General features: G+C 42.4%; 1 protein-coding gene across 2 annotated transcripts; it reads left to right on the forward strand.

The window, feature by feature from the left end:
• The first annotated feature begins 11,114 nt into the window (after positions 1 to 11,114).
• LOC137353428 (kinesin-like protein KIF18B) lies at positions 11,115 to 108,594 on the forward strand. 2 transcript variants are annotated; one of them, XM_068019704.1, is made up of 17 exons: positions 11,115 to 11,228; positions 19,612 to 19,980; positions 33,962 to 34,119; positions 40,472 to 40,576; positions 45,440 to 45,550; positions 46,175 to 46,372; positions 49,504 to 49,680; positions 50,933 to 51,007; positions 55,170 to 55,273; positions 66,509 to 66,671; positions 69,620 to 69,784; positions 70,366 to 70,487; positions 77,953 to 78,200; positions 93,268 to 93,865; positions 95,168 to 95,281; positions 99,698 to 99,771; positions 104,443 to 108,594. In XM_068019704.1, exons 2-17 carry the CDS (start codon positions 19,653 to 19,655, stop codon positions 104,583 to 104,585), a joined length of 2,883 nt encoding a protein of 960 aa, XP_067875805.1. In that variant the 5' UTR covers positions 11,115 to 11,228; positions 19,612 to 19,652; the 3' UTR covers positions 104,586 to 108,594. The 2 variants fall into 2 exon arrangements, with proteins under 2 accessions (XP_067875805.1, XP_067875806.1); XM_068019705.1 differs by lacking the exons at positions 11,115 to 11,228; positions 19,612 to 19,980 and adding an exon at positions 32,566 to 32,641.
• The last annotated feature ends 35,585 nt before the right edge of the window (positions 108,595 to 144,179 follow it).

The raw sequence follows: 144,179 nt of genomic DNA on the forward strand, positions 1-144,179 counted from the left end.
CAGTAACCTGTCTCTCGATGCAGAAATCAACAAGTGCATGGAAAAGGCTTCCACTGCTATGTCCAGACTGGCCAAGAGAGTGTGGGAAAATGGCACACTGACACGGAACACAAAAGTCCGAGTGTATCAAGCCTGTGTCCTCAGTACCTTGCTCTATGGCAGCGAGGCCTGGACAACGTATGTCAGCCAAGAGCGACGTCTCAATTCATTCCATCTTCACTGCCTCCGGAGAATCCTTGGCATCAGGTGGCAGGACCGTATCTCCAACACAGAAGTCCTCGAGGCAGCCAACATCCCCAGCTTATACATCCTACTGAGTCAGCAGCGCTTCAGATGGCTTGGCCACGTGAGCCGCATGGAAGATGGCAGGATCCCCAAAGACACATTGTACAGCGAGCTCGCCACTGGTATCAGACCCATCGGCCGTCCATGTCTCCGCTTTAAAGACGTCTGCAAACGCAACATGAAATCCTGTGACATTGATCACAAGTCGTGGGAGTCAGTTGCCAGCGTTCGCCAGAACTGGCGGACAGCCATAAAGGCGGGGCTAAAGTGTGGCGAGTCGAAGAGACTTAGCAGTTGGCAGGAAAAAAGACAGAGGCGCAAGGGAAGAGCCAACTGTGTAACAGCCCCAACAATCAAATTTTTCTGCAGCACCTGTGGAGGAGCCTGTCACTCTAGAATTGGCCTTTATAGCCACTCCAGGCACTGCTCCACACACCACTGACCACCTCCAGGCGCTTACCCATTGTCTCTCGAGATAAGGAGGCCAAAGAAGAAGATTGTCATACAGTAACCCCTAATGCTGGGTTCACGTATAGACACTGAGGGCTGGAGAAAGCAGCCTCGAATGTGATGCCCCTCACAAAAACTCTGCTGACAATGTCCAGAGGAGTGTTACTCACAACCTGGTTTGGTTGGCGGGATGGGAGCCCTTGTAGCCCAGCTCCCACTCAACGGTGGCCTTCAGAGCAGACTTATTACTCCAGGTGTCTTTGTGGCTTCCTTTGTGGAAAATTGAAACAACTGAGATTCAGTGGCATTCTTTCCCTTTCTCCTGCTCACAAACAAAGGAAGGCTATGCCATTATCTGGAGAACAAGTGAAAGGACTCAATTAAAACAAAAGGCACTATAGTTTTTAAAAGCATTATTAATTGTATGATTCCTTCAGCAAAAAACCTAACCTCCACTAAGCAACTACCCATAAGTGCCTTGGGATGTTCTGCTATATTAAAAGGAGCTATTTATGTGCATGTTGTTTTTGGGAAATTAGTTCCTCTTGTGGGCAACAGCGGGCAAAAATAGATGTCCCATTATTCAGATGCAGTATTTGGAGTGCCCCTGAAGGTGTCCCACAAATAGTTTGTAACATTTGTTTAAGTTAATGGAAAAGAATCTCCAATTGGTTGAGGTACTAAAGTGCTGCTGTTACATGTGGATTCAAACCACATGTATGAAATACAAAGGAATGCTGAGGAAAGGTGCTGAAAGCAAGCCAACAATGTAGTGAAGACCAGCTATTTAACTGGATGTTCCATTATCTTTAGAATCAGTAAATTAATTAGGAGTTGTTGAAAATGCTTTAATTAAAAACCTTCACTAAGTACACACAGATTAGGGCCAGCAGCAAGTTAACATTTAATTATCTCCTGTCGATCTCAGAATACCATTACACAAACTCAAGTTGTATTTCCTAGAATTTAGAAAGTTAAGGGGTGATTTGATTGAAGTTTTCAAGATTTTAAAGGGGAGCAGATAGGTTAGAGGGAGAAAAAGTATTTCCACTGGTTGGGTAGTCCTAAGACCTGAGGCGATAGTCTAAAAATTAGAGCCAGACCCATCAGGAATTAAATTAGGCACCACATCTACACACAAAGAGTGGAATAATTTTGGAGCTCTATTCCACAAATGGCACTTGTTAATGCTAGATCAATTGTTAATTTTAAATCTGTGATTGATCGATTTTTGTTAACCATAGGCATTAAAGGACATGGGACAAAGGTGGGTATATGGAGTTAGGTCACAAATCAGCCATGAACTTATTGAATGGCAGAATAGGTCCGAGGGGCTAAATAGCCTACTCTTGATCCGATGTAATGTAAGTAAATAAGTTACGCCTGATATTGGAAAAGACAGTGATGGCACAGAAGCCCTCTTTGGTCCTAATTGCTGCTAAAAGATATTAACTGTTTGGCATGGCAGCTGTGGCTCAATTGGTAGCACATTTGCCTCTGAGTCAGAAAATTGTGGGATCAAGTCTCACTTCAGGACTTGAACAAAAAAATCAAGGCTAACACTCCAATGCACGAGGGAGTGCTGCTGTCTTTCGGATGAGATGTTAAACTGAGGCCCCATCTGCCCTCTCAGCTGGATATAAAAGAACACCTGGTATTATTTCAAAGAAGAGCAGGGAAGTGACTCCAGTGCCTTGGACCATATTTATCCCTCAATCAACATCAAAAAAACAGCTTAGATGGTCATTATCATACTGTTGTTGTGGTAGCTTGCTGTGCACAAGTTGGCTGCTGCATTTCCGACATTACAACAGTGACTATACTTAAAAAAGTACTTCATTGTCTGTAAAGCACTTTGGGACATCCAGTGGTTGTGAAAGGTGCGATATAAATGCAAGTCCTTCCTTCTTGATAATATGTAAAGATAGTGAGTGCCCAGCAAGCAGCAGTGACATCAGGAGTAATTCTAGATGTTGCTAACTGATGGTTGCTCTGTAAGGGTTAATTGGTGTTAGAAAAACAGATGGTGAACACAGCTGTTTCTGTCAACAACAGTGACGAGGCTCAAAACCCACATAACCACCACCCTCCTACTATCCATGCCACCACTTCCCACCCCGCTTCCCCTCCCCCACCTACCAGTACACGTAGTATTTGTGCAGCAATCCAATATCTCCTAAGTCAGGCCAAACATATTTTCCATGGCCTAATCATGCTGGGAACACAAGAAGCCAACTGTCAACCTTGTATAATCTGGCACAGCAGAGAGACTGGCATCATCTGGCACTAAATGGTCTCTGCAAATCATCACACTGCAAGATCTCAATCCCAGTTGTGCTACCTGGAGTGGCATCAAGTGAAAGTCCCACACTAAGAGGCCCGGGAACAGATTGCCTGTGATAGGCTTCTTAAGAGAGAAGTTTGATGTACAATGAACAAGAAAGGAAAACAAAGTGCAAAAACCAGAGGCACAGAACAAAATTTAAATTGCACGGATACAAAATCAAAAAGGGGCAATTCACAGCAATTATATAGAAATTAAAATTTTATTTGTCCTTACTTGTATGCCGTGGAAAGGTAGAATAACATGTATTGTGCCCGAAGCAGAACAATAATTTCTGAAAGGATGGCTTATAATGATCAAACTCAAGAAGAAAACAAGCGCGTAGGAGATCCCAGGGTTTTACGCCTGGTTGGTGCAGCATTGTGCTGCAAGCTAAATGATTTCAGGCGGTCGGCTGCAAACCTTCAGGTACTAATAATATTACAGGGTCCTTCTCATGTTCCTTGAACCATCTTAAGTTTCCTGTTTCCCTGTTTAAGGGAGATTATGAATATTAATTGGCTCCTAATACATTGTCCGGGTAAGTGATATCTTTGCCGACACTGTTCAAAGTACCACATAATAACGTAACAAGAGATCCTCAAATTCAAATTTTGCCACAGTTCCATTGTCCCCGCAAGCCTTTGAAGTTGAAATATTTGAAATTAATCGATCACAGCGATACTTTTGAACACCTGGATGGTGTTGGGACAGCATTTTAAAAGAAGGTATCCATTTTCTAACCATGAATAGGCTGGATTTACAAATATTTTTTGTTTGGCCACAACACTGAAGTGACGAATGAAGGCGCCGAGAACAGAACTTTTCTTTCTCTCATTCTCCATTTCAGACCCAGTGACATTGGCCAGATGTGATGCAACGCAACACGCCTGGTGTATAGCCCATTTGATCACGTGTTTCAAATGGAGACTCAGAGAAATGCAGTCCCTCGTAGGGAGAGACCCACATTTCCATTTTGGGCATCCTTGGTCCTGGAAACTCTCACAACAACTTGCTTTTATATAGCACCTTCATCTTAGTCCCTAGGCATTATGCAGGAGAATTATCAAACAAAATTTGACACCAAGCCTCAGAGAGATATGAGGAAGGTGACCAAAAGCTTGGTCAAAGAGGTATGTTTAAGGAATTACTTAAAAGAAAGAAGCGGAGAGATTTATGGAGGGAATTCTAGAACTTTTGGCCTAGGCAGCTGAAGGCATGGCTGTCAATCATGCAGTGACGAAAATAGGGGATGTGCATGAAGCCAGAATTGGAGGAGTGCAGAGTTATGTTGAAGCCTTAATTCTACAGCTGCAAACACCAGCTCAGCATATATATTCAGCTGATGTCTTCAAAATTCACATACAGTGCCAACTGTAGAAATGGGTACACTGTGCAAGGCTTCTCAAGCTAGGCTGATTCTGAGCTGGTTCAATACTCACTGTTAGAACATAAGAACTAGGAGGAGTAATAGATCATATGGTATCTTGAACCTGCTCTACCATTCAATAAGATCGGCAACTCTAATCATCACCTTCTATTAGTCATGACATTATGGGCTTGAATCCATTGGACAGCAACTGCCATCAAGTTTGGGAGAGGTGGTCACAATGCACTTTGCAAGTCATATGGCAGTATGTAAACATGTTTCAATCTAATGAGCTATGTTGACTTTAGGCCTTCCAGAACCACATTTGGCCAAGGCATAAAGGCTTTCATTGTAATCTCATTCAGAGAAGACAAGATAACCCAGCTGGGATCCTGGGTTTTATAAATAAGGGCATAAAGTACAAAAAACAAGGAAGTTATGATAAACCTGTATAAAACACTAGTTCAGCCTCAGCTGGAGTATTGTGTCCTGTTCTGGCAGACTTTTGGAAGGATGTTAAGGCATTAGAGAGGGTGCAGAAAAGATTCACGAGAATGGTTCCAGGGATGGGGAACTTCAGTAACATGGAAAGGTTGAAGGAGCTGGGACTGTTCTCCTTGCAGAAGAGAAGATTGAGGAGATTTGATAGATGTGTTCAAAATCATGAGGGGTCAGGACAGAGTAGATAGGGAGTAACTACTCCCATTGATCAAAGGATCCAGAACCAGAGGACTCCGATTTAAGTTCATTGGCAAAAGAAGCAACAGCGACATAAGGAAAAGCTTTTTTTTTTTTACACAGCGAGTGGTTAGGATCTGGAATGCACTGCCTGAAAATGTGGTGGAGGCAGGTTCAATCAAGACCTTCAAAAGAAAACTGGATAATTATTAGATGAGAAAAAATTTGCAGCGCTACAGGGAAAAGGCAGGGATGTGGGATTAGGTGAGTTGCTCTTGCAGAGAGGCGGCATAGACACAATTGGCCAAACGACCACCTTCTGTGCTGTAACCATTCTATGATTCTATCATTTTATAAACCAAGTAGTGCCTAAGTAATGTCATGAGAAATGTAATAAATCAGAACAGGTATAGGCCATGAAACCCTTCAAGCCTGATCCACCATTCAAAAAAGATCTTCTAGTACAACTCCACTTTCCTACCCTATCCCCACATCCCTTGATTTCCTTAGTGTCCAAACATCTATTGATCCCAGTATTAAATATACTCAATGACTGAGCATTCACAGCCCTCTGGAGTAGACAATTGCAAAGATTCACAACCCACTGAGTGAAGAAATTTCTCCTCATCCCAGTCCTAAATGGCTGATCTCCTGTCCTGAGACTATGACCCCTGGTCCCAGACTTCCCAGTCAAGGAAACAGCGTCTCAAAATTCACGCTATAAAGCCCTCTTAAGAATTTTATACCTAAAGCTTGTCAAAACTTAACTTTAAAAGTCAGCTGATTACAGGAGAGAGGGAGAACAGAAGGTGTATGCGTTTGGGTGGGACGTTGACTAGCCTTTGACCCACAAGGTACAGAGTCTAATATTCTTAAATCAAGAAAGAGAGTTTATTAAGCACAGCAAGCATGTACAAGCAATATTTAACCAACAGCAGTAGTTATACAGCAGAGTGCAGAATGAACTCAGTTCTTGCTTCCTGAGCTGCAGCGGCGCAGTCTTCTCTCAAGGTGTTCTGTTTTCTGTAGGAGGGCCTCTCCTTCGAATCGGTGCGTCCTGATGTCTCTCAGTACCTTTCATTTATGTCGTGCACTCCCCCCTCCACCTGCCAAGGGTTCCTTCATTCCATATTAGGTTACATTCTACCTTAACCCTTACGATTGGTCAGCTATGATCTCACCTTCTATACATTGTCTCTCCGTGATTAGTTTATAACAGATAGATTGACCAGATATGATCTCACCTTCTATACATAGGCCATCAAGCTATCTGCAGGGACAGTCATTGTCACACAATGAGAATGTTTGCTATCCCCATCAACATTCCAGTCATGAATGGTCTCCGAATACCTTTACTTGTGTTTCCATCCTCATGGAGGCCTGCATGTCTATCACTTATGGTGTCTCTTAGTCTGTCTTAATACAGAAAGGTAGTTATCAAGACATCCTGCCTCATTGCAAAGCCATTTCTGCTACAGAAACATAGATACATAGAAAATAGAACAGTACAGCACAGGAACAGGCCATTCGGCCCTCCAAGCCTGCACCGATCTTGATGCCTGCCTAAACTAAAACCTTCTGCACTTCCGGGGTCCGTATCCCTCTATTCCCATCCTATTCATGCATTTGTCAAGATGCCTCTTAAACGTCTCTGTGGTACCTGCTTCCACCACCTCCCTCGGCAACAAGTTCCATGCACTCACCACCTTCTGTGTAAAGAACTTGCCTCGCACATCCCCTCTAAAAACTTTGCCCCTCTCACCTTAAACCTATGTCCCCTAGTAACTGACTCTTCCACCCTGGGAAAAAGCTTCTGACTATCCACTCTGTCCATGCCACTCATAACTTTGTAAACCTCTATCATGTCGCCCCTCCACCTCCGTCGTTCCAGTGAAAACAATCCGAGTTTTTCCAACCTCTCCTCATAGCTAGTGCCTCCAGACCAGGCAACATCCTGGTAAACCTCTTCTGTACCCTCTCCAAAGCCTCCATGTCCTTCTGGTAGTGTGGCGACCAGAATCGCACGCAATATTCTAAGTGTGGCCTAACTAAGGTTCTGTACAGCTGCAGCATGACTTGCCTATTTTTATACTCTATGCCCCGACCGATGAAGGCAAGCATGCCGTATTCCTTCTTGACTACCTTATCCACCTGCGTTGCCACTTTCAGTGACCTGTGGACCTGTACGCCCAGATCTCTCTGCCTGTCAATACTCCTAAGGGTTCTGCCATTTACTGTATACTTCCCACCTGCATTAGACCTTCCAAAATGCATTACCTCACATTTGTCCAAATTAAACTCCATCTGCCATTTCTCCGCCCAAGTCTCCAACCGATCTATATCCTGCTGTATCCTCTGACAATCCTCATCACTGTCCACAACTCCACCAACCTTTGTGTCGTCCGCAAACTTACTAATCAGACCAGCTACATTTTCCTCCAAATCATTTATATAAACTACAAAGAGCAAAGGTCCCAGCACTGATTCCTGCGGAACACCACTAGTCACATCCCTCCATTCAGAAAAACACCCATCCACTGATACCCTCTGTCTTCTATGACCGAGCCAGTTCTGTATCCATCTTGCCAGCTCACCTCTGATCCTGTGTGACTTCACCTTTTGTATCAGTCTGCCATGAGGGACCTTGTCAAAGGCTTTACTGAAGTCCATATAGATAACATCCACTGCCCTTCCTTCATCAATCATCTTTGTCACTTCCTCAAAAAACTCAATCAAATTTGTGAGGCACGATCTCCCCTTCACAAAACCATGCTGCTTCTCGCTAATAAGTCCATTTGTTTCCAAATGGGAGTATATCCTGTCCTGAAGAATCCTCTCTAATAGTTTCCCTACCACTGACGTAAGGCTCACCGGCCTATAATTTCCTGGATTATCCTTGCTACCCTTCTTAAACAAAGCATCCTTCCTCAGATAAGGAGACCAAAACTGCACACAATACTCCAGATGTGGTCTCACCAAGGCTCTGTATAACTGCAGTAAACATCCTTGTTCCCGTACTCAAATCCTCTTGCAATGAAGGCCGACATACCATTCGCCCTCCTAACTGCTTGCTGCATCTGAATGCTTGCTTTCAGCGACTGGCGTACAAAGACACCCAGGTCTCGTTGCACCTCCCCCTTTTCCAATCTATCACCATTCAGATAATAATCTGCCTTTCTATTCTTACAAACAAAGTGGATAATCTCACATTTATCCACATTTTCTTGCATCGGCCATGCATTTGCCCACTCACCCAACTTGTCCAAATCACATTGGAGCCTCTTTACATGCTCCTCACAGCTCACATTCTGCACCCGCCCCACCCCCGCCTCCGGCTTTGTGTCGTCTGCAAGCATCATAGAGCAAACACCGTCTTCCACCACCTCTCCAATACAGCATACAAATATACATTTCACATAACACAGTTCCAACACATTGATCTTTCTTTTGGGCCTCCTTATCTCGAGAGACAATGGATACGCGCCTGGAGGTGGTCAGTGGTTTGTGAAGCAGCGCCTGGAGTGGCTATAAAGGCCAATTCTGGAGTGACAGGCTCTTCCACAGGTGCTGCAGAGAAATTTGTTTGTTGGGGCTGTTGCACAGTTGGCTCTCCCCTTGCGCCTCTGTCTTTTTTCCTGCCAACTACTAAGTCTCTTCGACTCGCCACAATTTAGCCCTGTCTTTATGGCTGCCCGCCAGCTCTGGCGAATGCTGGCAACTGACTCCCACGACTTGTGATCAATGTCACACGATTTCATGTCACGTTTGCAGACGTCTTTATAACGGAGACATGGACGGCCGGTGGGTCTGATACCAGTGGCGAGCTCGCTGTACAATGTGTCTTTGGGGATCCTGCCATCTTCCATGCGGCTCACATGGCCAAGCCATCTCAAGCGCCGCTGACTCAGTAGTGTGTATAAGCTGGGGGTGTTGGCCGCTTCAAGGACTTCTGTGTTGGAGATATAGTCCTGCCACCTGATGCCAAGTATTCTCCGAAGGCAGCGAAGATGGAATGAATTGAGACGTCGCTCTTGGCTGGCATACGTTGTCCAGGCCTCGCTGCCGTAGAGCAAGGTACTGAGGACACAGGCCTGATACACTCGGACTTTTGTGTTCCGTGTCAGTGCGCCATTTTCCCACACTCTCTTGGCCAGTCTGGACATAGCTGTGGAAGCCTTACCCATGCGCTTGTTGATTTCTGCATCTAGAGACAGGTTACTGGTGATAGTTGAGCCTAGGTAGGTGAACTCTTGAACCACTTCCAGAGCGTGGTCGCCAATATTGATGGATGGAGCATTTCTGACATCCTGCCCCATGATGTTCGTTTTCTTGAGGCTGATGGTTAGGCCAAATTCATTGCAGGCAGACGCAAACCTGTCGATGAGACTCTGCAGGCATTCTTCAGTGTGAGATGTTAAAGCAGCATCGTCAGCAAAGAGGAGTTCTCTGATGAGGACTTTCCGTACTTTGGACTTCGCTCTTAGACGGGCAAGGTTGAACAACCTGCCCCCTGATCTTGTGTGGAGGAAAATTCCTTCTTCAGAGGATTTGAACGCATGTGAAAGCAGCAGGGAGAAGAAAATCCCAAAAAGTGTGGGTGCGAGAACACAGCCCTGTTTCACACCACTCAGGATAGGATACATATACAAAATATAACTATTCCTGAGTACAACCACATCACTTAAAATCATTCTACTTGATCATACGAATTAGGAGTAGGCTCCTCCAGCCTGCTCCGCCATTCAATAAGTTCATGGCTGAACTGATTACTCCACATTTCCACCCACCCCGATAACCTTCCACCCCCTTGCTTATCAAGAATCTATCTACCTCTGCCTTAAAAATATTTAAAGACTGCTTCCACTGCCTTTTGAGGAAGAGAATTCCAAAGACAAAGGTTGTAGATTCCCTCAGAGAAAAAATTTCTCCTCATCTCTGTCTTAAATGGGCGACCCCTTATTTTTAAACAGTGACCCCTAGTTCTAGATTCTCCCACAAGGGGAAACATCCTTTCCACATCCACCCTGTCAAGACCCCTCAGGATCATATATGTTTAAGCATAGCACCTCATGTGAATTGTATCAGGCCATAACTTGCAAAGATTCAACCAACAGATTAAATATGGTAGTTGTTAACCCCTTGGTTCCTACAACAGTTAAAGAGTTGCACACATTTGAGGTCCTAAGACTGGGTCAGTGTACAACAATTTTGACAACATAAGAGGGTGCAGGCTTGAGGGAGAATGTGTATGACAGCATATTTTGAACTTAACATGACAAAAACTGCTTTTTGTAGTACATAAAGGAAATAGAAAGTCAAAAAGGATGCAAAGGAGAAAGACGATTGCTTATAATGAGGTCTTGTAGCGTAAGAGGGTGTTCGAAGATTCTGTCCATCTAGGAGGGGCAGTATCCAAGTATTATACAAGCTGGAACTTCATAGAGAGTTGAAAGCTGCCTTGGGGAAAGAAGAAATCAAGCCCATTTCACTGCTACAGCTGCACCAAATGTGGTAGTCACATTTAAGATCAGAGAGATCAAAAGTAGCCATTATCCAAGGAGAAAGAAGAGAACGGTTTTGGAGAAGATGATAACTTCTACCTACTTCAACCTTATTGACTTCAGAACTTGCACTTAAATAGCACCTTTCACAACCCCAGGTCATCCCAAAGCGTTTCACAGCCAATGAAGCACATTTTAAGTGTAGTCACTGTTACATAAGTGTACAGGTTATGAAGATAACCTTTTATTAAACCTGGTAGCATTTTGCTCTCTTATAGAATAATTAATATTCGTAGGTTGCCCACAAAGCCAAGTGCACCTTTTTCTTAACAGCCCACCACTTACCTACAACCTCTCACAATCAACTGCCAGACTGGATGTACCAAGCACATGCGCAGTTGTTAAAGCGGGCGACGGCCGTTACACGCACGCGCAGTCTCCCGCCGTCACGGGCAGCCGGACCAGCGCATGTGCGGCCTGTCGGCCGAGGGCGCATGCGCGGAGCGAGCCCGCGGAATTTTAAACCGTCCAGAGGGCGAAACATAAAACCGGCGCCTGGAATTGAAAATTGAGCGGGAGGCCTCTGTTTAGTTAGGTGTGGCCGTGCAGTGAGCGGCACTCGGTAGGTACACAGACCGGGTTTGCCTGCCGCCGGATTCCGTTGTGGCTGTTTTGTTTTGAGGTGCTTCATTGTCCCATTCAGGCCTAGGGCAGGGCGTTGGGCCTTCGGTTGTGGCTGGGCACTGGCCGTTGAACGATGTATGGGAGGCCGCACTTCATTTTTCTCCTTGCCTTCGCCCCCCTCCAAAAATATCCGTGTTTATTCAGTCTTTTCGGATCAGAAGGTTGTAGATTCAAGCCCCCAAATCTAGACTCTTTGAGTATAAAAATCCGGGTTGACGCTCCCAGTGCAGCTACTGAGGGAGTGCTACATTGTTCGAGGCGCTGTCTTTCGGGTGAGACGTTAAACTGAGCCCCCTGTCTGCTTTAATAAAAGCAAAATACTGCGGATGCTGGAAATCTGTAATAAAAACAAGAAATGCTGGAATCACTCAGCAGGTCTGGCAGCATCTGTGGAAAGAGAAGCAGAGTTAACGTTTCGGGTCAGTGAAACGTTAACTCTGCTTCTCTTTCCACAGATGCTGCCAGACCTGCTGAGTGATTCCAGCATTTCTTGTTTTTATTACCCCTGTCTGCTTTGTTAGCTGGATGCAAAAGGTCCATGGCACTATTGTGAAAAAGAGCAGGAGAGTTTTCCCCGGTGTCCTGGCCAATATTTATCTCTCAATTGACATCACTAAAATAGATTATCTGGTCATTATCACATTACTGCTTGTGGGAATTTGCTGTCTGCAAATTGGCTGCTGTGTTTCCCTTTGTTATAACAGCGACTGTGTTTCCCTTTGTTATAACAGCGACTATACTTCAAAAGTACTCCATTGGCTGTAAAAGGCTTTGGGATATCTGGTGCTGAAAGATGCTATATAAATGCAAGTCTTTTCTTTTTGGAACATAAAGTTCTGCCCCCCCTCCCCCACCGTCACTGCATGTGTGAGGCTCGCTGTCGCTGCTTTGCCGAACTCCCAGTATTGGGTAGTGTTGCTGTGAACTGTGAAACTGGGTCGGCACAGGTAGGAGGAGGGAACTTATTTCTTAACTGGATTTGCCAGTACTTTCCTAGTTATTTGACAATTGTAACCTGGATGGGTTGAAGTTTCATACTTTCAAACTAAAACAAGATCCACACCAGATCCATCAGCATCTTTGCGAAACAGATTGATAAAACCCTATAATCAGGAGCAGTCTTGCACCTTTTTCTGAAAGGTTGATGTGTATGTTTTAATTTGGGTTTCTGGTATTTGAAGCTTTTTTACTTTGGGTATTCAAATGATGGGCTAAAGCATAAATGTGTTAATGTAGAATGGTAGCTGATCAAGTGAAATTGTCCCATTTTATGTATGCATCAGTTGACCATTTGAGGCATGAGTGTGTCTCGTTTTAAGAAAAGAACAACAGTTTTGGACTCCTCAAGAGGTCAATACCCTGTATCATCCAGTAGCCGCCTCTTTCATACCTTGTAGCAACCAGATCAAAAGAGCAATATTCGTTGACGCTTGGCAACAAATCTCCCTCTCGACTGAAATTATTGTATGATCTGAATAAGAGGAGGAACAAAATAACCTGAATGAAGAAGAACATGTACCTTGATTGAGAAAATGTGGAGGATGAAAAGAGAGACTTATATTTCAAATTAGAATTGACCACTGATTAAAATAGTCCCTGGCCTTGTGTATAAAAAGAAAAAGAATATTCTAAGTTTATTGCACTTGGGAAGAAAGTTTTATTTTCTTGTTTTTGTCATCAACATTCTATTCCTTACCAAATCTGCTATTTCAAAATCTCTGTTCCCTAGCCACTGACTCAATTTTCTCTCCTTGGCTACTTTCTGAGGCTAAGGTTTGCAAGCTTAGAGTCCAATTTGACTTGAGCTAACCATCTAACCCTCTATCCCCTTCATCACCAGGACTGCCTACTTCCACTTTTGTAACATCTCCATCCCAGCCTCAGCTTATCTGCAGCAGAAACCCTAACCTATCCCTTTGTGGCGTCCAGACTCAACTATTCCAATGCTCCCCAAGCCAGCCTTTCGCTTTCCGTTCTGAAAACTTGAGCTCATCCAAAGCTCTGCTAATCGTATCCTAACTCTCATCAAGTCCCATAAACCCATCACCCTTGTGCTTGCCAACCTACATTATCTCCAACTCCAACAACACCTCCAGTTTAAAATTTTCATCCTTGTTGTCAAATCCCTGCATAGCCTTGCCTCTCTATCTGTAACCTACAACCTTCTGAGATCTCTGCACATCTCCCTTTCTGGCCTCTTGCACAGCCCTGATTTTCGCTGCTGTGCCATTGGCGCCTGTGCCTTCAGCTGCCTGGGCCCTCAGCTCTAGAATGCATTCCGTTTTCTCTCTCGCTCTCTGATCAAGCTTTTGTCATTGGACCTGCTATCTCACTAAAACAACAAAAACAGAAAATGCTGGAAATACTCAGATCAGGCAGCATCTGTGGGGAAAGAGTCGTTCACTCTGTTTCGCTGTCTCTCCACAGATGCTGTCTGACCTGCTGAGTGTTTCCAGAATTTTCTGTTTTTGTTTCAGATTTCCATCATCTGCAATATTTTGCTTTTGTGCTGATATCTCACTATGTGGCTTTGAATCAAATTGCCCTGTGAAGTGGGGTGTTTAACGACGTTTAAAGGTTTTAAAAAAAATTTGTTTCATGGGATGTGGGTGTCACTGGCAAGGTCTCCTTCTCAAGGGCAATTAGGGGATTCAAGATGTGGGTTACTTGCCATAGAGGTCCAAGTCTCTGACCTGCTGTTGTAGCCACAGTATTTACATGACTGCTCCAGTTCAGTTTCTGGTCAATGGTAACTGCACCACCCACTCCCCCCGCCCCCCCCCACCCCCATCCAGGATGTTGATAGTGGGGGATTCAGCGATGGTAATGCCATTAAATGTCATGGGTAGATAATTAGATTCTCACTCCTGTTGGAAGTTGTAATTGCCTGGCACTTGTGTGGCACAAATGTTACTTGCCACATGTCAGCCCAAGCCTGAATGTTGTCCAGGTTTTCTGCATATGGATGCAAACTGCTTCAGTATCTGAGAAATTGCTAATGGTACTGAACATCATACAATCATCCACATCCCAATTTCTGACCTTATGATGGAGGGAAGGTCATTGATGGAGATGATTAGGTCCAGGACACTACCCTGAGGAACTCCTGTAGTGATGTCCTGGGACTGAGATGATCGTCCTCCAACAACCACAATCATCTTCCGTTGTGTTCGGTATGACTGCAACTCGTGGAGACTTTTCCCCCAATTTCCATTTGGCTAGGGCTCCTTGATGACACACTTGGTCAAATGCTGCCTTTGGACCAAGGTGTTTTATAAATGCAATTTGTTGCGTGCAACTCAATTAGCTGGGTTATTTTGGCTAATTAAACAACAATAAGTTGAAATTCTGGGAAGTGATTCCTTGCAGGATGTGATTGCCAAATCCACAGTGAGTTGATCCGATTAAATAAAAGTACAGCATGTGGCAAGGACAGTGAGTGATGTTTCTGTATGTGTACCATTTTTATATTCTATCACAATTAACCTTTTCCAGATCTAGTATAAGCATGGGTTAGGTGTCGGATAAAGCTCTCTCAACTGTAGCCCATATTCAAACTTTTTTTCCTACTGTAGTCAGCCTTGTAGTTTGTCTAAGTGAGACTTAAAATTAATTTAGGACTAATTCTATGCTGTCAAGGTAACACTCACAACAAACCAGGATGCATTTTTTCATGTTTGAAAGAACTTAAAAACATACCTTAATAAAAGCAAAATACTGCAGATGCTGGAAATTTATAATAAAAACAAGAAATGCTGGAAATACTCAGCAGGTCTGGCAGCATCTGTGTGGAGAGAAGCAGAGTTAACGTTTCAGGTCAGTGACCCTTCATCAGAACATAGTAACATATTAAAAACATACCTTTTTGGAAGCCAGTCTAAACTATCTTGCCTCATTTGTTCCTTGATTAGATTATTTCTTCCATATTTCTCCAAAGAGGGGGACCACAACAGTCTGGGTAAATGAAACTTACTATCCAATTAAGTTATATTGAAAGCATGATCTTTCAGAGGTGGACTGGTTTTGGTACCTAGACGTGCCAGGCCAACAATCCAGAAAAAAAAACACACATTAAGGGCATGATTGCCATTCTTAATCGAATAAGGATTTACGGTTGGGCCCTCCAATTGAGAATCCAGGGAGAAGTACCATAAAAGCCAGCCTTTCCCAGATGCTGAACTGGAAGGCTAAAGTCATTAAAAATTGCAGTGTAAAACATTCAGATTAATATGGCGTGGTAAATCTTGCATTCCCTCTTGGACATCCCTTTTGGATGTATTCTTGTGGGTGAAGTGATGTACAATAGTAAGTAATCAGGACAATCTGTAAAGTATGTATGTTATGAGACATACTTGTTTTGTAAAATATGTTTTAAAAACTTATAGTTGAATTAAGGACATTGATTCATCTGGAAGCTTGAAGAGATGTTGAACTCTGTGGGTTTTTTTTTAAAAGGCCACTAGAAGGCTTCTTGGACTTAGCTTGTAAACAAGCCCTTACTGGAAGGCACCTGTTTTCAGGGAGCTTGTTGTTTTGCCTTGGAGAAGATGTTTACAGAGAAGTGACAGGTCATGATTTATAGAGGTCAGGAGGCTTGACTTCTGGAATGTTTTTGGTTTCACTTTGAATTGTTAAAAAAAGACAGTTAGTGTTTTGCCTGCCAAGAAAACGCAGCTCATCTCTTTCTCTTGGAAAGAAACCCTGCATATCCAGTGTATCAGTCTCCTTGTATCGCATGTGTGGGAACTGAAAAACAGCAAAGAATGACTAAAAGATTGATAAGGAAGGTAAAATTAGAGTGAGAGAAAGCTAGCTAGAAATATAAAGACATAGTAAGAGTTTCTATAGATATTTAAAAAAGAAAAGAGTTAACAAAGTGAGCACTATAGAAAGTGAGACTGGGGAATTAATAATGGATAATAAGGAGATGGCAGATGAATTGAACAGATATTTTGCATCGGTCTTCGCTACTGAAGATACAAGTAACATTCCAGTATTAGCTGTAAGTCAGGAAATGGAATGGAGGGAGGAACTCAAGAAAATTACAATCACCAGGGAAGTGGTACTGAACAAATTGTTGGATCTGCAGGCTGACAAGTCCCTGGGTCCTGATGGACTTCATCCTAGAGTGTTAAAAGAAGTGGCTGGTGAGATAGTTGATGCGTTAGTTTTAATTTTCCAAAATTCCCTAGATTCGGGGAAGGTTCCGTTAGATTGGAAAATAATGAATGTAACTCCTTTATTCAAAAAGGGAGAGACACAGAAAGCAGGAAACTACAGGTCAGTTAGCTTAACATCTGTCTTAGGGAAAATGTTAGAAGCTATTATTAAAGACGTATAGCAGGGCATTTAGAAAAATTCAAGGTAATCAGGCAGAGTCAACATGTTTTTGTGAATGGGAAATCATGTTTAACCAATTTATTGGAATTCTTTGAGGGAGTTACATGTGCTGTGGATAAAGGGGAACTGGTGGATGCATTGTACTTATATTTCCAGAAGGCATTTGATAAGGTGCCACATCAAAGGTTATTGCAGAAAATAAAATCTCATGGTGTAGGGGATAACATATTGGCATGGATAGAAGATTGGCTAGTTAACAGGAAACAGAGAATAGGCATAAATGGGTCATTTTATGGTTGGCAAGATGTAACGAGTGGTGTGCCACAGGGATCTGTGCTGGGGCCTCCCAACATTTTATAATTTATATAAATGACTTAGATGAAGGGACCGAAGATGTGGTTGCTAAATTTGCTGATGACACAAAGATATGTAGGAAAGTAACTTGTGAAGAGGACATAAGGGGACTATAAAGGGATGTAGATTGATTAAATGAGTGGGCAAAGACCTGGCAAATGAAGTATAATGTGGGAAATTGTCCACTTTGGCAGGAAGAATAAAAAAGAAGCATATTATCTAAATGGTGAGAGATTGCAGAGCTCTGAGATGCAGAGGGATCTGGGTATCCAAGTGCATGAATTGCAAAAGGTTAGTATGCAGGTCCAGCACATAATTAGGAAAGCTAATAGAATGTTATTGTTTATCACGAGGGGAATTGAATACAAAAGTAGGGAGGTTATGCTTTAGCTATACGGGGCATTGCTGAGATCATATCTGGAGCACTATGCACAGTTCTGGTCTCCTTATTTAAGGAAGGATGTAAATGCGTTGGAGACAGTACAGAGAAGGTTTACTAGACTAATACCTGGAATGGGCAGGCTGTCTTACGACGAACGATTGGACAGGCTAGGCTTGTATCCGCTGGAATTTAGAAGAGTAAAAGACGACTTGATTGAAACATATAAGATTCTGAGGGGTCTTGACAGGGTGGATGTGGAAAGAACCTTGTGGGAGAATCTCGAACTAGGCCGTCACTAGGGCGGCAGTGGTTAGCAGCCTCACAGCTCCAGGGACCTGGGTTCAATTCTGGGTACTGCGTGTGCGGAGTTTGCAAGTTCTCCCTGTGACCGTGTGGGTTTTCGCCGGGTGCTCTGGTTTCCTCCCACAGCCAAAGACTTGCAGGTGATGGGTAAATTGGTCATTGTAAATTGCCCCTAGTGTAGGTAGGTGGTAGGGAATATGGGATTACTGTAGTTTTCGTGTAAATGGGTGGTAGTTGGTCAGCACAGACTCGGTGGGCCAAAGGGCCTGTTTCAGTGCTGTATCTCTAAATAAATAAATAAAAATAAAAGGGCCGCCCATTTAAGACAGAGATGAGGAGAAATCTTTTCTCTCAGATGGTCGTGAGTCTTTGGAATTCTCTACCTCAAAAGGCGGTGGAAGCAGAGACTTTGAATATTTTTAAGGCAGAGGTAGCTAGATTCTTGATAAGCAAGGGGGTGGATGATTATAGAGGGTAGGTGGAAATGTGGAGTAATCAGTTCAGCCATGATCTTATTGAATGGCGCAGCAGGCTCGAAGGGCCGTGTGGCCTACTCCTGCTCCTAATTCGTATGATTGTATGAAAACCCTGTTGCCGCATTTCTGCTGTAAGGCCTATCTGAAGCCTCTGTAGCTGCCTTTCATGGACAGTCTACCCAAACTGACTTTCAACATCACCTGGAAAGAACTGTTCTGTGAAGATCTCAGTGACAGTCGTCTGTACGCATTTGGAACGCCAAATCATATCATCTTTTTTCTTCAAGAATGAGCAAGTATTCAGTCTAAGTGGTTTTATTTTTGCCTTTTGTTTAGAACTCTATTCAAAAAAAAAAAATCCTTTTATATTTTTCCAGTTAACCGGTGTATGTGTGTGAGAGTGTGAGGGGCTAAGGTAAAAATGGAACTGTTATATTAAATCTGTGTGTTTATGCTTTCCTTCATTCCTGGTTAAGACTTGTTTTATAATCTGATAATTTTGTTGTTTGTTAAAGAAACCTGGTTGGTGTGTTTTATTCTGGGAAAAATAGAGTATATGATTAACCGTATTGGTAAGTGGGAACATTTAAATATATGTTGTGACCTGTGGGGAAGTGGGACTAGAATAAACAGTGCACTCCTCCTGCTTCAGTCGTAACATGTGTTATCAAGAGAGACCTGTCTGAAGAATGTATGCATTATGAAGACAGGCTGTAGATTTGCAACTGTTTAATGAGAATAGTCAGCCATTGTGGCAGAATGAAAATGGCCTGTTGGTTTGGCGTACGTTTGATCAGGATAATGAGAGTCTGGAGTATAGAACCATATGATGAGAATTGCTGCTGCTTGTGCAGTGCGAGTATATAAAGAGGATAATGTTATCGTAGAAAGATGGTAAATAAGTCAGTTTGGTTTTGCTGCTTAAGTACAAATTGCCCTACCATCTTTCTTGGGAGCATAAGTGACATTGCAACATTTAAAGTAGTCTCTTTTTGAAGGAAGGTTTGCCAATCTTAAATGATGGAGGGAAAAACTAACAAGGAAGCTTTTACTGTATTATTGAACACTTGCCAGGAAAGTCAGAGTGGCAATGGCCTGTTTGCTGTTACCCTCCTGATTGAAAAGGATAACATGGAAGGAAAGACATCTGAATGCCATATTCGAAGTATTTTCTGGGATACATCAATTAAAGAATAAAATTATGTTGAAATATTTACTTTGACTTAACAAAAGATCTACTTTGGGCATTTGAACAGCATCTCTTACTGATCCTGTTACATGCACCATACTTAGACTGAAGCTTTGAAATATACAGCCCACCTGATTACTTGGTGAGGTTTGAATCTGGGAAGTCAGAGACACAATCTCAGATTTGCTGGTTGGTAAATGCAGATGCTGTCCAATCTGCTCGCCTTCTGAATACTCTTTTTCAAGTCCTTATTTGACTTTATTTTCTTGAATTACAGGTACATGAGGAGGCAGGGTCGGTGAGCATTATAATCCATGTATGGGAATCATGGCACTGGAGGAAGAAGGAAATGTTACTGTTGTTGTCCGAATACGGCCACAGACTGAGCGAGAACAGGAGAGCAATAACTGTGCAGTTGTGCAAGTAGTGGATGAAAATGTTCTGGTCTTTGACCCAAAGGAAGACATGAGCGATGATGTGTTTTCTGAAGCTAAGTTTAGAGAGCGAGAAAAGCCATGTCGGAAAAGCAAGGATCTGAAGTTTGTATTTGACAGAGTTTTTAATGAAAACTCTACACAGCAAGAGGTGTTTGAGTTCACAACGAAACATATTTTGGAAGGTGTTTTGAATGGATACAATTGCTCAGGTAAGAGTTAAAGCTACATTACAGGTTGAAAACATGAAGTCAATGTAGCTCAAGTGCAGATCTAAATGTGCATTTGTACTTGGAATGGATCAATACAGCTCTCTTGAGGTGGTCTTTTGGAATTCATTTCAATCACTGTGCTGAAGCCCACATGTACAGTGCTGATTTTAAAATTTCCAAATTTGCTGATGACACAAAACTAGGTGGGAATGTAAGTTGTGAGGGAGGATGCAAGGAGGCTTCAAGGGGACTTGGACAGGCTAAGTGAATGGGCAAGAGCATGGCAGATGGAATATAATGTGAATAGAAACACAGAAAATAGGAGCAGGAGTAGGCCCTTCAGGCCTGCTCCGCCATTCAAAAAACATCACGGCTGATCGTCTAATTCAGTACCCTGTTCCCGCTTTCTCCCCATATCCCTTGATTCCTGTGACATTAAGAAATATATCTATCTCCTTCTTGAATATATTGAATGACTTGGCCTCCACTGCCTTCTGCGGCAGAGAATTCCACAGGTTCACCACCCTCTGAGTGAAGAAATCTCTCCTCATCTCGGTTCTAAATGGCATACCCTGTATCCTGAGACTGTGACCCCTCGTGCTGGACTCCCCAGCCATCGGGAACATCCTCCCTGCATCTAGCCTGTCTAGTCCTGTTAGAATTTTTTAGGTTTCTATGAAATCCCCTCTCATTAAACTCTAGTGAATATGGGCCTAGTCGACCCAATCTCTCCTCGTACGTCAATCCTGCCATTCCAGGCATCAGTCTAGTAAATCTTCTTTGCACTCCATCCATGGCAGGAACATCCTTCCTCAGATAAGGAGACCAAAATTGCCCACAATACTCCAGATGTGGTCTCACCAAGGCCCTGTATAACTGCAGTAAGACATCCTTGCTCCTGTACTCGAATCCTCTTGTAATGAAGGCCAGCATACCATTCGCCTTCCTAACTGCTTGCTGCACCTGAATGCTTGTTTAGTTTAGTTTAGAGATACAGCACTGAAACAGGCCCTTCGGCCCACCGAGTCCGTGCCGACCATCAACCACTCATTTATACTAATCCTACACTAATTCCATATTCCTACCACATCCCCACCTGTCCCTATATTTCCCTACCACCTACCTATACTAGGGGCAATTGCTAACGGCCAATTTACCTATCAACCTGCAAGTCTTTGGCATGTGGGAGGAAACCGGAGCACCTGGAGGAAACCCACGCAGACACAGGGAGAACTTGCAAACTCCACACAGGCAGTACCCAGAATTGAACCTGGGTCGCTGGAGCTGTGAGGCTGCAGTGCTAACCACTGTGCCGCTTGCTTTCAGCGACTGGTGTACAAGAACGCCCAGGTCTCGTTGCACCTCCCCCTTTCCCAGTCTATCACCAGTCAGATAATCTGCCTTTCTGTTTTTACAACCAAAGTGGATAACCTCACTTTTATCCATGTTATACTGCATTTGCCATGCATTTGCCCACTCGCCCACCTTGTCCCAGTCACATTGGAGCCTCTTTGCATCCTCCTCAGAGCTCACATTCCCCCCCCCCCCCCCCACCCCCAGCTTTGTGTCATCTGCAAACCTGGAAATGTTACATTTAGTTCCCCTCACCCAAGTCATTAATGTATATCGTGAATAGCTGGGGTCCAAGCACTGATCCCTGCAGTACCCCATTAGTCACTGCCTGCCACCCTGAAGAAGACCCATTTATTCCTACTCTCTGTTTCCTGTCTGTCAACCAATTCTCAATCCATGCCAGTCTATTACCCCTAATCCCATGTACTTTAATTTTGCACACTAGCCTCTTATGTGAGACCTTATTAAAACCCTTCTGAAAATCCAAAACACCACATCCACTGGTTCGCCCTTATCTATTCCACTGGTTACATCCTCAAAAAACTCCAGTAGATTTGTTAAGCATGATTTCCCTTCGTAAACCCATGCTGACTTTGTCCAATCCCGTTTATGCTTTCCAGGTGTTCTGCTATCACATCCTTTATAATAGACTCTAGCATTTTCCCCACTACTGATGTAAGGCTAACTGGTCTGTAATCCCCTGTTGTTCCCTCCTCCTTTTTTTAAATAGTGGGGTTACATTTGCCACCCTCCAATCTGTAGGAACTGCTCCAGAGTCTGTAGAATTTTGGAAGATGACCACCAATGCATCCACTATTTCCAGGGCCACTTCCTTTAGTACTCTGGGATGCAGATCATCAGGCCCTGAGGATTTGTCAGCCTTTAACCCCATTAACTTCCCTAGCACTTTTTTTTTTTGCTATTACTGATTTCCTTCAGTTCCTCCCTCTCATTAGACCCTTGGTTCCCCAATCATTCTGGGAGGTTATTTGTGTCCTCCTTTGTAAAGATGCAACCAGAGTAGGTGTTTAATTGTTCTGCCATTTCTTTGTTCCCCAATCTAATTTCCCCCGTTTCTGACTGCAAGGGACCTACATTTGTCTTCACTAATCTCTTTCTCTTCACATATTTATAGAAGCTTTGACAGTCAGTTTTTATGTTCCCCGCAAGTTTGCTCTCATACTTTATTTCCCCCCATGTAATTAACCTGTTTATCCTCCTTTGCTAAATTCTAAACTGCTCCCAATTCCCAGACTTGCTGCTTTTTCTGGCAATTTTATATGTTTCCTCTTTGGATCTAATACTATCCCTAATTTCTTTTGTAAGCCATGGTTGAGCCACCTTTCTGGTTTTATTTTTGCACCAGACAGGAATGAATAACTGTTGTAATTCATGCACACATTCTTTAAATATTATCCATTGCCTATCCACTGTTAACCTTTTTAGTAAAGTTCCCCAATCTACCGTAGCCAACTCGCACCTCATACCTTCGTGGTTTCCGTTGTTTAGATTCATGACCCTAGTTTCGGATTCAACTGCTTCACTCTCCATCTTAATCAAGAATTCTATCATGTTATGGTCGCTCCTCCCCAAGAGACCCCGCTCAACAAGATTGTTAATTAATCCTTGCTTATCGCACAATACCCAGTCACGGATAGCCCGTTCTCTAGTCGGTTCCTCAACATATTGGTCTAAAAAATCATCACGCACACGCTCCAGGAAATCCTCCTCCCCAGTATTATTGCTAATTTGGTTTGACCAATCTATATGTAGATTAAAGTCACCCATGATTACAAAAGAACAGCAGAGGAACAGGCCATTCAGCCCTCCAAGCCTGCGCCGATCTTGATGTCTGCGTAAACTTAACACCTTCTGCATTTCCGGGGCCCATATCCCTCTATTCCCTTCCTATTCATGTATTTGTCAAGATGTCTTAAACGTCGCTATCGTATCTGCTTCCACCACCTCCCCTGGCAGCAAGTTACAGGCACTCACCACCCTCTGTGTAAAAAAACTTGCCTCGCACATCCCCTGTAAACTTTGCCCCTCGCACCGTAAACCTATGTCCCCTAGTCTCTGACTCTTCCACCCTGGGAAAAAGCTTCTCGCTATCCACTCTGTCCATGCCGCTCATAACTTTGTAAACCTCTATCATGTCGCCCCTCCACCTCCGTCGTTCCAGTGAAAACAATCCGAGTTTTTCCAACCTCTCCTCAGAGCTAATGCCCTCCAGACCAGGCAACATCCTGGTAAACCTCCTCTGTACCCTCCAAAGCCTCCACGTCCTTCTGGTAGTGTGGCGACCAGAATTGCACGCAATATTCTAAGTGTGGCCTAACTGAGGTTCTGTACAGCTGCAACATGACTTGCCAATTTTTATACCCTATGCCCCGACCGATGAAGGCAAGCATGCCATATGCCTTCTTGACTACCTTATCCACCTGCGTTGCCACTTTCAGTGACCTGTGGACCTGTGCGCCCAAATCTCTCTGCCTGTCAATACTCCTAAGGGTTCTGCCATTTACTGTATACCTCCCACCTGCATTAGACCTTCCAAAATGCATTACCTCACATTTGTCCGGATTAAATTCCATCTGCCATTTCTCCGCCCAAGTCTCCAACCGATCTATATCCTGCTGTATCCTCTGACCATCCTCATCATTATCCGCAACTCCACCAACCTTTGTGTCGTCCGCAAACTTACTAATCAGACCAGCTATATTTTCCTCCAAATCATTTATATATACTACAAACAGCAAAGGTCCCAGCACTGATCCCTGCGGAACACTACTAGTCACATCTCTCCATTCAGAAAAGCACCCTTCCACTGCTACCCTCTGTCTTCTATGACCGAGCCAGTTCTGTATCCATCTTGCCAACTCACCTCTGATCCCGTGTGACTTCACCTTTTGTACCAATCTGCCATGAGGGACCTTGTCAAAGGCTTTACTGAAGTCCATATAGATAACATCCACTGCCCTTCCTTCATCAATCATCTTTGTCACTTACTCAAAAAACTCAATCATATTAGTGAGACACGACCTCCCCTTCACAAAACCATGCTGCCTCTCGCTAATAAGTTAGTTTGTTTCCAAATGGGAGTAAATCCTGTCCCGAAAAATTCTCTCTAATAATTTCCCTACCACTGACGTAAGGCTCCCCGGCCTATAATTTCCTGGATTATCCTTGCTACCCTTCTTAAACAAAGGCACAACATTGGCTATTCTCCAGTCCTCTGGGACCTCACCTGTAGCCAATGAGGATGCAAAGATTTCTGTCAAGGCCCCAGCAATTTCTTCCCTTGCCTCCCTCAGTATTCTGGGGTAGACCCCATCAGGCCCTGGGGACTTATCTCCCTTAATGCTTTGCAAGACACCCAACACCGCCTCCTTTTTGATAATGAGATGATTGAGACTATCTGCACTCCCTTCCCTAGGCTCATCATCCACCAAGTCCTTCTCTTTGGTGAATACTGATGCAAAGTACTCATTTAGTACCTCGCCCATTTCCTCTGGCTCCACATATAGATTCCCATCTCTGTCCTTGAGTGGGCCAACCCTTTCCCTGGTTACCCTCTTGCTCTTTATATATGTATAAAAAGCCTTGGGATTTTCCTTAATCCTGTTTGCCAATGACTTTTCATGACCCCTTTTAGCCCTCCTAACACCTTGCTTAAGTTCCTTCCTACTGTCTTTCTATTCCTCAAGTGCTTCATCTGTTCCTAGCCTTCCAGCCCTTACAAATGCTTCCTTTTTCTTTTTGACGAGGCTCACAATATCCCGTGTTATCCAAGCTTCCCGAAACTTGCCAAACTTGTCGTTCTTCCTCACAGGAACATGCTGGTCCTGTATTCTAATCAGCTGACGTTTGAAAGACTCCCACATGTCAGATGTTGATTTACCCTCAAACAGCCACCCCCAATCTCAATTCTTCAGTTCCTGCCTAATATTGTTATAATTAGTCTTCCCCCAATTTAGCACCTTCACCCGAGGACTACTCTTATCCTTATCCACAAGTACCTTAAAACTTATGGAATTATGGTCACTGTTCCCGAAATGCTCCCCTACTGAAACTTCGACCACCTGGCCGGGCTCATTCCCCAATACCTGGTCCAGTACGGCCCCATCCCTAGTTGGACTATCTACATATTGTTTCAAGAAGCCCTCCTGGATGCTCCTTACAAATTCTGCCCCATCCAAGCCCCTCGCACTAAGTGAGTCCCAGTCAATATCGGGGAAGTTAAAATCACCCACCACCACATCCCTGTCACTTTACATCTGTCCAAAATCTGTCTACATATTAGAATTAGAATATCTGCTCCTCTACCTCCCGCTGGCTGTTGGGAGGCCTGTAGTAAACCCCCAACATCGTGACTGCACCCTTCCTATTCCTGAGCTCCACCCATATTGCCTCGCTGCATGACCTCTCCGAGGTGTCCTCCCGCAGTACAGCTGTGATATTCTCCTTAACCAGTAATGCAACTCCCCCCCCCCCCCACTTTTACATCCCCCTCTATCCCGCCTGAAGCTTCTAAAGCCTGGAACATTTAGCTGCCAATCCTGCCCTTCCCTCAACCAAGTCTCTGTAATAGCAACAACATCATATTTCCAAGTACTAATCCAAGCTCTATGTTCATCTGCCTTGCCTGTTATACTTCTCGCATTGAAACAAATGCACTTCAGACCACCGGTCCCGCTGTGCTCAGCAACAATTCCCTACCTGCTCTTCCTCTTAGTCCTACTGGCCTTATTTACTATGTCCTCCTCATTTATTTCACTAGCTGTCCTGCTCTGGTTCCCACCCCCCTGCCACACTAGTTTAAACCCTCCCGAGTGACGCTAGCAAACCTTGCAGCCAGGATATTAGTGCCCCTCCAGTTTAGATGCAACCCGTCCTTCTTGTACAGGTCCCATCTGTCCCTGAAGAGATCCCAATGGTCCAGATATCTGAAACCCTCCCTTCTACACCAGCTGCTCAGCCACGTGTTTAGCTGCACTATCTTCCTATTTCTAGCCTCACTGGCACGTGGCACTAGAGGTCCTGTTTTTTAACTTACTACTTAACTCCCTAAACTCCCCCTGCAGGACCTCGTCACTCTTCCTGCCTATGTCGTTGGTACCTATGTGTACCACAACGTCTGGCTGTTCACCCTCCCCCATCAGAATGCCCCCTGTCCGTTCAGAGACATCCTCGACCCTGGCACCAGGGAGGCAACATACCATCCTGGAGTCTCTTTCACGTCCACAGAAGCGCCTATCTGTGCCCCTGACTATAGAGTCTCATATAACTATTGCTCTTCTGCGCTTTATCCCTCCCTGCTGAACAACAGTGCCAGCCGTGGTGCCACTGCTCTGGCTGCTGCTGTTTTCCCCTGACAGGCCATCCCCCCCCCCCCCCTCCAACAGTATCCAAAACGGTATACTTGTTAGAGAGGGGGATAGCCACAGGGGATTCCTGCACTGACTGCCTGCCCCTTCTAGCGGTCACCCATCTATCTGCCTGCACCTTGGGTGTAACCACTTCTCTAAAACTCCTGTCTATAACGCTTTCCGCCACCTGCATGCTCCTAAGTGCATCCAGTTGCCGCTCCAACTGATCTATGCGGTCTGTGAGGAGCTGCAACTGGGTACACTTCCTGCAGATGTAGTCGCCTGGAATGCTGGAAGGGTCACGGACCTCCCACATCTCACAGGTGAAGCACTTCACCCCTCTAACTGTCATTTCTAGCACTAATTAGTTAATTAATATAAAATAAACAAATACTTATTAAATCCTTACTAAATTATGATACACTTAACTATATGGTCCCTTGTGCTAGATTTCTATTATAAATATTAAATGCTAACTAAATACAGTAATCTCCTCCCTCTGGTTTAGTTACTCGACTTATTAATTAGTTAATTAGTGTTTTAATCAATTTTTATCAGTTTTATTTTCAAATTCGGTAGATTCCCTACCAGCCAGTCAGGTCACAGCTTTCCTGTGACGACACTTTTTCAGTTTTTTTTCCCCCACCCGAAGTAATTTATCGGTCTGGAACTCCGCCCTCCGAGTCTGCTCCGAGAATCCCCGAGGTAAGTTTTTTATACTTACCACTCCGGAACTCCGCCCTCCGAGTCTTCTCCGAGAATCCCCGAGGTAAGTTTTTTTTATACTTACTGCTCCGGAACTTCGCCCTCCGAGTCTTCTCCGAGAATCCCCGAGGTAAGTTTTTTATACTTACCGCTCCGGAACTCCGCCCTCAGAGTTGTACCCTTATTGCATGCGTCTCTAATTTTCTGTTTTAATGCCATCCCTTACATCTCCACTACTGTTTGGGGGCCTATAGTCAACCCCCACCAACGATTTCTGCCTCTTGGTGTTTCTTAGCTCCACCCATACAGATTCCACATCATGATTTTCTGAGTCAATATCCTTCCTCACGATTGCATTGTTTTCCTCCTTTACTAACAACGCTATCCCACCTCCTTTCCTTTTTTGCCTTTCCTTCCTAAATGTTGAATACCCCTGCATGTTCAGTTCCCATCCTTGGTCACCCTGCAGCCATGTTTCCATAAACGCAAATATATCATAACCATTTATATCTATTTGCACACTTAATTCATCTACCTTATTGCGAATGCTCCGCGCATTAAGACACAATGCCTTTAGACTTGTCTTTTTAACATTGTTAGTCATCTTAGCTTTATTTTGCACTATGGCCCCATTTGTTTCTCACCTTTGTTTTCTCTGCCTTCCACTTTTGCTTCTTACCTTTCTGTCTTTCATTTCTTTCTTTGTTTCTCCCTCCTCTGCCTCCCTGCTCAGATTCCCATCCCCTTGCCATTGTAGTTTAAACCCACCCCCACAGCACTAGCAAACAGCCTCCCGCACCACCCCCCCCCCCCCCCCCCCCGAGGAAATTGGTCCCAGTCCTGTCCAGATGCAACCCATCCAGCTTGTACTGGTCCCACCTTCCCCAGAACCAGTCCCAATGTCCCAGGAATCTGAATCCCTGCCCCCTACACCATTTCTGTATAGCCATGCATTCATCTGATATAACCTGCTATTTCTGCTCTTGCTAGCACCCATAATCCTGAGATTACTACCTTTTGAGGTCCTACTTTTTATTTTACGTCCTAACTCCCTATCTTCAGCTTGTCGGACCTCATCCATTTTTTTTACCTATGTCGTTGGTACTGATGTGTACCACAACAACTGGCTGCTCGCACTCTTTTTCCCCCCCCCCCCCCCCCCCCCTCCCAGAGAATGCCCTGCAGCTGCTCAGAGACATCCTTGACCCTAGCACCAGGGAGGCAACATACCATCCTGGAGTCTCTTTCGCAGCTGCTGAAACACCTGTCTGCTCCCCTTACGAATGAATCTCCTATCACTATAGCCCTCTTCTTCCTCCCCTCCTGTGCAGCAGGGCCACCCATGGTGCCATGAACTTGGCTCTTGCTGCTTTCCCCTGAACCATCTCCCCTAACAGTATTCAAAGGGGTATATATGTTAGAGACGGGGATGGCCACAGGGACTCCTGCAATACCTGCCTTCCTCTACTCTGCCTGGTGGTCACCCATTCCCTTTCTGCCTTTGCAGCATTTGCCTGCGGTGTGACCACCTCGCTAAACGTGCTATCCAGGACCACCTCAGCATCGCGGTTGCTCCACAGTGAATCCACCCGCAACTCCAGCTCCGTAATGAAGGTAGCCAGTAGCTGCAGATGGATACACTTCCCGCACACGTGGTCATCAGGGACACTGGAAGCATCCCTGATTTCCCACATAGCACAGGAGAAGCATATCATGGGTACAAGCTCTCCTGCCATGATTTACCTTTAGATTACGTAGTTACTCCCTTTAATTAAAAAATACTAATTACGCTCGGGGCCTTGTTCTACTCCAAACACTACCCACTGCAATCTAAAGTCCTTACCTTTACTTTTGAAGCTACTGATAAATCCTACTAAAAATCAATACAGTTCACTGGTCAAAATAAACCTTAATCAAAAAAAAAAGCTGCTAATTTGTTCCTTATTATTAAGCTATTTACACACACACCCTAACACTGGTGTACTAACTCAGCCATTTAGAGTTATTCCCTAACTGCAGTTACTCACCAACCAATCACCTTGCAGCTTTCCTGTGTCGCCACTGCTCACTTTGTTTTCAAACTCTGGCGCGCCTGGACTCCTCTCCGCTGCTGTCCTGGAAGGTAAGTGCTGTAGGCAGCGATCCTTGGGCTCTATTTATCCACTCCTCGCCCCGTGTTCTTCCCGCGGGTCCGCTGCTCTCCCGCAAGGTAAGTGATCTAGGTTGTGATCCTTGGGCTCCATTTATCTGCTCCCCGCTCCGTGTTCTTCCCACAGGTCTGCTCCTCTCCGCTGCTGTCCTGGAAGGTAAGTGTGAAGTTATCCACTTTGAAAGAAAAAACAGAAATGGTGAGAGGTTGGGAAATGTTGATGTCCAAATGGACTTGAGTGACCTTGTTCATAAGTCACTAAAAACTAGCATGCAGGTGCAGCAAGCAATTAGAAAGGCAAATGGTATGTTGGCCTTCATCGCAAGGGGTTTTGAGTACAGGAATAAAGAAGTTTTGCTGCTATTGTATAGAACCTTGGTGAGACCACACCTGGAGTATTGTGTACAGTTTTGGTCTCCTTATCTAAGGAAGGATATACTTGCCACAGAGAGAGTGCAACGGAGGTTCACCAGACTAATCCCTGCAATGGCGGGATTGTCTTATGAGGAGAGATTGAGGAAACTGGGCCTGTATTCTCTAGAGTTTCGAAGAATGAGATGTGATCTCATTGAAACTTAAAAAATTCTTACAGGGAGTGGCAGGGTAGATGTAGATAGGATGTTTCCTCTGGCTGATGTCTAGAACCAGGGGACACAGTCTCAGAATAAGGGGTAGGCCATTTAAGACTGAAATGAGGACGAATTTCTTCACTCAGACGGTGGTGAATCTTTGGAATTCTCGACCCGAGAGAGCTGTGGAAGCTCAATCAATGAGGATGTTCAAGACTGAAATTAATAGATCTCTGGATTTAGCAAGTATATATCTAGCTTGCTGAGCTGTAAACAATTGTCTTCATGTATTGCTTTTACCATAGTCATGGTGCGAGGGAGGAGAGCCAATGAATAAATTGTTCAGGCTAGTGTATTGTAAATTCTGAGGCAGGTAGACACTGCAGCCATTGATTACATGTTCTCAGATAAAGACATGACGTTCTAGTATGTCATTTTAATCCCTACAATAACTGCCTCTTCCAGACATTACTTCGTGTGCTTTTGTAGTCCCTTAAGACTACAGACTAAGCAAATTGTCATTTGATGCTCTGTAGTCTGGGTTAATTCAAACTACTTCCAGTTATTTACAGAAGACTTACATTTCATCCTGTTAGTGGATCTGGGCTGTTTGCCTCGGGGTGGGAAAATCTTTCTAAAACAAAGTAGAATACTGAAGGCACAAAATGAGTACTATTGAAGAATGTAGTGTGCTAAGCGACGCTTGTATTATCCTGCATATTGCCAGAATGATGCAGGATAAACTACCAAATCTATAGGTAATGTTTAATAGGATTTAAGGAATACTGTGTATGAAAGTTTTTAGCTTCTGCAATTCATTGTAAAATGGATTTGGCATAGACTCATAGAGAGATACAGCACTGAAACAGGCCCTCAGTCCACGGAATCTTTGTCGACCATCAACCTCCCATTTATACTAATTCTACATTAATCCCATATTCCCCACTGCATCCCCACCATTCTCCTACCACCTACCTACACTAGGGGCAATTTACAATGGCCAATTTACCTATCAACCTGCAAGTCTTTGGCTGTGGGAGGAAACCAGAGCACCCGGCGGAAACCCACGCGATCACAGGGAGAATTTGCAAACTCCGCACAGGCAGTACCCAGAACTGAACCCAGGTCGCTGGAGCTGTGAGGCTGCGGTGCTAACCACTGTGCCACCCATCTTTAGCTCTTTCATATTTTTCTTGCATTATGATGCAAGTTCCTACTTCGAAGTATTCCTTCTTTCTTCCTTCCCTCTTCTCTTCCCCCCACCCACCCCTCAGTTTTCTCTTTCCTTTCCAGAAGGCAATAGCTTATCTTGTGGTTCTGCCATGAAACATGGTAGTCCTCCCATGAAACATGGCAGCCCTCCCCAACACCATTGCTGAACTAAGTGGCTGTTCTTCAATTTAAATTTTGGTTAGTGCGTGTTGGTAGGCCAGTCAACTTTGGAGTCCGATACTTTATACTTTCCCTTCTGTCCCCCACCTCCCATGCCACCCCACCCCTCCCCAGCTTTCCTCCTCTTTTTCTCTTTCTCTTTCTCTGACTTGCCTCTGCCTCTGTTGCTCTGCTTCATTTGTTGAGATTGAGAATTTACTGCCGGGTAAAGATTTTACTGGCATTTTGCAAATTGTGTTGCAGAATTAATGCCCTTTTGTGGTCACTTTAAATTTCGTACTTTGTTATCTGTGAAACCTCAAATATTTTAAATAGCCACTTATAAAACCTAGATCTCAATACCTGAGTTGCACATGAAGCCCTGTTATTGTGTGGCATTTGACAGAATCTTGACAACCATATTAAAACAAAGGTTTTCTCTTGTATTCTACTCATTTGAGTAAGTGCCAGCTTTAAATTACTTAAGTAGCCAAAAAGGCTAATATTGTGCATCAGAAAAATTAACAGAATATAAAGGCCGTCAGAAAATATTTTATGTGTTTGTCTTTAAAATCTAGATCTTAAACTAAATCTGGTCAATGTCACTTAAATTTAGTGATGACTTATGTAATACAGTCTGTCAATGATCATCATAAATATGTTTGCAATTAGTGCTGGAATGTTGAACTGTAATCAATGTTAACTGTTTTCATGATGCTGCTTTATACAGAAAACCCCCAAGGCAACAGTGTAAGGGATCCATTACTGGCTCAAAGTACCTTAAGCAGAGAGTATGCAGGCAGTCACTTGAATATTTTTGAGCTTCTGCTATTTTGGTAGCTCACTTCAAAATCAGTTAAAGTTCATTCTTGCTTTCTAGTTAATACAAATCCTGTCGGTAATGGTGTAATGAGTTTAATTTTTTGAAGCTTTACAGAGCAGCTATCCATTACTCATCGTTGGGTTCAATGAGCATGAACTTGAAGGCGAAATAAACCAGTAACGATGGTTACTTGTGCCTCACGTTCTTGAGACGCAAGCCACAAGTAATCACTAGTGCATTCTTTCTCCATTCCCGGAAGAATAATCCTCATTGAAGGGTTCATATGTGGAGTCTAGAAGACAGTCATTTCACTCGAGCAGAAGTAAGTGTAATGGTGTAAGGGGATTAATCCAAATTAACCTATTTGATCCATTGAGCCTGCTCCTTCCAGAAAAGCAGATACAATTTGCATTATATCCATTATCCTGCTGACCAGGCAGCAGAAGAAGGGTCTTTGACCTGAAACGTTAACTCTGCTTCTCTCTGCACAGATGCTGCCAGACCAGCTGAGTATTTCCAGCATTTCTTGTTTTTATTTCAGATTTCCAGCATCTGCAGTATTTTGCTTTTATTTATTATATGAGTATCTTTGTGTAGTGTGCCTGTTAATCTTTACGAATCTCTATACTGTAACTTTTTATTGACTGGGAAATTGTTCCTTTGAGGAATATATCACTCAGGATGAGGTGTTATGCTGGCCTCATCCTTGAAATATTCAACTAAGAAAGGCATCATGGAGTAATTTTATAAAGAAGTTATAGTTGATGTGAAAATGTGGGTCAATGGGCACACTCTCACCTCTGAGTCAGAAGGTTGTGGGTTCAAACCGCACTCAAATATCTAGGCTTGTATTTCAGTGCAGTAGTGAGGCAATGATGCTCTGCCAGACATGCTGTCATTTGTGTGAGACATTAAACCGAGGCTCCATGTGCCCTCTGTGGTGTTTGTAAAAGATCCATAACGTTACTTGAAGAACATGAGAGTTCTCTGTGTGTTGATCAATATACTTCTCAACCAACATCACTAAAACAGACTATCTGGTTATTTTACTTAGAATATACGGCACTAAAACAGGCCATTCGCCCAACCAGTCCATGCTGGTGTTTATGCTCCACTTGAACCTCCTTCTATCCTTCTCCCATCTAACTATCAGCTTAACCCCTCTCCCTCATATACTTATCTCTTTATTTATCTCTTTGCTGTTTGTATGACCTTGCTGTGTGCAAATTGTGTACTATATTTCCTACATTACAACTTCAAAAATAGTTCTTAATTGGCTGTAAAGCACTTTGGAGCACCCTGAGGCCATGAAAGTTCTTGCTCTTTTATTCTCTCCTTGCCCCTTTTCCCCCTTCCCTCTGCCCCCACCACCCACCCACAGCATCCCCTCGCAGAAAGACAGGGAAATCTTATACAGATATAACTATTCAAAACTAGATTTTGCATTAGCTTTACTATGTTTAAAGCTACGTGGATGTGTAGTGGAAAAAAGATTCTTCCTTGACAGGACAATCCTACTTTTCATCACAATTACCTTTCCTTTTGTGCTTGCATAGGAGCATTGAGGCAAATGGTCTGTTGCTTGTCACTGAGAGATTGCCACTGAAATAATTTTTAATGTACTATGTATCTTGTTTTTCAGTCTTTGCATATGGTGCAACAGGATCTGGGAAGACCCATACAATGTTGGGCAGTGTGGATCAACCTGGAGTGATGTATCTCACTATGGTGGAACTGTATGAGAGAATCGAACAGATGAAAGATGAGAAAATTTGTGAAGTTGCTGTCTCATATTTGGAGGCAAGTCAACAGCTGATTTTTTTTAAAAAAAAGAAAATTCACGTGCTAAGTATATTGGCAGAGCCTTATTGAAATACAGTTTTGATGAAAGGTCACAGACCTGAAGCGTTAACTCTGCTTCTCTCTCCGCAGATACTGCCTGACCTGCTGAGTATTTCCAGCACTTGCTGTTTTTATTTCAGATTTCCAGCATGCAGTATTTTTTTAATTTCAGGCCCTGTTTAACATCACTTTTCTTTATATACCTATTATCACTTTAATTCCAGGCACTTCAACTCCTTTGCCAACAATGATTTAGCTAATAATTTCCCTTAAGTGTAACAGTTTTGTGGGGTGGTAAACTCATAATAGGGTGTCATCTGTTGATCTGCTCCCAACTAAAACTGATGAGTGCTCAGATGCTGTATTTGAAAGGGGTGGGTGTTTGTGAACAAACTAGCAGAAGCTTGTTGCAAGTAAGCTTATTACTAGCATTGACTATTGGGAGAGCAAATGAGCAACAGTCAAGACTGATGGTGAGGGATAATTACTAGTAAAGCCTGTGAGTGGGTTAAATACTCAGCAGAGGTTGTGGATGTTTACAGGTGCAGGTCATATGTACTATAGACTGAAGAGTTCCACTTGGATCCAGCAATCTTGATTGGGGCTTTTCTTGGCCCACAAATATTTTTTCTTGTTGTTCGATCATCTAGTCAATGCTGAACACTGATCCCCATCAAATCCCAGTTCTTATAAATAAAGATTCCATATAGTTCAGACAGCATATGTAAATGTTGATGATCATCTTCTGTGTGGTACTGAAGCTTGATATGTTAACTATCCAACCACTCTTTACCTCGTAATCAAACTAAGTATTCTAAACTAGTGGTTACATCACAGTTGTTGCATGGTAACGTTCAAACTGAAGCATTAACAATTCTGAGCACGCTGGCTGTTGTCATTGGCTGTGATGGTAACTGTTCCCAAACATCTGAGCCAAAGTGGAATAAACTAATCTTTTCCATTTTAAAAAAGGATATCTGGAAATAATGAGCACCAATCTTATCTCGGGGTTCAGGTGATGATTATAAACCATTTAGTGTTGCATTCTCAGGTCTCTGGACTCCTCTGTAAGATTGCCATCTTGTGAACTGCTCCAAGTATCCATTGCTCAATGTAACCCCCTGTTTGTTATTGACAAAAATGGTTTCATGTAGCTACTTCACGTGAATGAAGCAGTAGTAAATTGAGCTGGATGGAGCTCTGCACTGCTGTGTAAGTATAATGTCTGATGTAATAATGACTTTAGCTGTTTGATTTCACGGAGCTCTAACGTAAATTGGGATGTGTGCGAAATAATCTTCCCTGTCAGGCTTTAGTGTTTATCCTCATACTATTACAAATGTGTTGGGTGAAAAACGGTTTACAGCATTTCAAACCTGATTGGAATCAGATAAGATTTGATACTATTATTGCAGATGTTGGGAAATAACTACCAGAGAGAAACAGGAAATTTTAAAACTCAGCAAATACGGAAAGCTACCGTCTTAGAGAATGACTTCTCTAAGTAGATCTTGTGTTTTATTAAACAGAAGCTGCACTTGGATTCAACTAATGCAGGACTGGCTAACATTTTCACGTGTAATGTCTTGAGCAGTCTTGCCACTTGTGTTTTCAATAAAAACTTCAACTACTCTCCATGTATCAAAATAATCAGAAATTTGGTGCTCTTTTTAAATTACGTTGCTTTGCTGCTAGATGGGAAGAGGAGGGATGGTGAAACAAGATGTGTAATGTTACAGCCACATTCTGTGAAATAAAAGTCTGTTTTAAATTCTGGGATTAGCCACGTGATCAATTGCTAACTATTAAAATGATTGTCAGGCCATGTTGCGGTATAACTGGCAAGTTCATTTGGAACCTTTGCTTTTGGATATTTGATTTTTGCAGTGTTCGGGCTAACTGTGAAAAAAAAACATTTTTCAAAGAGAGAGAATTGAGGTAAATGTGGCAACAGATAAAGTATGGAGAGAAAAGGACTCTAGACTCTGTTACATTAGAACAGGAGCAGAGCAGCTGCTGGTGAAAAGACAGACCCAGACAGAACTAGGAGAGGAAGTAAATACAATGTTTAACTGCTGAACAGGCCCAATGTGCTTTTTATTTTGCAATTCTTGCTAGATGATTACTTCTGACTTTGTTCACAGATTTATATGAATTGGGCTCTTGTCCTCTGGTGCATTGTGGTTAGGAGTTGAGTCCATGTACTCCTAGCCAACACACAACTTTCATTTATACAGCACTTTTAACATTGTTCCAAAGCACTTCACAGAACCATTAACACACACAGCCTTATAGGACTCCCTCCTCCATCTGAACTTATTCCCTGTCCCTTCTTTTCTGATGCTTGAATTGGTAATTGCTCCTTTCAGTCTGTTAGGGCGTGTGATACAGTAAAACTTGCAACTTAGTTGCAGTCGTGCTGTGCCTTCTACTTGTCCTTAACCATGCACAAAGTTGGTAGTTTGCTGAAGGTACAAGATGCGTCTAACTTTTAATTGCTTTACTCAAGCTGGCTCGTTACCTACGTTTATTCATTGAAGACAAGTACTTGAAGTAGGTGGAAATCAACATGGTTGCCTTGTGATTTTTGTTTGATCTATTATGTCATGGGCCAATGTTGGGGTCTGATTATTCTATGTTGGAGAAAGGGAGAGAGTAGAGATATTGGTCCAAATCAGCAGAAGCTCACCACAATATTATGAATATGGTGGATGCAAAAGATTTAAATACTGTAGCTAGATTTTTTTTCATTTCCCTAACAAGTCCATGGATTTTTAGCTTTCTTGGACTCTTGGCTTTTGAGGAACAAATTCTCAGTTGCAATCGCACTGACATATGCGCACACTCCAAAAACGAGCCACAATTTTGAGTCTATCAAGCAGAAAGCACTGCCTTGTCAGTCACATTGATGTATATAACACAAGGAATCATTTGTATCACTATTTTAAGGTTATCAGACATAGAGTTATACAGCACGGAAACAGGCCCTTCTGCCCATCGTGCCCATGCCAGCCGAATGATTTGCAATGCACTTTGTAAGTAACATTACGGTTGCTGTCTAGGTCTTTCCTAGGTTGTGTACCATGTAAGCGCTAGTACCTGTGATGATCAAGACTTTTCGAGAGGTTAACATTTAAGTTATTGTGCCTAGAGACTTGTCCACAGTGCTTGTAACTTTTGCTGAGAAAAGGAGAGGAAGTAGAAGTAGTGATATGTATACAAGTTTTTACATAATGGGCATACATTGGTTTAATATTGGTTCCCTCAGTCAACTGCGTACATACTTTGTGACGTTATGTTATACTTAGATTGAAACCAGCTAACAAAAAGATGTTATTACACATCAGTTAACTGTGTTTAGTGGGATACATTGATTATTTCTACTGTGTTATATGCTGTTAAGCATTTCGTTTTAACTGAGTTACAGACAGGTGGTAAGGGGTATGGGTGGTTCCCACTGTTCACCTCCCAACTGACTGCAATTGTGTTTTATAAAATGATGCTTTAGCCCCTGAATGTCTTTAGGGTCAAATAAACAGGCAGTGACAGATTTTTTTGTAGGTTTACAACAGAAGATTAACTAGTTATTGAACAATATTCATTTCCCGAACTGTTCGCAGCACTGCTCACGCATACGTTCATTCCTTCATGCACTCAAGATAGGTAGAAGGTGAAGGGTAAGAGTTAAAGGTGTGGTAGGTTGTTCATGGTTTACGGTAAACCTGTTAAATATTCTAGGTAGGACAGTCCCTCTTTTAAAGATGCAGGCCAGGGTTGTTTGCAGTCTTGACTTGAGGTGGTTAAGATTTCAGATTAGCGATGGCGGTCACGTTCAGTTCTCTGCTGCATCAGGTTGAAGTACTGGGCTGCTGCTTGTTTAGGCTGGGTCTTTCCATAGGCCTTGGCTGGACTCCTTCTGTGAGGTTGTTGTGGTCTCCCTCTCTTTCTCCAGGGGGTTACCTTTTAAGATCACATTTCATCATTAGCATTTCTGGTACCTGACACGTGGTTTTCTCCCCTGGTATGACCACACAATGGACCAAGCTGTGGAATCCATGGTCATCCATTAATGTCTGGATGAGCATAATCCTGTTATGATGTGGCTACTTCACACCTTCTTTGTTTTAGAAGAACCCATTCACTTCAGGAATGTCTCAATGATTTCAGGATGGGTGTAATTGACACCTCTTAGTTTGGAATGTATCCTTTTGTCCTTTCGAGACAGTGAGGCATTGTTCAAATACACAGGCCAGGCCGTCTGACCTTTGGCGACCATCTTTTGCAGCATTGTCCACCTTTTCTTTAAAAGATAAAGTCAATTTTAAAGAGTCCACTTTGAATAAAGTTTATTTCTTAGAAGTAGGAATATGCTGTGTCTTTACTGGGCATGATAACTGGCATTGAATTTTCTGTGGTTTGAGCCTTTTTCTGCAGATTTATACATATATACGAACTAGGAACAGGAGTAGGCCATTTGACCCTCGAGCCTGCTCCGCCATTCCATAAGATTATGGCTGATCTTTTTGTGGACTCAACTCCACTTTCCTGCCTGCTCCCGATACCATTTGACTCCCTTGTTTTATCAAGAATCTGTCTACCTCTGCTTTAAAAACGTTCAGTGACCCTGCCTCCGGGGAAGAGAGTTCCACAGACTCATGACCCTCTAAGGGAAAAACATTTCTCCTCATCTCTGTCCTAAATGCGAGACCCCTTCTTTTTAAACTGTGCTCCCTCGTTTTAATCTCTCCCACAAGGGGAAACATCCTTTCCACATCCACCTTGTCAAGTCCCCTCAGGATCTTGTATGTTTCAATAAGATAACCTCTCACCCTTGTAAACTCCAATGAATACAGACCCAACCTGTCCAACCTTTCCTCATAAGATAACCCTCTCATCCCAGGAACCAGTCGAGTGAACCTTCTCTGAACTGCTTCCAATGCAATTATATCCTTTCTTAAAGGAGACCAAAATTGTACACAATACTCTAGATGTGGTCACACCAATGCCCTGTCCAACTGTAGCAAAACATCTCTACTTTTATATTCCATTCCCCTTGCAATAAATGACAACATTGCATTTACCACCTTAATTACTAGCTGTACCTGCATACTAACTTATTGTGTTTTGTGTACTCAGAAACCCAGATCCCACTGCATCTCAAAGTTCTGCAATATCTCTCCAGTTAACTAATATATTGCTTTTCTGTTCTTCCAGCCAAAGTGCACAAGTTCACGCTTTCCCACATTACACTCCATCTGCCAAATCTTTGTCCACTCACTTAACCTAGCTACATCCCTTTGCAAAACTCCTTATCACTCCTCTTCACAACTTACTCCCCAACCTATCTTTGTGTCATCAGCTAGCATGTACTATCACGAAGTAATATTGCATAATATCTAATCCCAATGTAGGCAATAATCAGTATCTATAGGAATTGTCGTATCTATGGGTTTTATTTGGATGCTTCCACTGAAGAATTTCTGCACCTATGCATTGTGATCTACATTAATCTGGCCACAAGGATCTGATTGAGCAATAGCTGAAGGCCTCAAAGTTCACCTGCTGTCCTTGCCCCCAATGAGTTGGTGTCCGCATTGAGACAACTCTGGGTGAGCAGTTATCTCACACAGGCTCGAATGAGATTTTTTTTAAAGCTTATTTGTTTGAGGCTTTTGGAGGTATTACATTTCTTCTTGTGTTATTTTTGCTTTATTTTTCTTAAATTATCTGAAGAACATAATATTTTTCAACAAGTGTCTGAGTTTAAAAAAAAAAAAATCCTTTCCCACAGATAACACTAAATGAAGTGAGCACAAGGATCAGACCACATAGGAAGGGTCTTCACACTGGCAAGACCTTCTGAGATGAGAGCTATATTTTTTTCTCATTCACTCCCTTTGTTCTCTAAAGGTGGGGCCTCATGCTAACGTGTTCCATGGGTATTGATACTTATATACTCCAATAGACAATATTGATGCGACAGCCTGGATAGTAAGCATCAATGGGACAGTCATAGTCACAGGCAAGCTGAGTACTCTCCCATTTTAACATTGACATCACACTTACAGCTGGAATCATTGATTATCAGTTTTGAAACTTGGCCATATTTTGAACCAATTATTGCACAAAAAGCTTGAGACCATTGTGGTTATCCATGGTCCCTCTGGCTGAGGTCAGCTGACTTGGCACTGAGCAAGGATCGAAGTAAGAATCTGTCTGGTTGGTGTTGCTCATTGTGACCAAAAGCAATGCATTTTGCTGCTGAACCATTGGTATTGATTGAATCTGTTATTTTTCTCCGTATTGTCAGGTGTACAATGAACAGATTCAAGACCTGCTTGAACCCAAAGGCTCACTGGCTGTAAGAGAGGATCCTCAGAAAGGAACAGTTGTCCAGAGGCTAAGCTTTCATCAGGTAGGACTCACAGTCACTGATGTTTACAAGCCCCCTGCTGCTTTTTATCATTGCACTGCTGTTGGATGTCATCACTATAGCTATTGATGAACCAGGTTCAACATGTACTGAAAATTCATGGAAAATGTAATTCATCATAGTGTTACGACCAGGTAAGAAAGGTGGCTAAGGGTCTTTTGCTGTCTTCACCTGGTCTTATTGTAACAGGATATAATTTTAAACACACTGTGTTTTGAGCTCCCCCTTTGTGAATCCTTGTTCACAGCTTTCCAATTATAAGGCAAAGAAATGAGCGGACCAGGTTTTCTTTAGGTTTAAAGAAGAAAAGTGAAATTTATTAAACTTAAACTCTAATATGGTTAACGCCTACGGATATACGACGCGCCCTGCTAGCATGCACATGCGATACACATGTGCAAATAGGGACAGAAAAGAGCAGAAGAAAAGATAAGTGGAATAGTTTGAGGCAATAGCTCGCTATAGTCCTTGTTTGAAGATATGGTCTTGCGGTTCGTTGGGGTCCAGTAGTCGTTTAAACTTTGTTCATTTCGGAAAACCTTTCTGTCTTTGAGTTTCTCGTGTTTTCACAAGATTCAGTTCCGTGGGAAGAAATGAGGGCAGGTAGACAGGAGAGGAGATGTTCTCAGTCCATGAGCACACAGCATTCTGAGTTCAAATCCTTTGTTGGAAGTTCAAATTCAAAACTCCAGCCAGCTAGTCATGTGACCACTTCTGTGTATTGGGGAAGCATCTGCTGGGGTCCCCATTGTTTCAACATTGTCTGGTACTATGCAAATGTCCTTCCAGTCAGGGCTTGCAATGTTAAGATTTTGTTCATGTGGCGAAATAATGTGTGCCTCAGTCTTGGCAGGTGGGGGGTTTGCCTGACAATAGGCTCAATCTTTGAGTGGTAAGGATACTTTTTGACCATCAGGAGATTTTCAGGCAAGATTTAGCCATGTTCAAGCAATACATTCTATGGTTCTGCATTATATGGTGAGTTATAGTGAATGGAAATATGGTGAACGAACAATTGAGGTCACTGGGTCAAAGTCCTGGAACTCCCTTCCTAATAGCACTGTGGATGTACCATGGACTGCAGCTGTTCAAGACTGCAGTTCACCACCACCTTCTCAAGGGCAATTAGGGATGGGCAATAAATGCTGTGCTAGCCAGCGATGCCCACATCCCATGAATGAATTTTTAAAAAGCCATAATAAGTGCAAGGTACTGGGGTCCATTTCTAGAAAGATAGAATTGAATGTTTTACTTGTGTAGAGCGTTGGCTAGACTATACTGAACAATCAGGTCTTCATAAGATAAAAAGGATATAGAGGTAGGGAGAAGTTGCAAAAACATTTTTACTAAATTGATAGGTGTGCTATCAGGAAAGATTAAACAGGCTGGGGCTCTTTTCTCTCGAAAGGAGAAGGCAGGTGATCAGAGAGAGGCCTTTAAGATCTTGAAAGGGTTCAATAGAGTAGACTTGGATAAGAGATTTCCAGTTGTGGAGGAGACCAGAACTGGGAGCCATAAATATAAATAGTCATAGAATAATACCAATAGAGAATTCAGGAGGAACTTCTTTAGCCAGAGTGTTTAGAATTTAGAACTCACTATTACACGAAGTAGTTGAGGCAAATAGTTAGATGCATTCAAGAGAAGCTCGATAAGCACATGGGGGAAAAAGGAATAGCAGCATGTGTTGATTAGGTTAGATGAAGAGGAATTGGAGGAGGTTCGTGTAGGGAATGAACATCAGCATGGACCTTTTGGGCCAAAAGGTCTGTTTCTGTGCAGCCAATACTTAGTAATACTTTGTAAATATTCAGCCTACTCCTACTTCTTATATTCAGTCAGCCCCTCGAGTTTTGCCATTTAATTAGATCATGGCCAATCTGTTTTCAGTGGTTTTGTGGGTGTCGGTAAGCAGACATATAAGAGAAATGACATTTCATTTAAGTGCGTGTTGCCTTTTTTCAATTCTTGGTTTATTATTTTTCATTTTCTTCTCGTCGCCTGGCATTAAGAGCCAGTATTCTGGTAGGGGTTGGGCAGTTTTGCTATAAAAAGGTGCAGACAATCCAGATAGTTAGATACTACACTTTGTACATAGGTTTTAAGGAGGGTCTTGGAGACTAAGGAGATCAAGAAGTTTAGGGAGGGAATTCCAGAGTGCAGAATCTAAATATCCAATGGGTCGAAGAGGAGGAGATGCATCCTTAAGAAACCAGAGTCTGAGCAGCAGAGTTCTGGAAGGATGGGAGATAAATGTAGTGTTTGAGGAGGTTATAGAAATAGGGAGGGGTGCGACCATGGTGGGATCTAAGCACGCATTAAGAATTTAAATTGGAGGCATTGTGGGGCTGGGAAAGAATGTAGGTTAGTGAGGATGCGGTAATGGGTGAGAGTGACTTGATGCAGGGTAGGATACGGGCCGCAAAGTTTTGAGTGAGCTGAAGTTTATGGATCATTGAGGGCATTGGAATAGTCAAATTAGGAGGTGGCAAGGGCATGAATGAGGATTTCGGCAGCAGAGGGGCTGAGGCAGAGACAGTTAATCTTTTACAAGTGGAAGAAAGCGGCTTTTTGATGGGGGAGTATATAGAGTGGCAAGTTCAGCTCGGGGTTTGTAAAGATAGGCATGAATAATTGTTAAATAGAATACGCTGGGTGGCATTATATAATATTGAACCAGACGGTAGTTGAAAGACTTGCAGATATACCAATGGGCTTTTAGCACAGCTGGGAGTAATTATATAACAGAATGTTAATTGCTGAATGGACTCCAATGTAAACACAGCAAGTTCCTTTTATTGGATGATGAATTAGGATATTTATAAGGATATGACTGCCATGGATGTGTGTGTTCAGCAATCTGTTTGATAGCTTAAGGGCCATAAGTCGCCCAATGTAGATACACTCAATGACCTAAGGGTTACAAGCTAAACGATGACTTAAGTGAATTGTGAAAGTCACAAATATGACCATATATGGGAAATGAAATTAATATGCAATGGGGAACAAACCTGTTGATTTTTGTCACTTTGGGAGAACAGGAGACAGCGTCCGAACCCAGCCGGCTGTCCCAAGCATGTAAGTCTGTCGTCAACTGCTTAATTACTGCTTGTCTTAGAATAGGTCTGAAAGATTCATATTAACTGTCTATTAATGACATGTACATGGACTTTGATAACGTAATATGTTGAACTGATGTCTAATGAGTTCATTAGAACCTAAAGCTTAACACATTGTTTGTAAGGGATTGTGCATTATTATGTCATTAATTTGATTTAATGCAAGTATTAATCAGACTTTTTCAGTATTTCCCAGCCCGCAAACCTGTATTTGAGGTCAAGGATGTATAACAATGTCCTGCAAAATCTCTACTTAAAGGCAACACATGGCAGATTCCTGTATAAACCCAAAAGGATGCCATGATTGCAAACAGTCTACTTTATCTTAAGATAATGTCTAGGGAGGGAGATGAAATGAGTAACAAGGGTATGGTGTTTGTGATGGGGGCTAAAGACAATGGTTTTGGTCTACCCAGTATTTAACTGGAGGAAATTGTGGCTCATCCAAGATGGGATGTCTAACCAATAGCCTGAAAACTCAAGCAGTGGAGTGGTCAAGAGATATGAAGAAGTTGAGCTGGGTGTTGTCAGTGTACATATGGAGGCTGACTCCATAGCTTTGGATGATGCCACAATGGCAGCAGAGGGGGGGCGGGGACCAAATACTGAGCCTTGGTGATCTCTGGAGTTAATGTTGTTGGGATAGGAACAGAATCTATTGTTGGAGATGCTGTTGCTACAATCATACAGGTAAGAGTGGAACCAAACGATGTCAGTCCAACTGAGCTGGACAATGAAGGTGAAATATTGGATCAGGATGATGTGATCAACCACGTCAAAAGCTGCAGAGGTTGATGAGGATAAATTCCATATGAGTGCTGTTACAAAGGATGTCTTGATCCTTTGATTAGAGCCATTTCAGAGCTATGACAGGGCAGAAACCTGATTGCGGAGTTTCAAACATGGAGTTGTAGGAAAGATGGGATTTAAGTGGTAACAAGGACTTTGGAGACGAAGAGGGGGTGAAGATGAGGTAGTTTGGAGGGTGGGTTTTTTGAGAGAGTTTGTTAAAAGTGGCTTAGAAAAGTGGAGGGCAGTAACTGAGGAGAGGGAACTATTTGCAATGTCAGCTGGTATGAGGGCCAAGAAAGGAAACTGGGTGGTGGAAATTGGAACTAAATATGCTGGAGATGGGTCTTGTGCTCAAGCTGAGTTTGGAAAGGGCATGGCTGCAGTTAGAAGATAAACTGTAGGAGGATGCAGACAAAACACTGTATCCAATTTAACCAAAAGCAATACCATAGGAGATAGCCTGGGCCCATGCTTTCTGAAATGAATACTGATGACCAAATAAGGCGAGGAGTGGGCAAAACCTCCAACACTTCAACAGGGTGCTTTGAAATACTAAAACTGTTCATAGCATAGTGCTGGGACATTGACAGTTTATTAATATATCTATGCCTGAGGCTTGAAAGGGTATCAACTTGGCACTAAAATTATTTCCTCATAGAATACTCTTCCCTTTAAAAGAGAGTATTAGTGTTTGTTGCCTATGCCTGTGAGAGAGAGGAGGAGGAGGGAAGAGTATTCTGCATGATCCAGAAATGTTGAGCTTTTGGACCTAAATATTCATGCATCTGCTCAATATACCGACAAGCAATAACACTCTAGAATTCAGGCTGATCACTGATAAGTCATCACGTGTACCCTTTCACAAAAGTAGAGGAAACTTAGTTTACTGAGTTTAAAAAGTTGTCTTCTTAAGGATTATTTTCTATTCCTACAGCCCAAGTCTGCCAAAGAGCTTTTAGAGATGTTGGCAAATGGAAACCTGAACAGGACGCAACATCCAACTGATGCCAACGCCACGTCCTCACGATCCCATGCTGTCTTTCAGGTTAACAAAAACTGTCAGAAATAAGGATTTGTAGGATTACAAGTACATATTGAATTTGGTGCTTAATTCATCTTTGACCGGTTGTAAATGATTTCAAGTTATTTTGCCATCAGCATTCGCACCTCACAAGTTGCTGCCCAATAGCATATGAAATCAATTGGTCGGAGCCGTAGTGCATAGTTGTTCCAACCTGCTACATTGTACAGTGGCATAGAACACGTCTGTTCTGCGGTTTTCTGTGCAAAGCTCCCCATTGCTACCACGCCATCACAGGCAAGCATCAGGCTAAGTGCTTACAAATGCCTGAGAAGGGCAGATACTCCTGCTGTTGTATACTAAATAGCAAGCTCAGATGGTAATAACAGGAGCTGGTGAATGGTACATGGGAAAGGACAGGCAGTCTTCGAGTGAAGAAAATTACTTTGTAAATGAGATGTAATGGTAATCCTAAAACAAATGATTAGTCCTAATAAGGAGCAGTTAATTATTTTAGTGCATTGTGTTATGGAGAAGCAGGAATAAGAACTGATGGTGTTTATTGTGACTGACAGAGAAACTGAATGTGTCTGGGCGATTACTGTAATTAATCAGGCTTCCTTATTTCATTTTATTTTTACAAAATAGGTCTATGTGAAACAACAAGATCGTATTGCCAGCATCTGTAAGAATTTGCGGATTGCTAAGATGTGCTTGATCGACTTGGCTGGATCAGAGCGTGCCAGTGCAACTAAGGCTCAAGGAGCACGGTTTAGGGAGGGGGCAAACATAAACCGCTCATTGCTTGCATTAGGAAATGTAATTAACTCACTGGCAGACAGCAAGGTACAATAGATTATTCCTTTTAAAGGGAAAGGGCACAGTTTTCATGAAATTGGATTTTTAATAAACTTTTTTGTGACACAAACTCATCATAAATGATAAAAATTTGTAACGAAACACATCATATCGACACCTTTGTATGACATTAGCAAAAATTGTGTGGCATTTGTCACTTCCACCAAATAGTGACACTGCGTTAGTCAAATACCTTTTCTTGAAGACTGTGCTCCTTTAAGAGTTACAAGTCATGGTAGAATTCTACTGTTTGCCTTCTTTCTATGGAAAGTAACTCTCACTAGCAATTTTATTAATTTGTGTAGATCAATGAATGTGGATACCATGGCAGACTATACTTTGCCTCAATATTACTGCACTGCCTGTTATACTACATTTCTACATGCTCAACAGAGATCATCATATTTCTACAGAGAGGGAGCATTACAGGTCTGCTGGTGGAAATGCAGCAATGTTGGCATCTGGGAGCAGGTTTCCTGCCCACCATTTTGGCTGGGATGGTTTATAGCAAAGAACAAAAGCCTGGTGGAAGTAGGAAATGTCAGATAGAACTGTCAGAATTCATTGTCAGTGTTTCAAACCTTTAAGTATATATACGTGTCAGAGGCAATATAAGCAATTGAAACATAATCTGTACGGCCAACCTTGGCTTAAGTTGGTAGCACTCTCTTAGCCTCTGAGTCAGAAGGTTATGGGTGCAAGTCTAACTCCAGAGACTTAAGCAATTACCAATTACCACCCCATCAGTCTACTCTCGATCATCAGTAAAGTGATGGAAGGTGTCGTCAACAGTGCTATCAAGCGGCACTTGCTTAGCAATAACCTGCTTGCTGACACTCAGTTTGCGTTCCTGACCTCATTAAAGCCTTGGTTCAAACATGGACAAAAGCTCTGAACTCGAGGTGAGGCGAGAGTCACTGCCCTTGTTATCAAAGCAGCATTTGACCGAGTATGGCATCAAGGAACCCTAGCAAAACAGGAGTCAATGGGAATCGGGGGGAGGGGGGGGAAAACTCTCCACTGATTGGAGTCATACCTCGTGCAAAGGAAGATGGTTGTGGTTGTCGGAGGTCAATCATCTCAACTTCAGGACATCACTGCAGGAGTTCCTAATGGTAGTGTCCTAGGCCCAACCATTTTCAGCTCTTCATCAATGACCTTCAGTTATAAGGTCAGAAGTGGGGATGTTTGCTGATGATTGCACAATGTTCAGCACCATTCGCGACGACTCAAATACTGAAGCAGTCCGTGAAGAAATGCAGCAAGACCTGGACAGTATCCAGGCTTGGGCTGATAAGTGTCAAGTAACAGTCGCATGACACAAGTGCCAGGCAATGACCATCTCCACATGAGAAAATCTAACCATCTCTCCTTGACATTCAGTGGCATTACGATCACTGAATCCCCCACTATCAACATCCTGGGGTTACCATTGACCAGAAACAACTGGAGTAACCAAATAAATACCGTGGCTACAAGAGCAGGTCAGAGGCTAGGAATCCTGCGGCGAGTAATTCACCTCCTGACTCCTCAAAGCTTGTCCACCATCTACAAGGCACTAGTCAGGAGTGTGATGGAATACTCTCCACTTGCCTGGATGGGTGCAGCTCCAACAACACTCAAGAAGCTCGACACCATCCAGGACAAAGCCGTCCACTTGATTGGCACCCCATCCACAAACATTCACTCCCTCCACCACCAATGAACAGTGGCAGCAGTGTGTACCATCTACAAGATGCACTGGAGCAACGCACCAAGCCTCCTTCGACAGCACCTTCCAAACCCGCAACCTCTACCACCTAGAAGGACAAGGGCAGCAGATGCATGGGAACACCACCACCTGCAAATTCCCCTCCAAGCCACACACCATCCTGACTTGGAACTACATTGCTGTTCCTTCAATGTCGCTGAGTCAAAATCCTGGAACTCCCTTCCTAACAACACAGTGGGTGTACCTACCCAACATGGACTGCAGCAGTTCAAGAAGGCAGCTCATCACCACCTTCTCGAGGGCAATTTGGGATGGGCAAAAAATGCTGGCCTTGCCAGGGATGCCCACATCCCACGAACGAATAAAAAAAAAAAAATGACTTTGGCTGACATCCAAGTGCAATACTGAGGGAGTGCTGCACTGATTTACCATCTTTTGTATGAGGCATTAAAGTGATTCTCTGTCTATCTTCTCATGTGGCTGTTAAAGGTAATAATAACAATTTGTATTCATATTGTACCTTTAATGTAATAAAACGCTGCAAGGTGCTTCACGGGAGCGTTATAAAGCAAAATTTGACACTGAACCATATTTGGGCAGATGACCAAAAATTTAGTTGTAGAGGTGGGTTTTAAGGAGCACCTTAAAGGAGGCAGAGAAGTTTAGGAAGGGAATTCCAGAGCTTACGATTGAGGCAGCTGAAGGCTTCAATGCTCAAGAGGCCAAAATTGGAAGCATAGATATTTCGGAGAGTTGGGGGAGCTGGAGGAGGTTGCAGAGATAGAGAGGGGTGAGGCCATGGAGTTGAAAACTGGAATGAGAATTTTATGATCAAGGCTTTGCTTAACCGAATCACTATTGATGGCACTATTCAAAGAGAGCAGGGAGTTCTCCTTGGTGTTCTAATATTTATCCCTCAACCAATCATCATTAAACTGATTGCTGTTTGTGGAATCTTACTGTGCATAAATTGGCTGCCAGGTTTCCTACATTACAACAGTGACTACACTTTAAAAGTATTGCATTGGCTGTAAAATGCTTTGGGACATCATGTCGTTAAAATAAATTCAAGTTCCTCTTCATTTGCTATATAACAAGCTGACATTAAATACAAAATTAATATTGAGTGACAAATCAAGTTAAATTTAGGTACAATACTGAATTGTCAGAAATGTTATGTACACCAAAAAAGATAGCATGCTCCCTGAGTGCAACAACCCTTTGGACGGGAGGCATCCTATCCAGCTACTGCATACCTTTGGGAAGGATGCTATCCAAATGCAGAGTGCTTCATTGTTAATGAGGCATACTACATATTGCATGGAATGCTTTGCAGTGGGGTTCAGCTTGAAATTTCAGTGGAAGTTGCTACTGGAAACGTTTTTCTTTCATTTCTCTGCGTTCTCAGGCGAAAAGGTCCCATATCCCTTACCGAGATAGCAAGCTGACCCGACTCCTTAAGGACTCATTGGGAGGAAACTGCCGCACTGTGATGATTGCCACCGTTAGCCCTTCAGCCATCAGTTATGAAGATACATATAATACTCTAAAGTATGCAAACCGTGCTAAGGACATCAAATCCTCAGTAAGTTTATTCACATTTATCTCACATAATGCTAAAAATGTCCAATTACACAATATTTATCTGTTTTACGCACCTTCTATCAGTCCTTAAAGTTCTTGTATTTATGAAAAAGTAACAGCAACTGTCCAGCTATAATAAATGCTGCAAAATTAATTTGTGCTGTTTTCACATACTGCTTTCATCCTGGGATCTGGGTTCAAGCCCAGCATAGACAGAGACAGCTTAAAGAAACTGGGATGGGACAGTATTCCCAATGCTCTATTCAGCAGGAATGTAGGACACTAACTCATATCTGCAGTTACCGCAGATCAGATTTAGGATTCTGCTCAGCTACGTGCAAAATGGAGCTGCTCTCTTCTGCCTGCTGTAGAACAACTGGAGCAGTTTTTGGTTGAGGATCATGCAGGTCACCTGCTTGGCTGAGTTCTGAGGGGTTGCTGTGGCAGTGAATGAAAGCAAATATGGAACAAAAATTGAGGCAACAAATTCCTCGGGGCTTTTTTTGTGTGTGAAGTCTGGTGAATGAGTAATTGGGAATGGGAACTATGCTGGTGCAGTCGAGACATGTTTTTTTTAAGTCAGGGTTGAACATTATTGTAAAGGCCCATCGGCTTAACCACTAACCCGAGGCATACTTGATGCTCTTTGGGTGCTGAAGAGAACAAAAAGTGTTGCATGCTCTAGCTTTGTGATCCATTAACTTAACTTGAATCCAAAGCAGATTAAGCTACTCATTTTCAGGGCACTGATTTACAATGAACTGAATAAGTCAAATTTGATTTTATTTCATGGAAGACTGGAATTTTTGCCAGCAGTTTGGGGATCACATTCTCTCATGCTGCCCAATTTTTACATGAAAATTGCAAACCAGCAGCTTTGATTAGATTTATACCCAACTTGCTTTCAAAGATAAGCCATAGTTGCTGGAAATCAAAAATAAATACAGAAAAAGGGCATGTGGTCGATTAGTCTCTGAAAGAGAAAGGAAGTTTAATGGTTAAGGTAAGTCCAACCCAAAAGTTTCAGATGTTAATTGATCTGCTGTGTATTTGTAGTATTTTCTGTAGCTTTCTGCCATGGGGGAGGGGGGAGAAATAATTTTCAAATATAGATAAAGGGTCTTGGTGCTAATTTAAGACTTTTGTTCTGCAAAAATAGCAGATTTTCATGCTATTCTCAATATAAGTCACCAGTTCTAGGAAGGAAAAAACAGTTGTATGTAGACGCTGATCTCCTTTTGTTTCTGTTACAGCTGAAGAGTAATATTGTGAGCCTGGACTGTCATATAAGTAAATATGCAGCCATATGTGAGGAACTACGGAAAGAGGCAAGGTTTTTTTTTGCATTATTTGAATGGTCTAAATTGAACATTTTATTGTGAACAAAATGGACAAGAATCTGATAGGATCTGAATGTTTTGACTATCTGTTGTGGAACAATTGCTATGCAAGCCTCTTGCCTGTGTCTTAAAGCTCTCTAGAGTTGGGAACTGTTTGCTCCAATTGGGGCAATGCTAATATAGTTCCAGTTTTTAAAAAGGGTGATTAAGGTAGAGCTGGGTAACTATAGCCTCATTAATGTGACCGCTAATAGATAAGGTGCTTAATGATGTCATAAGAGATGCCCCATATGACTACTTAGAGAAGGCGTCATCAGGGACGCACAACATGGTTTCTGGAAAATAAAATTGTGTATTTCTAATTTTTTTGAATGAGTTACTAAATTAGTGGATGAGAACATTGTACTCCTGAGTTTTCAAAAAGCCTTTGATATGGTACTTTACGTACGATCGTATGAAAAATGACAGCAGGAGAATGAGGCAGGATATTAGCACTGAATGGTTATAACTACCAGGAAAAACTGAACTGGCTGGGGCTTCTTACTCAAGAAAAGAGAAGTCTGAGGGGTGACCTGATAGAGGACAATGAAAGGGCTGATAGGGTAAATATGGAGAAAATGTTTCCACTTATGTGGGAGACCAAAACTAGAGGTTATAAAAACAAGATGGTGATTAATTAATAGGAATTCAGGAGAAACTTCTTGAACCAAAGAGTGGCAAGAATATGGGATGTGCAGCCACATTGGGACTATTATCATAGATGCATTTAAGGGGAAACTAGATAAGCACATGAGGGAGAAAGGAATAGAAGGATATGCTGATAGGACTGGGTAAAAAGGTTGGAGTGGGGGTGTGGGGTGTGGTTGGAGCTTGTTTGAAGCATAAATTCTAAGGTTAGACCATTTGTGTCAAATGGCCTGCTTCTGTGCTGTGTACTCATTGAGAAGAACCAGTGGTCCAACTACCTTGTCCCATATGGTTATGATGTCTTGTACATCACGATACATATACTCCCTATCCATCCACAACTTGTCCCCTCCTGGGGGAGGTGAAAAGACAGCTTAAAATCCCAGATAAATTAGGGGACAAAAATCCAAAAAATTCCTCTCTGACCTCTTTAGGTAAACAAAAATAGTCCAAGACATCATATTGTCCTTGAGTTATAATACAGAGGACCTATCTCTTGTACAAAGTCTGTGTCCTGGAGAGGTCCAGCACTCTCTCAAAGGAATACAGTGAATCAACATTTATTGCACAAGTCAGGAACCTTTTCCACAGGTTCACTGTTCTCTTAGCAGGAAGAACTGCCTAACATCCAACCTTGTTCTGCTTTTACTTAACTTCTAAGCTTGACTCCAGCCCTCCTTAACCTATTCAGTTGAATTTGTTTATGTAAACACAATTTATTCTCTTTATTATCTTATAAACTGTGACTGTTTCCCTACATTGTAACAGTGACTATACTTCAAAAGTACTTCATTGGCTGTAAAGTGCTTTTGGATGTTCTGAGGCTATGAACGGTGTTATATAAATGCAAACTCTTCCAATCAAGTTGTTCTGCGTCTGTGCTTCTAAGTGTGCAGGCCTGGCTCTTTGAACCTCTCTGGGTAACTGAGGTATTTTAAACTTTGAATTAAGCTTGTGGCACTCCTCTGTACCCTTTCCAAAGCCTCAATATCACCCAACATGTAAGGAAACCAAACTTGAGAAAGTATTCTAACTGAGGCCCAACCAAGATCTTGTACAAGGACAAAATCATAAGCTACAAAATAGAAATGTACAATTAATGGTAATCTGCATAAGTATGTTAAGAATTGGCTGTAATGTCCTTGAACTGCAACTGTTATCAATTGATTTGAATCTGCTTGGAGACAGGATTATGTGCAGTGCAACTCAGGGCTTGGTGTTAGGACCATTGCTGTTTAACTATCTAGATGACTGACATAGGTGTTGGGCGAATGCTCTGCAAGTTTTCAAACGATATGTGAGTGTTAGGATTGTAGAGGATGTTGAATTACTGCCATCAAATCTTGATGTGTTGGGGGAATGGGCCCATACATTGAAAAAGTATAGTGTTGTGCATATGGGCCTGTCCAATGCTAAATAGACATGCATCCTACATAGAACAGAAGAGAAAGCAGTGGTGAAAGAAAAAGATCTGGCTGTTATAGTGTATCACTCACTCCCTCAAGGTTCATGACCAATGCTGTGAAACTATCTCTAAAGCAAACAAGGGATTTGGTTGTATTCACAGGACAATTCACTGCAAAACAAAACATACCATTTTGTATGTGGAATTTGATACTGTATGATGTAAGTGTGCATATTTTTCCATTAGTCAGTGAACTTTAGACTGCCCATTTAACATTTTGTTTCCTCACCCTTTTTTTGCACCCCCACCCTCCTCACAAGTCCTATCCTCAGTTGAAAAGTTAGCATGTAGCTTGACCCAGCATGAGGCCTGGAAAAAAGAGAGAATACTTGTGAAAATCAGTGAGCAGTACAGTTTCCTGTTATAGATTGTCTTTGATCCTTGTAAGGGAAATTGTGCGCAGTCTTTAACATTTATATAAAAATAGTCTTTGTTGCAATATCCTCTGCTTACCATTTCAGGAAGCCTGCTCTGATGAAAGGGAGATTCCCTAGTGCAAGTGCACTTGAACTTTCTTTTCGTCTGTTTCCCTCGTGTCATTCTTCCCTGTATGCTGTGAAGATGTTCCTTCCTCTGCTGACACATCTGTTCTTGTCATTGGCAGCTGGGCACTTCCACTGCAGTTTCCCACGTGGAAAGTTCTTGGTTCAGATTTGTGTCTTCACACTTCAGAGATCTGTGTTAATTTTTCTTACTGTATCTTGAAAAGCATTTATGGTGATCAGTTTTGATCATCCTAGTGCAGGATGTTAAGGATTTATGATACTGCATCCTGACTGTCCTAACACAGGCTATAATGGGTTTACTGTGCTCTTCCAACTGACCTGCTGCAGAGACTAATTTGTTTACACTCTAGTGTTCCAACACGCTCAGTAAAGTGTGTTATTCACACACAGCCTGTGTAGGATCAGTTGAGTTTTGGTGCTATATCATGGCTTCCTAGGAGCAGGGTGTTGCTTAAGCTTATGGACCTTTCTGAATGTCTTGATTTGTTACTTGAAACAGAATCAGATTTGAAGATTTTTTTGGGTGCTGGATTCTTTCTCCCCATCTGGGAGAAGCTACATAAAAAATCTATTCTGTTTAACCTCTGGTCCAGATGAATAGATGGAATTAAGTTTCAAGCTTTAGGGCTCTTCCCTGGGACAGGTGTGTTTTCTCTCTTGTGTTAAGGTGATTTCATGAATGTGCTGGTTAACTACAGCACACTTAAATACTGTAAATTAGAAATAATTGTCCTAAAGGGCTTGAAAAGGGTAATAAAACATCTATTCCCTCCTTCTTGACTACGGTTCAGTCCTAATTATTGATTCCCTTTGATAAAATTTGGAGCCGATAATTTATCTTGCAATTAATCTTTTGCATTTAATGTGCACTATTTTACCCGGATGTGTTGCATCTGGAAAGTTAACATGCTCGGTGTGATGAATTATCTTTAGTTTGCATTAACTACAAACTCAGTTGATAGTGAACTTGAGCACTTTTACATTAGCACCATATTCTGCCACTCACTACTGAAATGGCACTGATTTGCTATTCACAGAATTGCATAGGCCACAGAAGGAAAACACTTTTTAGCCTGAGACTTTCACATTGTGGGCCTCACTTGGACTGCTTTTACCAGATAAATGGCAGTTATCTCTGCTTCTAAAGGAGATGTTTTCTACAATGTTTTTCCATAGTATTGTTGAGCTAAACAGTTTGAAAGTATCCTTCCTCCTTCATAATGTTCAGTATTAACATTAAGCCCAGCTATCAAATTCAAATGAGAGATTCCACTCATCAGTGTTGCTGTCATTTATTATATCCTTTTGAGTTGATAAGCCTCAGTTTTGGATGTGCCCTAGGGAAGGGTTTTGTGTGGCTGCCCTCTGTGGAATTCTGTTTAGAGCATGGCCTGCAGCTCCTAGATAGTAACAAATTCCTGCGTGATTAGCCACAGTCTAACTCAGTTAAATGGACAATGACTGACTCCTTTGGAATCTTATTTATCCTTAGATCACACAATTGAAAGACAAGCTGAAGGCCCATGATGAAGCAAAGTGTACCATCTCCAAAATTGAGATTAGTCCAACCCCGGCAATGTCATCCAGTCAGCAGCGGTAAGATACCTGCTTTTGTTGCATCAGCATCAGACTACTGGAGAACAGATTCTCTTTTTAAAAAAAATATTCAGATGACCCTTTATTTACATGTGTGCCCAATTGATCGCAAGCAAGGTACTGCATCAGTAATTCCACACACCACCAATTGGTTCTATTTATTTAATATAAGGGTAACTGAACAATGACAATCCACAAAACTTCACTTTTGGAAATAGCAGTTTGGATCATAAAGAAGGCACTTGAGGGAGGTCTATTCTAACAGATTTCATTGATACTTCATTACCCGAGATGTCTGTTTCTTTCCCTCTCCACCAAAAAATAAATTACAGCTCTATATACACAATATTTCCTGTATTAAACTGCAATCATCCCAACCATCCACTGTTCAGTTGCAGTGTAGATTAATTTTCAAAAGGTAATAGTGAAAATAGTTATTCAATCATGTTGTGTAAGAACTCATACCATTTCTCTTATTGCTGGGCCCTTCTGAGCTGCTCAGCAATGATAGTTGACTCATCCATCACCAACACAGTTAGTCTTGTTTTTCAATACTGGAAAATGATACAAATGTGTCATGTTGTTTCGAGTATTTGTGCTTTGATAAATTTCTGTTGGGCCAATGTTGGCCAGAATGAAGATGGTCAACAAGGCTAGTATCAAAGTTTATTTTTGTATTCCAAGAAGCCAGGCAGAACTGGAACCAAACTTTAAACACTTTTATAAATTTTTATTTACGGCGATACACATTACAAACATGCACCTTCTAACCCAACAATCTGTTATTTTTAGGAGCACAAGTGAATCTCTAGTTCATGCCCACCACCTGCTTACAATTAAACACAATGAATAGACAATTAACATTTTTATCCCCATCCTGGAATTGGAATCCTGCTGATGCAGCTCCAAATCAATGCCCAGGGTCTCCACACATGACCTTGGATATAACAGAATAAAAAGTAAAATAAAAGACCGGGAAAAGGAACAACACCAATAAAGGTTTTTTTGAAGGGCACTTAGGTGGGAGAAATATCATTTTTCAAATCTTCCAAACAGACAAAGCAGCTGTTTAAATGCTGTACAATTTACAGAATGTGGTGCGCATGGACCAGTTGCAGACTGAACTGTGGATACAGATAGTTGAAAGTTTCAATTGGTCCTTTTGGGGCTTAGCTGTAATGTGAACAAATTACTGGTTCGCTGCTAAGTGTTAATATTTTCCATTTGACTTTTTTTTTTAAAACAAAGTTGTTGAATAAATCTTAAGCTCCAGACTTATTCATAGTTCTCTGAGTGTTTGAGTTTATTTTCCTGCACTCCCCGTGTAGGGTGAGGTAAAGTGGAAAAACTGTCCGATGACACATTGACCTAGTAAACATGAAAGAACATCCTTGAGTTATGTGACTGGCATTAAACAACTTGCATTCAAATACAATGTGGCATATCTTTTATTTAAATTATGTTAACTGTCATTAGTTGAAATCCATTATTTGCTGTCAATCTTGACATTTGGTGATAGTTCAGCTAACAGGTGAAGAAGCGACATAAGTTCTGTTGTCAATAAATTGAAGATACATATTTGATTCCAGTTGAGTTCATTATTTGTTTGGCAAGAAAACACTTGATTATGTGACAAATTGTCCCCATTAGGCACTTGCCTTCCTTCTACTACTACCTGATTTCTGATCTCTGAACTCATGCATAGGAAGAGGTTGTTTCAAAACTCTTGCAGCAGAAAAACCTATAAATCACAACATATCAATCTTTGAAAAGCTATTGGTAATCAGACATTTCACTCAACATTTCAAGCTTCCTTATTGCTGTGGAATGTTAATTTGTGCTTTGGAACTGAAGGGAAATCGAAAGGGTGTGCTCATCAGAAATATATTTTAAAAATTCTGGAAGTTCAGAGCAATTCTATCACATTTATAAAAAGAAAAGGCGGGTTAAAGTTTCAATTTCTGCTGCTTTGATGAAACCCACTACTCGACCTAATGCGTATTTACAGCAATTTCTGCTTTTATTTCATATTTTCGCTATTTATGTATTCTTTTGCCTCCGTGCAATTCAGTCCTATTGAAATAAATGAAAGCAAACTGCACGTTCTATTCGCAGATCAGAATTTTGAATTTTCAAACAAATGCAATGAAGTAAGAGGCAAAAGAATAAAAAATGAATGCAGATGGAGTCTATTTCAGTGTGTTTAAAGGGAATGCTGCTTTAAACATGTTTCAGTGTGACTGTTGATCAGTACCTAATTGGAATTAAATTCAGGGAAGAAAATAAAAGATGGTTTTTGTGGATTAAAGGTAAAAGAATGCTATTTTTAGTCTAAAAGGAACACTTGAGTTTGTTGAGGGCATCCTTAATAATCTTTCACCTTGAGTCTGAGCAGTCAGGATAGTTTCCTGTATGATGTGAAAAGCTGGTGATATTACAAAGGGCTGTTGCACAGGTTTCTGCAGTTAATAGTTTTGTTTTCAATTATCTGTGCCAAGCAGGATTGTCTGATGAGCTGATTCCCTTCATTTAGTACTTAATGAGGATTTTTTTAACATGGAAGTCAAAGATTAAGGTTTTTTAAAAATTCTTCTTTCAATCCTCATGCTTCTCATGCTGTCTTCTGAAGATGGTGACTGCCACTAAAATACACTTCCATTATTGCTGTTGTGTTTAACCCAAATGGCCATTCTTGAGATGTGAAACTGAACAGTAAATGTTGTCGTGCTTTTTTGAGTGTAGGCATTTTTTGAGTGCAGGCATTGTAAGGCTGGCACCACAGCCAAGCCGGAGGCCCTTTGCTGCTTTCCAAAGTGTCTTGGTCTTGCACAGCCAGCGCCAACCCTGCTACAATTCTCCTTGAATTACCTTCAGTGAAAATAGTTCTTTCTGCATGCCAGCCTTCATGAATCCATGATTGCTTTGGGAATTCTCAGTGCAAACATCCCACCGGGAACCAGTATAAAAGTAGCTAAAGATGGGAGTTCAATACAGATGCATTCCTGGCCTGAATAGCTCCATAACACACATCTATTAAACGTTGAACTATGGATGGAGAGAGTAGGATGAATGGCTGATACTTGAGACATGCATAATAAATTCTTTAAGGCCTCACATAAAGTAAGCATAATCAAAGTTCTGTACTGTAGAGCTCCATTTCTACATGGATATGATGTTTTTAAGCACAATATTCAAGCAAATAAGAGATTGTCCCCATTTTCAATCTCTGCCAGTGCCCCACATTCAATCTCTTTTGAGACAAAGGACATTTTAGGCGTGCATTTTGAGTTTGCTCAGACATTAGGCTGAGGTGCCTTTGTCGTGAGCTGCGTAGAATATAATCTATGGTAATGTGCTGTTCTGGTCAAGCTGAGGAATGTGTTCTTTTCACATGTTCTTAGTGCAGTAGAGTTAGACAGCACTTAGTTTTGTCTTCAGGCACTTTCTTGCATATTTGTCACACATAGTGGGATAGAGGCTAAAGGTAGATGGAAGTAAAAATGTGCATTAAAACTATTTGTGACAATGAAAAAGGAAAGACCTCCCATTATTTCAGTGCTTGCTGGCAAATCTTTCAATGGCCAAAAAGAACTTGGGATATAGGACACTTTTCTTTCCTTCCCTCCCTCACTTCCTGCCACCCCCCACCCCCAACCACATTTCTCCAAAGTATGTTGAACAAAGTAGAATGTACAGGGAAACTGTCAGAATTTCAAACAGCCACTCGACAGCCTCTGCAGGAGTCTTGATCCCCAGGACCACAACTCCTAACACTGCTGTGGCCCCTGCATTCTTAATTTAGAAGGGCCTTTCAGTTGAACACTCATAAGATAACACTGAAAACAGTGTGAACAATGTTGGGAAGAGAAGCGTGTTGATGCTGCTATGGGAACGGAGGGGAACAAACCTCATAGTTCACGGTTGTCTTCCGGGTGGGTTCTCTGTTCGGCACATTTTAGCAGGCTGTCCTCATTTTCCCTTTTTTTTAAAGAGATACAGCACTGAAACAGGCCCTTCGGCCCACCGGGTCTGTGCCGAGCATCAACCACCCATCTATACTAATCCTACCCTAATTCCATATTCCTACAACATCCCCACCTGTCCCTATATTTCCCTACCAGCTACCTATACTAGGGGCAATTTATAATGGCCAATCCACCTATCAACCTGCAAGTCTTTGGCATGTGGGAGGAAACCGGAGCACTCGGAGAAAATCCACGGAGAACTTGCAAACTCCACACAGGCAGTACCCAAAATTGAACCCAGGTCGCTGGAGCTGTGAGGCTGCAGTGCTAGCCACTGCGCCACTGTGCCGCCCTTTTTGTGGAGGCTGAGAGTTGTGACGTTATAGCAGCAGTGTAGTGATGCTTCCCATTTGTTTCTCACATTGGGCAGCACAGTGGCGCAGTGGTTAGCACCGCAGCCTCACAGCTCCAGCGACCCGGGTTCAATTCTGGGTACTGCCTGTGTGGAGTTTGCAAGTTCTCCCTGTGTCTGCGTGGGTTTTCTCCGGGTGCTCCGGTTTCCTCCCACCTGCCAAAGACTTGCAGGTTGATAGGTTAATTGGCCATTATAAATTGCCCCTAGTGTAGGTAGGTGGTAGGGAAATATAGGGACAGGTGGGGATGTAGTAGGAATATGGAATTAGTGTGGGATTAGAATAAATGGGTGGTTGATGGTCGGCACAGACTCGGTGGGCCGAAGGGCCTGTTTCAGTGCTGTATCTCTTAACTAACTTAACTAACTAACTAAACAAGTTGACTTCGCAGGTATTAACCCTCTGGCTGCTGAGGGAGCAGGTGTGTGCTCAAGGTGACTGCACTCTGGTTGTCTGAGGTATGTAGAGAATGTTTCAGTAGATTGCTCAGGTGAAAAGGTTATTTCCCCCACAGACTGTTGAGGTGATTGATTTTTGGCGTTGGACGTGGCTTCAGAACCCCTGCAGGGACTGCAGGTGGAATTAGTGTAATTGGTGCCAATAATTTCTGAGGTTTTGAAAAAGTCACTCGTTAATCAACTATCTAATCTTGATGGCCTTTCCTTTGCCTTGTTCTTAGGTAACCAATGGGATGATTTTAGCTAAAGTCTGCATTGGGCATTCAAAATGTCTGCACTCTTGGCTGTTAAGGGTACATTTACAAGTGTAGCATTGCTGCAATGTCGTTCTGGTTTTGCACCAGCATTTCTCTTCAGCATCAGGTTGGGCCCTGACTTCAGGTGCATGTATGCTATCTGCAGCTTCAGTTGCTTTTCACAGCTGCCACAGTTAGGGTATAGTTGCATCCCTGAGGAAACTGCACCGCCCATGTTTCTTAAATGTTGTTGACCTTAGTCAGCGTCTGTCCCATGTGTCTGTGATGTTGACTGAGAGCATGGGAAAGTGAGTGCAAACATCTACCTGGCTTCCACTTCAGCAAATGGCCTACAGAGGTGCTGAAAAAATTCTTGCAGCTGAGATAGTTCTGTCCTTTGCGCTCTATTTCTTAGCACAACTACAAATAGCATGTCATCTTTGGGGAAAAAACTGAGAATGTTGACTGAGTCCAAGATTTGAACCGTTTGTCCCACATTGTTGTAGTTGTGCTGCTGGTCTAAGAATGCAATTTAACAGTTGAATCCTCTGCTGCCAATAACTGGCAGTAATTCATGCTGCTCATGCTGTCAGTTCGTCAAATGCATGGTTTTAGCTGCAAGTTTTGCAGTTAACAAAAAAAGGCAAGAATTTCACTTACAACAGGTTTTTCAGATTTAAAGTTGTACCACGCTGTTCCATAATTATATTTCTGCTTTAAAAAGCCACTATTGTACATTCAAATAGAGTCATTTCTTCCCTCCCAGAGTTGTGTTCACTTACTGTTCTGCTACAGCGACTACTTGATGTTTGCCTTTTTCTCTTCAAGTGTAAACCTCAACAATGAATGTTGGGCTATTTAACTGAGAGGGGTCATTTGTAGCTAGTCCTGACCTGTCTACAGAAGCAGGTCACTTGGGAATCATCAAGGTGAATTAAACCAGCTGATGGATTTTTTTTCTCTCTCCTTCCCTGCCCCATTGCTGCCTGGCATTGCTGAGGCCAATTGCATTACTCCAATTTGTTGAAGTGTCTATAACCGCTTAAGGTTGATTTGGAAAAAATTGTAAAGATTGATTTGTGGCAGGACCAAATTCCTTTTGAGTGTAAGTTCCCAGTAAAGCCATTTCATTCTGTGCACTAATCACATCTGGATAATGTCCAGCACTGAGGGAGTGCTGCACTCTTGGATGTGCTGTATTTTGGTTAAACCAAGCCCATATCTGTTAGTTCAGGTGGAAGTTAAAGATCCCAAAGCTTTATTCAAAGAAGAACAGGAATTACTCATGTTTTCCTGGCCAATGTTTATCCCTCAACCAAACTGCTAAAAACATATTACCTGGTCATTTTGTTTCATAATTATTTGTGGTACCTTGCTGCATATAAACTGACTGTGGCATTTGTCTACATAACAGTAGACATTTTGAGGATGTGAAAGGCTCTATTTAGATTCAAGTTCTTTATCTAATGCGATGTGTACTCTTGCCTTTCTTTATCACCTCCATAGCTGATCATTGATGCACCACTTGATGAAATGTAGACAAAGCTCTTTTCAGGATGCATACAAAAATGGCCTGAAATAAGTTCTTTCCTCGTTGTGGAGAAGGCCTTCGCTTTTATCCAGTGTATTCCTGCTCGTCCAGCTAAGGTTGATTTGCTGTAGCTTGTGTTCCAGGGAGAGGAGGGTTTTGTACATTCCATGATTGCTTTACCCCCACCTCTCCTCCCTACGCTCCAAATGCAATGCAGAGGAATCGTGATTGGGGTCATCTGAATTACAAACACAGGAATAAAATTAATCGCGTAAGATTCACTGCACCAAGCTTTTCACTAATGTAAAGACATAACATTCTGGAAATACTTAGTAGGCCTGGCAGCAGCTGTGGAGAGAGAAACAGTTAACATTTCAGGTCGATAACCTTTCATCCCTTATTCAGAGACTGTCACCCTTTTTAAAAAATTCATTATTGGGATATGGGCATCGCTGACATGGCCAGCATTTATTGCCCATCCCCAATTTCCCTTGAGAAGGTGGTGGTGAGCTGCCTTCTCGAACCGCTGCAGTCCATGTTGGGTAGGCACACCCACAGTACTGTTTTGAAGGGAGTTCCAGGATGTTGACCCAGTGACAATGAAGGACCGGTGATATAGTTTCATGTTAGGATGATATGTAACTTGGAGGGGAACCTGCAGGTGCTGGTGTTCCCATGCAACTGCTTCCCTTGTCCTTCTGGATGGTAGAGGTCGTAGATTTGGAAGGTGCTGTCGAAGGAGCCTTGGTGCGTTGCTCCAGTGCATCTTGTTAATGGTACACAATGCTGCCACTGTGCGTTAGTGGTGGAGGGAGTGAATGTTTGTGGATGGTGTGCCAATCAGGCGGGCTGCTTTGTCCTGGATGGTGTTGAGCTTCTTGAGTGTTGTTGGAGCTGCACCTATCCAGGCAAGTGGAGAGTATTCCATCACACTCCAGACTTGTGCCTTGTAGATGGTGGACAGGCTTTGGAGAGTCAGGAAGTCGCCGCAGGATTCCTAGCCTCTGACCTGCTCTTATAGCCACAGTATTTATGTGGCTACTCCAGTTCAGTTTCTGGTCAATGGTAACCGCCTCCACCCAAGGATGTGATAGTGAGGGATTCAGCAACCATAATTGAATGTCATGGGGAGATGGTTAGATTCTCTCTTGTGGAGATGGTCATTGCCCGGCACTTGTGTGGCGTGAATGTTACTTGCCACTTATCAGCCCAAGCCTGGATATTTTCCAGGTCATGCTGCATTTCTACATGGATTGCTTCAGTATTTGAGCAGTTGCGAATGGTGCTGAACATTTTGCAATCATCAGCTGACATCCCCACTTATGATTGAAGGAAGGTCATTGATGAAGCAGCTGAAGATGCTTGGGCCGAGGGCACTATCCTGAGGAACTCCTGCACTAATGTCCTGGAGCTGAGATGATTGACCTCCAACAACCACAACCATCTTCCTTTGCACTAGGTACGACTCTAACCAGCAGAGAATTTTCCCCCTGATTCCCATTGACTCCAGTTTTGCTAAGGCTCCTTGATGACGTACTCGGTCAAATGCTGCCTTGATATCAAGATCAGTCACTCTCACCTCATCTCTGGAGTTCAGCTCTTTTGTCCATGTTTGGACCAGGCTGTAATGAGGTCAGGAGCTGAATGGCCGTGGTAAAATCCAAACTGAGTATCACTGAGCAGGTTATTGCTAAGCAAGTGCCGCTTAATAGCACTGCCAACAACATCTTCCATCACTTTACTGATGATTGAGAGTCGACTGGGGCAGTAATTGACCGGGTTGGATTTGTCCTGCTTTTTGTGTACAGGGCCTACCTGGGCAATTTTCCACATTGCCGGGTAGATACCAGTGTTGAAGCTGTTTTGGATTAGCTTGGCTAGGGGCGTGGTTATTTCTGGAGCACATGTTTTTAGTATTATTGCGGGAATGTTGTCAGGGCCCATAGCCGTTGCAGTATCCAGTGCCTTCAGTCGTTTCTTGATATCACGCGGAGTGAATCGAATTGGCTGAAGACTGGCATCTGTGATGCTGGGGACTCCAGGAGGAGGCCGAGAGGGATCATCCACTCGGCACTTCTGGCTGTAGATTTTTGCAAATGCTTCTGCCTTATCTTTTGCACTGATGTGCTGGGCTCCCCCATCATTGAGGATGGGGATATTTATGGAGCCTGTCAGTTGTTTAATTGTCCACTACCATTCACGACTGGATGTGGCAGGACTGCAGAGCTTGGATCTGATCCATTGGTTGTGGAATCGCTCAGCTCTGTCTATCGCATGCTGCTTCTGCTGTTTGGCACGCAGGTAGCCCTGTCTTGTAGCCTCACCAGGTTGATTTGCCAGGTGCTGCTCCTGGCATGCCCTTCTGCATTCTTCAGTGAATCAGGGTTGATCCCCCGGCTTGATGGTAATGGTAGAGTCGGGGATTTTCCAGGCCATGAGGTTATAGATTGTGGTTGAATACAATTCTGCTGCTGCCGGTGGCCCACAGCACCTCATGGATGCCCAGTTTTGCATTGCTAGGTCTGTTCTAAATCTATCCCATTTAGCACGGTGATAGTGCCACACAACACGATGGAAGGTATCCTCAATGTGAAGATGGGACTTTGTCTCCAGAAGGACTGTGCGGTGGTCACTCCTACCAATACTGTCATGGACAGATGCATCTGCGGCTGGCAGATTGGTGAGGATGAGGTTAAGTATGTTTTTCCCTCTTGTTGGTTCCCTTACCACCTGCCGCATACCCAGTCTAGCAGCTGTGTCCTTTAGGACTCGGCCAGCTCAGTTAGTAGAGGTGCTACCAAGCCACTCATGGTGATGGACATTGAAGTCCTCCACCCAGAGTGCATTCTGCAACCTAGCCATCCTCAATGCTTCCTCCAAGTGCTGTTCAACATGGGGGAGTACTGATTCATCAGCTGAGCTGGGGCAGTAGGTGGTAATCAGCAAAAGGTTGGTTTCCTTGCCTATGTTTGGCCTGATGCCATGAGACTTCATTGGGTGTGGAATCAATGTTGAGGACTCCCAGAGCAACTCCCGACTGCATACCACTGTGCCACCACCTCTGCTGTGTCTGTCCTGCAGGTGGAACAGTACGTACCTGGGGATGGTGATCGCAGTGTCTGGGACATTGTCTGTCAGGTATGATTCCATGAGTATGACTATTTCAGGCTGTTGCTTGACTAGTCTGTGGGACAGCTTTCCCAACTTAGGCACAAGCTCCCAGATGTTAGTAAGGAGGACTTTGCAGAGTCAACTGGGCTGAGTTTGCCATTGTCATTTCCGAGGTCGATGCCAGATGGTCCGTCCGGTTTCATTCCTTATTGACTTTGTAACGGTTTGAGTGGCTTGCTAGGCCATTTCAGGGGGCATTTTAAGAGTCAACCACATTGCTGTGGGGGGAGTCACATATAGGCCAGACCAGGTAAGGACAGCAGATTTCCTTTCCTAAAGGACATTAGTGAACCAGATGGAGCAGTAGTAGGCAATTCAGCCTCTCGAGCCTGCTCCGCCATTCAATACGGTCATGGCTGATCTCATCTTGGCCTCAACTCCACCTTCCTGCCCGTTCTCCATAAACCTTGAACCCATTTCTAACATGGTTTCATGGCCATCATTAGACTAGCTTTTAATTCCAGATTTATTAATTGAATTCAGTTGAATTCTGGACTCCCCAGCCAGGGGAAGTCCCTTTAGCATTTTATATGTTTCAATGAGCTTACCTTAAAACTTTTCTCAATCAGTTTGATGTTTCCAACACAGTTATAATTGTCTCAAACAAGATAGCACCAAAAGCTGGTTTGGTTTTATCATTTGTTAAGTGGCCATCTGTTGCTGAAATAAAGTATTTGAACAGAAGAGCCCCCCTGTTCTATTTGCCACACCAGTCATTTCTGTGTATATCTGGTGAATAGTATTGGATTATAGTCAGTTTTGGTCAGTCCCCAAGAAGCATTGGTTTGTGATGGATTTCACTTTATTTAGCACGTTATTGCTGTCAAAGAGCAGAAATTATATTTCATAACTCTAGGCTGGATTTGAGTTCTGATTTCAGGTTTGATGGGACATTATTCTACTTCTCAGGTGCCCAAACTATTTTTTGCCACAGGTAGCACGCAAATACTGGCAATCTAGCTATCAAAACCCAGACCTGAATTTTGTGGGCCCAGAAATTTGGGATGGGGCTGTGCTTGACACTATTGCGCCATTACACAATAAATCCTAAATCGTAATGTAAGTCCTGTTTGTATCAACAACTCAAGATCAATGTTTCCTCTAAGCTGTGTGGCTGTGCAGCAACACAAAAGTTCCTTGAAGGCAGCGCACAAGTCGGCCCCTTAAGTTAATGCATGTGTGCGGCCGCATGAAAACATTTTTGGGATCGCACGCACAAAAGAAATTTGAGGCAATGTCGCTTGAGATGTATACAAATTAATTGCAACATGCATTTAAAGGTAATTTGTGGCCTACAAAGGAAAAATCAAAACTATGGAGTCACACTTCTTTGTTCAGTTTAATACCAAAAGTTCATCAACCCTCCAATTCTTTGCATAAGTTGTGATCTTTTAGCTGGGCAGAAAATTTCTGAAATATTCTGAAACTGGTTTCAAACCATTTTTTTTTTTCAACATCCAGCTTGGTGAAGTCTTTGCAGGAGGTTTTTAATGATCGCCAAGTGATTCAGAAGAGCTATTTCGACTTGGAAGCTCTTGCTAAAGAAATAGAGCTGAAAACATTCTTTCGATTGCGGGACCAAGAACGGATTAAAATACTGTGTACTGAACAGCGATTGGAACAGGTAAGACTCTCCACTTTAAATTGGAATTTAAATTGAAGACCTTATTCTCGTTGGATGCCAAGGTGCTGGAGAATTGGGTAGTCCAGAAGAATAGTCTGCTTGGATGCCTTTTTCAGGGATGTAATAATGAAATATAATCTTATCTTCTAATTTTTGATATTCAGCATTCATTTGAAGAGGAAAGAGTTAATATCCTTAGAGAATCAATCTATAATTTAAAACAAATTGGTACCTGTGGACAAGTGTATATAAACATTTTCCCATTATAAACTTCCTATGTAAACTGGTTGTGCTTAATTGCATCCTCTTATTGTTTATGGCTCTGTCGTGCCCCAGTTTGCACCTTCAGCTCTTTATCCTGTACTGCAGAGAAACTCCTATGCTCCTACCAACTCTGCTTCCCAAATTATCGCCAGTATTGCGATTTAGCTATAAAATAACATACAAAGTATTAACTAAAAATGAGGACAGAATGTAAGACTTCAAAACGAGGACTGAATTCTACTCCCATCCTGCAGCCCGGCTATGTCTGATGCCTGTATTTGGTGGTGTTTGCCCATGAGCAATGCCACAGAAGATTGATTACTGTTTACCTAATTATAAAGCACAAGGAAAGTTAAATACTGAAATAGGTTGCTAGGTAAATTCTTGCATTCACACGCTATCAGAATATATCAACTCCTCTCTAGATCTCACTATGTCATGCCGAAACTAAAGCGGTGAGTTACATTGAAGCTTCTGAACTGCTCTGAATTGGCTACTGAGAGTTGCATGGGAGGCCGAACGTGACTTGTCCTTCATTTTTTGGAAATAACCTTGTCGTACTGTCAGGGCAAGGCACAGAGTGGAGCCAGAACTATGTGACATTGTGGGATTTACATTTTTATTAAAAATTCTGCTTTTTCTGTTATCTGAAATTATTTCCATCTTTAGGTGGAAGCCCTGATACAGAATAATAAAATTTTCTGACACTAAGCAAAACTAACTTGTCTGTATTTTTGCAGTGAACCTTGGCTAGTCATAGCCCTGAATTACATGCACTCCTAATTTAATTCACCTGCTTTAATGGATAATAGATTTAGAATTCTGTAATATTTGATTTGTAGATAACAGTTGAGATACTGCCTGCACATGTTTGTAATAATCATAGCTCCCATTGCTAGCTTCTTTCCAAATAGTTCTAAATTCAGATCTGCTGTATATTCAGGAAGTCAGAAAATGTCAGTGAAGTAAATGTGTCAGGAGTAGAGGAACTCTGAGCTTCTGCCTAAAAATAGTGTTCATTTCAGTGAAATCAGCATCTCGTGCTGTCAAGGGGATACACTGAATGGAAGGCAAAGCAATTTTCCAGAGCGGCTGACGGAAAACACTGGAAGTCGAGCCTCTCTTGCAGGACAAGCCAATTTGGCTCTGTACATTTCCATTTAAAGTTCAAGAAAATAAAACCAACAAAATATCAAACTTGTTTTTTTTTGTTTCATTGGTACTATCAAAGATATTTTCAATCAGTTGATATAGTACACAACTGGGGCAAAAGCACACTAAAGTGCAGTCTTAATTAGTGGATATACATATCCAGTAACCTTAAAAGCCATCTCTACAGCTGCTACCTAAATTAAACTCAGGATAGTTACTGGCAATCTGTCGGAACTAATTAATAATTGCTAAGTACAGTGCAAAAGATAGATGAATAGCTATCAAAAAAGCATTTATCTCTTTCACAGTGTTGCTGCACAGAATCTTTCACTACCCGAGGCATTGTCCTCCCCAGAGCAAAAGAAAAATCCACATGAACGTCAACTTGCCTGCAGGAACACAACAAAATGTTATTGGGGCGGGGGTGTTGGTAAAACTGGCTTTCATACTTCTCTTGGGTTACTATCAAAATTACTATGACAAACTAAATTGTTACTGAGGAAATGCTGCACAGCTAAAAGTGCTATCTTTCAGATGAGACATTAAACAGAGGCCCTGTCAAATGTTTCTCAGCTGGACGTCCCAAGAGCAATGCAGTCAGTCCTCCTGGACAATATTTATTCTCCAAGCCAACATTAGCAAAAATCAGATTTTTGCTGTGAACAAATTGGTGTGCCATTTGCCGACTTCCTGAGTACACCATTATCTTTGGTCTCTGCCACACTGTTCCCTAGCCACTGCCTCCATCTCTCTCCCTGGCAATTGTCTGAGGTTGAACCGGACTGTGTTGTATTTGACACCAAGCTGTGCTTCTGACCACATCCAAGCCATCACCAAGACCATTGATTTCCACCTCCGTAACATCGACTCCGCCCCGTCTCAATTCATCTGCTGAAACCCTCATTCATGCCTTTGTTACCTCGAGACATGAATGTTCAGACACACTCCTGGTCAGCCTCCCACATTCAAAACTTAAGAGCATCTGAAACCTTGCTGCCTGTGTCCTAATTCGCACCAAATACTGTTCACTCATCAGTTTTGTGCTCGCTGACCTGCATCGGCACTCGTTTAAACAATACCTTGATTTTAAGATTCTCTTCATTATTTACAAATCCCTCCGTGGCTCTGGATTTCCCACCCTAAATCTCTCTGCCCTTTCTCTCTCTCTCCCTCTCTCTCTCTCTCCTTTAAGACACTTTTTAGAACTTGCCTCTTTGATAATATCTCCTTTTGTGGCTCAGTGTCAAATTTTGTTTGATAATGCTTGCCTTGGGATGTTTTATTACATTAAATACACTATATAAATACAAATAGTTGTGAAAGGTGCTGCATAAATGCCAGCTTTTTTCTTTTTCTAGATTATTGTAGATGTAAAGAATATCTCAAATTAAATAGTCGAAGTAATAGAAAATGCAGTGCCATTTTAATTAATTTGTCTAGATATCTTAACATTTTTGGAGATAATATTGCTACATCAGAATTTTGTGCATGGATCAGTAGTTACTGTAATTATGATTCTTCTAATTGGACAGGCCTCCTGTAAATTTGAACGTAGCCAGGCATCCTTCAATTGCCGCCGCGACCACCTGCTGGAACGGATGCAGCAAGCCGAAGAAAAGCTCAAAGAAAATGGGAACCTCCTCTCGGAGTTGGGGAATAAAATTAGTTTAGATGGCAAAAGCCAATCAGTCCCTCAGGTAAGGGAGGAATTAACTTCTGCTGAAGTGTGAGTCATACCTGTTCCTTCTGGGCACATTGTTTAAGCTAAACAGATTTTAGTCATTGTTTTCTGTTCCTTTCCATTGCTTTACTTTAAATGGCTAAAAGTAATGTTGGCACTAAATTTTGTGGAAGGTTTACACCATCAAGGCAGACGAAGGCTCAAAAAACTGTGATCTTTCAAGTCACAAGGCCTCACACTTAAGTCCTAGGGCTGTTTGTAATGTAGACTTGTGGTCTGCTGTTGGACGAGTTCAGGTTTCTCTTGTTCTGCTGAACGGGAAACCTAGCAGAAATAGAACTCCATAACAGGGTTGGTTTTTGGGTCACTAACCATTTGCAGTTTCACTTGACAGCAATAACAGTAGTTCTCAAGAAGACCATGATCCAGATACTCCCTCTCCTCCAGGGTTAAATGTATGTGCAGACTAAATAAGAGGATAGGAGCTGTGGAAAGCAATTATTCCTCCAGAAAGTGAAGGGAAGAAGGATTAAGTACCATGATTGCATTCATTTGGAATTTTCCCAGATTTTTTCAAAATAATTTCTTGCTGAACAGGTCTTGAAACTGAGTTTGCAGAAGCTTCTGTTAGAGACTGAATTGAGCAGCTTCAATCAACACAGCAATTACATGACCCACCTGATGACGCTCCAGGATCGAGACCGACAACAGACAGAAAAGTAAGGAACTGTTAGTGAAGAATATTTCAGTTTAAGAATTCTTCAGTGGTGCCTCAGTGGCTGAATCAGTCGATGCCCATTAAGTATGTGATGTGCAATTCATGCAGATGGGAAGGTCCCAGGTTTGATCCCTGATCTGTGCTGAATTGTTGTTCTTAAAACAAAAAGAGTAGTTCGGCCCCTAATATTGTCCTTGGTGTACAAGAGCTTGGGTTGGAGGGGGGAGTCAGACAGGGTTCTGGCTTTTGACTGCTATCGGTGCCTCCTGTTGGTGAGATGCACATGTGTTGAGTGAGTGCAAGGTTGAGCGTGCCTATGATGGTCTCCAAGGTTAAATAATCTGCTAACTTTCACTGTCCAAACTCTTGTAAAGCACAACTTACTTGAGTGATATGCCAGTCACCTGCAGAGCTATAATTGCAATTAGAAAATGAGGGTATAAAATTGGAAAAGTAAATAGAGATAGACACTGAAAATAAGCATCAGCACAGCTCCAAGTTCAGGACTTAATTCCCCCCATAATTAGGGCAGGAATATTCTACGATGCTGTGCTAAACAGCAATGCTATGTGTCACTTCATCTGTATAAGGAGGGGTAAAGTGTTGCTTGCTTGACCCTTCTGCATGAAGGTGCTTGGTAAGACACCAATCCAAACACCTGGCCCAAGTCACCAAACATCTGAAATTCTGCCAGCTTTTATGGCACATTGACTATGTGTTTGATTGATTATGGGCTCGATGTTGCTTCTGGAATATTCTCATCAGACTTGGGGATCTGTTCCTGTCAAAGCTCGATAAAAGGAAGGAAAAGAGGGGCAGGGGGTGGTGGGGGGTCATATGCTTTCCACAGTGCTACTAGAAGAAAAAGATGACTCATCACGTGGACCTGTCTTGGGTATTGTAGATCAAAAACTGCAGCTTAAAGAGATGGCAAAAATACTGCTTCAAATCTGGTACCAGTGATCTCTGTATCCAGCACAGCCTTCCTGGGAGGAGTGGTGATGCACTGCCTGCAATGCATTGGGAATAGCTTGGAGAGACTTGAGAATCTTTTCTGACCTATCATCGAGACTGGCTGGCCCCAGATGGAATACAATACTCTCCAACTATTAGCATATGATGTTGTGTTGTAAACATGGAACAAAGTCTTAACTCATGCCATAAATCAGAGGAGTCCTGATAGGCATTGAATGGCACTTTAATGTGATTCCTATCAGATTTGATTATTCCTGTGGCAATTCTGAGGTCAAATCTATGATAAAGACTGCCAACACCCATGTAAATCCTTACCATGGCATGTTGGGTCAGACACTAACTCCAAATAGTGCTCTTTCCAGACCTCGAGAATACACTGAAGGGCCTGTTAGAGATCGCCAGACTTGTCAGTCTTTGCCTCAAGTCCAGAGAAACCTATTTGACCATGATTGCCGACAGGTTTTATTCAGTGGAATAATGACTTGGGGTTCGTCTTATTTATTTGCATGTTCTTGCAGAATAATACAGCCCATGAATGCCACTTCACCACCTTAACGACCCTCCTGTTCTCACAGCATGTTGCATTATGATTTATCTTCGCAGTAAAGGCCTGCTCAAGTCACAAAAAAAAACCCGACCCGAAGCCGAGGGAGCCACATCGGACCCGAGCCCGACCCAGGTCACTCCACTTTCCCCCCCCCAAGCCCGACCCAACCACCGCAATGTTCCCTTCACTTATCTTCCGACTCCCAATCTTCAGGAAGCTGCAGCATGAGTGCAATGACGTCAAAGGGACACTCACACGCTCACTGCGCAGAGTCAGAGTTTCCCTGCTTGACGTCCCGAACTCGCAGCTCAGGTACGTTTTTAACTTTTAACACTTAATCCTGCAATTCTTGCTGTGTGTCCCCGACCCGGGCCCGAAAGAGCGGCCCGAACCCAACACGTCATCGGTTCCCGTCAGGTTTGGGTCGGGTAGCAGGCCTTTACTTCGCAGTAGCTCTTGATCAGTTTAAAGACGCTTGACATTTACCTCCTGACTTTAACCATAACAGGGTGTTGCTGAGTAAATAAAGTTGTTACGGCCAGGTGAAGGGGTGGGGTGGGGGGGGGGGTGGGGGGTGTCTCAGGCTCCCTTCTTGCCTTCCCTCTTATTTGACTGCAACAGGGTTTATTCCTTTTAAACAGTGATTGTGCTTACCACCTCTGAGTGTTCTATGTTTTTATACCTTTACTGTGATCATGAAAGAACCAATCGGAAAGGTTTCCTTGAATTTAAACAAGAAAGAGGTAAGTTTACTATACTTAACTCTCTAACCCCAATTTTAAAAATACTAAAACAATATGCTGCACATTCACGCACACATTCATATGAGAATCACACAGACACGCAAGATTTGGTGTTTGGATTAAAGTCCAGAATAAATGGAACTTAAATGCACAGTCTGTGAAGTAGATGACCCGGTAATCCTCGGCTAAAACTGTATTCTTGAAGTCCTCGCTGGTCAAAGTGCACTTTGTGGTTGGCTTGCTTTGTTCAGGGTTATCTTGAAGGCAGAATTGTAGTTGGCTCTCTTCCCCAGTCGCTGGATGTAGCAGTTTGTAAGCTTGGAGGGACCACAGTCACAGACATAGAAACATCGAAAATAGGAGCAGGAGTTGGCCATTCGGCTCTTCGAGCCTTCTCCGCCATTCATTTATGATCATGTCTGATCATCCAACTCAGTAGCCTGTTCCGGCTTTCGCCCCATACCCTTTGATCCCTTTAGGCCCAAGAGCTATATCTAACTCCTTTTTGAAAACATACAATGTTTTGGCCTTAACTGCTTTCTGTGGTAACGAATTCCACAGGTTCACCACTCTCTGGGTGAAGAAATTGCTCCTCATCTCAGACCTGAAAGGTTTACCCCATATCCTTAGACTATGACCCCTGGTTCTGGACTCCCCCACCATTGGCAACATCCTTCCTGCATCTACCCTGTCAAGTCTTGTTAGAATTTTATAGGTTTCTATGAGATCCCCCCTCACTCTTCTGAACTCCAGCGAATATAATCCTATCCGACTCAATCTCTCCTCATACGTCAGGCCCACCATCCCAGGACGGTTTTCAAGCTTCTTGTATTCTGGGGAGAGAGAAAGAGAGAACAAGGGAAGCATGTAGCTTTCTCTGCTGCTTCAGTCTCAGTTACTCTTTGTCTTCTGTGAGTGTAACAAAACTCCTGTTTTTTGCACAGATGGACAGACGGTCATATGGTTCTCTCAATCCCCTTTGTTTTTAATGAGATACAAGGTTCAGAATTGGCTCTACAGGTTCCAGGATGCCTGATAACTGAGTGGGGTTTGCTCTTTCAAAGTCAATGTGTCAGGATGGCTTTGACTTCCCTGCTGATGAAGCAATCCTAGGTAATTCAATTACTTAGAGCAAGCCATTGTTCTGGGTCCAGGCCTTCTCAGTCTCCTGGTATTTCAGATGCAAATTGCAGTGGCCATCTTAGCTGCTAGTTTTTTTTTAAAAGTTACTGTAGGACTTTTTCCATTAAAAGTCTAATCTAAGTTTCCAACCAATTAAATTAATATTTTTCATTTGGCATATGGGGCTTTCTTGGCAAAGTGATTGACAAGCTCCGGTATGTTCTTGATTTCATTCCTAGAGCAAGAAAATCATGGACCAGTTCATCGGCTATTGAGTATACTCTATTAGTGGTTACAAAGACCAATCCCAGGCATCATGGTTGACCGTAACATTCGTCTGGATGATTTTTCCTTCGCTGAGTCACTTGTAGCAAAAAGGCTTCAACTTGGCAGTCGCACTTTGTTCAGAGGGCAGTACATTCCCCAACACCTCTTGACAAAGAAAGTAACAGGCCACTGATCCAAAGTTTTGCAGAAAAATTAAATAATGCACATGGAAAGAACAGAGTGAACCAAGCTGTTAACAAACACACAATTGATCATTATCCCATACTGAACTTCATGCTAATGCTACATAATTGGTAATCCTCTGAAAGGATACAAAGAGCACTACTCCCAAATGGGATTTTCATCACCTTTGAAACGTCAGACTGATTTATTCCAGTTGCCTCAATGAAGGATATACATTCAAAATGTTGTCATAATCTGTCTTTTCTCTTTTCAGATGCTGACTGTCCTGCTGTGTGTTTCCAGTATTTTTTGTTAATTACTGTCTGATGTTAGCCTGGTTACAGACTAGGTAATGCCAAAGCCAGACTGACTCCTTTCCTCAAAGCCTGTCCTTTCTGGTTGAATCAGAATTAGCTCTAGTGAACAGCAGCCTGAACAGCATGTAAAGCGAAAAATACTGTAGCTGCTGGAAATCTGAAAGGAAAACAGACAATGCTAGAAACACTCGACAGGTTGGGCAGCATCTGTGGAGAGAACAAGCAGGTAACATGCTGGGTGTGGCCCTTTCTTCAAAAGGGGAGGATATTGCTGATGAATAAGCAACTGAATGAAGGGAACAGGGATGGAAGATAAATAAAATATCCTCCTCCTTCTTTGGCCTCCTTGTCTCGAGAGACAATGGGTAAGCGCCTAGAGGTGGTCAGTGGTTCGTGGAGCAGCGCCTGGAGTGGCTATAAAGGCCAATTCTTGAGTGACAGACTCTTCCACAGGCAGTGCAGATAAAATTGGTTGTCGGGGCTGTTACACAGTTGGCTGTCTCCTTGCACTTCTGTCTTTTTTCCTGCCAACTGCTAAGTCTCTCCGACTTGCCACTCTTTAGCCCCGCCTTTATGGCTGTCCGCCAGCTCTGGCGATCACTGGCAACTGACTCCCACGACTTTTGGTCAGTGTCATAGGACTTCATGTCGCGTTTGCAGACGTCTTTAAAGCAGAGACATGGACGGCCGGTGGGTCTGATACCAATGACGAAACAATGCATCCTTTGGAATCCTACCATCATCCATGCGGCTCAAATAGCCAAGCCATCTCAAGTGCCACTGGCTCAGTAGAGTGTATATGCTGGGGATGTTGGCTGCCTCGAGGACATCTGCGTTGGAGATATGGTCCTGCCACCTGAACCAAAGATTCTCCAGAGGCAGAGAAGATGGAATGAGTTGAGACGTCGCTCTTGGCTGACATACGTTGTTCAGGCCTCACTGCCGTAGAGCAAGGTACTGAGGGCACAGGCTTGAAACACTCAGACTTTTGTGTTCCGTGTCAGTGCGCCGTTTTCCCACACCTTCTTGGCCAGTCTGGACGTAGCAACAAATGCCTTTCCCATGCGCTTGTTGATTTCTGCATCGAAAGACAGGTTACTGGTGATAGTTGTGCCTAGGTAGGTGAACTCTTGAACCACTTCCAGAGCGTGGTCGCCGATATTGATGGATGGAGCATTTCTGACGTCCTGTCCCATGATGTTCGTTTTCTTGAGGCTGATGGTTAGGCCACATTCATTGCAGGCAACCGCAATCCTGTCGATGAGTCTCTGCAGACACTGTTCTGTGTGGGATGTTAATGCAGCATCGTCAGCAAAGAGGAGTTCCCTGATGAGGACTTTCTGTACTTTGGTCTTCGCTCTTAGATGGGCAAGGTTGAACAACCTGCCATCTGATCTTGTGTGGAGGAAAATTCCTTCTTTTGAAGACTTGAACGCATGTGAGAGCAGCAGTGATAAAAAGATCCCAAACAGTTTAGGTGTGAGAACACAGCCCTGTTTCTTCACGCCACTCAGGATAGGAAAGGCGTCTGATGAGGCGCCACTATGCTGAACTGTGCCTTTCATATTGTCATGGAATGAGGTGATACTTAGTAGCTTTGGTGGACATCCGATCTTTGCTAGTAGTCTGAGGAGACCACGTCTGCTGGCGAGGTTAGAGGCTTTGGTGAGATCTATGAAAGCAACGTAGGGTGGCATCTGTTGTTCGCAGCATTTCTCCTGTAGCTGGCGAAGGGAGAACAGCATGTCAATGGTGGATCTCTCTGCTCAAAAGCTGCACTGTGCCTCAGGGTAGACACGCTCAGCCAGCTTCTGAAGTCTGTTTAAAACGACTCGAGCGAAGACTTTCCCCACTATGCTGAGCAGGGAGATTCCACGGTAGTTGTTGTAGTCACCGCGGTCACCCTTGTTCTTATAGAGGGTGATGATATTGGCATCGCACATGTCCTGTGGTACTGCTTCCTCATCCCAGCACAGGCAAAGCAGTTCATGAAGTGCTGAGAGTACAGCAGGTTTGGCAGTCTTGATTATTTCAGGGGTAATGCTATCCCTTCCAGGGGCTTTCCACTGGCTAGAGAATCAATGGCATCACTGCATTCCGATTTTGTTGGTTGTTCGTCCAGCTCATCCATGACTGGCAGATACTGGGCTGCATTGAGGGCGGTATCGGTGACGACGTTTTCCTTGGACTACAGTTCTAGGTAGTGCTCCACCCAGCAGTCCATTTGCTTGCGTTGGTCAGTGATTGTTTCCCCTGATTTAGACTTGAGGGGGGGCGATCTTGATGGTTGGCCCAAAAGCTCTCTTAATGCCATCATACATTCCTCTGATGTTTCTGGTGTCGGAGGCCTGCATAGGTGTTGCCAGTAGTCATTTGCACAGCGCCTGGCTGTTCTTTGTGTCGTGCTTCTGGCTACTTTAAGTGCTATGGATGTTAACTCGCTGGGGGCTTTCTTGTAACATTACTATATTAAAAAATAGTGCCGTGCACTTAACGGCTATGACAGGTTCCAGCTCTTTAAAGTGAGATTGAAACCAGTCTGCATTCTGCTTCTCACGTTTGCCAAAGTTGGTCATTGCTGAGTCATAGATGGCGTCTCTGATGTGGGCCCACTTTGTCTCTACATCCCCTGCAGGAGTGTTTTGAAGGGCTTTTTCAAGTGAATTTAGAAACTTATGTAACAGCTGTGGATAAGAAATTCTGTTAGTGTTGATGTGCGGGTGGCCCTTCTGCTTGGAGTGCTGTAGCTACTTTGGTTTGAGTCTAACTTTGCTGCACACCAGGGAGCAGTCGGTGTCACAGTCCACATTGTGGAAGCTGCGTGTGATTTGGACACTGTTTATAGAGGCTCGCCTTGTGACGATGAGGTCCAGCTGGTGCCGATGACGTGACCTTGGGTGTCTCCATGAAACCTGGTGACGGGGTTTTTGAATATCCTATGAGGTGGTAAATAGGAGACCGTTAAATGGAAGAGGTGATTTAAGCACAAGACCAAAGGGACCATAAAGGGAAGGGGAAAATCATGTGCCAGCAACACCTCATTATTTAGATTTTACTATCAAGAATGTAACCACTGGTGACTGCTAATTAAAAGTGGAGAATGAGCAGCAGTGGAATGCCCTTCATTATGAGTGGTGGATGCCAAAATACTGGCAGCAGTTTGCAGATTAATGGCAGAATCTGATCGTGGTCAAACTGTTCCAGGGATTAAGTCCTGGCCTCCTGGAAAGAGGGGAAAGGGGTTGTGAAAGAGTCGGTTGTCAATAAATACATTTGAGTAATGAAACTGCCCTTTTTGTTTTTCAATTTCAGGTTAGTGACCACCCTGCTGCAGATTGTACATAAGCAGTTTTACACACTGAAAGAAGCTAACCTTGCAACCACAGAGGTGGAATCACAATTCAATGAGCTAGAGCGCCTCGTACGGGGAGAGAAAGCCGTCCTGTGGGCAGATCAAATAAACGCAGATGAATGTAAAGAGAATCAACAGTCAGAAATAACAGCTCTTGCTACATTTTCTAAACTACATTTTCTACCTGAAAACCTATTTGAATTTACTGGTAAGCCCGTTTCTTCCTTGCTTTGTATCCTGTGGTGACATCTGCACAAACCTAGACACAAGAATACATACACTACCATAGTTATATAGCTCCTCAAAACTTAATGCCATTGTTTAAAAAAAAATTTGCTTTTTCTATTCTTTCATTGTTGTGCTTTTCATTGTTTGAAATTAACTCCAGGTGACCTGTAATTCAATTCTTACTGGTAAATTTGTTCATCCTGTTTTTAACCATCATTTAATACTATGTTTTCCGATTTTTATCACTTACAAGTGGCTCAAAGGTCATTAGCACTGTTGCTTCATGTGGTGGTAATTTTCATTTGGAAGGTGCATCACTCTTCAGATCATGTGCCCACTCTTCCTCACCCTCATCCCACCCTCTTCTGTTATAGCTGCACTCACAGGGACAGGGTGAAAATAGCAGAGGTGACTTACTCAAAGAATGATAAATTCACTGCTTAGTGGCCATAAGCCCCACACTAAACTGAACAAACCCAGGCTCAATTCATGACAGAAACAAAATTAATTTAATTTTAGCATTCTCAGGCTGGCGATAAGATCATCAGCTAGAGTTTACATTCCTGATTTCTTTTTAAAGTTGAATCTCTTCTGAAAGTCTGCTTATTGGGCTTGTGAACTCAATATACTTAAATACATAGATTGTCAGTGTGCTTTGGTAGGTGCATATTTGCCCGTCCTCATTTCTGTTAATTATAGATGACCTAAAGTTATGGTGCGGTAGAACAATAAGTGACTGGTCCCATGCTGTGGCATTTTCTAGTAACCACAGTCGAGGCATTCTTTCAAATTGCCACCTTCATATGGTTCCCTTTAGCATGACAAATTTGTGAGGGTTAACAGTGCCCTGAAATGTTAATTGCAACACATTTAAAAGTGGGATATCTGTTTTCTGTTAAACATAAGAACTGCTTTCAAAATAGTCTTATACAGTTTTTAAGGGATTAACAAGGCTGAGGTAATTATTTAGCTAAGAATCCAGATCTTTCAAATTCATAACCTGACAGCAGGAGAGAATATTTATTACTGCAATTCGAGATGGCTCGTAGTGTGCAGACTTGCAGCATAGCTGCAGCTAATGATTGCTCAATCTTTTTAAAACGTGTTGTATAAATTTTAATCACTACCCTGTACTTATTGTACCGACAACAGCAGGAAACAACCAGATAAAGATTTAACTATTTGACTTTACGTTAATATAAATATGTGTTATTTACGTTTACCTTTACGTTAATATAAATATTGTGCTTGTTAACTCTTAAAGTAAAACTGGATTTTTCCAGGTACATCAGTCACTATAAGTCACAAACAAAAACAAGAAATGCTGGAATCACTCAGCAGGACTGGCAGCATCTGTGGAAAGAGAAGCAGAGTTAACGTTTCGGGTCAGTGACCCTTCTTCGGAACTGACAAATATTAGAAAAGTCACAGATTATAAACAAGTGAGGTGGGGGTGGGGCAAGAGATAACAAAGGAGAAGGTGCAGATTGGACCAGGCCACATAGCTGACCAAAAGGTCATGGAGAACAGGCAAACAATATGTTAATGGTGTGTTGAAAGACAAAGCATTAGTACAGATTAGGTGTGAATACACTGAATATTGAACAGCAGCAAGTGCAAACCTGAAGAAAAACAACCTGAAAAAAACAGTGGGTAAGCAAACTGAACAAACTAAGATGAAATGAAATAAATGCAAAAAAAGATTGTAAAAAATGTAAAAAGGAAGAAAAAATAACTAAAAATGAAAGTAAAATGGGGGGCTGTCATGCTCTGAAATTATTGAACTCAATGTTCAGTCCGGTAGGCTGTAGTGTGCCTAATCGGTAGATGAGATGCTGTTCCTCGAGCTTGCGTTGATGTTCACTGGAACACTGCAGCAATCCCAGGACAGAGATGAGAGCAGGGGGGAGTGTTGAAATGGCAAGCAACCGGAAGCTCAGGGTCCTGCTTGCGGACTGAGCGGAGATGTTCCGCAAAGCGGTCACCCAGTCTGCGCTTGGTCTCCCCAGTGTAGAGGAGACCACACTGTGAGCAGCGAATACAGTATACTACATTGAAAGAAGTACAAGTAAATCGTTGCTTCACCTGAAAGGTGTGTTTGGGGCCTGGGATAGTGAGGAGAGAGGAGGTAAAACGGGCAGGTATTACACCTCCTGCGATTGCAGGGGAAGGTGCCCTGGGACGGGGACGAGGTGGTGGGGGTAATGGAGGAGTGGACCAGGGTGTCCCGATTAGGCACACTACAGCCTGACGGACTGAACATTGAGTTCAATAATTTCAGAGCATGACAGCCCCCCATTTTACTTTCATTTTTAGTTATTTTTTCTTCCTTTTTACATTTTTTACAATCTTTTTTTGCATTTATTTCATTTCATCTTAGTTTGTTCAGTTTGCTTACCCACTGTTTTTTTCAGGTTGTTTTTCTTCAGGTTTGCACTTGCTGCTGTTCAATATTCGGTGTATTCACACCTAATCTGTACTAATGCTTTGTCTTTCAACACACCATTAACATATTGTTTGCCTGTTCTCCATGACCTTTTGGTCAGCTATGTGGCCTGGTCCAATCTGCACCTTCTCCTTTGTTATCTCTTGCCCCACCCCCACCTCACTTGTTTATAATCTGTGACTTTTCTAATATTTGTCAGTTCCGAAGAAGGGTCACTGACCCGAAACGTTAACTCTGCTTCTCTTTCCACAGATGCTGCCAGACCTGCTGAGTGGTTCCAGCATTTCTTGTTTTTGTTTCAGATTTCCAGCATCCGCAGTATTTTGCTTTTATTTTAGTCACTATAAGTCACCTGTCCAAGTTCATCGCAAATGTTTAGAATCTTTCCTTCAAAATCTTTGGACCATTCAAGACCAAAAAGCAAAAATATTTACACCACTTCTCTTAATTTGAATGTCTTTCTGCTGCTTAGTAATATGAATTATCCATCTCTGCATTTTTGCAATGCCATAGAAGTTAAAATCACAACAGCCACTGCACATTTGATCATTTTTAGGTGTCTCGTTCTTTAAAATCCTAAATTACATATGAAAGCTTAGGAACCTAAGAACAGGAGTAGGCCATTTAGCCCCTCGAGCCTGAGAGATCATGGCTGATCTGTGACCTAACTCCATATTCCTGTCTTTGTCCCATATCCCTTTATACCTTTGGCTAACAAAAATATCAACCTCAGTTTTAAAATTAGCAGTTGACCTAGCATAATTTGCCATTGAGTGAAGAAGTGTTTCCTAATTTCACTCCTGAAAGGTGTAACTCTAATTTTTAGATTCTGCACCCGAGTTCTAGACTCCCCAATTAGTGAATATAGTTTTTTCCAAACTACCCTATCTGTTCCCCTTAATATCTTGTAAACTTCAATCAAATCACCCTTTAACTTTCTAATTTCCAGAGAATGCAGCCCTAATTTGGCTCATCTCTCTTCGAGACACACTTGGCACATTTGTATGCCATTATTTTGCCTGGTATTTCAGCAAAGTACTTATGTTGAAATATTAAACCAATTTCACAAAATCATGTCAACTGTTCCTATGCTAATATAACACAATGTAATTTCTAGATTCATGTTTTACTGTCACTTTTTTGACCAAATATCTCACTCTTAACACTTTCTAATGTTGATGGCCATGGAGTGGGTATGATGAAGATTCACTAGAATGATGGATTTATTTATTTAGAGATACAGCACTGAAACAGGCCCATCGGCCCACTGAGTCTGTGCCGACCAACAACCACCCATTTATACTAACCCTACAGTAATCCCATATTCCCTACCACCTACCTACACTGGGGGCAATTTACAACGGCCAATTTACCCATCACCTGCAAGTCTTTGGCTGTGGGAGGAAACCGGAGCACCCGGCGAAAACCCACGCGGTCACAGGGAGAACTTGCAAACACAGCACAGGCAGTACCCAGAATCGAACCCGTGTCCCTGGAGCTGTGAGGCTGCGGTACTAACCACTGTGCCGCCCAGTTATAAAGAAAAGTTGAAATTTTAATTTTTCCTTATTTGAAGAATTGAGTATTTAAATCTCATGTTTTCTCCAATTTCAACCGTACTTACCTCAACTTACTTGCCAAGAATAAGTCAAAAATAGCCTCTCACTGTTGGCATTAGGAATTAATCTGGCACTTGTTGAATAAGAAATCTTGCTAATCTTTTCCCATTGCTGTTCTCTTACTTGTCTGATTAATGGAAATGACCCCTTCTTACAGTATCCCTAAGGCACAAAAAAGAATATTTTTCATCTAGCTTCTCTCTTGTCAAAAAAAAAATATTTTAGGCATTGAAGAAAATGGTCTCCACTGTGTGTACTGCAACACTCACCATCTTCTGTTCACATCAAGTCTTTTATTCATTTTGCCACTCCCCTTTTGTATCCATTTTTTCTGTCAACTTTATACCTTATTATTTTTCAGGATTTAAACAAATTTCTTCCAATTAAGGAAATTGAGGGGAAGCTATTGAGATCATTCCAAATACAATTGGATGCATCGATGGAAGTGTCAATGAGCAAGAGGGATTAGTTTAGGTAGGCACAAGAAAAGGCTATTCAGCCCTGACCTATTTCATTACCTCCGAATTACATTTCCTTGGGATCAAGGGATCCTTTGTATTCCATCCTTACCCCAACCCACTATTTTCTTTTATAAAATTGGCCTGTTAGTTTTCTCTTAGCAGTCAGTCACTTATTCCCATCAAGTTAAAATGCAACCAGTCTTTCCTATGCCACTATACCTAACCCCAACACTCCTTCTTATGAATTGATCTTTATTGATGACTAGTATCAGTGAAAGATTTTAAAATAATCAAATAATACATTGCAGTCATAACAAAGGGTACTGAGAAAAATGAAATGGTAGTCTTAGCCAAAGATTTTTATATCAGCGTTCCTTTCTTTGCTGGAGGATCGGAGGCAGTACTGAGGGCAACCCATAGACATTTCTGTAATTTAATTGCAACAATGAACTTCATGTATACAGTTTTAATTGGACCTTTAGCAACATATGGGAACTTTCAACAAATAATCAGTGCCAAGGCTTCGGGGCTTGCTTTCCTGGTTCATAATGTTGTTTTCCCCCTCCCAAAAACATCCCATTCTGCTGTCAGTAGTTACTTTGATTTCTCGAGAGCATGAATAATTTGGGCAATCTTTAACCTTGAGAACACCTAAATCTCTACTTGCTTGTTTAAGTAACAATGAGGATATAACAACAATCCAATGTTAAGGTATGATCCAAGGCTGAGTTTCCTTTTTTTCTTTTATTAACTGTAACTCTTGGGCATATAGTTAATTGCTTTCCCCTTTTTTGTCCTGTGTTACTGTGTTCTTGAACCTCATTTGCCACTCAAGTGCTTGGATATGAGACTAATTAGGCAATAGATTTAAGTAAAGCTTTTATATTCAATCATGTGTTGTAAAAGACATTCTTCCATTACCAGGAGATCAACTTGCAGACTAGTTAAATTTTATTGTAGAATGTAATGTAAATAGATGCCTTATTACAGCAGCTGTAATGTAATATTGCAACTTTCAAACTGAAGCTAAGGTGAGCTCACAGTCAGTACTGTCAGGTCAGTGATAGTAAAAATAGGGCTTCAGCTGAAACATAAAAGTGTGAAATTAAATGTTGGTGGCACAACTAATATGAAATGTACGAATAACTCCACTTCTTCCTATTCCAAGACCCCATCACATCTTTTAACAGCCAAAATACTCCAATCATCCAAAGAACAGTACAGCACAGGAACAGGCCATTCGGCCCTCCAAGCCTAGCTGATCTTGATGCCTGCCTAAACTAACACCTTCTGCACTTTCGGGGACCGTATCCCTCTATTCCCATCCTATTCATGTATTTGTCGAGATGCCTCTTAAACATCGCTATTGTACCTGCTTCCACCACCTCCCCCGGCAGCAAGTTCCAGGCACTCACCACCCTCTGTGTAAAGAACTTGCCTCTCACATCCCCTCTCAACTTTGCCCCTCTCACCTTAAACCTATGTCCCCTAGTAACTGACTCTTCCACCCTGGGAAAAAGCTTCTGACTATCCACTCTGTCCATGCCGCTCATAACTTTGTAAACCTCTATCATGTCGCCCCTCCACCTCCGTCGTTCCAGTGAAAACAATCCGAGTTTATCCAACCTCTCCTCAGAGCTAATGCCCTCCAGACCAGGCAACATCCTGGTAAACCTCTTCTGTACCCTCTCCAAAGCCTCCACGTCCTTCTGGTAGTGTGGCGACCAGAATTGCACGCAATATTCTAAGTGTGGCGGAACTAAAGTTTTGTACAGCTGCAGCATGACTTGCCAATTTTTATACTCTATGCCCTGACTGATGAAGGCAAGCATGCCGTATGCCTTCTTGACTACCTTATCCACCTGCGTTGCCACTTTCAGTGACCTGTGGACCTGTACGCCCAGATCTCTCTGCCTGTCAATACTCCTAAGGGTTCTGCCATTTACTGTACACTTCCCACCTGCATTAGACCTTCCAAAATGCATTGCCTCACATTTGTCCAAATTAAACTCCATCTGCCATTTCTCCGCCCAAGTCTCCAACTGATCTATATCCTGCTGTATCCTCTGACAATCCTCATCACTGTCCGCAACTCCACCAACCTTTGTGTCGTCCGCAAACATACTAATCAGACCAGCTACGTTTTCCTCCAGATCATTTATATATACTACAAAGAGCAAAGGTCCCAGCACTGATTCCTGCGGAACACCACTAGTCACACACCTCCATTCAGAAAAGCACCCTTCCACTGCTACCCTCTGTCTTCAATGACTGAGCCAGTTCTGTATCCATCTTGCCAGCTCACCTCTGATCCCGTGTGACTTCACCTTTTGTACCAGTCCATATAGATAACATCCACTGCCCTTACTTCATCAATCATCTTCGTCACTTCCTCAAAAAACTCAATCATATTAGTGAGACATGACCTCCCCTTCACAAAACCATTCTGCCTCTCGCTAATAAGTTTGTTTGTTTCCAAATGGGAGTAAATCCTGTCCCGAAGAATCCTCTCTAATAATTTCCCTACCACTGACGTAAGGCTCACCGGCCTATAATTTCCTGGATTATCCTTGCTACCCTTCTTAAACAAAGGCACAACATTGGCTATTCTCCAGTTCTCTGGGACCTCACCTGTAGCCAATGAGGATGCAAAGATTTCTGTCAAGGCCCCAGCAATTTCTTCCCTTGCCTCCCTCAGTATTCTGGGGTAGATCCCATCAGGCCCTGGGGACATATCTACCTTAATGCTTTGCAAGACACCCAACACCACCTCCTTTTTGATTATGAGATGACTGAGCCTATCTACACTCCCTTCCCTAGGCTCATCATCCACCAAGTCCTTCTCTTTGGTAAATACTGATGCAAAGTACTCATTTAGTACCTCGCCCATTTCCTCTGGCTCCACAGGTAGATTCCCTTCTCTGTCCTTGAGTGGGCCAACCCTTTCCCTAGTTTCCAGACTGAAGGCCATTTTGGAAAGCTCATCTGGCCACAGAAACTTAGCAGCTTTGTAGTCAGGTAACTGAGGTTACAGGTTCGGGTAACTCCTATCAACATGTTGATATGTTTGTAGCAATCTGCATGTTTCTGTGCTGCTTTACGTATAAGCTGACAAATGGGCTTTGTGCTGAAAAGGCAGTAAACTTGGCTGTCGTGATATAATTTTGCATGGTCGTCATCCCACTTGTATTCATGTAAGTGTTCTGTGATTATTGAAAAATAGCAAGGATAACTGGGCGCCTGATTTGGTTATTTTAAAATGTTAGCAAATTCTGTCACTATTCAATCTAATTTTGTATGGTATTTTAATATTGAGATAAAGATGGGATGGCTAAGGCCCCTGTTTTGATCCTTAGTCTGTGGTAAGTTAGCTGATCTCAGTTGATGCACTCTAATTGGCCTGAATGCCTTGGGGAAATGTCAAAGAGGGTCAGCAATTTGGATTGCTATCCAGAGCCCCCTTGCTGAGAGGTGAATTTGTGGATGTTAGGTGAGAATGAGATTGGGCTTGGTTCTGAAGCGGTTGACAGGCACTGTCTACCCTCGCACATTGAGAGTTGGGACTTAGAAGGCATTGCAGGGTACTGGAGCATTGATTCATATGCTCGTGTGTCATCTGTGGTTTTGAGTATGTTCTAAAGCTAACGTATCATATTAATGCCCAAAATCAGACTGTATTGGCCTGAATTTTTCCAGCTTGCTACCAATCTTGACGGCAAGCTTCAAAGATGGCAGGACACGCACAGGAATTACTCGGTGGAGCCGCCACGATATTTAACATGGCGACGTATTTACATGGACAAGGTGGAACACCCACTGCCAGTGACCTAGAGGGGGTGGGTACTCAGTCCTCGGCAACGGCATCTGGTGCCACCGCACAGGCACTGGCTCCATTTTTAAATGACTTCCAGCCCATTAGTTCAATTAAAATTTTTTAAGTAACAGGACTTGAAAAATTAAAATGAAAAATTTATTAAAAGTTTCAATCCCCTCTCCCACCCCTCTCAATCAGTAAACAATTTATTAGTTGCCCTTTACCCCCCCCCCCCCAAAAAAACTGATGTTACGATCCCAACCTTACCCCCCCCCCCAAAAAAGGTTTATTAACTCTGACCTTTACCCCTTCCCACCACTCCCTCGACCAATCAAAAAGGTTTCACCATGCACCCCCCCCCCCCCCCCCTCCACCCTGAAAACTGAAATCCTCCCCCCTCTTCACCATTCTTCCGTCTCAGATATCCGAACTGAGATCTGAAAGCGCGGGAGTTCCGGCAACCAGCTGGAATATTGCAGCAGGACGGCCAGCGCGATGAGGTAAGTATTTATTCATTAATTAAAATAAATTTGTTAATGAAGTCTCGTCGCCGAACGGCAGGGGGCCACCACGAGACTACAAGGCCTTGCCACCGCCAGTAATGTGGGGCAGGGCCTTCCCAGCCTTGAGGTACATGGCGGGCCTCTCCTGGAGGTATTTTCCGGCCCCCCTACCCCTGCCATGACCCCCAATGTCGGGGGTCCGGTAAAATTCAGCCCATTATCTTAATGTAATGTTTAGTATTTTGTCTTTACAAACTTTTAAATCTTTTTGAAGCTAAGTTGGCTGAACCTTTTCCTGCTGAATGGATGGTCCCGCTTTGCGTTTACAAATTTGTAACAAATGGCTTTTAAAAATGACTCAATTTTGATGTTTTCAGGATATGCTCACTGTGAGTTAGTGTGAGTAATGATGCAAAAATTTAGGGGTTCCAGCAGATAAACAAGATTGAGTTACCGCCTTATTAGTCACTGTAAAAGTTGTATTTTTTTTTAAACAGACCGAACGGCTCAATTTATTTTCTAATGTTAATTCTGAGTGGTAGTGGAAGTATTTTATAAATAGAAAAGGTTTAATGTCACAAAAATAAGTTATATTGTGGCAGTCCTTTCAGCCCTGCATTTGCATTCAAAACAGACATTTGTGACAAAATTCCCCTTCCCTAGCTGTAAATCATCTTGTGTGAAAGCTACCTTGGGCAGTGTCAGCCCAGTTCCCACAGGCGCAAACTCGCTACACAAAAATGCAGTTAATTTGCGGATTCACTCTGGGGAATGTGTGCTATTTCCTTGCTCTTTAAGCACAAGTTTAACCAAAAAGTAAAGATTTGGTGAATTGAGGGTTGTTAGCTCTGGCACCCATTGTTTACACCAAGAACTTCCACATCAGATATGGCATTATCAGTTGCAAATTCAAGTTCCTTCGTCTGTCTCATCAATTACATCAGCCATATCACCAGAAGGCTACTGTTTACAGCTCCAATGTGGCATTTTCCAACACCAGCCATATGGCATCTCTGAGTGAGGTTTATTAGTGCTAAGGTACGGCTACTTTTGTGTTGTGACCTGTGCCCTGTCTGCCCCCTCAGGTGGATGTAGAAGATTTCATGGCACTATTTCAAAGAAGAGCGGGGTGTTCTTCCCGGTGTCCTGGCTAATATTTATCCCTATCCAGCATCACTAAAACTAAATATCTTGTCATTATGTCACTGCTGTTGATGGGAGTTTGCTGTGTGCAAGTTGACTGCTACATTTCCTAGTTACAACCATCACGGCACTTCATTGGTTATAAAGTGTTTAGGAATGTCCTGAGATCATTAAAGGCACTATATAAATGCAGGTTTGTTCTTTTACCAGTTATTGGCTTGAACTTGTCCAAGCTCATTTTATTTGTGTCTGCTTGTTTTGTACATAGGTTCTAGAGATAAAAGCCCACTATCCAATTGCCATCTTTAAATTAAGAAAAAAAAATTGCCATGCTTTTGTTAGAGCAGACGTATTTCACAAGCAAGTGTGATAAGTTAACTGCAGTTCAAGACCAAATTACAGGGAAATTAAGAGCCTCATGTGTTTGAACAATTCTCATTGTTTATAATTGTCGAAATAGCTCATGTTGTGGTTTTAGTTTAAATAAAAGTTAATTGCAAAAATTGCCATTTAATTTCTAAAAGCATGTAATCAAATAATGCAACAACACAATCCATAATGCAGGGTTATAAATGCTCATTTTAGTACTGTTCTGTCATTGAAATGCAACATGACATTGACATTTTATAAATGTCATGCAAATAAAGAAATGCTAAAATTGGACACAAATGTTCTACAGTAGTAAAACTTTGCCCATTTATGAAGCTTTTTGTACATAATTGCAAATGTCTCTTTAGTTGCTCCCTCCCTATAGAAATAAAGTAAAACCTGCATTTATATAGCACCTTTCATGCCCTCAGGACATCCCAAAGCACTTTATAGCCAATTAAATGTTTGAGGTGTAGTCACTGTAACATAGGAAACATGGCAGCCAATTTTCACACAGCAAGATCCCACAAACAGCAATGTGATAATGACCAGATAATCTGCTTTAGTGATGACCAGATAATCTGCTTTAGTGATGTTGGTTGAGGGATAAATATTATCAAGGACACTGGTGGGAACTCAACTGCTCTTCAGAAAATAGTGCTATGGGATCTTCTACGTCCACCTGAAGAGACAAACAGGGCCTTATTATCGCATTCGAAAGTTGGCACCGCCAACAGTGCAGCACTCGGTACTGCGCTGGACTTTGTGATCAAGTTTCTGGAGTGAAGCTTGAACTCACAATTTACTGATTTGGGTGAGGGTGCTACCACTGAGCCACGGCTGATATGTAGCTTAACCTGCAGTTTGTCTTCATGCTAAAATATGTCTTTGTGAAAAGAATTGTGACTTCAGTTGAAAATAATGTGCAATCTGAAAAGCAAATCAAAGGACTAAAATGTTTACAAAAAACACACTGCGTTAAGACCATAACAGTTCAGTGAGAAAGTGCAGGCTCTGAACGGCTAGTAGTTTGGTTTGTAGCAAACGAATTGCTTTTGGCAATTTCTTCATTAAGTATTGACCCTTTCTGTTCGTAACCTGTTATTCCTGTTTGCTGTTGCATATTTAGTTTAACCAACGTGTTTATTAATCTATATAAGAGCTCTCGAAATACCAGGTGTGCTCCAAGTAATTAAGCAGCCCAGAGTGGAGGGATCAGAATAAATTAGGGCGGCGCAGTGGTTAGCACCGCAGCCTCAGCTCCAACGACCCGGGTTCAATTCTGGGTACTGCCTGTGTGGAGTTTGCAAATTCTCCCTGTGTCTGCATGGGTTTCCTCCGGGTGCTCCGGTTTCCTCCCACAAGCCAAAAGACTTGCAGGTTGGTAGGTAAATTGGCCATTATAAATTGCCCCTAGTATAGGTAGGTGGTAGGGAAATATATAGGGACAGGTGGGGATGTGGTAGGAATATGGGATTAGTGTAGGATTAGTATAAATGGGTGGTTGATGGTCGGCACAGACTCGGTGGGCCGAAGGGCCTGTTTCAGTGCTGTATCTCTAAACTAAACTAAAACTGGTTATGCAACAATTGCAAACTTGCAAAGCAAAAAGCCCTGGGGAAATGGGAACCAGGTACTAATTTCTAATTTTAGTGGGGGCCAATTGTTCTCTTAGTGTAATTTGGATAAATTTCAACTTGCCACCCGCAACGAAACTGGCATAGTAGGTCAGTCACCCATTTCTTTTTAAAGATCTAATTTTCATTTCTAATAATGTGATATTCCATCACAAGTGGCTGGTTAAAAATCTACCCCATACAATGAAGGGGGTCATTCTCACTCACTGGACGTGAGTCTCCCACAAAGGATCCTGTACAAACTTTAGGCAGCTTGCAATGAGGTGAGGTTGTGGCTTGTGGCATATTTTTTCATCAAACCATTGCTTCTGGGCCAATGATGGGCTATATGATATTCTACCATTACAATGGCTCTTGATCCTCCCAAGAGGTTGGAAGTACTGCAATTTAGGCCCTTTGCTTTTCCTCAGCAGCTTTCCTTCCCTCCGCAGTTAGTAGGGTGCTGCTTCATGGATGAGTGGATAGCAGGTTCTATTTCAGCTGCAGAAGCAAGAAAACTGACCGCATCATCTGCTGTTAAATTGGCTTTATCAGCAGTCAGACAGACCCAGTCCCAGCCTTCACGGTTGTTAATAACATTTTAAGTTCTCCATTATCAGATCTTCGCAATTAAATCTGGTATTTTGTGACTGATCTGCTGGAGAATTCTGTTATCAGCACTTCAAGGCAACCACAAGCATCGTTACTGTAAGTCTTTATGTGGCTTTAATAGAACATGCAGTGTAGAAGGCATAGTTCAGCCCAGTAGACAACAGTCTGAAAGTGTTTTTGTATTTTGCCAGCAAACGAGCCTCTATAACCACAAGTACCCTCAGGCATTAGTAATTACACAATGATCTCATATGGGTTGTTACAGACTTCCAGGACTTCATAAAATCGACCACAGCTTCATGAAATAACCATCAGCTAAATATAAATTTAGCTTCTTATATTTTTTAATCAATTTCTTCTCTCCAGAAGGAGCCAGATCCTGCAACATGGGAGGCCCATAGGCACTTGCAACTCTCCAGTTCCTCACTCATCCTTCGTATATGAGTCTAGACAGAATGGCAGCTACCTATTTGACCTTGGAAGGGAGTTGGGGAGATGGAGGGTGTCATAGCTAAGCACAAGCTTCTTGCCTGATATTCACATGTATATTTTTCTATCAGGAGCAATAAACCTTACTAGCTTTTCCAGGCCAGTGATTGATTCTGGGACCTTCCAGTCCAAATGGTTCTGTATAGCACCAGGAAATGCATAAATCCACCAAGTGATCTAAGTAACCTGCTTTATTGTCTATAGGAGAAATATTGACTGCAACTCTGTCAGTAATGTGATATGTACACAGATTACTTTTTTTTAAATGCTTGTTCATTCATACTGAAAACGGGCATTTGTATCCTGTATCGACATGGATAATGAGATGCCATTTAGGGAAGGAAATCTACCATCTTTACCAGGTCTAGCCTGTATGTGACTCCAGCAATGTTGTTGACTCTTAACTACTCTCTGAAATGGCCTAGCAAGCCACTTGGTTGTATTCATGAAAATGGCTCACCAACACCTTCTCGAGGGCAATTAGAGATGCGCACAAAATACTGGTCTTGCCAGCGATGCCCATATCCCGGGAATGAATAAAGAGAGGTTTTCAGCCTTTGCTGACCTAGATCAGTTTGATCTTCACTGTTGTACAGATATTGTGCTCATTTGGGGGAATTGGAATTGGCACTTGCACAGTGTTATGTTTACGCTGGGTTGCTAGATCTTTTTATATACTATCTGATTTATCTCAGAGAAATGCAGATATCACACTTGTATTAAATCACCAACTGGTTTATTTACGCACTTTAAAATATCACAACACTTACAAGATCTCAGTACAGTGTCTTCTCAGAACAGCCATTGTTTAGTAGAACATTCTAGCTGTGTCTTTTAGTTTCAGTTTCAAACTCTTAAGCTCCACCCATAGGCTGTAGCAATCAAACACAGTGAACACTGATCAATGGACAGTCTAATACAATCAAGCCCAGATCAATCAAACGTTACACACAGGAGTGTGTAACACATAAGTTGTCCTGTTCGTTCTACATAACGATAGTCATTAAGTTATAGGCACTTTATGGATATGTTGTTGAACTCTACTAGTTTTTTCAGAACTAATTCATTTTGTACAGTAATCACTATCTGTGTTCCACATCCTACTCTAGTGCACTTCTGTTCTTCCACTGCTATTTGTAATTATTCTTTTACTTTTAAATATTGAAATGAAAGACACTTAATATTTCCTTTCATATTCTCTGCACTTTCTGTAGATAGAGAGAAACTATTTCTTGTAGGGTATCAAGGGGACATAATAAAATTGGAGCTAGACCATAAAGGAGTGAAATCGGGAAGTACTTTGTCACACAAAGAAATTGTGGAAATCTGGACCTCTTTCAAAAGGCTTTGGATGCTGGGTCAATTAAAATTTTGAAGACTGAGACGTGACAGATTTTGATTAGGTAAAGGGATATGGAATTGAGGTACAGATCAGTCATAATCTGATTGAATGGTGGAACAGTCTTGAGAGAATGAATGGCTATTCCTGTTCCTCTGTTCAATTGTAAAACTAGAGTATTGGAGTCCCAGCTAGAACATCAAAAATTTCAAACTCTGTATTAGTAACTACATAGATGAAGTAATGAACAACCAATTAAAACGCCTGAATTTGAATCCCACTATCAGCATTTCCCTTTTGTAGGATTGAACCAAGAGTTGCATGGATTGTAGCCATCACAAACCTCATGGCCTGTACAATCCCACCTTTTAAGCCCAGGAAGAATATTGTGGATGATTGTTTGGTAACATTACTACATAAAAACACAGTGAATACTGATGAATGGATAGACGAATACAATCAAACCCAAATCAATCAAATATTACACACAGGTGTGATAAGTTTTCCTGTTCGTTCTGCTTAAAAATAGGCGTTATGTCATAGGCACTTTATGGGTATGTTTTTGAATTCTGCCAGTTTCTTCAATAATGTTTTTTTTTAAATGTAAAGGCTTACTTTTGTTCTCCTATCTTTCAGCTCCAGCTGTAAAAGAAGATGCAGCTACACAATCAACTGAACAGATTCTGTTAGAGGCTAGTACAAGGAAACGGCGACCCACAAAACGGTGCCTAACAGAGTTCAGGTCACCACCCAACCTTCCTCAGAGAGAGCGGTCGACACCAATAAAGAGAAGGCGAACAAAAGATGCGATTCCCTCAAGTACTCCTTCGACACCTGAGTTACGAAAAAAACGCAACAAAAGGTCCAGAACTGAACCATTGACCATTGTGCCAAAAATGTGCACGACGGGGACCCAACCGTTTTCAAATCGGAGCAATATGCTTGACAACGAAGGAACTAAATTTGTGACCTCAATCCAACAACGCATCAAAAGAAACTGTCCACTATCTGTCAGCAAGAAGCGGATTGTTCCATCCATCACCACTCCCAAATGTCGTAACTTTCCCATGGCGTCGAGTAGTCATAATTTGAATGAAACCTTTGAAACCACAGATGCAGGTGATCATGCTTGCTTAGATGCAACAATAGCTATTGGTCCATCCGCTGTTCAGAGGCCAGAAGCCACTGTGAGTCATGACGCCCTTCTACAGACAAACAGTTCATTTTTTCAAAGGTTTGCATATTTTTATTAGCCTTTCTTTACTCTGCTAAATTTGTGTCCTGTTGAACTTCTACTTGCCAGTGCTGCTACAGTTCTCTATTTAAGCCTTTTCCCAAAACTTTCATCCATTTTTCGTCTCATGACATTGACCATAGTGCCTTCCAACCAGCAAACACATTGTTGCATTGCTTTTGGAATTTTTCAAACTCATTCTTTTTTTCGTGTCATTGGTAATCAAGGCCTTATCTGGTTAGATAAAAATTTGTAGCAACTCTTGACAATTAACTTCAGTTGCAGTGTCTTGATAGCCGACAGCTTTGAAGAGTGTCATGGCTGCTTGCTGCTATTCAAGAGTGAAACACATTGAAAATGAGCTCATGCTGATGGCCATATATCAAAAAAAGGACCAGATGATTAACTGCCAAAATGCAAGTGCAACAAACCTGCTTTAGGAGTTGGGAAGTTGGTTGTTAGGTGCCCCCACCTCTAAATTCTCTTAGTATTCTGTGAAGGGATGTTGTCGGAGAGCAAATGTTGGCAAATGGAAGAAATCCTCATGTTTGCTTTTTTTTATGGTAAATAAAAGATCTTTATACCCTACCGTGTTGTTTTGCAGCCTATGCACCACAGTATTCACATGTCAATTTAATAACATTTTTTCAAAACCAAGGATTTCCATTTCCATTGCTATCTATAAGTAGTGGTAACTAAGATCTACCCAACACTGAGTTCCACTGAAATCAAATGGAAAGTTTGCATTCATTTTAGTATCCAGACACAGTTAAGACAAATGATCTGCACCATTAGAAAAATAATTGCATTTTAGATACCAGGCATGTTTATTTTTCTGCCATCTAAACAAATCAGAAGCAAAAATAAATTTTACAAAGCCAATATTCAAAAGATTTCTTCCATTTCGTATGCTACCTGCAGCATTCTCTATTTTCCCAGCACTGTTGTTTGAATCTGTACACCCAGGAGATGTATGGGGTGAATCCAGAGCAAGGCTTTATATGTAAAATGGGAGAAGGGAAATCACATAGCTATCATAAGAAAAAGTTTTTGAAAGGATACTGTGCTGTGATCTTTGCCTCATATTTGGGTGTCCAAGTTCTGTTATACGTGGAGATTAAACTACATTCAGAGAATAAGAAAAAGATGCAGTGAAAATGTAGCTTATTTTCTTCATTTAGCCTTCTATCACCCTGGCCTGTATATCGTTTCCTGGTTGAGAGGGTGGCCGAGTCATCTGCTCCCAGGCCTTTTTTTTTCCTCCATTATCCTCAGTACTGTTGTTTTATTTCATACTTGCAGGTTGGGGCTGCCACAGTTTACATCTCAGAGCCAGCCTGGAGCACTGTTCACTGCCAGAAATCCATCAGTGACTGCCACCAGGTCGACAGTGCAACGGAAGAGAAGATCTTTAAGGTCTGTCAGCTGCAGTTGGAATTCATAGCTGGCTTTAATTTTGAAATTATGTTCAAGGTTCCTACAAATTTTTTTTTTTAAAGGATTAGTCTTGAACCAAGAAGCTATTGTTAACTATTGCAAAAAGTAAAAGAAGATTAAACGTGCTCTTTGATTTTTTTAACTTGTATGTTTAATGTAGCACTGCTGGCATCATTAATAAACTGGTTTGAGAAATAGACTGAGTCAGTCAGTGAGGGAGCTGCAGTATCCCAATAGTAAACCAGCAGCATTAGCAACTTTGAGCATGTAGAAGCAAAGTGTATATTTCCAAAGATAAAATACTGTTAATGGTAAGTGCATATCCACGGATTAGGGATGGCAGTAGACCATTTAGCCCATCAAGCCTGCTCCAACATTCAATCAGATTGTGGCTGATTACCAACATGAGATTTATTTGGAATGTGGAGAGAATCCTGTTTATAGAGCATTGTTCAAGTTTTGCACAATAGCCATTTCTTTTTGGGTAAGATTAGGGTGAAATTAAGGCCAAGAGCTTTCCTGGCAACATGTCCACTTCATAACTGGTGTCTGCAGAATCCGTGTCGTCGGGCACTAATCACTGAGCTGCTGCATTCTGTTGGGAGAATTTGATAGACGCCAATGTAATGAGCAAGTGACACAGTTTTCTTGATCTGTCTTCAACTAAAAATACTACAAAAAAAACCAAGAAAAAATAATGGAATTATAGTTGATAGTAATTTGTTTCATTTTGTATTTTGAAAAATGTCTATTTAAAAAAAAAAAATTCTGTAAATGTAATCGCAGATTTTTTAAAAATGGGAGTTTGTAACCATCCTGACATACATCAAAAGCTAGCATGTATAGAGTCATAAAAAGGTTACAGCAGGGAAGGAGGCCATTTGGCTGATAATGCCCATGCCAGTTCTCTGTAAGGGTAATTTAGCTAGTTCCACTCCCCAGCCCTTTCCCTGAAGACATGCAGATTTTCCCCTTCAAGTGCTTATCCATTTCTTTTTTTCAAAGCCACGATTCAATCTGCCTCCACCTACCTTTTCAGGCAGTGCATTTCTGATTCTAACCACTTGCTGCATTTAAAAAAAGTTTTTCCTCCTGTCACCTTTTGGTTCTTTGTCATTTGGAGATGTCACAGAATAAAAGGGAACTCTAACAGTTGTGGTAAAAGACAAAGCCTTAGTCCAGAGAGTGTTACCAACGGAATAATGAACAGCTTGGTCCAAAAGCAAAACATGAAAGACAGGTTTAAGACAGGCACATGGTTTAAAAAAAAGAACAAATTTTCAAAAAATAAATACAATTTTTAATTGAATGGCAGTCATGATCTGAAATTGTTGAACTCAATGTTGAGTCCTGAAGGCTGTAGAGTGCCTAATCAGAAGATGAGGTGTTGTTCCTCAAGCTTATGTTGAGCTTCATTAGAACACAGCAGCAGGCCAAGGACAGATGTGGGTATGAGAGCAGGGTGATGAATTAAAATGACAAGTGACTGGATGCTCGGGATCATGCTTGCGGACTGAGTGGCGCAAAGCGATCACCCAATCTGCGTTTGCTCTCCCCAATGTGGATGAAACTGCATTGTGAGCAGCAGCATACTAAATTGAAAGAAGTACAAGTAAATCGCTGCTTCTCCTGGAAAGTGTGTTTGGAGCCTTGGATGGTGAGGAGAGAGGAGGTAACACCTGCTTTTTTACCTCCTACGACTACATAGGAAGGTGCCGTGGTAAGGGGATGAGGTGTTGTGGAGGGAACGGTCTCTTGCTATGGCTTTCAGATTCAGTCATGCATAGTTTGTGTGTATTATGAGCAGTACTTGTGCAGGTGGATGTATTTATTGCATGTGTTTGAGTCCTTTATCACTTCGTTTACACCAATCCTGACTCTGCTATTAGCAGAATTCTATACCAATGTAGCTGGTTCAAGAGTTCACCTACCTAGGCTCAACTATCACCAGTAACCTGTCTCTAGATGCAGAAATCAACAAGCGCATGGGTAAGGCTTCCACTGCTATGTCCAGACTGGCCAAGAGAGTGTGGGAAAATGGCGCACTGACACGGAACACAAAAGTCCGAGTGTATCAGGCCTGTGTCCTCAGTACCTTGCTCTACGGCAGCGAGGCCTGGACAACGTATGCCAGCCAAGAGCGACGTCTCAATTCATTCCATCTTCGCTGCCTTCGGAGAATACTTGGCATCAGGTGGCAGGACTATATCTCCAACACAGAAGTCCTTGAAGCGGCCAACACCCCCAGCTTATACACACTACTGAGTCAGCGGCGCTTGAGATGGCTTGGCCATGTGAGCCGCATGGAAGATGGCAGGATCCCCAAAGACACATTGTACAGCGAGCTCGCCACTGGTATCAGACCCACCGGCCGTCCATGTCTCCGTTATAAAGACGTCTGCAAACGCGACATGAAATCGTGTGACATTGATCACAAGTCGTGGGAGTCAGTTGCCAGCATTCGCCAGAGCTGGCGGGCAGCCATAAAGACAGGGCTAAATTGTGGCGAGTCGAAGAGACTTAGTAGTTGGCAGGAAAAAAGACAGAGGCGCAAGGGGCGAGCCAACTGTGCAACAGCCCCAACAAACAAATTTCTCTGCAGCACCTGTGGAAGAGCCTGTCACTCCAGAATTGGCCTTTATAGCCACTCCAGGCGCTGCTTCACAAACCACTGACCACCTCCAGGCGCGTATCCATTGTCTCTCGAGATAAGGAGGCCCAAAAGAAAAAAAGAAAAAGAATACCAATGTAGCTAATACAGGTTTGGATTTGCAGTGAAATTGATGATGGCTATTGGGTCCCAGTTAATTTTAGGAACTGCTACCACTTGCACAGAAAAAAAGCACCCTAGTGACGTTTATAAAAACAGAAAGTGTTGGCAATTATTCATTATGTCAAAATGAATTTATTTTCTCAACATGTTGGTATTTTTCACATCTCTCAAAGATGATATTTTTTCATACAGACCAATTAATAAGTAATCTTGCCCAGATGCATACCAGTCTGCACCATGTGCTACTTTCTGGAAGAATATTTGGAAACCTCACCCTAAAAATTCTCATGGGTTAAAGAGATTGTTGCACATGATAAAGTGCTGATTTTAACTGTGGAGCATGTCATCTGGCTGCCCTCCTAGTCAGGAATTGGAAGAGTCGGAGGGCAGTTTAGTCCAGCTCTCATTCACCCATAGTATGGGTCCATTCATCATTTGAAGAGCAGCTGACTGCAGTTTTTTCCAACAAGTGCAGTGGTGCATTTGATCAGTTCAATACTGAAACATAATATTCCTAGTTACTAGCAGCAGGTTTAAAATATGTAAACGTTTCAATAGTTACTGCAACGAGCTGAATCTGAAAGCCATAGCAAGGGGCCGTTCCCTCCACAACACCTCATCCCCTTACCATGGCACCTTCCCATGTAGTTGTAGGAGGTAAAAAAGCAGGTGTTACCTCCTCTCTCCTCACCATCCAAGGCCCCAAACACACTTTCCAGGTGAAGCAACGATTTACTTGTACTTCTTTCAATTTAGTATGCTGTATTTTTCACTCACAATGCAGTTTCCTCCACATTGGGGAGACCAAACACAGATTGGGTGACCGCTTTGCGCCACTCAGTCCGCAAGCTTGATCTCGAGCTTCCAGTCACCTGTCATTTTAATTCACCACCCTGCTCTCCTACCCACATTTCTGTCCTTGGCCTGCTGCTGTGTTCTAATGAAGCTCAACATAAGCTTGAGGAACAACACCTCATCTTCTGATTAGGCACTCTACAGCCTTCTGGACTCAACATTGAGTTCAACAATTTCAGATCATGACTGCCATTCAATTAAAAATTGTATTTATTGTTTGAAAATTTGTTCTGTTTTATTTTAATTTTTAACCATGTGCCTGTCTTAAACCTGTCTTTCATGTTTTGCTTTTGGACCGAGCTGTTCATTATTCCGTTGGTAACACTCTCTGGACTAAGGCTTTGTCTTTTACCACAACTGTTAGCGTTCCCTTTTATTCTGTGACATCTCTGTCGTTAATCTCTCCTAACCTCTGCCCTATCACACACCTCTTTTGCTCTTTTTCTCACCCCGCCCTTTTCATTTGCTGAAAGCCCATTATATTTCTAACTTTTGCCAATTCTGATGAAAGATCGCAGACCTGAAACGTTAACTCGGTTTCTCTCTCCACAGATGCTGCCAGACCTGCAGAGTATTTCGAGCACTTTCTGTTTTTGTTTCAGATTTTCAGCATCTGCAATATTTTGCTTTTATTGTAGTCGTAGCAAGGGAATTTCCTTTCTTCGTACCTGTCTTATTTGTGAAGGTTTAAAGGAAAATGCTTTTTATGAGCTCTTTGTTGAGTCGCGATAAGATCATCATTCTTGCACTTGTCCTTTATTTTGTAGTGGCATCTCATCCCACTTGAACAGCCAGAGTAAATCTAGGAGGTCACAGGTCTGCAAGAATCGGCCGTTGTCAGGTATTTAAGAATTTTAACAGTATCTAATCTAGGATACTGATAATTCTGCCCTCCCACTATATTCAGTTACAGTGGAGTACAGGTATGATAAGTACTCTTTTTGGTAATGCTAATTGACATTTTGTTTCAGGACAAAGTCTAGGGTAGGCACAAGAGATGAAAGTCTTCTGCCTCTGATGATGGGTACTGGATGAGGCAGTAACCCGATTTTTTTCTTGATGTTACTCTTTCTCTGCTCAGTGCTTACTGACATAGTCCTTAAGAGGAAGGCGGAAGTCTTTGAGTATGTTATTGTCATCCGACTATATACCCACTTCTCCCAACATTCTCCCTTAAAATCCTTCCCATACAGTTGCTGCCTGTCCGCCTCACTGACCCGCAGCACCGCTTGTTCTAATCTTCTTGAATAGAGTGCACCATATCCCACATCTCATGGTATTGTCTCTGTGACAAATGTGGGCATGTCGTTTGACTAGCTTTTACTATATTGTATATTGTATCATAATAGAAATATAGGAACAGGAGTAGGCCATTCAGCCCATCAAGCCTGCTCCACCGTTCAATTAGATCATGACTGATCATCTACCTCAACACCACTTGCCCGTGCTATCCCCATAATATTTTTGTCCTTTTTAGATATAAAAATTAATTTTGGTCTGTGAAATATACTGATAACTTGATAATTTCTTAGAAAAATGTCCAAGTTTGTGGGAAAACACCATGCAAGCATTCTGCTGCAGTGCTGCCTTTTGTCCAAAATGCTTCCTTAGCTACATCAGTAGATAAACCTCCAGAGTACAAACCACTGACCACGCCTCCAGGCGCTTATCTATTGTCTCTCGAGGTAAGGAGGTCAAAGAAGAAGACAATCATTTACACAAATCCCACTGCTTTCTCAAGAACATTTTCTGTAGCCCCTAGGTCTTGCACATTTGAGAGTTTTGACTGATGCATCCTTTTTTACTTTTGTAAATATTTCCTCTTTCTCCCACTCACCCCATGCTACTCATCAGGTTTTGAACGTACCTTATTGTCCCACAGAATGGTGATTTACCAGGTCCATGCCTTTATAATGTGACTGTAATCTCAAGCTGTACTATAGCACTCATTGGATAACATTATTCTTCACTATTTCAAATCATTTCAATACAGAGTTGTTGGCAAGAGACTGTTTAAAATCATTGTAAGATCCGGATCTGCTCTGCCATACATCGAAATGTCCTGAGTTGACTTGCCTTCCAATATTTCTTCCTTTTCCTGAAAGTGCTTTGCTTCCCAAACCCTTGATATTTTTGAAAAGTCGGTCCATTTTCAACTTCAGAAGTTCTTATTTTACATGTTTTAGTAATTTTACCACAATTGGTCTTAGCCTAGGGGGAAGATCTTATGACTTTTACAGAGTAACGGCCAGTAGGAATTAGTCATCAACCCAAATGAAATGTTGGACATTCCTGGCCATTAGTTAAATGCTGGCGTTTTTTGTTTATGGCCTTTGCAGCTTCTGTTAGGGGGATACAGAACCACTGCCTGCAAGAAGTGCCTGCCTTGTTACCCGATACTGAAATTTGAACTGTTGTAATAGTTTTTAAGCGCAGATGCAAACATTTATTCCTCCTTTAGGGTAAGGGCTTGGATCAACCCAAGCATTGAATAAATGTTAGCATCTGTGCTTACTGTTGTAAAGTAAGTTTCAAAATTGTTTGCTTAATTTCATCTAATGTAGTGAGAAGCTGAGGACTTGCTTGATCCTAGATGTAGTGGATCTCAGTTAGCTACTGTGTGTCATAGAATAAAGTTTATTTTTAACCATGAAAATGATCTAAGTTTCAGTAATAACAGAAGCAATGATTCGGTCTGATACATCAGTTTAGAATAACTTTGGAGTCTTAGGTGGTTTTAAGGTTTGGCCTGGGCCCAGTCCTTGATGTATCAAAGTAAGTTTTCAGTTCCATTTGGCTGCCCTCACCCGCTCCTGATTCTCCAGTGAATTCGCAGCTGTAACTGCTCATGTACCTTTACTGTGAAAACTGACCAGATTCTGTCGGAATAAATGACATCATAGCACTCTGCTGCCTTCACTTGCCCCCCTTCTCCTTCCCTCCACCCCCCCCCCTCCCCCCCACCCCCCTGCATGGGCAGTGACTGCAGTCAGAACTTTTACATTCCAGCCCTTTGGGTTCAGCTTCAAATTTGGAGGACCTACTGGCATTGAGGGAAATTGAACACAGTTCAGGCAAGGTGCGGTGGCAGGGGCGTGGGTTGTGTGAAACCTGGTCCATTTTCGTCCTGGGTCCTCATTTATATTGTGGTTAGCATGCTGAACACTCACCAGTGGACAGCTCCCGGATAGTAAGGCTGTTAATCTGTTGCTGGACCAAAAACCTGGACTTCCCTCCCTAACAGTACTGTGGATGTATCGATGCCACATGGACTGCAGCAGTTCAAGAAGGCGACTCACCACCACCTCCTCAAGGGCAATTAGGGGTGGGTAACAAACGCTGACCTTGCCAGCGACACTGACATCCCGTGAAAGAATATTAAAAAATAGGGTGGCCAAATTTGAAGGACCTGCAGTAGTACCTTAGTGGGGAGAGGTATAAATGTCAGTAATGGAAATAGCACTTTAGAGCAGCGGGCATCTTACAGCAGCAAAGGCATTAAATTTGGAATTCTATAAGGCTCAAAATCCCCAAGTGTGTGCCACAAAAATGTTTTCCAAACCTCTGTCCAGTTTTCCCTAACTGCAGTTAAGAATCCCTTTAATTCTTGCTTTCAATGGTCACCTGCCAACTTGAATTGCCATGGTGGTGGCTAGGAGCTGAAAATGATGGTGTTGAACCAGCCAGGAATGGAATATGACATCTTAACTCCATCATTACCACCTCAGTTTACATACTTGCATCAACATACCACTTGTTTCTGACAGGAGCTCCAGCAACCTGGGGTGGGGGTGGGGGGGGGGGGGGGCGGATGGGAATCATTTACAGCACAGGAGGCCATTTGGCCCATTGAGTCCATGCCGGCTCTCCATGGAGCTTTCCAGTCAATCCCACTCACCTGCTCGATACCCGTAGCCCTGCGAGTTTATTTCCTTCAAGTGACCATTCAGTTTCCTTCTGAAGTCATTGATTGTCTCTGCTTCCACCATCTTTGTGGGCAGCGAGTTCCAGGACATTGCTATCCACTGCATAGAAAAGTTCTTCCTCATATTCCCCCTGCATCTCTTGCCCAAACCTCTAATCTGTGTCCCCTAGTCCTTGCATCATTAGTTAATGGAAAGTTTTTTTTTGTCTAACTTATCTAAGCCTGTCATAATCTTGTATACCTCTATAAAATCTCCCCTCAATCTCCGTTGCTCTAAGGAGAACAATCCCAGCGTTTCCAACTTAACTTTGTATCTAAAGTCCTCCATCCCTGGAATCATTCTAGTAAATCTCCTCTGCACCCTCACAAGGACCCTCACATCCTTCCTAAAGTGTGGGGACCAGAACTGGATGCAGTACTCCAATTGGAGCCTAACCAGAACTTTATAAAGGTTCGGTATAACTTCCCTGCTTTTGTACTCAATGCCTATATTAATGAAGCTTAAGATCCCTTTACTAGTTGCGCATATAATTTTGGGTCAACTACTGCCCTGCTTTGAAGTGCAAATGTAGCAATGCAAGATCGCACCCTCTGCCGCCTGCTAAATCTTCATATTGCTCCTTTCTGAGTACATTAACAGGTTAGGGAGTTATGGAACTGTCTGATCTCAGTGATCAATAACCATAGAGGAGATCACAAGGCAGCCACTGGACAGCACTGGTTACCACCCCATTTATACCAGGAGAAGCAGGTCAGTTTTAAACATAGCACAAAAACTGCAGGGGATCAGCTGGAGAGCCAACAGATCAGGACTGAGCCAGGAGCAGAAATCTCAATGCATTGAAGTATCAATAAATCAAAGATTTCAGCCAGTCCTGTGAACTTCACTCTGCTGTCCAGCAGTATCTTAGGATATATATAGCCCTGTAAACTGGATGGAATTTGACTTCCCCTCCTATTCTTCCCCACCCGCACCCCAACCAACCTACCTCAAAAAAAAGCATCCCTGATGCTATTCAAGCTTGTTTATGATCTGAAGTTACAAGTTTAACAGTTGTACTCGGAGCCCATTTAAAGTAAAATGTCTTGCAGAACAGCAGGTGTGTTCCTCTCTGAGGGATGTTACTGGGCTATGTAACAGAGTTTTGAACTGAACCCAATCCTAGTTGCAGCTCATCTGAGAGCACTTCATGGGTGCATAGAGATTTCCTATTTTTTCTCTCTCGTCCTGATGAGCACACAATTGACAGAGCAAAGTAAATTGGGTTACAGCAACCTCTTCCTCTTCAATCCCAATATATAAAAGTCTAATGAATATTCCAAGTTTCCGCCTGAGGGCAGCAACATGCTTCTTTGAAGTTTTTGTTATCGGAATCTATCTTTTCGCTGAATAGGAAGAGTGCTAATAACTCCATTGATTAATAACCCCTAATTGATCTGTACACCTGATTCTGGGTCCAAGTGGCATGGGGTTCGAGGTTATATTCATAACTGTTTTACATAAAGTGATAAGTATAGACAGTGTGGATTCATTTTCATTTTAAGTGAAATTATAATGTGTGGCCTACCCATCTTTCCCTTGCACAGCACGGTATTGCAGCCCAAGGTTACGTTCAGCGAGCAAGAAAAGCACGATCAGCAGTGAGTTGCCGACATTTCCAGTCAACCAGGGCTTCCAATTTCTGCCGCAGTCCAATTTGAAAAATTCAAATAAAGCATTTGCTTTCTGACCAGAATTTCCTGTGAAGGAGCGATACAGTAATTACATTTGTTTGCTCTCCTCTAGACTGTCCGCATCTGAAACTAGAACTGTGTTGTTAGTATTGAATATTGAATAGGCTGGTTTTGTTAATCTTTTAATTTTTTTCAGCCTTGTTAAGTCTTGCATTGATACCTTTTTCCCATCATAATTCACCCTTCTCCCTAGGAGGGCACGGAGCTCTGGATCTTGGGCATCCCTTTGGTCATTCTCCGCCTCGCCCTGTGGTGGCCAACAGGAACTGTAATTGTTAACTGCATTTTATCATGTTCCCTGATGGAGTTGTGAGCTGTGCTCCAGTCTCATCTTGTGGCCTTGCTGAATTCCGATGAAATTTTCCCAACGAACGAGGGAGCTTTGCAGAAAAGTTGTATGCGGCTTTTGACAGTCACACAGATTGTACAGTTACCTTTTCATTTTTATCATCAATTATTATGTCACACTCAGCTTTGCTGTAAATCTGCTTATTAGTTTACAAATTGGGCGGCACAGTGGCGCAGTGGTTAGCACCGCAGCCTCACAGCTCCAGCGACCCGAGTTCAATTCTGGGTACTGCCTGTGTGGAGTTTGCAAGTTCTCCCTGTGTCTGCGTGGGTTTCCTCCAGGTGCTCCGGTTTCCTCCCACATGCCAAAGACTTGCAGGTTGATAGCTAAATTGGCCATTAGCAATTGCCCATAGTATAGTTAGGTGGTAGAGAAATACAGGGACAGGTGGGGATGTTGTAGGAATATGGAATTAGTGTAGGATTAGTATAAATGGGTGGTTGATGGTCGGCACAGACTCGGTGGGCCGAAGGGCCTGTTTCAGTGGTGTATCTCTAAACTAAACTAAAATAGAATACGATTTGTATAAGGGGGGGACTGATTTTATCTACTTGCTAGTGGATGAGCTAGCCACTTAATCTGCAGGCATGTTTGGGAAATGCAAACTGGATGAGAAATAAATCCCATTAAAATATGATAAAGAGATTATTTAGATGGAAGTTAATTGGACAACAAGCTCCTTAATTCTTATCCTTTAATATGTAGCACGGCTTCCAAGAGTGGCTGTCAGACCCAGATCACGGTGCAAAGAGTTGCACTCCCCAAGTCAAATTCTGAGGTGCAGCTGGGTTGTCAGTTACAACCATGCAGCGTCCTGCCAACAGGCTGTGGCTGTTTCCTCAGAGTGCATAGCAGTCAATGCTGCTCTATGAGACAAATTTCTGCAGGTCTTGGTATGTTTTCTTTCTATTTAGCATTTTCTGACAGTATGTGTTCCACTGGCAAGGGTGTTTTGCGGTGCAGTGCACACTTAGGAGCAGAACTAAGTTGGTGATGACTTAGTTTCAACACTGCTGTGTGGTCTACAGCATAGGTGTCCGTTTGACAGCCTTTGTTGAGATGTATTGATCTTATCCAATGATGATCACCCTTTCGTATGGCAGTTTTTAGAGTGCGGCGTGCAGCAATGTATAGTTGAGGAAGGCAACATTCTTTACATTTGAATGATGCCATGCCTGCTTTTTACACATGGGAGTAGATCTTGTATCCATTTTCCAGAACAATGTCAAATTCTGTTGCACAGGTCTGTATTTGATAAATGTTTCTTGAGTTCTGGACCATAAAGGGAAGTCATAAACATTTTCTTTTTTTTTCTTTACCCCTATTGATGTCATTGCACTACGTGAAACTGAAGATCTAAACAAACTTGGGTCAATCTGCAGTAACTGTGGTCACGGGTAAAGATTTTCCTATTGCAGAAACTCTCACGGATTATGTTTAGACTGTTGAATATAAGTGATCCACGCGACAATGAGATTAGTGCAGGTTTCCAGTAATAGACACATTTATTCGTGTACCTCTTTCTTTCTCTTATTCTTTTCTATCTCATTAACTGCTTCTTGAGATTTTTAAAAACTTTTTAGTTAACTGAGACGCAGGTGGAACTAAATGGGAAAAAAAGTTTTTCAAAAAAGAATTGATCATTTGTAGCTAACTGATTATTTTTTTAAAGGTCTCTGATGGTGACCATTACTGTTTAAAAATGGTATGCGAGTTCAAACCCATCCACATTGCAGCACACTGTGCTTTTAAAGGCAGAGATTTTATTTTTAAATTGTACATAGACTCCAAGTATTGATGTAAATGAAAATATATGAATCTCGCAAGCTTTCCGATTACAATCCCCACTCTTATACTCAGCCAATGATATGTAGTTGCAAACTGTCACCACTTGTTTTCCTGCCTATGGCTGGGTTGATTTGTATATTGGGTGATCAAGCAACACAAACTACAGAATACTGCCAGCACTCCACAAAGTGAGCCCTGTCTCGAATTGAGTGTATTGTAAATAGGCTACAAAGCACATAGTGATGTAGCATGGTAACCTCATGCTGAGTGGAAGTGTAGGTCAAGACTGTCCTTTTGATTTTAACGGCAAACAAGTAATTCGTAAAGTTTGATATCTCTAATATAGCTTGAAGGAAGTGATGTATAGTTTTGGTAAAAGCTCTTATTCATCTCGGCACTGTTTTTTTTAACTAGTCAATGTGCATGTTGGGTGCAAATCTCCTTTGTCCTTTATTGTACTAGAAATATAAAAGTAGTGATTTTATTAGTGTTTGGAGAGTAGCTATAAAATGCAAACATGAAGTGTGTTTATTGCAATATATCAGCAAATATGGAATCTTTATATTACTGTTGAACCTTCAGTGCCAGATAGGTAGTAAAAAGCATGAGCAAAATTTCCCATAGTTTGTACAAATCAAACACTCTGGTATTTTTTTCAGACTTTATCTCCCTGTTGTGCTTTATGCTCTTGCTTTCAGTGATCTCAAACTTTGATGCAAATTATAAACAACTACCTAATCTGAATATTTTCAAACTTGTACACTTCACTAGAAGCTTTTTTAAATTCCATTATGGTGCATGTCAGAGCCACCCAATGGTCTGAATTTTCAGGCTAGTGCAAGCAGAGAGTTGGCCAACGGATGTAAGCTGTGGAGACTGGATCGTACTGGACACATATACAGGGTATTTCAAATTCCTCTGAAATGCAGAACATCGACTATACCATGTCCTACACAGCAGGCATAATGACGTCTGAGGAGACACAGTGTACTTCAAATTTCAGAGGAAGCCAGAGTATCCAGTTACATGTTGCCAATATAACTTGGTTAGCATTATGTTGTGTCACTTAATGTGTTTAGATGCACCAGGCAAGCTAGTGTGACAAGATCAGAATCAGGAGTTGTTTCTCTGCCATTAACTTGCCTCTGGATTTTCTTCAAGGATCTTTAAAATTCCTACTGATTTACTAGTACTTGTATTTGCCTTCGACGTTTGTCAACTGAGTGTTTGTGATTTGTCAAGACACATTAAAATTGCCTATAAGCTCCCATTTCATTGTTCTGCATCAGAGCTGCTACTGTGAAATCATGAGAATTGCACACAACATAAAATTCCATTATTGTGTGGTATCTCGTTACTGCAATAATGAACTCAAGTAGTTTTTGGAACACCAGCATTTGTTTTAGGACTGGGCCTGTGTCTTCTGTCACCTAGATCCTGGTATGTCAAACTGCAATATACTGACGCACCTTGCTTGGCATTACTAAATAATCCATGTCATGTATAGATCTTGGAAATGTATCAGCTCTAAGCATTACAATGCTGTTGTGCCAGCACATTGCAGCTTTTTGCCAATACAACACCCTTTTCAATATAAATTGGGCTAATTTTGCATGAAGAGACTCTTCTTCAATTTCTTGGCACTGAGTCATCCATTGTCTCTCGAGATAAGGAGGCCCAAAAGAAAGAAAGAGAATGCAATTTAGTTAAATTGTGTTGTAAGTGAGCACTTACAGGCAAAGAGTTTAAAGCTGAAAACAAGCAATTCTAAACACTGTAAAGTTTCATTTGGTGACTGCTCCCCTTTCTTGTATTGTCAAAGGTGATAATTTGTCAAATTTATGTCTAATTTTTATTAAAGATTGTTGGTGACTATTTTATGTGTGAACTTTTTTGAATGTTTTTATTTTGCCTTAATGTCCCTCACTACTTCCTCTAACTAGGAGAGCAGGTACTTTGGTTTTTAAGTCACTTTCTGTCATGTCCACTTACTGTAAAGTTTGACATATAAATTTCATCCGAATGCATGTTTTTCATGCCACAAAATGCAGATATATGAATAATAGAGCATAGTGTTTTATTGAAATGTTGACTGAAATTGAACAGCATGCAATACATATGAAAAGCTAGGACTGCGACTACCAATGCAAAACTCCTGTTTTACTGCCTGTGCAAGCTTGCTAGCCTCTACAAAGAAAATTTAAATCTTGAAACCTGGAACATTAACTCCTGACCTTGTAGATTGAGAATCTGAAAACAAGAGAACAGCTACAATGTTTAGAAGGGAGCTGAACTGGTTCCTAACTGAGGTAGAGTTCGCATCATATAGATAACACATGGTCCATGTGATTTCCTAATCTGGTTTTGATTGCTTGAGAGGAATTTTACTGAGTATATTTTCCTCATTGGCACTGGGTTTTCCTGTCTCCCAAAAGATTCCATGACTACAGGGAAGTGTCTGGTCATAAAAACAGAAAGTGCTGGAAATACTCAGCGGGGCGGCCCAGTGGTTAGCACCGCAGCCTCACAGCTCCAGCGACCCGGGTTCAATTCTGGGTACTGCCTGTGTGGAGTTTGCAAGTTCTCCCTGTGTCTGCATGGGTTTCCTCCGGGTGCTCCGGTTTCCTCCCACAAGCCAAAAGACTTGCAGGTTGATAGGTAAATTGGCCATTATAAATTGCCCCTCGTATAGGTAGGTGGTAGGGAAATATAGGGGCAGGTGGGGATGTGGTAGGAATATGGAATTAGTGTAGTATTAGTATAAATGGGTGATTGATGGTCGGCACAGACTCGGTGGGCCGAAGGGCCTGTTTCAGTGCTGTATCTCTAAACTAACTAACAGCACCTGTGGAGAGAGAAGCAGGGTTAAAATATTTCAGGTCTGTGACCTTTCTGGTCAAGTGTCTGGTCATGATGCTCTGGGAATTGCGAATGTGGCACAGGCTTGATAAAGAAGCTGGTCTTTTCCTACCTGTCATTTTCATATGATCGTTGAAGGCTGGGATACCGGTCTTTTGAGCTAGTATATCGCGGAAAGTTAGTTTATAATAGACGAGCAGCTATTTGATGGGCTAATGAGATGTGTTTAATCATAGTAATTTTTTTTACAATGCTACACTTTTTTTTCCAGTATCAGCTGTGGCTTAGTTGGATGCATTCTCAGTTCTGAGTCAGAAAGTTGTGGGTTCAAGGCCCACTCCAGGACTTGAGCGCAAAAATGCAGAACTGAGAGAACTGCTGCATTGTCAGAGGTACTGTCGTTCGGATGAGATGTTGAGCCGAAGCCCTGTTTGCTCTCACGGGTGGGGGAGATGGTGGCAAAGCAGTAATGTCACTGAACTAGTAATCCAGAGGCCCACGCTAATACTTTGGGGTCATGGGTTCAAATTCCATCATGGAAGCTGGTGGAAATTCAATTAATTCATAAATTCAATTCATGAATAAAAATTTGGAATTGAAAGTTAGTCTCAGTAATGGTGCCATGAAAGTATAATCAATTGTTGTAAAAACCCATCCAGTCACTAATGTCCTTTAGGGAAGGAAATCTGCCATCCTTACCTGGTAGGCCTACGTGTGACACCAGACCCACAGCAATATAGTTGGCTCTCAACTACCCTCTGAAATGGCCTAGCAACCACTCAGTTGTTAAGGGCAATTAGGGTTGGGTAACAAAATGCTGGCTTTGCGAATGCCAGGCAAGAATTAAAAGAAAATGGTAGGCGTAAAAGATCTTATGGCACTATTTTCAAGAAGAGCAGGAGAGTTATCCCTGGTGCCCTGGCCAATATTTATCCCTCAGTCAACATCACAAAAACAAATTATTTGGTCAATATTACATTGCTGTTTGTGGGAGTTTGGAATGCACAAATTGACTGCTACCTTTCCTATATTGCAACAGTGATAACACATCAAAAAGGTATTTCATTGACTGTAAAGCACTTTGGGATGTCCTGTGGTCATGAACGTTGCTGTATAAATGCAAGTTTTTTCTAATCATTTCTCTACTCTTGTGCAAACAGTGACTTGTTGGAATACAGTTGCCCACGGCTTTCCTTATCTTGGCTGTTTGACCAAGGGAAGGGGACATCATAGTGGAGTCTGATTCTGTCCTCAATGAACATTGAATGCTTTTTAAGTTATTTATTTTCTCAGTAGGTGGCTGCTTTGCATCACAACTGCAAGTGTGACCCAGTGCCTTCAGATGAGAGGGAGAGCATTGGTGGTCAGGGAAACAGGATCAATTAATTCCAACTTGTTTTGGGAAACATTGATGCAGTGGATTGCATAATTGAAACTTCTATTAAGACTAAAATACACACTCTAATGCTGTGTGAATTCATTTTAGTGTATGATTAATATTTTATTTGGCAATTTATTCTCTGTGCAAGATTCATCTGTATTTGACTCTGCCATTTCCTGAAGCCTACTTTATCTTGCGATTAAAGAATGTCAATAAAATGATCCACAACTGCCTTCGGGGACCAATGGGTAAGAAGAGGCTGAAGAATGTTGCTTTGTTTGCAAACATCTGCCTCTAACATTACGCTTGCCATACTTAAAACCCATTAAACCTGGAACGCGGTAGGATTCCAAACATGATATCATGATATCTTTGTCAGTACTGATTATGTTATTACAAATGGTTGTTAATTTGATTACATTAGAAAAGTGTTTGAATAAGGTTATCGGAAATATTACATTACAGCAATATGTCCTCTGAGGCCCCAAGAAGTGCCCCGTTTCCACAAATTTGGTGTGAAGGATTATTTCGAGGACATGATTGTTTGCTACAGCAAAATTAATGTTTTTTAAAAACCCTTTCTTTTATTTCCCTGGCAGCAGAATCAGGGGCCTTGACATCAACTATTTTCGACTGCTGTTTGTTTGCTTTTGCAAGCCACATTTTAAAATACCGTGTCCCAACGGAGCCAAATACTTCCTAGTGATTGAATAAATTGTTTGCTCAGTGTTCTGTTGTGTTCCTGAGGGGGGTCCCCAGTGGAAATTAATTTTTCTTGGCTAATTCAGTTTTCATGTTGGGATACTTAGCATGTTTCTTTTAACAAAAAAAAATCCCTGTGGCTTTCAGGCCTGTGGTTCCACTCTGAGCTAAGCTGTATAGACATAGGAGGGCAGAACCATCAGGGCAACCCCATACCCCAATGCTGTTCTTGCAGCTAGTCAGTGTAGGCAGAGCTCTGGGAGCCAGCCCCGCCACCCTTGGTATGTGATTTGAGGAGGCCTAAAGACAGGTGAAGTAATATATGAATGGGAGTGGAGGAGCAGGAGCAGTGGTGAGCAAGAGGAAAATATATCTTGCCTTAAGAAGTTAGTTTCTCTGGCTTTGTGTATCATGTGCCCCTAACAGGAGAGTCCGATAGTGATTTCTCCCATACCTGTATCCATGTCAGGTTTCTTAGTTGGTAGCTCTCCATGAGTCAGAAGATTGTGGGTTCAAGCCTCACTCCAGACCTTGAGGAAGCACTGCAGAAGTGCCAGCCTTCAGATGCAATGTTAAGTAAAGATGTCAAGATCCTGTCTGCTGCTCAATTTGACGCTAAAGATCCCATGATATTTTTCGATGATTAGGAAGGTCTCCCAGTGTCCTGGCTACCATTCCTCCCTCAGCAACTCCACCAAAAACTGGATTAGCTTGGTGATATATTTCCAAGTCAGTGTGGTGTGTTTCCATGCATTTGCTGCCCTAGTCCTTCTAAGTAGTAGAGGTTGCGGGTTTGAAGGTGTGTTAAAGGAGGCTTGGCGAGTTGCTGCAGTGCATCTTGTAGATGGTACACACTGTAGCCACTGTATGCTGGTGGTGGAGGGAGTGAATGGTTAAGGTGCCATTCAAGCTGGCTGCTTTGTCCTGGATGGTTTCGAGCCTTTTGGGTGTTGTTGGAGCTGCACTCATTCAGGCAAGTGGAGAGTATTCCATCACACTCCTGATTTTTGCTTTGTAGATGGCGCAAAGGCATTGGGGAGTCCAGAGATGAGTTACTCATTGTAGAATACCCAACCTCTGACCTGCTCTTGCAGTTGCAGTATTTGCTTATCATGTGCCCCTAACAGGAGAGTCAGATGGTGATTTCTAGTGATTGGTCCATTTAAGTTTCTAGTGGATGGTGGCTGATTCAATAATGGTAATGTCCGTGAGTGTCAAGGGGAGGTGATTGGACTCTCTCTTGTTGGCAATAGTCATTGCTTGGCACTTGTGGTGCTGTGCATGTTACTTGCCACTTAACAGCCCAAATCTGAATGTTTTCCAGGTCTTGCTGCATGCAGGCATAGACTGCTTTATTATCTGAGGAGTTGTGAATGAGCTGCTGTCTTGAATGCAACTCAATGGCTTAATAGGCCATTTCAGAGGGCAGTTAAGAGTCAGCCACCTTGCTGTGGGTCTGGAGTCACATGTCAGCCAGGCCTGCATTAGGACGGCAGATTTCCTTTCTTAAAGGGCATTAGTGAGCCAGGTGGGTTTTTTCAACAGTTGGGTAGTTTCATGGTCACCATTACTGATATTAGCTTCTAATTCCAGATTTATTTAATTGAATTTAAATTCCCCATCTCCCGTGGTGGGGGATTTGAAAGCATGGCTCCGGGCCTCTGGATTACTTATCTAGCGTTTTGCTACCAAACCCATATTTAGTATTCTTCAAAAACTAATTCCCGTGAAGTGCTTTGCATCAATTCTCAGACAAGTCTTTCTCTTGACAATACTTCACTTAAAATACTGTGAGGTGTTAAGTAGTGGTGTGGGTTGCCTCTTGCTCCTATTTTACTGTACATTTGTGAGAAACGGCAAATAAACCCACCTGTGGCTGTGAGCTTGCCATGGGAGGAAAGCAAGTGGTGATTCAGCTTTGCTGCTCTTAAAGCACTGGTGCATTAAGTTGCTGTGGCACAGTGCAGCCAACTATATAGAATTATACAGCACAGAAGGTGCCTCTGCACCTATTGTGCCTCCGCAGGTTCTATGAAAGAGCTTTCCAATTAGTTTCTCTCTCTGTAGCTCTGAAAATGTTTCCTTTTTTAGGTATTTATCCAATTCCCTTTTGAAAGTTGTTACGACCAAGATGGGAGAAATGTGCTGTTAAGTCAGTCCCACTTCTCCATGGGTCACAGCATATCAATAATTTTTTCCCACCTACCGAAGAACAGCCAATTAGATTCTATTTGTCCCCCAGAATAAAGCACACCAACCAGGTTTCTTCAAACAACAACGACATTAACTATTAGAGAAAAAATTACGTCTTAACCATGAATGAGATAAATCTATATATATGAAAGCTCTTTATTTCCCGAGTCCTCATGCGCACACACATACATTCAAAAAAGAAATGGTTATCCGAGAAAAAGGGTTTTTGTTTACAGCTGTTTCCTAGGAACAGAAGCAATAATAAAATAAATCAGTTTGTCACGTTCCGGTAGTAAATTCTTCGGTTGGGTGGGATGTCACAAAGCCAAATAGTCGAATGCCACTCTAAGTCTCTCCAGGTGAGGTTGATGAACAGTCTCTGATGCGTAGGCATTCAAGACAATTTGGCTGCAGCAAGCATCACATAGGTCTTTCAGAAGGGGTGTAGCGACAGGTCAGCTTAGGATTCACAGCAGCAGTATAGCAGCAAAAGCTTTCTTCAGGTTCCAGGTTTTCCCAAAACACAGGAGGAAATAGGAACCACATTGGGTGCAGGAATTCTTCAGAGACAAGAGGCAATAAGAATCTGCCACCTTTCAAATACAAAATTTCTTTTCAAGAGATGCACGTTTGCTTTACAGCAAGAGGTCTTTTTCTGGGTCTTCCACTTTGATCTCTAGGCAGGTCTAAAAACGAATTTCAAATGCCTGCTCTTTATCCAACTCACTGGTTTTTAGAAGGGTCCAAAAAAAAGTAAACCTTCCTGAGCCGATAACCTGGCCAGACACACTGTCTCCCCTGTTATTCAAAGTGTTGTTCGCCTAGCTGGCTTCCGTGAAACTGCTTGCTTTTCCTATTGTGCACAAAGTCAACATTCAAAAATTTCAGCTATTTACAGGTGTTCATGTCCACTGAAAATCCTTTTTTCAGTTTTTTAAAACAGAATTCTAAGATTTTAGTACAAAAATAAAACTTATTGTAACAACCTTACTATTGAATCTGCTACCACCATCCTTTCAGGTAGTGCATTCCAGATCGTCCTAACTCGCTGTATAAAAAAAAAATAATTTGGCCCCTCTGGTTCTTTTGCCAATTATCTTAAATCTGTGGCCTCGGGTTTGTGACCCTCCTCCCAATGAAAACAGCCTCCTGATCTACTCTGTCAAAACCATTCATTATTTTGAACACTATTAATTGATATGTTCCTTTTTTAAAAAAAAAATCCTTACCAGTTAAGGCTTGCTATATAAACACACCCAAGCATTTCTATAGAGATTTGATGCTTTCTTTCAGAGACAGGTGTGGTTTAACATAGACATCCTCAGGGTTAAACAGCGCTAACATATAAAGCTGAGCGAGAATATTTTTACAAATGTGTCCTCCACATGAAGAGCAAGTGAAAGGGATTTGGGCTGATTCGTTTCTATTGCTGAAACTTCAAAATCATTCCTTAAAACATGCAACTTTTTTTCTTTCAAATGTTCAACTTTGTGCTTATAACTTCATTTGTGTTGAGCTGTTCGTGAGAATTTACAGCACAGAAACAGATCATGTGGCCCAACTGATTCGTTCCTGTGTTTATGCTGCACATGAGCCTCCTACCAACCTCCTTCACCCTCCTTCATCTCAGCATAAACTTCTATTTCTTTCTCATGTACTTATCCAGCTTCTTGTTAAATGCATATATGCTATTCAGTTCACTGCTGCATGTGATTTCGCATTCCACGTTCTCAGCACTCTCTGGATAAAGAAGTTTCTCCCAAATCTCTTAGTCTCTCATAAATCTACTATCTTGTATTTATGATCCCTAATTTTGGTCTCTTCCCACAAGTGAAAACATTTTATCTATATATACCCTTTCAAACCCCTTCATAATTTTAATGAAATATGTTGGGTCACCTCTCTTTGAGAGAAAAAAAGGCCGTGACCTGTTCAGTCTTTCCTACATACAACTTTGTGCAAATGACTTTGTGATAATGGCACAAGCTTAGCTTTTTAATCTATCGAAGTAAATTTGAGTAAAAACAACTTGTGTTTATCCTAGATAGCTTTTATGTAACACTATTAGTACAAAGTAGATCTACAAAACATGTAGGTTCTATAAGAGATCAGTATTTGTCATGCAGTTTAAATAAAACATAAATGGTTAACACTGCTACCCTGTACATGTGTATTATGTGTGTCATTGTCCATTTTTATATGAATAATACTGCACTGACTATTGAAAACATTGCAATCCCATGGATTCTCCAAAGGACTATCTAAACTTGAACATCACAAGTAAGCTTGTGGGGGTGGGCAGGATGATGGTTATTTCTTTCAGATGACATACGTTGGCTGTGTTTTTACAGGGGAGTTAAGTTTTAAATTGCACAGGAATTATGGTGGGTTATTTACTGCAATCCCCAGATCCAGCTTGTTCTTCTGGCCTGAAGGGGGCAGACATTTGGCTGTGATAGTGTGCAATGATGGCACCTGCATAATAGCATCTAGAATAAGAAAAATGCATTTAATATAGTGCCTTTCACAACCTCATGACTTTCCAAAGTGCTTTCCATCCAGAGCTATTTTTCGAACTTGTGGTCACAGTTGTAATGTAGGGAACGCAGCAGCAAATTTATGCAAAGCAAGCTCCCACGAACAGCGATGTGATAATGACCAGATAATCTATTGTTTTTAGTGCTGTCAGTTGAAGATTAAAGTTTAACACCAAATGTAATTTCTATGTACCAAGAATGGGGTGGGAGGGAAGCACTCCAGTAAGTAAATATTACATGCCATTAGAAATTCAACGCTGAATGTCACAAAGCCCCAATGTGGCGGGTGTCCAAACCTCTACGATACAAGGTTACCCTGGGGAAAAATTCAAATGACTGGAAAATCATAAATTTTGGGGGTTTGGGAGTTGCATCTTATTCAAATAATGGGAATTATCTGAAGAATTGAAGGGTTTTGATTGTATAAATAGGAGAAAGTGATTTCATTGGTGTTACAAAAGTGCCTCTGTTTAGTTAAGTATATAGTTTGAGGATTCATTTTTGAAAGATTGATGAAACGTTGAACTTTGAGGTTTTCAAAGGGGGTCATGTAAAGGCAACTTGACTTTGAAAAACAGTCCCTGGAAATGTTTATTAAAAGGGGCACTGAGAGATCTTATGAGGAAAACAGACTTTTCAGGGAGACCACCTGACTTCCAGCTCAATAAACAACAGAGAACTTTGAACACCTAGAGAAGTTGTTTACAAAGAAGTGACTGGTCAAGATTGATGGAGGTCGAAAGGTTGACCTCCTGTTATCGGTTTCGCTTTTAAATTGTTTTGAGTTAGGGTTGAACTGTATAAAAAGGGAAAGAACTGCCAAGGAGGGAAGAGAACTTCCAAGGAGAGAAGAGAATTCCCAAGGAAGGCGAGAAGACCATACCCCAGCTCAGCTTCCCAGCACCTCTTTAAAAGATCCTGCAAAGTTCACTGTGTCAACTCATCTCGTCTTCTGTCTTTGAAGAAAAGTCTGCTAAATTAATTCTCAATGCTGCCTGAAAAGAACTGTTCTAAAAAATCCCAATGACTCATCCATGTATACTTGGAGGCTAGACTGTATGCCAGTTTTGGAACATGACATATCTCATTTGTTTTTTCTTCGAGAATGCGTAAGTATTCAGCCCTTTTTTTCTGTAATAGAGCTCTAAAAACAAAAATTCCTTTTTTTCCGGTTGACCAGTGTGATTGTGACGGGCCAAGGTAAAAAGGGAGCTTTAACATTTCAATCTGTGTGTTTATGCTTTATTTCATTACTGGTTGAGACTTGTTTTATAATAAATTGATAACGTTGTTTATTAAAGAAACCTGGTTGGTGTGTTTTATTCTGGGATAAAAATAGAATCTATGATTGACCATATTGGTAAGTGGGAAAAAAAATGTAAGTATATGTTGTAGAGAAGTGGAACTAGAATAAACAGTGCACTCCTCCTGCCTTAGTCGTTACATTGGCAAGAGAGTCAGTAACCAGAGGCCACAGATTTAAGCTAATTAGCAAAAGAACAAGAGGAGAACAGTATTTTTTATTATGCAGCAAGTTAAGATTTGGAATGCAGTGCCTGAAAGGTAGTGGAAGCTGGTTTAATATCTTCCAAAAGGGAATTACATATATATTTGAAGGGCAAAAAATTTCCAGGGCATTGGGAAACGACCAGGAATATGGGACTCGTTGGATAGCACTTAAAAAGAGCTGTATAGGCAAGATGTGCCGGACACCGTCTCCTGTGCTTTATGATTCTAAAAATCAGATGGATAACCTCACATTAGAAAAAAAACTTCCTGTAGGAGGTCATTATAAGCAAGATATGAGATACAGCACTGAAATGGGCCCTTCAGCCCACCGAATCTGTGCTGACCAACAACCACCCATTTATACTAATTCTACATTAATCCCATATATCCCCTGCTTTCCTCAATTCTCCTACCACCTACCTACACTAGGGGCAAGTTACAATGGCCAATTTACCTATCAACCTGCAAGTCTTTGGCTGTTGGAGGAAACCGGAGCACCCGGCGGAAACCCACGCTGTCACAGGGAGAACTTGCAAACTCCGCACAGGCAGTACCCAGAACTGAACCTGGGTCGCTGGAGCTGTGAGGCTGTGGTGCTAACCACTGTGCCGCATAAAATGTTGGTGTAGGGTTTTCAAAATTTCATATAGTTCTACTTTATCAAACATTTGAAGTTACCAAACTTTTGTATCCCCAGGGGATGGGGGGGTGGGGTGGGGGTGCAAATGTTTTCACCAGTTACAGCATTTATTGAGGTCAAGGAGGGGTGTGGGTTGGAAACCCTACTGGTGTACCTTTTTGAGATATGAACCAGTGTTTATGTTGAACATGCAGAAATACATTTGCAAGCGCATGTGTGTTTATCAGGATATGTTTATAGGAAAGGATGTGCATGCTGTGCAGAACATGAAAGGGCTAATGTGTTTGAGTGAACAATGATATGCGTGCTGTGCAGTGTGTAAAGATTTGAAAGGGTTGTTGCTGAGTGTACATATGTGAAGTTTAGATTGTTGACGTGCAAATGGCCATTGTCTTCCTTACTTAAATGTTAGAATTATAGAACGTTACAGCACGCACAGAAGCAGGCCGTTTGACCTATTGTGCTAGCTCTTCGGAGGCGCTATCCAATTAATCCTATTCCGCTGCTCTTTCCACTTGCCATTGTAAAATTATTTTCCTTCCAGTATTTATCATAAAACTTTGTTCACCTTCCATTTGTAAAACTACAACTCTCTTTCATCAGTGCCTTTGGCCTGATTGTGCTATCACCCTAATCTTGACTGTTTTTATTTCAGTCAGAACCGAGGGGGATTTCAAAATAGATCTCACATGCAATCAAAAAAAGCAAAGATCTTTATTGACAGATGTGACTTCCCAGTTGGACAACAAATCAAATTAATTTGCATGTGGAGAACGCAGAATTATGTAGGATTTACAGCACAGAAACATGCCATTCGACCCAACTGGTTTATGCTCCACACAAACCTCTCCCACCCCTATTTTATGTCACCTTATCAGTTTATTCTTTTCCTTTCTCCCTTAAGTAAATACTAGCTTTCCCTGAAATACATCTGTTATTCTCCTCCACTACTACTCCTTGTGATAGTAAGTTCCACATTATAATCACTCTGGTTAAAGAAATTTCTCCTGAATTCCTGTTGGATTTATTTTTTATTTTATTTAGAGATACAGCACTGAAACAGGCCCTTCGGCCCACCGAGTCTGTGCCGACCATCAACCACCCATTTATACTAATCCTACACTAATCCCATATTCCTACCACATCCCCACCTGTCCCTATATTTCCTTATCACCTACCTATACTAGGGGCAATTTATAATGGCCAATTTACCCACCAACCGGCAAGTCTTTGGCTGTGGGAGGAAACCGGAGCACCCGACGAAAACCCACGCAGACACAGGGAGAACTTGCAAACTCCAAACAGGCAGTACCCAGAATTGAACCCGGGTTGAAGGTGGGGATATATGGGATTAATGTAGAATTAGTATAACTGGAGCTGTGAGGCTGAGGTGCTAGCCACTGTGCAGCCCGACTGCGCGAGTGACTATCTTATATTTATAATCCATAATTTTGGATTCCCCCAGGTAGAAACATCATCTCTATGTCTGACCTATCAAACCCCCTTCATAACTATAAGGATCCCTATTCGATCACTCATCAGCCTTCTTTCTAGAAAAAAAAGCCCCAGCCTGTTCAGTCTTCCTGATGGGTATAACTTCTCAGTACTGGTGTCCTTGTAAATCTTTTTAAACCTACTCTAGTACCTCGATTTTTGACTAACTTCAAAGGATGAGAAGGCTGTGTTGAAGAAAAGTAATCTTTCCCGATCTCAGGAACAGTAATCTGTTGTTTTTGTTAGCTTTTATAGTTCCCAAATTCTGGCTGTGATGTGCAAAAGTTGACTATAGTTGATTGAAGCAGTTTGTCTTGTTAACTGGCTAGATGAAATCGACTGCAAGAATGCATTATTTCCATATGGTTGTTTATATGCAGCACAAACATATTAAGGTAGCAGATCAAAGGAGGAAAGGGCTCACTTGAACACCAGATTTTTTTGATATTCCTTTCTGTGATTACAGCTACTTGAGGCTTAACATTTGCACACCTGCCAATACTTAGAGCTCTCATCAGCCAGTTGTGCTTCATGAAAGGCATGGCAGATCCTACTCTGCTTCCAAGAGATGAGGCTTCAAAACAAATGTTGGAGAATCCCAACTGGAGCCAGTACAGCATCTTCAGCTTCTAGGCATAAGTTTTCAGACGTCTCTTGAAGTGCTAGGACATCAGAATGATTCTTGACCTATGAGACATTATTCAGCTAAAGTTTCCACAGAATGCTACTTCTGTATTCTGGATCTAATAGCCACTGCCATTTCTATATCAATGGGCTTCATGAACCCATTTCACACTAACCTAGCACCATGATCCAGCAATATCATATAGAGTATTAGACTAAGTTTTATTTTCCCTTTGTGAAATAGTGAACTTGGGAGTGAATGTGCTGTTGCAGTAATTATTACAATCTCTTAAAGAGGCATTCATTTTTGGTCAACTGGATGCAGGATTTTGGTCTTTAAATCCAAGTAATACATAAGCAAACTGAAAATTGGGTTGGCATGGTTAACCTTTACTGAATTTCCAAGATTTTATCTGCCTCTAGACTGCATAATCTGAGCAGATACATTACCACAACAGTCACATTTGCTAATAAAGGGAAAAGGTAATTCCCAGTCCCTTTGTCTAAATGCTTCAGATTAACGGTGCAGTCAATCCTCTTGATTCAGTATCTGTGCAGGTGTGAAAGCTGAGGTTTTGGACATGGCCTGGTGTACAACATGAATGGATGCACTAATCTGAGAAGGTGAACCTTCTATTGCAGGTATGGGGTGGACCAGAAATTGATATGTTTGCAAGACAAATCTGCCATTGCTTTGTTTAATTTGTTTAAAATCTAGTTATTTATTTCCACAATATAAAGACTACTAAGAGAAGAGGAAGCAGGTTGACAATTGCTTACGTTGCCATAGGTTTCAATTAGCTGGGTGCCACTGCACTGATTTTACTGATTAATGAGGTGATCCATCTTGTGTATAAGGCCACATATGGCTTTCCAAATCAGCATTTATAAATCTATCTTGGCAGCTTAATACCCTCCCTAATTTACACCTGGATAATGCCTGGAATGTCATCTGCAAATAAAATGTCAAGTCTCAAACATTTATTATTTAGTTCAAAAGTAATGATCACATGTTTCAACAACAGCTTGCATTTATATAACTCATTTAGCATGGTAAAATGTTCCAAGGCACTTAAAGATTGATATATCCAACAAAATTTTACACTGAGCTGCGTAAGGAGGTATTAGAATAGGTGACCAAAAACTTGGTCAGTGAGGTAGGTTTTAAGGAATGTCTTAAAGGATGAGAGGGAGAGGGCGATTGAGAGGCTTCGGGAAGGTATTCCAGAAATTAGGACCTAGGCAGCTGAAAGCATAGCTACCAGTGGCCGAGGAATAAAAATCAAAGATGGGTGTGAGGCCAGAATTAGAGGACTGCAGAGATCTCAGAAGGTTGTTTTAGGGCTGGAGGAGGTTACAGAGCTTGGGTTGGGGGAGTGGGGGTCTTGCTTTTTGTTTAATGTACTACCTGGAGCTTGTTCTAAGCCCCAGTTTGTCTATTTCTGCATAGCGCACTAATACCCTCTTTTTTTTAAAAAAAACCTCTGCTGGCATGCTGTGCCAGCATTTTCATTTAAGAGACCAAACGTCTTGTTGGGACCTGATTCTCTACTTGTCTGGTCACTTTTACGTTGCTCCAAAGAACCTTTGAAATATTTTTTGGCATTGTTACGTTGCTCCAAAGAACCTTTGAAATATTTTTTGGCATTGTTACGTTGCTCCAAAGAACCTTTGAAATATTTTTTGGCATTGTGACATTACATCACCCATGTTGACTCATTGTTCTTGTGTCATGCACCTAACACCACTCCTGAAGTGACAGGCTTAACTCAAATGGACAAAATACACAGACCCCACGATAAACCATCTGTGCGGAACGGCTTGGCTGCAAAAAACTTCGCGGATGTGCGTATGTGATGTGACATAAAAATTATCTCTGATCATTGTATTACCTACGATTTTATTTTTTTCATATCGTCGTGATTTGCCTTGAAGCCATCGCATAGGTTCAGAGAACTTCTTGGATAGAGTGAAGGAGTTACAGGTCCGGTCGTGTAAGTTAAACCTATTTAACCTGATCCCATTTAAGTACATAAATGCCTCCTAAGCCTTCAGGCAGAGCAGTTTGGGTAACTCTTGATTGAAGTTGGCACCAAGGAATTGGAGTACATTGCTCTTTCCAAGAGGGAAACATAACAAAGCACTGGATTGCTCAGTGAGACAGTCAGCACCTGGAGGTGGACGATAGGTTAATGTTTCAGAAGGGGCCCCTCTGTTATGTTTTAACTGTAGATATTTTTCTCTGGTTCATCATTTCTGACCACAGCCACAGGCAAACCTTGACATTCTGTGATCTGGGGTGTGCCCGTTGCCTGCTCAGTATCTTGATCATTTGCAGCGAGTCCAGTGATCCAACAGAAAACTCTCTCCAATGTCTTTGATACAAAAGCAAAATACTGCAGATGCTGGAAATCTGAAATAAAAACAGAAAATGCTGGAAATACTCTGCAGGTCAGGCAGCATCTGTGGAGAGAGAAGCAGAGTTAACGTTTCAGGTCTGTGTGACCTCTCCACAGATGCTGCCTGACCTGTGGAATATTTCCAGCATTTTCTGTTTTTGCTCCATTGTCTTTTTGGTCTAGTGTAGCATTATTCTGCTGGTCGGTGTTAGATACACCACCCACAGGAAAGGGGAGCTGACCAGCCCTTCCTATGTGCATTTCATCAGCTGACGTAGAGAAACATTCTGGTCCCTTGGAGTAGGCAAACAACAATGCTTGTGGGTGGGGAAGGCACAATAATCATTAATGGCATCAACGTGATTAATTTTTAAAAATTCATTCATGGGATGTGGGCATCGCTGGCCAGGCCAGCATTTATTGCCCATCCCAAATTGCCCTTGAGAAGGTGGTGGTGAGCTGCCGCCTTGAACTGCTGCAGTCCACAGTGCTGTTAGGAAGCGAGTTCCAGGATTTTGACCCAGCGACTGTGAAGGAACGGCAATATAGTTCCAAGTCAGGATGGTGTGTGACTTGGAGGGGAACTTGCAGGTGGTGGTGTACTCATGCATTTGCTGCCCTTGTCCTTCTAGATGATAGAGGTCGTGGGTTTGGAAGGTGCTGTCTAAGGAGTCTTGGTGCGTTGCTGCAGAGCATCTTGTAGATGGTACACACTGCTGCCACTGTGCGTCAGTGGTGGAGGGAATGAATATCACCCCATCCACAAACAATCAAGCGGGCTGCTTTGTCCTGGATGGTGTCGAGCTTCTTGAGTGTTGTTGGAGCTGCACCCATCCAGGCAAGTGGGGAGTATTCCATCACACTCCTGACTTGTGCCTTGTAGATGGTGGACAGGCTTTGGGGAGTCAGGAGGTGAGTTACTCGCCTCAGGATTCCTAGCCTCTGACCTGCTCTTGCAGCCACGGTATTTATATGGCTACTCCAGTTCAGTTTCTGGTCAATAGTAGCCCCCAGGATGTTGATAGTGGGGGATTCAGTGATGGTAATGCCATTGAATGTCAAGGGGAGATGGTTAGAATCTCTCTTGTTGGAGATGGTCATTGCCTGGCACTTGTGTGGTGCGAATGCTATTTGCCACTTATCAGCCCAAGACTGGATATTGTCCAGGTCTTGCTGCATTTCTACACGGACTGCTTCAGTATCTGAGGAGTTGCGAATGGTGCTGAACATTGTGCAATCATCAGCGAACATCCCCACTTCTGGCCTTATGATTGAAGGAAGGTCATTGATGAAGCAGTTGAAGATAGTTGGGCCTAGGACACTACCCTGAGGAACTCCTGCAGTGATGTCCTGGAGCTCAGATGATCAGGGTGGTGGTGGAGTAGTGGTAATGTCACTGGACTGGTAGCCCGGAGGCCTCAGGCTAATGCTCTGAGGACATGAGTTTGAATCCCACCACGGCAGATGGTGAAATTTGAATTCAGTGAATAAAAAAATCTGAATTAAAAACAAAGCTAGTCTAGTGTGACCATGAAACCATTGTCAATTGTTGTAAAAACCCATCTGATTCACTAAAGTCCTTTAGGGAAGGAAATCTGCTGTCCTCACCCGGTCTGGCCTACATGTGACTCCAGATCCACAGCAATGTGGTTGACTCTTAAAATGCCCTCTGAAATGGCCACTCAGTTCGAGGTCAATTAGGGATGGGCAATAAATGCTGGCCTAGCCAGTGACACTCACATCCCATGAATGAATTTTAAAAAACACAGACATCTTGCTTTGCGCTGGGCATGAATCCAACCAACAGAGAGTTTTCCCCGATTCCCATTGACTTCAGTTTAATCTGGGTCAAAAAATGTAAGAAAGCATGGCACCAGACTGTGCTACCAATCAGTCCCATTCCTTCACAGAACATTTACGATGCATTACATCAAAAATTATTTTCCAACCTCTTTGACAGAAATAACTGCATTAAGCTGGAAGTCTTTTCTCTCTGTCCATTAGGCTGTCTGTTGAAAGACATTCCTTCTCGGCTCAAGTCTTGCTTGAGGCTTGTTAATTCTGCACTTCTGTCATCTAGTTGTGACAGTTCAGTTGAATAATTTGCTTGTATCTGCATTATCTGCTCCTTTCGGCCCTGTTAAAACTTAGATCATATCTCCTCGATCTTTTCTGCAGTTTAAAAACCCGTTCAAATATGAGAGTCATAGCTTAAGCTATAAATACCACAATCATCCTTTTATTGTTCTTTTCTGAGCCCTTTTCAACTTGTTAATGTTCCTTTTAAGGTAGATTGCCCAAAACACTTAAGTCATTTGAAATATTTTGTGAGAAGTTGTTTCAGCTTATAATCGAATGTCATGATTAGCCTTGGTCATAGCTTCATGCTGATTGAATATTTCCAGTGAATGATCAATGATTAGATACAGATCTTTTTCCATTTGTGTTGGTGACTACCATTCATTTTGTTCAAATATATGAAGGAAATAAACGTATTTGCTTTTATAGCGTGTTTGGGGATATCCCAAAGTGCTTCATGTATATATCCATTTAAATATATCTCTAAATGTCAATCTTTCTTTAAATTTCTTTGTCTATTGTCAGGTACGGTAGCATAGTAACAGCGACTTATATAGCTTCTTTAACGTAATAAAACATCCCAAGGCATTTCATGAAACCATTATAAAGCGAAGTCTGACGCTGAGCTGCAAAAGGAGATATCAGGTCAGATGTCCAAAAGCTTGCTCAAAGAGGTAGGTTTTAAGGAAAGTCTTAAAGGAGGAAAGTGAGAGGAAGAGGCAGAGATGGGTAGGGAGGGGATTCTAGAGTTTGGGGCCTAGGCACGGCCACCAATGGTGGAGCGATTAAAATCAGGGATGCACAATAGGCCAGAATCTGAGGAGCGCTGATATCTCAGAGCGTTGTGGGGCTGGAGGAGATTACGGAGATAAGTCCAGAGATAATGAATGAGAGGTTCAGCAACAGATGAACTGAGACAGGGCAGGACGTGGAAATAGGCAGTCTTAGTGATTGAGGTCGGAAACTCATTTAGGGTCAAATATGACACCGAGGTAATCTCAGACTATTGCCTGGTAGTAGTTATGTTACTGGACTAGTATGGGTTTTGAGTTGAAATCCCATCACAGCAGTTGAGGATTTTAAATTTAGTTAATTAAATAAATCTGCAATAAACAGCTATATTTGTGGTGACCATGAAACTGCCAGATTGTTGTAAAACCCATCTGGTTCACTCATGCCATTTTTAGGGAAGAAAATCTGCCATCGTTACCCAGCCTGGCCTATATGTGACTCCTGACCCACAACAATGTGGTTTACAGCCCTCTGAAATGGCCGAGCAAGCCATTCAGCTGTATTCAAGAAGGTGACTCTCCACCACCTCAAGAGCAATTAATGATGGGCAACAAATGCTGGCTTTGCAAGCAATCCCATGAATGGAAGAAAAAATTGTTTTTAAAACTCTCTCCAAAATATCTATCTATATTTAAAAACTATATAAATGTTTTGTTCCCTGGCTGCATTCAGCCCTCTGCTAACTTCCTCCTCATCCCTTCCTTTTTGCACTATGTTTAAACAGTAGCTACACTCACCACACACAAGCTGAAAAGGTTTCCTGTGTATTCTATAATTTTCTGCCCTGCTCGAAGAGGGAAACAATTTTACGGACTGTTTGAATTACAGCGGTATTTTTTAAAAGCCGTATTAAAAATAATTTCAGCATAAAATAATGCAATGGAATAATCTGCCATGTATGTGAGGACCATCTGGAACAGCTAAATCTACAAACCGTCTGATAAATCATTTTTTTAAATTAAAATGAGCATCCAATTGGATCCGTCGTCTTAAGTTCCCATGAATTCTTTCTGGTTGACAATAAGTCTCAACTGCTATGACCTACCCCTCGCATGTCTTCAGTAAGATGTGAATAAATCATTTTTATTAGACCCTCATAAGCAGGCTGAAGTTACGATTCCAAGATTAATACATGGAACGGACCCAAACCACCCATAAATACACTTCCAATGCAATAAAAGGTGAGGTTAAGCAGAAAGAACAAACCCTGTGTGACCACAGTTTAAAACTGTGGGAATCCAATCAAGGCCACAGCTTAAAGGGGTAACAGCAGATACCCAGTCTAGAGGGCAGTAGTTGGAAGGTTGTTTGCACCAACTGAGACTTCAAAGAAGTAGAACTTGGTCTAGCCTTTCTAATTGTATTATTGTGTTGCTTGTTTTTGCCAGTTCGTAAAGTGATGATTATAATTCTATCTTTCATCGATAATTTTCTCCACCTCTTGTTTTGCTTGCAAGATTCTATTGCACGCATCCATTCTGGTCGTCTCCTCCCTTTTAATTTCCCCTTCTGGGTATCATCGTGACTTTGGTTCTTATTTTATTCTGAATTAGTTTCTGGATTAACTCCACCTTGACTGACTGCCCTGGGTCTTAAAACTTCAATGGAAACTGAACCTGATGAGCACACTGGGTGTAATTGCTGATCTGTTTGAGAACATGAATCATCAGCAATAATTATAAGGCAATCCCTTCTTAGGTTGGCCAAATGGTATAAAAAGTCTTCGTTATAAAATAATGATGGAATCTACTCACCAAAATCCCAGCATTGTAATATCATTTTAGCCTAAATACTCCCAATGCATTAACTTCAAAATCCTCGTGCTTGTTAATAGGCTGATGTATTTTGTCTTGGTGCCTGGGCATAAAAGTGGTGCTGTGGGTCAGCTGGTCACTCTGGAAACAGCCCTATTTTTATTCTCACTGAATTCAGTGGAACTGAGTAGCTTTTACAACAGGTCATCGCTCCACAACAGCAGTCATACCACTGGGCAGCAAGTTGAAAATTAACTCCAATACATCCCTTGCCCACCCTAAAAATCTGTGATCTCCTCCAGTCACGGCTGATTGTGTACCCCTCCCCAGCCCCCATCCTCCACCTTGCATTTTTGGTGAAAATAATGAACCATTTAAACATGCCTTGTTACATTCTCTGAGCTCCTTGAGATAGGTACAGAAACCATAGAAAAGGTATGGCACAGAAAGAGTCCATTTATCCCATCGTGTCTGCGCTGGCTGAAAAAACTATGTAATGTGGTGACCAGAACTGTACACAATACTCCAGGTGTGGACTAACCAGCGTTTTATACAGCTCCAGCATTACATCCCTGCTTTTATATTCTATACCTCGGCCAATAAAGGAAAGCATTCTTCACCACTCAATCTACCAGTCCTGTGATATTCAAAGACCTGTGGACACGCACTCCAAGGTCTCTCACTTTTTCTACCCCTCTCAATATCCGCCCGTTTATTGTGTTTACAGCTACTCTAATACAGCGGTTTCATATCCACTAAGGGTAGAGTGGGCATTTGTCCGGTTTTGTACCAGACAGTCTGGACCTCAGTGCATCTGGCCCCGTTCCAGTATCGAGGTATTTTGAAGTTCACAACACCGTGGCACTGCCTGAGGGGAAGGCCCATTCACTCACGGGCACTCGACAACCAATATGGAGATGATTTAAAATGAATGATATCAAAATCAACCAATTGGAGCTGGGTGGTTCCAAATGGGCACCATACCAGCCTCATTGTTTAAATGTTGGTCATTAAATCATTTCCAGGTGGGCGAGTGCCAATGAGAAAAGGTCTGATCGGACCTATCCTGTACCCTTATGATGCTGCCTTCGACGTTATGCAATGTTGTCCTTCCAGCCTCATTGGCTGATGGCAATGTCAGTAATTGAAAATCATTTCCTGGTCAGCGAGGACCTGTGAAAAAAGATCCTAGTGTTGTCCTTATCACCACACACACAACCATTCACCAATTCAAAATGCCTAAGAGAAAAGCGTTCAATCTGGAAAGGTCAAAAGAAGGTCAATTTTATAGCCAACTTTGCGTGTGCGCACGCTGTTGGGTTGGCTGGCCGGGGAAGTGAGGTCTGTGTCTGGTATTCCTAGCCTCCGCCAGTGGCCACCCTAACTAGGGAGCTTTAGCTCGACACAGAACTCACAAATATGTTCTACCTGAGCATGCATACAAAGGAAGGTTAGAATGAGGGTTTGCTTCTCTTCTGGCCTATCCACGTTTAAACTCTTTGCAATATTTGGCCGGAAAGTTTCACTTCAGTGCAGTACTGAGGGAGTATCGTATTGTCTCGTACCATGTTTCAGAACGTTAAACCTGCCTGCCTGTGCAGGTGGATGTATGCAATCCCGAGACTCTCTTCAAAGAAGAGTAGGAAGGTTTTGGTGTCCTTGCCAATGTTCATCTCGCTATCTTGATCTGATCAAGGGGTTTTAAAATGTTGAACGGATCTGATTGGGTAGATACGGAGAGCACATTTCAAGAACCACAGAGAAGACATCACCTTAGAATTGGAACTAGGCCATTCAGGAGCAAAATCAGGAAGTAGTTTTTCACAAAGTATCATTGAAAATTTGGAACTCTCTCTCCCATCCTCCCCATTGAAAAGGTTATGAGTACAAGGGCAATTAGAGCTTTGAAGAATAGTATAGATAAATTTTATTTAGAAAGGGTAATGAGGGAATTTGGAGAAAAGTCAGGAAAATGGAATTGAGGTGCAGATTAGCTGTGATCTAATTGAATGACTGAACAAGCTTGAGAAGCTAAATGGTCTATTCCTGTTCTGAATATTTGTGATACCTTACTATCACAGCTTGACTGCCTTGCTTTCCTACATAACCGTGGCAATGCTTCAAAAGTAATTAATTAGTCGGGAAGTGCTTTTGGATGACCCAAGAATATGAATGGTGTGATATAAATCCAAGTCTGTTCTTTCTCTTGCCCCCAGCAGAGGTATTTGTAATCTACAAAACCCCTATTACGAAACTTTTTTTTTCATTGAAACTTAAAAGAAATTGGAAATCGTACTCCCTTCAAATCATTCAGCAAAAGACATCAAAGTTGCCCTTAAGACAAAAATCTGAAAGTTGACTTATTTCCAAACACGAGCCTCAGCAACATAGTCTTTTAGTGTTTGCTGATTCAAATTCAGATCATTCATCATCATGTGAAAAGAGGTGGAACTTATTTGATTTCCTGAAGCTACCTCACCATTAATCAAAGCCTGGGCTGAATATTTGCATACCAATTTCAACTCATGAAGAAATACCTTTCTCCTTTTCGAAAGGACACAATGCATATTGCAGATCTAAACTTGTCTAGAAGTACACCGTAGCTGCTGTGTTGGGATGAAGCCATGTGTTAATGAGTAGGTTAGGTTCTTACTCAGCTGGAGGGCAGAACAGTTCGTTCACAAGGGCTACAGGTTTTTTTTTAAGAATAAGTTGGGTTTGGGAGCTGCCTCCCTGGGCTGTAAGGCTGTATCTCAGTAAGCTTTGCTACATGATTACAGATCATGTCACTCCAGTGGGAGAGGTGCACGTGGAGGGAGAAGGCAATCTGTCAGTGTTTTACCCTCAAGCTGAAATAGAGGCCGAGCAGATAATTTTCAGGATGAGTCCTAACTATGCCATTTGCCTTGCTGCAGAGAGAACTACTTTCAGTTGTTTGCTGTGAGAACTACATTTTTAAAATCATTGTCATCATCGGCAATTCCTCGTGTCGAAGATGATTATTCCTTTGGATGGTTGGGTGGATGTGAGATATGGATATCAGTGTTGGCTGTGGGTTCTCATATGGCTTATGAGCCCTATCTTAGCCTTGCAGGCTCTCCCACAGTGAGGACATCGATGGTGGCGGATTGTTGACTCAGGCAGCTACCTTCTCTTTCTGTGCCTCTTGGCGTTCTCTCTCAATGGCTGCTCTTGTTGACTGGAAGATCTTGGCACCATTTTTGATGATGGATTACCATTTTGGTCATGACTGGGCATCTGCTTCCCAAGTGTTGATAATAGAGCAGACCTTCATGGAGGCTTTGAGATTGTCTTTGAAAAGTTTCCTTTGGTCTTGTGCGAACGGGCTCCCTGGCATAGCTCTGAGTAGAGCACCTGTTTGGGCAGTCTGGAGTCGGGCATTCTGACAACATGTCCTGTCCATCTCAGCTTATAGCACCTCTATACTTGGCTATCTGTGTCTTGGAGGACGTTGGTGTTTGTTCTTTTGTTCTCCCAATTGATTCACAAGATCCTTCTAAGACGGCGTTGATGATGTTCTAGGGCCTTAATATGGTGTCTATAAGTCGTCCAAGCTTCAGCATCTCTGAGACAACCATTGTCCAATAGGCTTTAAGTTTTAAGTGTCGGGCCTGGTATCATGATTCTCAAACTCGAGTACATAATTTACCATAGGCTGAGCTATCACATTGGATTCGATGGTGTACCTCTTCATCAATGTCAGTTTTTTGGGATGGATAACTTCCAAGATATGGGAAGTGTGGGGCATTTTCCAAAACTTCACCACGAGCCTCATTTGAAGGTGTTGGATTTGATATATTTGTGTGGGTTGGCAGAGGACACTGGTTTTCCTGGCATGTGGGAGAAGTCCAATGCTCTCATATGCTTCAGTGAATACATCAACTATCTTTTGTAGTTCTTCTTCAGAGTGAGCACTAACATGTAGGTCACCAGCATACTGCACGTCTATTGCAGAAGTGGTTGTTGTCTTGGTTTTGGCCATCAGCTGTTTGAGGTCGAAGAGTTTCCCATCAGTGTGCTAAGTTATTACTACACCTATGGGAAGCTTGTCAATAGTAAGCTGCAGCATGGCAGCAAGAAAGATTGAGAGTATTGTTGGTGTAATGACACACCCCTGTTTGACTCCTGTTTTGATAGGGAAGGAGTCTGTAGTCGAGCCATTGCATAGTACTATTATTTGTATTATTGTTATGTAGGAGACGGATAATGTTTGTGAACTTAGTTGGGCATCCATATCACTGGAGCACCTTCCAAAGAGCAGTTCGATTCGCTGAGCCAAAGGCTTTATTGAGATCAAAGAAAGTCATGTAAAAAGGGATGTTCTGCTCTCTGCAGTTTTCCTGAAGTTGGCGTGCTGTGAAGGTCATGTTGGTTGTTCCTCTGGGGAGTAGGAAGCTGCACTGGGACTCTGGAAGGACTTCCTCTGCAGTTGGTGAGAGGCGATGGAGAAGTATCCTAGTTTTGCCAACAGTTGAGAGTAATCCTGTGTTGCTGCAGTTCAACTTGTCGTCTTTCTTGAAGATTGTGATTGTCATGGCATCTCTACAGATCACTTGGAATTTCTTCATTCTGCCAGAGCTTCACGAATAGGACATGTATCCAAGAGATCAGTATGTCTCCTCTGTGTTTCAGCACTTCCACAGGGATGTTGTCAGGATCATAAGCGATATTTTTTTATCTGTTTGATAGCAATTATCGCTTCATCAAGCCTTGAATCATCATCTCGATCACTTCTGATTGTGCGTTGTGGGAGGTTCTGCAGCAGGTGCATGCCCACTGTGGAGTTCTGGTTGAGTTCTTCTACAAAGTGCTGTTTCTCAAGGATGTTGATACTCTCTGTGGGAGAGTCTTGCCATCTTTAGATCATTTTAGATCTTTAGATAGGTGTTGGTCTGTGTGTTGAGGGTCCGTATTTTTAAAGTAAACTTGTGCCTTAGTCTAGTTCCAGTGCTATGATGTGTGAACCCCTTTCCCTTGCACCCTACAACTCTTGCAGGACTTCCGAGAATGGGAAAATGGGGAAGGTGAATAAGCTATGGATTGCAGCCCCCTCACCAATAAGACCACATGCAAGGTTGGACCCTTTGTCACCTCCAGTTCAACATGGACCAAATTGGAAATATTCTCTTCCCATTAAACATATTTTATGCCCAATGCATATAATATGGTAATAACAACTACTGCCTTTAATGTGATAAAATGGTCCTAGGCACTTCATAGGAGTTATCAAATAAAATTTGACACCGAGCCATGTCATAAAATATTAGGGCAGGTGATTAAAGAGCTAGGTTTAAAGAATGTCTTAATGGAGAAGAGTGAGGTTTAGGGAAATGGCAACAAATCTAATGACCTTAATAAAATGTGTTTATTCAAAAAAATAAAAGTGATGGTTTACAATAAATGGCAGTGAGAAAAATACCATTTATCTCGCTATTAATTAACCAACGTGTGAATTTTTCTGAGCTTCAGTTGTGAGAGAGATTTCAGCAGACAGGGATGATGTGAATGAATGTTGAAAAATTCCTGTTGTTTCCACTAAGTTTAAGAAAAAATATTGTGACAGAATATTCAGTTATAGAATATATCTGTAAAAATCAGCTTTGTGTATTGAATAAATTGCAATAATCGGATTATTCACAACACACTTATTTGACAGTAAGCTGATGTGACAGGCCTTAATGTAGCAGTGGCTTTTCCAGCCTGCGCTGGAATATCGATGATCAGTTCCACTGTCCAGCAGCCTTTGGGTAATCATCCTGTTATGCAAAGGATGATGGGAACAACACTCCATCTGGCAGCAACATAATGGGTTTACAATCAGGTGAAGTTTAATTTACAGGAAAAACAAAGGAAGAAGGGGACTGCTTGGTGGGAGGAGAGCTGCTCTCAATGAGGAGAATTGTGGGTAAGGACGCTATCTCTTCTTTTCTCACTGGGCCCCCCCCCCCCCCCACCCACGTCTTGCGTATACACTGAATGTGAAAAGTCTGAGCCATCAGGGGTGTTCTGGCCTTTGCTTCAGGGGGAATAATGTGACACTCCGTCTCCACAAATGGAGCAGCGTGTTGTATAACTGAAACAGTACAAAGAAGGCAATGCAGCAAATGTCAAGGGAAGGTTCAAAGAGGCAGATGAAGGAAGTTCCAGGTGATTGTTTGTGTCAATTGAGTATTCTACCAATTGCTGGAAGGATTAAATCCTCGTCCGGGGCTCCTGTACTTCTACAGTAAATGAGTTACTGCAAGAGGCCCTGAAGTCATCAGGAAATTCTGTTGACCTGTTTAACATCCACAATGACTGCTTCGTGTCGTTGCGAAGTGCTGAGTACAAAAGTCAGTTGCTTAACTTGACAGTAGTGTATTTCAAAAGGAAATTCAGCAGAGATTTGAAGTTGGCCAGGGCAAATGAACGTTGTTTTTGTTTTATTTATTCTCTGAATGTGGGATCACTGGCAAGGCCGGCATTTATTGCCTATCCCTGGTTACGCCTTGACAAGGCGGGTCACCTTCTTGAACATCTGAGTGAGGTTGCTGGGGCAATTCAAAGAGAGTAGTTAAAGGTCAACCATACTGGTGTGGGCTTGTAGTCATGTGTAGGCTAGACCAAGGATAGCAGGTTTCCTGCCCCAGAGAGACATTAGTGAACCAGCTGGGTTTTAAGACAATCTGGCAGCTTCAGGGCCACCCTTACTGACGCCAAACTGAATTCAAATTCACAAACCACCACAGACGGATTTGAGCTCCTGTTCTCTGGATTTTGAGTCCAGGCCTCTGGATTGCTAGACCAATAACATCACCACTGCATGACTGTACCCAAACTGTAACCCTAACGTGTGCACTCTCTCCTGTTAGGCACTGCTATTTTCTTCAACAGGAGAGGCAGTGGCGTAATGTCACTGGACTAGTAATCCAGAGGCCCAGACTAGAGCTCTGAGAACATGGGTTCAAATCCCACCATCACAGATGGTGAAATTTGAATTCAATTAATAAATCTGGAAATAAAAAAAAAAGCTAGTCTAATGGTGACCATGAAACCATGTTGATTGTTGTAAAAACCCATCTGGTTCACTAATCTCCTTTTAGGGAAGGAAATCTACTGTCTTTACCTGGTCTGGCCTATATGTGACTCCAGAACCACAGCAATGTGGTTGACTCTTATGACTCTTAAGAATGCCTCTGAAATGGCCTAGCAAGCCACTAAGTTCAAGGGCAATTAGGGATGAGCAATGAATACTGGCCTAGCCAGTGACACCCACATCCCACGAACAAATAAAAAAACATTCAAAGGCACGTTCCAGAAGCATTATAAAACAAACCGAGCTATGATAGAAGATATTAGGTCAGATAACCAAAAGCTTGGTTTAAGAGGTTTTAAGAAGTGTCTTAAAAGGGGTAAGTGAGGTGCAGAGGCAGAAAGATGTAGGGAGGGAATTGCAGAGCTAGGGGCCTAGGCAACTAAAGGCACAGCCACCAATGGCAGGGCAATTAAAATCGGATGCACAAGAGGCCAGAATTTGAGGAGTGCAGATATCTCGGAGGGTTGTGGGGCTGTAAGAGGTTGCACAGATAGGGAGGGGGAGAGGCCATGGAGGGATTTGAAAACAAGGATGAGAATTTTAAAATCAAGACGTTGCTTGAACTGAAGCCATGTAGGTCAGTGAGCACAGGGGTGATAGGGAAATGGGACTTGCTGCAAGTTAAGACTTGGGCAGCAGAGTTTTGGATGACCTGAAGTTTACGGAGATTAGAATGTGAGAGACCAGCCAGGAGTGCATTGGAATAGTCAAGTTTAGAGGTAACAAAGGCATGAATGAGGATTTCAGCAGCAGATGAGCTGAGATGGGCGAAGTCAGGTGATGTTACGGAGGTGGAAATGGGTGGTCTTAGTGATGGCACGAATATGAGCTCAGAATATGAGAACTTGAATTCAAAATCATGCCTCATGACTTGTCAACATCAAACTTTACTCTCTCCTTTCCCGAGACCTACACTTTCCCTGATGACTCCCCTAGATGGGATTAATCTTTATAGCAGGAGCTGACTCCGCACAAACACGTGATGTATGGAAATTTGTGTCAGTTTTAAATATATCAGCTCAGAATATGCTTGCAAAATATTGGTGAGTTAAAAGCTCACACTGTTAGTGTGTTGATAACCGAAACTTGAGATGAGGAAGAGAAAAGCTGAGTTGCGAATCACCACAAATTGCTGGATGATTAGCGCCATTTCATCATTGGCCTCGCAAAACCGAGGAACCGTGGAGAAGGAAATGAAGTGAATCAGACTAGATACAATCTCCCCATGAAGTTCAAGACATTTAATGCATTTGCACGATTAAAATGCATTAAACCAGCAGCAGAAAGCTAGGGCAAGCACTTAATAGCATAAGGACCCTTCTAATGCAGTGATTTATATTACTCAACCTCTCTGGCCCAGAAAGGAACAATTGAAACTGGAGTTCCATTTCTGCAGGTAGTAAATACTTCCTTTTAAAAAAAAAAAAAAAAAAAATTTTTAAGATGTTTTCTTTCTGTCCGTTTTCTCTCGCTCTTGATTCAATCTCTCTTTGCCTCCCTTTCTAGTCTGTGTCACTCCATTTCCTTTTCCATTGTTCCTCTGTTTTTGTTCTTCAATCTCATTGGTTATGGAGATAGACTGTTGGCCCCAGTTGCCCTCACCTCACTGTTATCAGCTTACACATCCAGCAACTGGCCGTGCAAAAATGTTTCGAGCTGAAAGGTGAGGGAGAGCAATCCAATCAACGGGGCATGCCTTGAGTTGCCACGTTTCAGCACATTCTGGGCCCATATTTTTGACACTTTTTTTCCCTCCTGAAGCTCATTTGTCCAGTAGTTGCATTCTAAACATAGAAATATTTAAATTTGGGGTAAGTTTATTTCAAAAAACAGTCCTTGAATTTCTGCTTTTTTCTTTGTTTAGTTGTACTCCTTTGTAAAATTTATGCACTGTAACCTGTTCTGTACTAATGTAGAAATACCTCCAAAGCCTTGCGCCTCCCTGTTACGACCTCAGTTGAGACTGTTAACTTTAAAACAAAATATATGAACTCCCTAGACCGATGAAAGAATTACACAAGATTTCACTTTTTAAGACTTACACTATAACAACTAAACTAAAAATCAACATTAACTTCACAGTACTTAGTAGGTAACTAATATACTAACTTACAATTTACATTATTTCCCCCCATTAACTTATTAACACACTTGATAACCTCACACCACATTTATATGTTGCAGTGTCCTCAACAAAAAGGTATTCCTGCAGTTAAAAGTCCTAAACTCCTCCCAGTTGCAATGGGTTGGATCTCCCAGTGTCCTTAAAGCCAATGTCCTCTTTGCTCATTTCTTCCGAGTGCATTCAACTGGACATCTATTAATAAAGCAACCTCTGGTGACCCTGTTGGTCTCTCTCTATCGGCTGCACAGCTGCCTGCTGGTTTCTTCATGTCTTCCTTTTCGCCTTTCAGCCTTCCTGCCTCCAGACCTAGGAAAGTCTGTTGAATTTATCCAGAATCAAAAGGCAATAGTCGTTTGCCTTTTTAAAAAAAATTCTGAGTCTGTAAGTCTGGCCACAGCAAAACTACCTGGGCCTTCCTGTGTTTCCAGGTGTTAAAAGTTTCAACTCAAATTTGCATTTTTAGAGCCCCTGGCTCCCTGTCATTTTAGGTGATATAAGCTTGCACCCTGCTTTCAGAAGGGTCTTTGATCTGGGTTCCTTGATCTTATGGTAACCAAGACCTCTGGCTTGTCACCTTGTTCACCTTCATTCCTGGTGTTTGATAAAGTGTCTGCCAAAACTCGTTTTCACAGCACATCTTCCTCAGTGACTGGCTCCAGCTCCGACTTATTCCACGTGGATTCCAACTGCAGTTTCAGCCATCATGTTTTGAATCCACCCAGGATTACAGGTATCTCCGAGAAATACAATGTTCCTCGGACTGCTGTTCTCGCACCATCCTGAGATCGACACTCAGTGCCATGCGCTGCCACATGTACACACTGAACCTCTCTCTCCAGGAGCACTGCCTCACCTTATCTCAAATCTGTTCTACTCCGCAGTTTCATTTCATCCTTCGTCATATGCGACGCATTAACAAAAAACTTTTTTCCTTCCTTTCAGGCGTTTAAGGAACCAGCAGCTGATGGGGACTAAAGCCCCTCCAGATCCTTCTTCCCCTTCACTTCCCTCTGACCCCACCCCTTCTGATCTGACCCCTTGCTGTGTATTCACTATACCCTCTGACCTCCCCCTCTCTGACGCTGAACGTTCTGTACTCAGCAAAGGACTCCGTTTTAGCCCCTTACGCCCCCACCTCAATGAATTTCGCGCTCAGCATGACGTTAAACTCTTCTTCTGTCGCCTCCGCGTCAGGGCTCATTTCTTTGACCAGGAGTCCTCCCCCCGGCCAGCAGACCCATTCACCCGCCTCCAGCATTCTCCCTCTACCTGGACCCCTCCCCCTGGCCTCTTACCCGCTGTTAATGAGGCCACACCTGGAATATTGTGTGCAGTTTTGGTCTCCTTATCTGAGGAAGGATGTTCTTGCTATAGAGGGAGTGCAGCGAAGGTTTACCAGACTGTTTCCTGGGATGGCGGGACTGACGTATGAGGAGAGATTGAGTTGGTTAGGATTATATTCGCTGGAGTTCAGAAGAGCGAGGGGGGGGAATCTCATAGAAACCTATAAAATTCTAACAGGACCTGGCAGGGTGGATGCAGGAAGGATGTTCCCGATGGTGGGGGGAGTCCAGAACCAGGGGTCACAGTCTAAGGATAAACCTTTCAGGACTGAGATGAGGGGAAATTTCTTCACCCAGAGAGTGGTGAGCCTGTGGACTTCACTACCACAGAAAGCAGTTGAGGCCAAAACATTGTATGTTTTCAAGAGGGAGTTAGATATAGCTCTTGGGTCTAAAGGAATCAAAGGATATGGGGCGAAAGCGGCAACGGGTTACGGAGTTGGATGATCAGCCATGATCATAATGAATGGCGGAACAGGCTTGAAGGGCCGAATGGCCTATTCCTGCTCCTATTTTCTATGCTTGATCTTTTCCTTGAAAACTGTCGGCGAGACATCAGCCATCTCAATTTCTCTGCCCGCCTTGCTCACTCTAACCTGTCCCCCTCTGAACCTGCCGCACTCCGTTCTCTCAGGTCTAACCCCGACATTGTCATCAAACCTGCATGCAAGGGTGGTGCTGTTGTTGTCTGGCGTACCGACCTCTACCTTGCAGAAGCTCAGCGCCAACTCTCAGACACTTCTTCCTACTTCCCCCGGACCCCACCACCACACATCAAGCGACTGTCCACAGAATTGTCACTGACCTCATCTCCTCTGAAGATCTTCCCTCTACAGCTTCCAACCTCATAGTCCCACAACCCATGACAGCCCGCTTCTACCTCCTTCCCAAAATCCACAAACAGGACTGTCCCGGCAGACCCATTGTTACAGCCTGTTCCTACCCCACTGAACTTATTTCTTCCTATCTTGACTATCTTTTCTCCGCTGGTCCAGTCTCTTCCCACCTACATCCGTGACTCTTCTGACGCCCTACGTCATTTTGACAATTTCCAGTTTCCTGGTCCCAACCGCCTCCTCTTCGCTGTGGACGTCCAATCTCTCTACACCTCCATCCCCCACCAGGAGGGTTTGAGGACTCTCCACTTCTTCCTTGAACAGAGACCCAACTCCTCCGCATGTCTGAACTTGTTCTCACATTGAACAACTTCTCCTTCAACTCCATGCACTTCCTTCAAGTAAAAGGTGTTGCTATGGGTACCCGCATGGGTCCTAGTATTACCTGTTTTTTTTGTGGGATATGTCAAATATTCCTTGTACCCCCTCCCCCAACTCTTTTTCTGGTACATTGATGACTGTATCGGTGCTGTTTCCTGCTCCCGCCCTGAACTGGAAAACTTTATCAACTTTGCTTCTAATTTCCACCCTTCTGTTACCTTTACATGGTCCATCTTCGACACTTCCCTTCCCTTCCTCGACTTCTCTGTCTCCATGTCTGGGGATAGGCTGTCTACTAATATTCATTATAAGCCCACCGACTCCCACAGCCACCTTGACTACACTTCTTCACACCCTCCCTCCTGTAAGGACTCCATTCCATTCTCCCAGTTTCTCCGTCTGACACATCTGCTCTGATGATGCTGCCTTCCATGACAGCACTTCTGATATGTCTTCCTTTTTCCTCAGTCAAGGATTCTCCACCCCCCCCCCCCCCCACCCCACCCACTCTGGTTGACAGGGCCCTCAACCGTGTCCACACCATTTCCTGCACCTCTATCCTCACTCCTTCCCCTCCCTCCTAGAACCGTGACAGGGTTCCCCTTGTCCTCACTTTCCACCCCATCAGCCTCCACATCCAGAGGATCATCCTCCACCATTTTCGCTATGTCCAACGTGATGCTGCTACCAAACGCACCTTCCCCTGTCAGCATTCCGAAGGGATCATTCCCTCCGCGACACCCTGGTCCACTCCTCCATTACCCCCACCACCTCGTCACCTTCCCACGGCACCTTCCCCTACAATCGCAGGAGGTGTAATACCTGCCCATTTACCTCCGCTCTCCTCACTATCCAAGGCCCCAAACACTCCTTTCAGGTGAAGCAGCGATTTACTTGTACTTCTTTCAATGTAGTATACTGTATTCGCTGCTCACAGTGTGGTCTCCTCTACATTGGGGAGACCAAGCGCAGACTGGGTGACCGCTTTGCGGAACATCTCCGCTCAGTCCGCAAGCAGGACCCTTAGCTTCCGATTGCTGGCCATTTCAAAACTCCCCCCTGTTCTCATGCTCACATCTCTGTCCTGGGATTGCTGCAGTGTTCCAGTGAACATCAACGCAAGCTCGAGGAACAGCATCTCATCTACCGATTAGGCACACTTCAGCCTACCGGACTGACCATTGAGTTCAGTCATTTCAGAGCATGACGGGCACCACCCCACACCACCCCCCCCCCCCCCCCCCACCACTTTTTATTTATATTTTTAGTTATTTTCTCTCTTTTCTTTTTTTCTTTTTTATTTGTTTATTTTACTTTAGTTTGTTTAGTTTGTTTCCGCTGTGCCGACCCACTGTTTTTTTTCAAGTTTTTGCTTGGAGCCAGGCTGCTCGGTTTTTTGTCCATTAACACCCGCTCTGTGCTAACACTTTGTCTTTCAACACACCATTAACATACCATTTGTCTTTGCTGCATGACCTTCTGGTCAGTTATTTTCTATGACCTTGTCCTATCAACACTTCTTTTGTTATCTCTTGCCCCACCCTCGCTTTTACATTTCTACTATCTGCCAGTTCTGATGAAGGGTCACTGACCTGAAACGTTAACTCTCCACAGATGCTGCCAGACCTGCTGAGTATTTCCGGCATTTCTTGTTTGTGCCTCTGGCTTGTCTCTGGGTAGTGTTTACACTGCATTAAAGATCACAGGTTTTTTTTAAAGACATAATCATACTACAGAGTCCAGCATTCATAACACTCCCTATTTCTGTTACCCCTTCCAGCCCTACAACCCTCCAAGAACTCTGCATTCCTCCAATTCTGGCCACTTCCTTTGCCCATTCATTGGTGGCCTTGCTTTCGCTGTCTAAGCCCTCAGAACTTGAATCTGCTCTCTAAATCTCTCAACCACCTCCGCCTCTCCTCCTTTAAGATGCTGCTGAAAACTCAGCTCTTTAACTGAGTACTTCACCTGATCTAATGTCTCCTTTGGCTCTGTGTTAAATTTTAGAAGAAAGAAAGGCTCGCATTTATATAGCACCTTCAAACAATAATCTGTTTTAGTGATGGTCAAGGGATGAACTTTGCGGGGAGAACTCCCCCGCTGTTCTTCAGAATAGTGCTATGGGATCTTTTATGTCCACCTGAGAGGGCAGATGGGGCATCAGTTTAACGTCTCATTCGAAAGACGGCACCTCTGACAGAGCAGCACTCCCCCAGTACTGCACTGGAGTGTCAGACCTAGATTTTCGTGCTCAGGTCGTGGAGTGAGACTTTAACCCACAACATTTGATTATGCTCCGGTGAAGTGATTTAGGACTTTTTATAAGTTGTTGTAGTGATGTAATGCATGTAGTATTTTGTACAAGCCTGTACATGATCCATCCGTACTGTTTCGTTGTTACATCGGTTCTATGCAGCAGTGCTCGTAAGTAAAAACAAGAAATGCTGGAACCACTCAGCAGGTCTGGCAGCATCTGTGGAAAAAGAAGCAGAGTTAACATTTTGGGTCAGTGACCCTTCTTCGGAACCCCGTAAGTACTGTGCTCATAAGTACTGTGTTCTACTTTAGTGCAATATTATTGTGTATTGTTTATCACAAGATAGTTGTGGATGGGGAAGGCTGTTCATTCAGAAAGAATCTAATGTCCCTCATTTGATACACCCAGTTATTAATAGTGACCCCAGGGTTTTTGCCTCCGTTACACACTCTGAAGATCCATTCTATTCTTGACCAGTCTTTGTGTGAATTTCTTGATATTGGTCCTAAACTTGCCTTTTACTCCCATCGGAAGAAAGAAACAACTTGCATTTTTATAGCACCTTTCACAACCTCAGGACGTCCCAAAGCACTTTACAGCCAATGAAATACATTTGGAAGCGTGGTCACTGCTCTAATATAGGAAAGGTGGCAGAATTTTGCATCAAAAACTTGCAGCAACCAAAACTTGCAGCAACTTGCAACCAAAATTGTTGACTGACTGACTGACCACAACTCGCCATTCTTTAACAAAAGCAAAATACTGCAGATGCTGGAAATCTGAAATAAAAACAAGAAATGCTGGAAATACTCAGCAGGTCTGGCAGCATCTGTGGAGAGAGAAGCAGAGTTAACGTTTCAGGTCAGTGACCCTTCATCAGAACTAGAACGCTGCCAGACCTGCTGAGTATTTCCAGCATTTCTTGTTTTTATTTCGCCATTTTTTAACTTAGTCTGCAACTCGCCCTGCCTGGGATCTCCCCACTGCTCAGTTATGTCCCAGATTTGGATTCCTCCAATTGGAAAATATCCGGGGCAAGATAAGCATGAGAGAATGAGCACCTCACTACTGTCAAACTTATGGAGGTTCAGGAAGGATGGAGAGAGCGTCGGATCCATTTTCGTGGAATTATCCCTTGCGAAGGTCAGTTGATGGAAGCGCATTAAACTTTCTGTCCCTAACCCAGATTTGTCTATTCACTGTTGTTGTGAACATTCCAACGCCTTGTGCTCAAATGGCTTATAGTTGAACCGTTAAAATGTCTCCTCTTCTGCTTTGTTTCAAAGAGAGGAGGACCAGACTCTTTCAACAACTATGGCTTGGCTTCAGGAAATACTTGTTCTGACATAGGTAGGTGTGGGCAGATAGTGAATAAATGCAGGATTAAAAACAAGAAATGCTGGAACCACTCAGCAGGTCTGGCAGCATCTGTGAAAAGAGAAGCAGAGTTAACGTTTCGGGTCAGTGACCCTTCATCAGAACTGACAAATATTAGAAAAGTCACAGGTTATAAGCAAGTGAGGTGGGGGTGGGGCAAGAGATAACAAAGGAGGTCTAGATTGGACCAGGCCACATAGCTGACCAAAAGGTCACGGAGCAAAGGCAAAAAATATGTTAATGGTGTGTTGAAAGACAAAGCATTAGTATAGATTAGGTGTTAATACACTGAATATTGAACAGCAGCAAGTGCAAACCTGAAAAAAAACAGTGGGTAAGCAAATTGAACAAAGTAAGATGAAATGAAATAAATGCAAAAAAAAATTGTAAAAAATGTAAAAAAGAATGTAAAAAAAGGAAGAAAAAATAACTAAAAATGAAAGTAAAATTTCAAAAGGCCATTTCCACCACCTCCAGCGTGATGCCACTACCAGTCGCATCTTCCCCTCCCTTCCCCTGTCAGCATTCCGAAGGGATCGTTCCCTCCGCGACACCTTGGTCCACTCCTCCATTACCCCCACCACCTCGTCCCCGTCCCCGTCCCATGGCACCTTCCCCTGCAATCGCAGGAGGTGTAATACCTGCCCATTTACCTCCTCTCTCCTCACTATCCCAGGCCCCAAACACACCTTTCAGGTGAAGCAGCGATTTACTTGTACTTTTTTCAATGTAGTATACTGTATTCGCTGCTCACAGTGTGGTCTCCTCTACATTGGGGAGACCAAGCGCAGACTGGGTGACCGCTTTGCGGAACATCTCCGCTCAGTCCGCAAGCAGGACCCTGAGCTTCCGGTTGCTTGCCATTTCAACACTCCCCCCTGCTCTCATGCTCACATCTCTGTCCTGGGATTGCTGCAGTGTTCCAGTGAACATCAACGCAAGCTCGAGGAACAGCATCTCATCTACCGATTAGGCACACTACAGCCTACCGGACTGAACATTGAGTTCAATAATTTCAGGGCATGACAGCCCCCCATTTTACTTTCATTCTTAGTTATTTTTTCTTGCTTTTTTT

The sequence above is a fragment of the Heterodontus francisci genome, chromosome 41 (assembly GCF_036365525.1).
Source record: "Heterodontus francisci isolate sHetFra1 chromosome 41, sHetFra1.hap1, whole genome shotgun sequence".
Lineage (NCBI taxonomy): Eukaryota > Metazoa > Chordata > Chondrichthyes > Heterodontiformes > Heterodontidae > Heterodontus > Heterodontus francisci.

Coding starts and splice junctions, on each gene's coding strand:
- LOC137353428 (XM_068019704.1), top strand. CDS start 19,653: ATGGGAATCATGGCACTGGAGGAAGAAGGAAATGTTACTGTTGTTGTC. Junction 40,577..45,439: donor AGAGGCTAAGCTTTCATCAG/GTAGGACTCACA, acceptor CTATTCCTACAG/CCCAAGTCTGCCAAAGAGCT. Junction 55,274..66,508: donor ATGTCATCCAGTCAGCAGCG/GTAAGATACCTG, acceptor TTCAACATCCAG/CTTGGTGAAGTCTTTGCAGG.